The sequence below is a fragment of the Theropithecus gelada genome, chromosome X (assembly GCF_003255815.1).
Source record: "Theropithecus gelada isolate Dixy chromosome X, Tgel_1.0, whole genome shotgun sequence".
In the NCBI taxonomy this organism is placed as follows: domain Eukaryota; kingdom Metazoa; phylum Chordata; class Mammalia; order Primates; family Cercopithecidae; genus Theropithecus; species Theropithecus gelada.
This window is the reverse complement of record NC_037689.1, coordinates 39,435,553-39,566,717: the sequence shown is the minus strand read 5'-3', so window position 1 is coordinate 39,566,717 and position 131,165 is coordinate 39,435,553. Positions and strand designations below refer to the sequence as shown.

Genomic DNA, 131,165 nt, shown 5'->3' with positions numbered 1-131,165 from the left:
CTCTGTTCTGTTCCATTGGTCTATATCTCTGTTTTGGTACCAGTACCATGCTGTTTTGGTTACTGTAGCCTTGTAGTATAGTTTGAAGTCAGGTAGCGTGATGCCTCCAGCTTTGTTCTTCTGACTTAGGATTGTCTTGGAGATGCGGTTCCATATGAATTCAAAGAGGGAATCCTCCCTAACTCATTTTATGAGGCCAACATCATCCTGATACCAAAGCCTGGCAGAGACACAACAAAAAAAGAGAATTTTAGACCAATATCCCTGATGAACATCCATGCAAAAAATCCTCAATAAAATACTGGCAAACCGGATCCAGCAGCACATCAAAAAGCTTATCCACCATGATCAAGTGGGCTTCATCCCTGGGATGCAAGGCTGGTTCAACATACGCAAATCAATCAACGTAATCCAGCATATAAACAGAATCAAAGACAAAAACCACATGATTATCTCAATAGATGCAGAAAAGGCCTTTGACAAAATTCAACAGCCCTTCATGCTAAAATCTCTCAATAAATTCGGTATTGATGGAACGTGTCTCAAAATAATAAGAGCTATTTATGACAAACCTACAGCCAATATCATACTGAATGGGCAAAAACTGGAAAAATTCCCTTTGAAAACTGGCACAAGACAGGGATGCCCTCTCTTACCACTCCTATTCAACATAGTGTTGGAAGTTTTGGCTAGGGCAATCAGGCAAGAGAAAGAAATCAAGGGTATTCAGTTAGGAAAAGAAGAAGTCAAATTGTCCCTCTTTGCAGATGACATGATTGTATATTTAGAAAACCCCATTGTCTCAGCTCAAAATCTCCTTAAGCTGATAAGAAACTTCAGCGAAGTCTCAGGATACAAAATTAATGTGCAAAAATCACAAGCATTCGTATACACCAGTAACAGACAAACAGAGAGCCAAATCATGAATGAACTTCCATTCACAATTGCTTCAAAGAGAATAAAATACCTAGGAATCCAACTTACAGGGGATGTAAAGGACCTCTTCAAGGAGAACTACAAACCACTGCTCAGTGAAATAAAAGAGGACACAAACAAATGGAAGACAATGGGGTTTTCATATGAAACCGTGGAGGCCAGAACGAAGTGATACAATATTCTTAAAGTTCTGAAAGAAAAGAATTGCCGATTTAGAATATCCTTTGGGAATGAAAGGGAAATCAAAGTAGTTGCAGAAGAAGGAAAACCAAGAGAATTTGTCACTATCAGACTTACCCTTAAATATTGTCTAAAGGAAATTCTTCAAACAGAAAGGAAATTATAAAACAAAAAAATCTTGGAGCATCAAGGCGGGGGAAAGAACAACAGAAAGAGCAGAAATCTGGGTGAATAAAATAGACTATCTTTCCTACAAGCTTTATAAATTATATTTAATGATTAAAACAATAGTTATAATAACACTTGATACTCAACACATTTATATTTGAAAGCAATCAGATTAAAGGGATCTAAATGGAATCAAAGTTTCTACAGTTGACTTGAAGTAGCAAAATGCTGCTACCAGTAGAATGTGATACATCACATATCTATATTGTAATACCCAGAGCAACAATTAAGCAAGCTATAAAAAGAGATACACTCAGAAACACTATAAATAATTCAAGACAGATTTATTAAAATGTTCAAGTAACCCACAGGGAGGCAAGAAGACAGAAATAGAAGAATGATAAACAGAGGAAACAGTCATAAAACAAATAATAAAATGGTAGGCTAAGGTTCTAACATACCAATAATTATCTTAAATGTAAAAGGCCTGAATATACCAATGAAAAGACAGATATTGACAGAATGGATTTACAAAACAACTCAACTATATGTGGTTTACAAAAAACCCTCAAATTCAAGGGCATAGGTAGGTTAAAAGTAAGAGGATAGAGACAGATATACTTTGCAAACATTAATTAAAACAATTAGAGCCAGGCACAGTGGCTCACATCTGTAATCCCAGCACTTTGGGAGGCCGAGGCAGGTGGATCACCTGAGGTCAGGAGTTCAAGACTAACCTGGCCAACATGGTAAAACTTCGCCTGTACTAAAAAAAAAAAACAAAAAAAAAAAAAAAAAACAAAAAAAAAAAACATAGTGGCAGGCGCCTGTAATCCCAGCTACTTGGAAGGTTGAGGCAGGAGAATTGATTGAACCTGGGAAGTGGAGGTTGCAGTGAGCCAAGATCACACCACTGCACTCCAGCCTGCGTGACAAAGCGAGCCTCCTTCTCAAAAAACAAACAAACAAACAACAACAAAAACAAAAAACAATTAGGAGAACCTATATTAACGTAAGATAAAGTTTAGAGCAAAGAAAATTGCTACAGATAGAGACATTATGTAAATATACCAAGAAGCTATAGTAATTATAAATATACATGCATCTAAGAACAGAGCCTTAAAATGAGTGAAAGCTTAAGCTAATACAGCTGAAAGGAGAAATAGACAAATTCACAATTGTAGTTAGGGACTTCAATGCTTCTATCTCAGCAACTGATAAAATTACTAGAAAGAAAATAAGAGAGGATATAGGAGATCTGAACAACACAATCAACCATCAGGATCCTATTGACATATATAAAACATCCCACTCAGTAACAGAAGAATACACATCTTTTTCAATTATCCATATAATGGCCTCTGAAATAGACAATATCTTAAGCCATAAAACAAATCTCAATACATTTGAAAGAGTTGAAAGTATTTACAGCATGTTCTCTGAACTTAATGGGATCAAAGTAGAAATCAATAACAGAAAGAATGAACAAGAAAAATCTCTAAACACCTGGAAATTAAGCAACACACTTCTAAATAATCCATGTGTCAAAGAGGTTGTCTCCAAGAACATAAAAAAATATGGAAATTAATTAAAAGGAAAATACAACATAACTAAATATCTGGGATGCAGCACTGAGAGGGAAATTTATGGCATCAAAATCTTACATTAGAAAAGTTGCAAGGTCTTGAATCGGTAATCTAAGTTGCTACCTAAATAAACTAGGAAGAGTAAAATAAGCCCAAAGCAAGCAGAATGAAAGAAATCATAAAAAGCAGAAATCAATAAAATGAAAAACAGAAAAATGAGTGAAAATGAAATAAAATTACATGCTGGTTCATCAAAAAATGAAATGAAACTGATAACATTTTAGTACAGTAAATAAAAACAAAAATAAAGAAAAACAAGTCACCAATATTAGGAATGAAGCAGAGACTATCACTACAGATCTCATAGCCATTAGAAGAAAAATAAGGGGATATTACAAATAATTTATACTAATAAATTTAACAACTTAGAATAAATTGACCAATCCCTCCAAAACCACAAACTACCAAATATCAACCAAGATTAAATAAATAGTCCTATAACCATTAAAGAAATTGAATTTGTAATTTAAAAACTCCTTCAAAAAGAAACATCCAGACCCAGACAGTTTCATTGGAAATCTCTATCAAACGTTTAAAGAAGAATTAACACCAATTATACATAATCTTTTCCAGGAAATTGAATAAGAGAAAAAATTTCCAGCTTACATTGTGAGACAAATATCCTGATATCAAAACTAGACAAATAGTACAAAAAAAGTACAGATAGATATCAATGTTGTTTATAAACTTGGACACCAAAATCCTTAACAAAATAGTAAATCAAATCCAACAATGTATTAAAACAATACACATGGAGCAAGTGAAATTTATTCCAGATATAAAATAATGATACAACATTCAAAAATAAATCAATGTAACCTATCATATCATCAGGCTAAACAAAAAATCAGATAATCAATATTAAGTGATGCAAAAACTCATTTGGCAAAATTAACACTCATTCATCATAAAAGTTCTCAGCCAGTTAGGAAGAGAGAAGAATTATCTCCACTTGACAAAGAGTATGTACAGCAAACCTATAGAAAACATTATACTTAATGGTGAAAGACTCAATATTTTCTCCCTAAGATCAGAAACAAGGTAAAGATGTCTATTCCTGCCATTCATACTCGACATATTACTGGAAGTTCTGGCCACTGCAGTAAAGCAAGAAAAAGAAATAAAGGCATACAGATTGGAAAGAAAGAAACAAAACTGTTCTTATTCGCAGATGACATGATTGCTTATGTAGAAAATTCCAAGGAATTTCTAAAACATAAAAAGATATTCTAGAATTAATAATTGCAATAATTGAGTTTAGGAAGGTCACAGAACATAAGATGAGCACAAAAAATCCATCTTATTTCTATATACTAACAAAGAGCATATGGAAGCAGAAATTTAAAACACAATACCACTTACAATCACTGCAAAGAAAGTGAAACACTTAGGTCTAAATTTAACTGAAAAATGACAATGTGCTGATGACGTTAAAGAAGACCTTAATAAATGGTGATACATTCTCAGTTAATGAATTAGAAGACTCAACATACTAAAGTTGTCATTTCTTTTCAATTTGATCTGTAGATTGAAAGCTATTCCTATCAAAATCCCAGGAAATTTTGTATAGACATGGACAAGCTTATTCTAAAATTTATATTGAAACACCAAATAACTAGAATAGTTCAAATTAGCTTGAAAAAGAAGAATAAAGTAGAAGCAATCACTCTACCTGATATTAATGATTACTATATAGCAACAGTAATCAAGATAGTATGTGTGGGTGGAGGGGCAGACACATGGAAACATAGGTAAGTGGAATGGAATAAAGAATCCAGAAATACTCACACAAATATGGCCAACTGATTTTTGGCAAAGGTGCAAAAACAACTCAAAAGAGGAAAAATAGCCTTTTCAAAAAGTAGTGCTAGAGCAATTGGACATCCATAGGCAATAAATAAATAAATAGTAAAATCTTTTGCTCTGTAAAAGACCGTATTAAAAGGATAAAAAGACAAGATATAGACTGAGAGAAAATATGTGCACCTGACAAATAATAACTAGAATATATAAAGAACTCTCAAAATTCAACAGTATAAATACCCAAACAATTCAATCATAAAATGGGCAAAAAGTATGAACAGACATTTCACCAAATAGGACATACGGGTGGTAGACAAGCACAAGAAAAGATGTTCAACATCATTAGCTATTAGAGAAATACAAATTAAAACCACAATGAGCTATCACTACACACCTATTAGAATGGCTAAAATAAAAATGGTTCTAATGCCAAAAACTGGCAGGTATGTGGATAAACTGGTTCATTCATACATTTCTGGTGGGAATGTAAAATGTTACAACAACTGTATAAAGCAGTTTTGCAGTTTCTTAAAAAATCAAGCATTCAATTACCATACAACTCAGCAAGTGAACTTTTGGGCATTATCCTAGAGAAATGAAAACTTAGGTTCACATAAAAACCCATGCAGGAATGTTCATAGTAGCTTTATCCATAGTAGCCCAAAGCTGGCAGCAGACCAAAACTGAAAACAGCCCAGATATGCTCCAACAGGTTAATGGTTAAATAAACCATGGTATGTATGTCCCAATGGAATACTATTCTGCAATTACAAGCAATGAACTGTTGATACACACAGCAATGTGGATGAATTGCCAGTGAATTATTCTGAGTGAAAAAAACCAATCCTAAAAGGTTATGTACTGTATACTTTCATTTATGTGACATTTTTAAATGAAAAGAAAATTAGTAATGGAAAACAGAATGGTGGTTGCCATTGGTAGGGATGGGATGGAGGGGAGGAAGAGAGGTGGATGTGGCTATAAAAGGGCAATAAGAGAGATCCTTGTTGTGATGGAAATGTTCTATATATTAACTATAGTGTGGATACACAAACCTACTCATGTAATAAAATTGCATACAACCAAATACACACACACATACACACACACACCTGACTACAAATAAAACTGGAGAAATCTTAATAAGATTGTGAATTGTATCAGTGTCAATATTCTGGTTGTGACATAGCACTATAGTTTTGCAAGACATTACCAATCGGGAAAATTGGGTAAATGATACAGGGGATCTCTTTGTATTTTTTTTTTTACAGCTGCATGTGAATCTATAATTATCTCAGAATAAAAAGTTTTATCTTAAAAAAAGAGAGACAGAGCGACAAAACAGAACTGACAGCCCCGAATTAGAATCTTTTAAATATTAGCTTATTATTTGCTAAAATAGAAAGCACAAATTAATGAAGAAGATATTTCATATTAAATAGCGTTAAGACAATTGGCCAACTACTTGGGGAAAAAAATGATACAATTAGAATCTACCTTAGAATAAATACCAAACAAATTTAAATGAATAAATATTGAATTAGTTAGGATTTATTAGTTTTTACTCAAATAATAGAAGGCTTCACAACACAAAAGATGGATACATTTAACTTTACAAAAATAAAAATCTTATCTATATAAAATAGTAGCCACACTCATGGAATGAAAAGAAAATGGAGTATATATTTGTTGCAATTATGACAAACATCTATTCTGCATTAAGCAAATGACACATACACACCAATAAGACGCAAACACTGTGATTTAACGAAAAAGTGAATAAAGACTTGGATATCAAAGCAGCAAGCACACAAATAAAAATGGCTCACCTCTCTAGTAATCAGAGAAGTACATTTTAAAACAAAATGAGTCAAATTTTTTGGCTCAGACTGGTGAGTACTCACAAGGCAGGTGGTCTCAGACCTCATAAATCCTTTTCAAAATCAGTTTGGCAACATGTTCATGTCTCTGTGTCTGCCCCAGAAATATTACAGCTGTGTATTTATGCTGAGAAATAATTATTAATGGGGAACATTGATATACACAAAGATACTAATTGCAGTGTTCTTTTTAACAGCAGATTTTGGAAATGGCTTATACTTCTAATGGGGGAAAACTAAGTATATGGTAATAAATCCACCTAATAAAATTGTATACCACCATTAAAAATATTTATGGTGATTGTGTAGTGTGATTAGAATGCTATGATAAAATGCTTATTCTTTGAAGATGTTAAGGGATAAAAACAGGACTAAAACCACATGTAATATTATTTCAGTTGAGCAAATAGCATAGAGAAAAACTAGAAATATAAAGATCACTGAAAGTGGTTATAATTGAAGGTTTACGCTGAAGATACAATAAACTTTTACACTTATATTTAATCTTTAATGAATATTACAATGAACCATTCCTTTAAAAATAATTCTACAGTATTTCTACATTAATTGTGAATATTTTCTGAAGCAATAATGTGTAGCTTTCAAAATGTCACCTCTATTTCCTCTAAAATAATAATTCTTCAAAAAACAAGGACTCATCTAATAGATGGAGTGAAACAGAAATCCAAGATGGTAGTGGCCCACTATTTATGAAATGTGCCTGTTAAGTTTGAGGATTATTCCTTTAAGGCAGGATGTCAGTGAATGAGAAACCAACTCTCTCCCATGTGCACAGAAATGTGGACATCAGAGATTAATGGAGACACTTTAGTGAATTGGGCTGGGTGGTGGAGCCACATTTCTTTTTTCTTTTTTTTTTGGGACAATGCAGATTTATTTATTTTTATTTTTATTTTTTTATTACACTTTAAGTTCTAGGGTACATGTGCACAATGTGCAGGTTTGTTACATATGTATACTTGTGCCATGTTGGTGTGCTGCACCCATCAACTCGTCAGCACCCATCAACTCATCATTTATATCAGGTATAACTCCCATCACACACCGGGGCCTATTACGGGGAGGGGGGAGGGGGGAGGGATGGCATTGGAAGCCACATTTCTAATGGAAGCTTTGAGAGCTACGAAGAGAATCAGACCCAGAAGCCTAGTTCTATAAATGAGGCCAATGTGGGAAGGGGTCATGGATGATGACTGGTGAATGCTAAGGCTTCATGGCTGAGCGATGCCTAGTATACTCCCCTCAAGAACACGAGGAGCTTAGAAGAGAGAAGCAGGCCTCATCTGGGGCCCAACACACTGGTGGTCTGGCTCAGAAATTGGGCAAGGATAATCCTAGGGGTGAAGAGCATCAGGGAATTCTCTTGAAGGAGGCCAAGGTGAGCAGGGGCTGCTGGTAAGTGATCTTATGAGAGCATTAGGTGTTGACTTGGCACAAAGAGGCCACAAATGCAAAAATGGCAATTAAAAATGCTAACCAGCCTAGACATGAGAGATTTTACACTTGCTCTCTTTTCCTTCTTCTGTAACATTGTTCCATTCATAAAATTTTATAATTTGAGAAATTCTCCCAGGTGAAGAAAAATGAAACTATTAAAGTCTCTTTTGTGCTACACATTGATGTCCTGTTCAAAAATGAATGACCTGGCAACTCCTTTTATTCCTTGAGTTTATAGTAACAGAACCCTTACCAGTTACACTGGGGAGACTTGCAGCACATGAATTGGAGCAGACCTAACAGGCCATGGACACGCTGAGGGTAGCAGGAGCATGCGATGCAGGTTGTGGCACAGATCATTTGTGAAACTGACTGCCACACTCTTGTTTGTTCGTGAAATGCATGTGAGCCGGGTCAAACAGGTTGTGTCTCTGGGGGGAACTAATCCCTACCAAAAGCTGATGGGTTTGATGGCTGAGAAAGCCCTCACTAGCTCTTCTCCCAAGCAACCACTGCAGAGCTAGATCTCGGACTCACCACAGAGACGGGCACCAGGGGCCTGTGGATTTGGGCAATTGAGGATATTTATGGGCCACTCCATTGTCCTTTTTAACAATAACACTCCTGACTTGGAGTGTCTGCGCAGTTACTTTTTAGGATCTGTTTTGGACAATGTTCTGCTTGTTAATCCTCATTAGTCCAGGGCAATTTTGCCAATTTTTCCTTTCTCACTCAGATATGAATCGGGCTCATTTGTGAATGAACTTCTAAGAGGGGAAAAGGTGAGTCTCATACCTGGAAAGCGAACAGGACTTGGCACGTGCGAAGGGGTGTGGGTGTGTGTGCATGTGTGTGTTTACGTGTGTGTGCGGGTGTGTGTGGGTGCATGTGAGTGTGTGTACAGGTGCGTGTGTACAGGTGCATGTGTACATGCATGCATGTGCTTGTGTGCGTGTGTTTGTGTGTGTGTATCCAGTTCTTCCATGCAAACATCTCTGAGCCTCATGTTCTGCATGCGAAGGCTGGGTTGTGAGGGGTCATCTCTGAACTCTCCTACCCCTGGTCTGTGATGTGCCAGTATTTCTCCCACTCTCATGCCACAGTTGGCACAGGTGTCCCATCCAGCAAGAAAATTCACTGCCCCAAAACAAATCTGGGTGTAATTTTCACTTCACTGACATCCCCTGCCTTATAATTTCATGGCCCTGACTTCAACTCTCTGTTGGGGCTATAATTGTGTTCTGGTCCTTCCTTGGTGACCTTCATGGACCCTACTCTGTCTCGTGCAGCCTGGCTTCTCATGTGGCTTGTACAGGGCTCTCCATGGATTTGGGCAAACCCTGGTGGCCTCAAGTGACAGTCTCATGACTCCAATCCCAACCCCACTCTGCCCACATCCTCCCTCCACACCAAAAAGGAAGATGTGTTTGATGGTCATGATCCTTGTAGGAGATGTGGCTGTTCCAACTCCTTCGAAGTAAGAGAGCAAGCCCAAGTGGGAGGGGAGATAGCAGTGAGTTTACCAACTACTTACTGCAGGCTGCCCACACCGGGAGAACTAAAGTGGCATCTGCAGGAGGTGTAAGCCACGAGGCCTCCCTCAATGTGCACCATCAACTCAGAGAGATGAGACGCTAGGGGAAGGATGGCAACCACTGGTGTGAGGCATCTACGTCCCAGAGGAAGAGGACAGCTTACTCGAAGCCACTTAGAGCAGTGACAGAGCAGGGGATAGATGTTCCCCATCCTGACCCCTTGCACAGGAGTCTTGCCCTCCATCAGAGGCAGCAGTGTGCCTTGAAGGGGCGGCTAGAACAGAAACCGCCGCATGCACAGAAGGCCTTCACCCGCCTTCTAGTTTAGATTATCGCTTTCATTTGACTTTAAAGTCAGTTTACCATGACAATCCGTAACCTACTTCTTCCTTTCACTTGTTTTTGTCAGATTGCTTGACTCAAGAATGGTCTTTACCCCCAGAATTGGAGGTAAAACAAAACAAAGATAACCCAGTTACTGCATGTATGTCTTAGGATGCTTTCAATGAAATTACAAGTGATAGAGACCTGACTCAAAGAAGCTTAACCTATAAAGCAGTGTAATAATTTACATAACCAGAAGCGCATGGTTGGGTGGTTCTAGAACTGCTTATTCTAGTAGTTCCACAACCTAGCCACGGCCCTAAGTTCTTTCTCTACTTTTGCTGTGATGCCTTGAGCATCAGCTCCTTTCTAGGCCTGGTTCCTAGCATAACAGTGACCATCCATCCTGGTTTACTGGAAAGACCCAGTTTATGCCTCTTCCCCTGACATAGTTGTTAATAGCAACCCCTTTCACCCTCAGTAGCATCCTGGTTTAGGTGATCAACTATGTGGTCACCTGCATAATGTTTTTGCTGCCAGTTGCAAATGGAGTTACATTAGCCTCACATCCATCGGGAGAGGGAGGGATGCTCTCCTAGAGAGTCAGAACTTAGCTGGAAATCCTCAGCAAATCTCTCCTCTCATTTATTTGGTCCTAATTATAGCAGGAGGGATGCAAATTTTCTTAGCTCAAATAGACCCACCCTAAATATAGGATGAAATTCTAAGGTACATAGGTTTCACAGGATAGGGATGGATGTCTGAATATTAGTGTTCTGTTAGGAAAGAAAAATAGAGAATACAGAATACAGCAGCCACAAGCAAAGCCCTTTATAATGAGCCTGCTTCTTACTCGTGATAATTTCTCGAAAATCTCTATGAAATGCAATGCTTCACTGCTTGTGAGACTAGACAGAGCTACAACTGGACAATGAGGGGCTTCGATGCAGTGCGGGGATGGTACTTTATTATTCTTTACTTTCTAGCACGTGGCTTAGTACTTTAAAGTAATAGCTGTTCAGTATATACTTATTGATTGCCTAACTGAAGGACCAACTCACATATCCTTTGATCCAGTCTTTGCTAATTTTATCCAAAGTGCATAAAACAGTTCATAGGAAGTCCTCAAATGAAGAATACTGAAACTCCCCACCTCCATGCAGAGCGCACTAGATGTCTCTGTCCCATCCAAATAGTCAAAACCTTTCCCTCACCTCATGAGCTCTGAACATTCCTCAGGTAAAAATGTCATTCTCATCGGACTGTTTCTCTGAATGCTTTCCATCCTATTTCCCCAAACGTGGGTTTGATTTCAGTCCTCTGTGCTTCAGTTATCCCTTGCATTTTCTTCAGCATTTCTCCTCCTTCTGCCTTAATTATGTTTTCAAATGCCTGCCTCATTCAATCACTCAATCACCCAGTAAATATTATTAACCACAAAAACATTTGTAAAACAAAGTTTCCATTTTAAATACATTATTCCACTTCAGTAAAATATAGACCCGTTAAGAATCTCTTGAAAGCAATAGGCAATTTCCCCAGGTGCATTCACACCGGTGAGCATTAAACTGACATCTACAATTTTAGGGCTTTCAGGAATCCCTTGAGAAACCCACATGTTCATAAAGATGAGGTCAGATTGTGTTGGTGCACCCCAGGGTGAAGGGCTCAGCCACCAGCCCAATTCACATATGTCTTCTACAGAGTTCACTAAGTAATCCCAGTTCAACCAACACCCGGGGCCTAACAACTCCAAAATCTTGGTCTGCAACTTAAATTTTGAACTCCAGATCTGCTCTTTCAAATACCTACTGGATATCTCTACGTGGCTAATCAACAGGCACCTCCAATTCGAGATGTCCTAAACAGAACTCCCTGGAGCAGATACTGATGATGCACCACCCATATCCCTTGGGGCTACCACTTCAATGTGCTCCACAGACATCCAGCTGCCAGGATCTTCTCTCTGTGTTTGGGAAGGAACTTCTGCCTATGCTGGGTGGCAGGTTGGAATTGCCAGAAAATCGGCACCCCTTGGACCGCTCTTAACTAGCTTCTTCACCTCTGGAGTGGGTGCTTTGTATCCTGTCCAAGAGTTTGCCTGTGGGATTAAGCTCCTGTTGCTCACAGTGGTAACTGGCCTTGAGAACATGCCTCCCATTGACAGCCGTCCCTCTGGCTCCCTTCCCTCCTCCCCTACAGTGTTTCCTTCACTTCCCAAATCAACTTTCTGCACTGGAATCCTTGTCTCAGGATATGCTTCTGGGGGAACCTATGACACTCGTCAGTGCCAGCCCCAAATCTGCTTCTCTTCCTAGGGACCTCTATCTCAGTGACCACGCCCCCACCCACTCTGTCACACAAGTCAGAAAACCAGGTGTCAGTCACCCTTACTCCTGTTTCCTCCATCATCAAGCCTTGTCGATTCAGCATCCCAAGTACCACTTGATTCAAGTTCCTACTCTTCATCTCTGCTGGCACGACCAATCATTGCAACAGCCTCTCTTATCTGGTCTCCCTGCTGCCAATCTCACCTCCCTCTGATCAGCCCTCCACACCAACCAACAGAGTGATCACTCCTCAATCCAAATCTTTCCTTGTCACTCCCTTGCTTATTAAAGCCTTTCAATGGTTCTCACTGAATACAAGGAAAAGCTCCTTGACAGGACAGACCAGGGACCTCAAGTGACCTGTAGCTTCCTTTTCCCCCTCCTCTACTATTCCTCACAGCCTCTACTCTGGACTTACAAAATATCTGCAGCCTCTAAATAGTGTTCTGTGTCCCAGCTTCAGTTCCCTTCATTTATAATGCCTTTTGTTTACTTTGGAAACTTCTATTTATCTCTCAGTGCTCAGCAACTGTCAACATCTCTGGCAATCTTTTCTGACTTCCCTGCCCCATGCCATTCCCTATTCCTTCCCAATGCAGGAATAGGCCTACTCCTTGGGTGTTCACCCAGCCTATTTTATAACTCACCATGTACCACATAATGTCACATTGTATTATTAACAGTTCTTATTAATCTGTGAGCATACTGCGGTCAGAAACCACATATTCACCATATCTCTAACCCGCATCCTTAGCTCAGTGACTGGGCAGCTAGTAGGTGCTTAATAGATGTTTATTGGATAAACAAATGAATCGCCCATCTGGCAAGTATGTGAAAACTCGATTATAAGGAGATGCTGTATTAGAGAAGCAGGATATGGATAAAAAGAATAAGATCTGGGATAGGAAATTTATTGGGTACTTATTTAAAATCACCAAATATTACAATTACAGATCTCAAAAATCACCCTGACCCATCCTGGAAGATTTTGAGGTTGTTCTTTCCTGCTGTTTTGGCATGTTCCTTCTTCCCTCCATTTTCTTAGGCACCCTTTTAACTGTATGAACAAAATTATTCCACATTAATGTCCTATTTCTGTCCCAAAGCACCGCCCCACAAGCACACACAAATCCAGACCTACCCTTTATGAACCTTTTTTTCTTCTCTTTGCAAGGGCAGCCAGGATGAAAAGGCAGAAGGGTGCCACTGTACATTTCTTTGGGAATGGGGGCCATGATGCCTATTTCTTCTGCATTAATCTGAATCAATATAATCTTTCCTGAAAACACAAGCACCTCAAAGGGCAGCAAATATGAATCACAACTGCCAGTGAGGATCAAACATTAACCCAGGATTGCGATGAGGCCAACAAAAGAAATAGGCTAGTAATTGCCTTCCAGGATATCAGTCCCTACCTTCTACACACATACCCCCTCAACACACACAAAACCTTTATGGATCTTTCATCCATGAACTTGCCCAATTATAATTGCCCAGCTGTGTCTTTAGTTGTATTCAGACTAGGTCTTGGCAACCGAGACCTCACATACCTTATCCAAGAACTTAGGACAGTTATGAGATCTATAGAGGAAGTCTTTGGTTACTGAAATGATTGAAGACACATTCATAGACAAATATTTCCACAGGTATCATTAATTAGTTGGGGCTGATTTTAAACTCCCCAAAACCTGACTGAAACAAGTAGAAACTGACACTTTCTGTTGATATTCATTATTATCAATTCTTAAACTTGCACTGTGTGTCTTTCCACCCCTGTATGGTCTGGGTACTTCTTAATTTAACTCTTATTTTTCAAAAGAGGAAATTCAGTATCAAGGAATGGTACTACCAGGGCTGACTTCTCCCTTAAGCACAGTAGACACAGTGCCTGGGGCTCATGGTACTTTTAGGCACCCACATCAATCTTTTAATTTCTTTTAAAATCAGAAGAAAAAATGTTTTTTAGGTTGAAGAAACTGTTTTAATATATAATACTATTATATTCATCTTTACACCAATGCAATTGTAAAATGTAATTTGTAATATCTTTCTATGGAGGAAGGAGTCCACAAAGGCAAAAGTGCTCAACACAGTCATCATTCAGCCTCAGTTACTACCACCTTATGCTTGCAACACAACGTGGTTAGAATAGAGCCTTTCAAACACAAGTTCAGGCTCCCATACTAATTAAAAACTGTGTTATAAAACTCAGATTTGATAAGAGGAAAGTCATGGTTAATACACACAGTATTGGAACTTCAGGGGGCTCGAGACTGCCAAGAACAGCTAGATTCATTTTGTTCTGTGCTCCGGTTAAATAATTTCTGCTCTGCTATTCTCTCTCAAATATCTTCATCCTGTTTTGATTAATAGAAAAAATCTTTACATCTTTGGAGAATCATTAAACTAATTTGGTTGCTTCCTTGGCTGTCTCAAGAATTCTAAGGATTTATTGTTTTCAATTTTAAAATGATCAATAGTACAACTGACACCTACTACTTATTTACTGGTCAGCAATCATACAGTCACCGTCCCTGTAACTCCAGTTCTTAGCCCAGTATCTGGCAAACACTAGGCGCTTAATAAAGGTTAGATTTATACACGAATCACCTCTTGGATGGAAATTACATTATGTAGGTGGACTAATTTGATCTTTCCTAATCTCCCACCTTGTGAGAAGCATCTTTCACCGGTATCACAATTGGCATTTTCGGGTGATCGCTGGGCCCTTCCCACCTCCCCCGCTTCCATCAGCCAGCCACTTCCTCCCTCCTGGGCTCTGTTCTTCGCTCTTCTCCATCCTGGGGTCTGGAATGGTCCCCAGCCCCCCGGGAGGCAGTAGGGTCCCAGCTCCTCAGGCCCTCCCCCGGCGTTCCCCCCAAGGTCCCCCTCCCCGCCCCGGACACCCCTTCCTCCTGGCACCCCGCGCCGCCCACGGCCACGCCCTCCCCGTGGGCGAGATCACCTGTCCCTCCTCCGCCGCCGCCTCCTCGGGTACCCTTTAGCCCCCCTGCTGCTCCCCCTCCTCCGCCGCCTCCCCCAAGCCCTCCCCTTCCCCGCCTCCTCCCACCCCTTGGTGTATATAGTAAAGGCCGGGCGCCGCACGCAGACACACACTCGCCTGGACACAGGCGTACACACGCTCACGCACAACCAGCAGCGGCGGCGGCGACAGCGGCTCGGTGACAGCGGTGACGGCGGCTCCCACCGCGGCGCACCCCCTTCAGGCGGCCGGCGGCGAGGCCAGACCGGAGAGTTCCCGCACCCGCGACCACCCCGCGGCTTCCTGGAGGCGGCGGCCGCGTTTGCGAGGTAGCGGCCGCGGCGCCCCCGTGCGGGCCGGGGTCACCCCCGCCCTCCCCGCGGAGCTGCCACTGGGACGCAGGGGGCGCGCCGGGCTGGGCGCGCCTGGCGGGGCCCGGCGCCCGGGGAGGGGCCTGCTCCCGGGGGCAGGACGGCGCCCGGAGGCCGGGGCCGGCGGGGAGGGCCAGGCTGGGGCGGGGACGCGGGCCGAAGCCGCCGCCCGTGTGGCGCGCCGGGGCCCCGCTCCTGTCCCCGGCGCCGCGCACTGGCCGGAGGGGCCGGGGACTGCCGGGGAGGCGGCGCCGACCGGCGGGGCGGGGGCCCCGAAGTGGGTTTCGGGCAGCCGCCCGCGCTGGCACCGGGCGCAGAGGGTGGTGCACGGCGGACTCTGCGCCCGGGCACCGCACCGGGCAGTCTCCGGATCTGCCGTTCTGCCCCGGCCCAGAAAACCCGGCGCCTTCCAGGCCCTTCGAAAGATGGATTCTGTTGACGTATCTGGCGGCCCTGGCGAGCCTGGTGGAAAGTTGGGTTTTGCCAGATTGCGCCGGGCTCCTCTTTGTGACGCGCGGCCAGCCCCGCATCCCCCCGGAGCCGGGTGAGTGTGCGTCGGCGCCCCAGGAGCCCCGGTGCCCCCCAGTGCCCAGTCCCGGGGTGGCCGCACCAACTCGGGCTTTCTGCCATGTTAGGCACTGAGTAACGTTCTCGCTGCATTTTTGCGTGCGTTTCAGTGGCGCCTTTTGCTGCGGAGGGAGTTATTGCTTCTCTCCGCTGTGGCTTTTTCGAGGTTGGGGTTATGCTCTGTGTGTTTGCTTGTTTGCCATTTAAAGCCCAACTATTGTTCAGGATAAGCTCCGCCTGGGTGGGGAAATGGCATCCCACCACAGTTGCTGGCGAGGGGCAGAAATGTTGCCAAACAGCTGCTGCTTTGTGTTTCCCTATCAGAAGTCCCTGGAGTAGGTTTGGGGCACGACGGATGGATGGAGAGAGGGATGGGGCACGGAAGAAAAAGGTGGCTTTGGAGGAGCGGATTGTTACCCACACCATGGCACTCACTCAGTCTCCCTTTCTGCCTGCCAAACTTTTATGAATATTCCTTTTGTGGCAGAGGGAAGCTTAATGAATTTAGCCCAGTTTTCCAAGGAAAAAGCAACCCAGCTTTAACAATGGTTTGATAACTTAATCAATGAAAAAGGCAGGAGAGGAGGACAAGGAGGCGCCGACACCATATCGGGTATGTGGCTGCTGCTTGCAGAGTCAGGTAGAGGAAAGGTGGGCAGGGCACGGCGCAGCGTCTGGGTGACCGTGTTCCCGGAACTGTTGGTAGCTCTCACCTGTGCCCGCTGGTGCCACCCACCGTCGTGCCCTTACGTCCTGGGCTGTTCAGAACCCAGCGATGGGGTTTGAGGGGCGGCTTTCGGCAGTGCGTGGCCCGGCCCCCCTCATCTGGCGTTTTTAAGGATGTGTAAATATTTTGCTGAGGATAAGTGACATCAACAGAATGATATTCCGCAGAGCCCGGGTGTGCAGCGATGATAAATAGATATGGCCAAACAAAGTTTTGATAACCGCGTATTCTCATGGCTCTCTCTGTTTCATTTGGGTCTTTGTTTTTGTTGGTTTAGCATTATCTCGCATCCTCTGGTGTGATCCCTTTATTTAGCTGATTCTTGGAAGCTTCTCTTTAGAACAGAGAGAAAAGCAGCCAGTAGGGAGAAAACAATTCTTAGCCTCACATGCATCAGGCAAGCTTTTCTGTGCTTTTCCCAGGGAATCTTTCCCACCGTTTTCTAGATGTCTCCCTTATGTCTCTCTTGCTCCTTTGGAGTCATCAGAATTAGTTGTTGGTAGACCGAGAGACTTGTGATAACTTTGAAAATGTGGTGTGGACATGCCTTTGTTACAGTAGAGGGGTGGCAAGGTGGGAGGGGGACAATATGGAAAGGGACAGTATGGAGGCTAGTTTTCTTCTCAAATGGGAACATGAGAAGCCAGGGGTGGGCTGGAAGGCAGAGAATCGTAAGCTTGGTGGCATCCCAGTTTCTCTGCCTCTTACAAGCCCAGAGAAGCCACCTGCCCCCACACCCCCACATACACACAGTCTCCTTCAAAGGGACACTCGCTTCTCATCCTGACAGATGCCCACTAGAGGCATCCCCAGGGCAGCCCAGGCACTGTGAACCAAGTCAGACTAGAACTTGGGGATAGTGACTACTTTGGCACCAGCCCAGGGGACCATTCAACTACCCAAGGGGGTTCCTTTATGATGAAAAAATGGTAAGACCTCCATTGGTGATGTTTTGCCCAGGAAAACCTGTTCATCTGAGGAACAAATGAAAAGACAGTTTTCCAGGTGATGCCGGTCGCTGGGGTGAGAACTCGGTTTGGTGGGCAGTTGGGGAAGAACTGTAAGATACATTTCAGAATCTTGTATCCAGAATACAGAGTCCCTGAGACAGGACCATCTGAATTACAAGAAAGAAAAATCAAAGACTGGAAGGTGTGTGAGGAGCTGTTGCTGGGAGTGCTCTAGCTGTAATGACCCGGAAGCTGAGGATAGGACTGGCCTACCAAATCCATTGACCCAGAATGGAGATATTCTGGATGTGCAGAAAGCCCTGCACAGTGTGATCCAAAGTTATGATAAGAAAATAGGAAATGTCTGTTCTCTGGCTTCTCCCCTAAGCTTAGAATTTTGGAGAGAATGGTAGTGGAGGGAAATAAATTGGGAAGGGAACTAACATGTATTGTTGGCCTCTGTCTGCCAGGCACTTCACATGTGGTAAACCTTCTCAGCCACCCTGTGATGGAAAAATTATTTTACAGATAAGGAATCTGAGGCTCAGATGAATTTCCAGTTGTGTATCTGATTTCAGACTTTGGTGGTTATGATTTAAGAGGGCAACATGTCCCTCTTCCCCTGCTCCAGGTCTCTTATTTATTTCTCTTAACCTGTCTGAGCCTCAGTTTCCTTACCTACGAGATGGGAATAATCTTTCCCATCTCACATGGACGTTGTAAAGATTAAAGTGGGACTTGTCAACATGGGACCACGAAGGATTAAAACTGGAGTATGACACCAGGAACTTCAGGCCCGTAACCAAACATACAAATCTCTGGATCTCTTCCTACTGGATCTTTCGGCCCCTCCACCTTGGCAAAATCTGGTACCCAATTGGTGGGGGTTGGGGGGAAGGTGGAAGCCCACCAGTGGGCAGCCCAGTCACCCACAGTGCATACTTATGTGCCAAGTAGATAGATCTGAAATGTCAGATGGACATGTCAGATGGACAGACTGTGCCTTTTCATCTTGGAGTCCCTACCACCCAACTGTTGCTTAATAAATGAGAGTTGAGTGACTAAATGATGGCACTGATGGAGTGAACGACAGTGGGGAGGGGGCTGTAAATCATTGTTAAGGGAGACCCAGCAAGGAGAGATCCAGAGATTTGTATGTTTGGTTGGGAATCTGAAGTTCCTGGTGTATGAGGAACTTCAATTTTAGCCCTTGGTAGCTCCGTGCTGATAAGCCCCAGTTTAATCTTTACAAAATCCATGGGAGATCGGCAAGATTATTCCCATCTTGTAGGTGAGGAAACTGAGGCTCAGAAAGGTTAAGCAACTAATTCAAAGTCCATGATGGGACCAAAGGGTGGGTGAGGTATTTTTGACTACTAACTGTCTCAAATAAACAAACACTGTATAGGAAAATGAGGAGGGGACTTGCTATGCAAATGTATCATTAACAAGCCCCCATAGCCCCCTTCCAACCAGGTGGTAGTCTGTAACCTCCTAGAAATTCTGGTGCCACCCAGGGAACTGGGCTTTGAATCTATGTATGAGGTGCACATGAATGCTGCCTCCCTGATCAGAATATGAGGGAGACCTCAGAGAATGAGGGGGAAAGATGGCTAATTGCACTCTTCCCTCACACAAATGCCTGCGTAGGATTCTGAATTAAGCTTGATTTGGGGATCAGGGTGACATCCTTGCCGTAGAGTTGGCAGCTCTTGTCTTTGGAGAATGCCTCTGATTACCACTTCTCCCTCCCACCTGATCGTCTGCCTGGGTGCCCATCATCTCATTCTTTCCAGACTCAAGGCCTTTCCTCCTGGCTCACAATGTTTGATGAGCCTCTTGAGTCTGCCACTTCCCTGTCCTCTGATGGCAGCTGGTGAGAAGCTGATTTTGGTGGCCAGGTTAGTACTTCTGGAGTTCACACATGACCCTCCTCTCTCCTACCAAGAACACACACACGAACACACATGCACACACAGACACAGGCGCACATAATTTGATCACGTTTCTGTATCTGCTTCACCAAATTAGATTCAAACCCAGAATTGTTATTGGAAGAAGTACATGATTTTGGTGTTCTTCTCTCCCAGCGTCTGCCCTGAACAGACCAGAACAGCTAAGATGGAGGCGGCTTAGCCAGCAGATGTCTTGAGCCATGATCATACTTGCTGGCCTTCCCGCTGCTGTGGGGCAGCTCCCCAAAACATGAGCATGGTCTGCCTTCGTCCATCTGGGCTGCTATAACAAAATAGGCTGGGTGACTTATAAATGATAGAAACATATTTCTCACCGTTCTGGAGGATGGGAAGTCAAAGATCAAGATTTCGGCAGATTCAGTGTCTGATGAGGGCTTTTTTTCTCTGGTTCAGAGATGGTATCGGTATCTTCTTGCTGTGCCCTCACATGGTGGAAGGGGCAAGTGAGTTCTCTGGGGCTTCTTTTACAAGGGCACTCATCCCATTCATGAAGGCTCCACTTTCACGATCTAATCACCAAATAAATGCCTCACCTCTTAATACTATCACGTTGGGGATTAGGATTTCAACATAGGAATTTGGAGGGGACACACACATTCAGACTATGCATGGTCCCAGGGCCTTTCATAAAAAGCCCATTTTAATTTCTACTTAGACATAGGGCTGGGCTCCTTGAACATCCCAATCCTTGTAATTCCAATTTCTGCTGTAATTAGCTCCAACAACTCAGTAATTTTAGAGAACTTTGGGGCACACTCTGCTCACACCTGTCATTCCTCTTCCCACAACTTTTTTGTCTTTCGGCACAGCACTGTCTAATAAAACTTTCTATGATGATGGAAATGTTGCATGTCTGCACTGTCCCACACACTAGCCACTAGCCACATGCAGCCATGGAGTGCTTGAAAAGTGGTTGGTCCAAATTAGGATGTGCATTAAATATAACAGATGCATGGGATTTCTATGACTTAATAAAAAAATACAAAATAGCTCATTAATAATCTTTGCATTGATTACATGGTGAAATGATAATATTTTGAATATATTAGTTAAATATGATAGAGTATTAAAATTACTGGCTTTTTAAATTTTTTTAAATGTGCCTACAAAAAATTTTAAATTACGTAAACATTTCTATTAGACAGAGCTGCTCTGGAGCAAACTAACCTACCTCGTGACTTCAGCCTCCAGATGTTCTGGGGACACACACGCTCTCCATCTCGATGGCAGGTGGGAGGCAGGGGGCTGAGTCAGTAGCCACAGCAGTCTGGCATCAAGCGATTTTGATTTTCAGTAGCTCAGGTGCCATGATGGGGGTTCCCCATGGAACCTACCCATGAGCATGTTGGCTCAGTCTCATGCTCTATGAGGAATGTGGGACCCAGAAACCCAATAGAATGAGCAAGGCAGAAGGAGCACAGGCAGGACTGGCTTGAATGAAATGACTCCTTTCCTTTCCTCGACCCCACCCACTTCAGACCAGTGTCCTCGTCCATCAGAGAATTCCTTGACACCTGCTCTACTAGGAGCTTGAAGTACTATCTGTTGCAGGGATTTGTGCTTGGAGAGTAATGTCACCAGTAGACACCCTCATGCTGAGAGTGAGTTATTTGGGGCCGGGGCCAGCCTTAAAGGAGAGAAAATAAAAAAGAGGATGCACACTGTCACTTCCTGACAGCTTGATGAGAACAAGAGCAAGGACATAAATAAAATTTCTGCGAGGGAGACAGAATAAATGCAAGGAAGGTCAATTTCACACAACCATAGCACTGCAGATGAAGAAAACTGGCTAAAGGAGAGTTCAGGAAGGCAGAAGAAGGATTTTGGCTGGCACTGTGGTATCATCACATCACATCATTCCTGGGTCCTTCCCTGGGCACTGGGCATGGCATGAATAGATGGAAAAGGATGGGATAATGAACTGGGGACTGCAGTGATTTACAGGTCAGGCGCCTGTGGCTCTGGCTCCTGAGGGGGCTGCCCTCACAGGGGACCCTTGGCTGACCTCCTTGGGCTCCTCAGAAGGAGTTGGTTTTGTTTCACATGGCAGAAGCAGACTGTTTACTGGCGCACAGGAAGAATCCAACATTCTGGCGAAAAATAATTCATTAACAGCCAGGGTATTACCAGTTCCCTGGAAAAGCTCCTCCAGCTGCACTGTAGCAACTGTTCTTTTTCAGCAGCAGAATCGGGCCATGCTGGCAGCCAAGACTGGGTGTGTTTGGGCGTTTTTATTATTGTTGTTATTTTTGCCTTTGTGTATATGGCCACTTTTCCCTTGTAATTCAGAAAAAGAAACGGAGGCCTGGAAGGGTTGAAATGGTGTAGCTGTCAGCCATTCTTTCCTTCGTGCTTTAAGGCTGGAAGCTCCAGGCTGACTGTAGGAACATAGGTTTTTCCAGATCAAAGCCCATCCCCAACGTGGGGGCAATGCAGAACCACATAGAATGTTCTAGGATGAAAGGAATTTTAGGGAACTGAAACACCTGTTCTTAAGATTCTCTGAAAGCAATTGGCTGAGGAATCCCTCCCCACCCCCATACACACAACCAGGCAGAAAGTCCTATCTTGGCTGTGTGGAATTCTTTTGCTTACTATTAATTGGCACAATGGGGCCAAAGTATGTGATTCATCATCCTAGTTTTGAGGGCATTTGGAAAACCAGGCAAGCATAACCAAGAGAATGGGCTGCATGTTTTGCTCACTAAAGAATGATTGAATCTATAGTAAATACAAGGAAAGATTCAGGAAGCTTTTTGTGCTCTAGAAAAATATGTTTTTTTAAAAAAACGTTTTTGTCTGCCTATTTGTTTTTTAATGCCTCATGCTCAGAAATGTGTGCCCAGCTAGCAAAAAATGGGAAAGAATAGCATTTCCTTGTTTTAGTTTTTTAAAAACTCTAATTGCAGGTTAAGTAAGATACAGTGTATTGATTTTGATTTTGTATGGAACGTAACTAGATAATCATTTCATTTTATGAGATATTAATTTCCACCCATTTAGACTGATGAAATAGGCATTTAAAATATCCCATACCTACCCCCACCATCATCACAGTATTTCATTAATGTTCCTAGATTCAGATGGAGAACGTATTTCATTTATATGGAAAAGGAGTAAATATGTTAGTCAACATATATGTAAACCTTCCTTAGATTTCAAAAAAAATGGGATCCTTTCCCTTTTTTAAAAAAAATATGAATGTTAAAGGCCAAGCATATTTGGCTTTATCTGGAGCATGGTTTCCTCACCTTGGTCCTGTTGACATTTTAGACCAGAGAATTGCTTGTTGCAGGGGACTGTCCCATGCACCTTAAGATGTTTAGCAGCATCCCTGGCCTCCACCCACTAGACACCATTAGCACCACATCCCCCTACCCCAGACCTTGCCAAATGTCCCCTCTGGGACAAAATTAGCCCTGTTGAGGACCACTCGTCTAGACCAAAATTTAATAAGTACTTTGTGTTTTTCTGGAAAATTCCATTTGAAATAATAAAAGACACAATTTCCCCCCTCTGACTTTTATATATGCAATTCATGGGCATGATTAATTAACAGTTGGAAGTGGATCATGTGCGTGATTTAATTCTAAGGTTGGTGGAAGGGTCTATAAGACTGTATAAGCATGGAGACTTTTTCAAGGCAGGCAATTTTGTAAGTCATAGGTAATTGGGGGGCACGTTGTAAGAACTAGTGGCTTCTCTGGTTTTTCATAAAGAGAACAGGTTTATTCCTCCCTAATTTCTTTTTCATATGCACCTGATTCCAGGCATGACTTCAAAGCCAGCAGACATCTTCCCCCGCCCCCAGCCCCTCCCCACTGTCATTTCTCTGGTAGCATCTTAAGCCTGAGCCAATTAATTTAGCCCTTTAGTGTACTTGTGAGAGCTCTGCTGGTAATATTGTAATGGACTCATTTCAGATTGTAGCAGCCCTTTACCCACCACTAAATTCCATGTTTTCCAGTACTATTCAGAAAGAAAGTCAACAGTACTTTCTTGGTAGATGGATCATTTTTTGTAATGATTGGAAGTTGAAATTCAGGTGGCCCCCATCACCCCTGGCAATTTTGTTTCCTTTTACACACATTTGTTTCCTTGAAGCAACCCTCCTTCAGGCAGCTAGCACCTGGTAATGCCTACAGGCAGCAACAGCAGATGAAATGTTGCCACCAGGACAAGCCCTCAGCCAATAATATTCTTTCTGGTAGTCCCTTGAAAGGCTAGAAAGGAGGGTCATGCCTTACACAGGGAAGTTGTCATGGGGGCAAACCATGCCCTGCCCATACGTGGAAATGGAATGGGTGTTTGGGGGGGTGTAGGGAGAGGGCAGAGAAGTGAATCACTCATTATACAGGGAAAGTGTTCCCCAGTCAGCCCTCCCCTGCCAGCCTCTGGGAGTGATATGGCAGCAGGGGATGCTGGTGAAGGATACGGGCAGTTGCTCAGTGCAGAAGTCAACATAGGCCACTTCATTTTGCAGCCATCCAAGGTAGGCTGACCTTTTCCAAAGAATGTCATGCGTAGGATTCCCTTGTATGCTAGCCAGTGAGGAAAGATGGAAAGGTGAGCATTGAGGGATTTGGCAAGCCAGCACCATTTCTTCATTGGTGAGTTCCAGCATTTCTTGAAGAGTAGTTAAAGTCTTCCTTGTCACCATGAAGAGAAAGGCAGCGAGCTGGCAGGGATCCACAGTGTGCTGGGCTCAGGCGGATAAATAATTGATTTGCAGCACGTGACACTTGGTCATTCTAAGTTGCCAGTCCCTCACAGGCCAGGATTCGGGTGATGGTCGCAACACTGGGAGAGGAAACAGGATCATAAATCTGGGCGTTGGAGGCCAGTTTCGCGGTGCAGAGGCCACTGGGGCCACCACTGTGTGCTGCAGAAGCAAACAGACAGGTCCAAGTGTATGTTGTTCCTCAAAATAATGGCAATGGAAATGGCTGTGAAAAACATTTAGGACCTTGTCATAAAAATGCAAACAGTCTTCCTTCTATAGGGAAAAGCTAAATAAACCCTATTGCAGCTGTATTAAGTAGAAACAGATTTGAAAATCGGGTGTTTTTGTTTTGTTTTGTTTTGTTTTGTTTCTGAGACACTTATTTATAGCAGGTTGGGCAGAGGCTGCCACTATCTTTCGAGACTCCGGAAGAGTGTTTTCCAGATGGTCCTTGCTGTTTTTCTCTTTATTAAGCTTAGCTGAACACTGCTGCGCTTGGAAAGGGTCATAGAAACCAGTGTTACTTTTTTTCAGATTACAATGGCCATTGATTGGCTAGCAATCAATGGATGGGAATGGATTGAGCCTGTGCTGATGAATTTCCTTTTGCATTTTATAAACAAGAAAAATGTCAAGGAAAGCACAAAATAGGGATACTCTTTCGACTATACACATCAAAGCTTTGAAAACCATACAGAGTTACATTTCCTATTACTTTCCATTTAAATTTTGTTCTAAAATAATGCTCCCCTCTTTGCTAAAGCTCTACAGTGTTACCATTTCCTTTCCAACATCTAAACAATGTCCAGATCCATTTTAGATTGAGCAATTAGCTCTGGATGCAATTTTCTTTTATGAAAAAAAGAATCACTAACCCTCTAGACTAAATATGAAATTATTGAATGTGAAAATATCAATATGGGGCCATGTGTTCTAAGATCCTTTTTCACCTATCACTGGCATTTTAAGAAGGTTAGAAAAGGCCAATTCTGCCCTGGCCTTCCATGTTGGACACAGCCACACCAGAAACCCCAAACTTTGTTTGTGTTCATAGAGGCTGGGCAGCTGGATTTGAGGTCATCAGGGCTGAAGCTTACAGCCAAAACTGCAAGGGGAAACATCTTAGAATGTCACATAAGCCAGTGGTCCCCACAGACAAGGTTTGCAGACCACTGCCTGTATTAGACAGGATTTCTGCACCTACACAGTGAAGTGGAAGAAAAGTGAAAATGCCATGAATTTGTTTTGTTTAAAGCTAAACCTTTTCCACTTTACAAAACTGCCCTATATTCCCAAATGATCTTTCCTATTGTCCTTGATGTGAAACTTTCTTTTACGACTTATCAAGAGATAGTGGATGACATTTGTATTTTGACATCTTTATTTGACAAAGTCAGAAGTTGTCCAACTTATATTGGGTCCTTCATTTTAAAAATGTTACTCATCCATAACATTCAGAAGTCTGAGATTCACCCAGGAGGCCCAAGTAGACCTGGAAGGGGAGGCTTTGTTATGATTCCTAAGCCAGAAACAACAACCTGTGGAAGGATCCTGGGGCTGCTTCCCTGCGTCCCTTTACTCAGCTCTTGTGACTCCTCACTCATAGAGAGCTGGCTTTGTCCTAAGCCCACGTGAAGAATAGAATTGCTTCTTTGGAGGAGTTTGAGGGGGTAAAACTGGCCTCTTGAACATGAATACACAAGCGTGCAGCCTCAATGCTGAGACCCTGGGACCTTTATCCCTGACTCCCAATGTCAATGCCATTGCCGGTTCTCGTGGGCTTGACCCCCTTCACCCTCTCCTCAGCCATGCCCACTGCTGTCATGAGCACAGGCCTCAAAAGGCTCCCCGGTGTGGCCCTGTTCTCCTCACTGCTCTGCATGATTTGTTGCATTGCTCCCCCCAGCTGGTGTTCTACAGGCCTGCATCAGCTTCCTCCTGCTAAAGCACCTCTCTAGTCCTGTCACCCTAGCTCAAGAACATTCTGTGACCCCCTATTTCCTAATAAGGTTGAATAAAACTCCACATATGAAGCCTTCTCTACTTTCCCAGCCCATTTCTCCCCTCCTAGAGCTTAGACTGGTGTTCAGTAAGGCATCATGGGAGGGTGTCTGCAGGTTGTACAGCTTCTCTGTGCTGGGTTTTGTTTGTTTTCTTATATGGGGGGAGATTTCCAAAAAGGTTATCGGGTATCTTGAGCATCTTTCTAGATGAACAAAATGGAAGACTTGAGTTTAATGTGAGAGAGTAAAAGAGAGAAGAAAAGAAAAAAAGATAAGAAAAGAAAGCCTTTCACAAAATGAGGCTTTCTGGTTTCAAGAATTGCAGCCTTACTACAAGTCTCTTACCACTCTGGGTTAGGATACCACCTTTCTGGCCTGCCAGCAAGTGAGTATTGCTTCAGAATTACACTACTAGCTTATCCTGTTGAGAACTGAGCCACTTAACCGAGCTTTGAAATGTACAATTCAAACATAGTGGAACGGGTCCATCCTAGCCAATGCAGAATGTCCATTCTGTTAGGAAACATCCTTCAATGACTGCTCATGAAATCATGAAAGCAATGATATTACCTATCATTTATCAAGCTCCTGCTATAGGCTTGACAGTGGTACCAGGTGATTTACATATATTGTTTTATTTCCAGCTCCATAACAACCATATGAGGTAGGTATACATATTATGAACTCTATTTCACAGAGAAGGAATCAGAGGCTTGGATAAGTTTAGTAACTTACACAAGGTCACACCACTTACAGGAGGTGGAACTGGGATTCTTTACAGCCTGGTTCAGTAGAACTTTCTGCAGTGATGGAAATGTGCACAGTCCAATATGGTAGCCAATAGCTACAAGTAACTGTAGGAGAACTAGAAATGTGGCTGGTGTGGCCGAGGAAGTGGATTTTACTGAATGTACACTTTGGTAGCAGCTCTAGAATATGTATGTTTCCCCGCACCATTCCGTCTCTCTGCTCTCTGCAGACTTTATATCTCTCTTCCTCCCTCTAGACAAAACACAGCTCTGCTTTTTCTCAGAGGCCTGTAGCCAGTTCTCAAGGGCAAGTGTGCATTAGAATTGCCTCTGTACCTCAGGGAGCAGTGGTCGCTGGCTCAAGTCAGGAGGGAGAAGCTTCCTTCCCACTGCTGTCCTGAAGAGCTTACCCTCTCCTCGTCATCCAAACTTTATTTGGGCAACTGTTAGATTTGGTCACTTCCTTGGCAGTTGTTCTTGAATGCATTCATTTTAATTTGGGATCCTTCGGGAGGAAGAGGGTGGAGAGCCAGTTGCGGGTGAAGGAAGAAGCATGGGCTCTAGGAACTGCCTGACCACCCTAGCAATCTAGGGCAAGCCCAGACAGAGGGGCCCATTTGCTGTCCAATTTGCTGTTCTCTGTAATTAAATAGGGCAGAAAAGTTGACTAGGAAAGAGTGAGACAGACAGATAATGAAGCCAGGTTTTCTCCCACTCCTCTGTGTCCCCACACTTATTTCTTCACCCTAATTGAAGTCTTTGTCCATTTTGGAGGGCAAAAGCCAGCCTCCCTGGGGCAGGGGTGGAGGCAAGGAGGTGTGAGTGGCTAGGAGGCCAGGGAAGGTCTGCAAAGGTCCCTTGAAGGAGACTGATGTCAGCCACCTTAACACTTGATCTCCATTTCAGCAGTGCTGAGAATGTTTTTGTTTGTTTGGTTGGGTGGGTGGGTGGTTGGGTTTTTTTTTTTAATACAGGTAGAAAGAAGTAGTTGAGGTTACTCACCAAAGCAGCTGTTGAGCTATTTTTCTTATGAATATTTGTAAAATGAAAGAGTGATGTGGAATCTTTTTTTCTGAATGTGCACAAATCTTCTGTTTTCCCCCACAGAGACTAAGCTTTTTTCTTTTCTCTCTGTCTCTCCCCTCTCCTTCCCCTACCGTTTTTTGTTTGTTTGTTTTTTGGGGGTTTTTTTTTTTCATTTTTTGTTTTATTTGAGAGCAGAAATCATGTGTCTTTTTTGTGGCTTGGTCTCAAACCAACATTCATTCTCTTGAGCCAGGCAGCACTTCCTAAAGCTCATTTTAATCATAGTCTATGGCAGTCCAGCCCTCCTTGGCTCCTGGCAGCACTTAGATGCTGATAATAGATTGAACCAAAAAGTGCTAACACACAAGTTTCCCTCAGTTTGTCTGTTTCCAAAAGTAAGTCTCCAAAGGCATGAAGTCAGGTCCTCTTTTGCATTATTATAGAGGCTCTGTCCCCATTAATTGGTGGTGAAATGTAAATTTCTTGGGCTTTTAATACTTCAATTTTCCTACCACTTAGCTCTCTGCCATCTACCCATGAGCGGCTCAGTAAATACCAGCACATGGTGGGTCCCAGAGTTCTAGCCCTCTCTGGTCTTTGTCACCATCATCACCAGGGGTTGAGGCCTGCTTTCCTCTAGTCAGCCAAACCCACTGTTAACTCCATTGTGGATATTTGGACAGGAAGCTCTTCATCCCCTATCCATATGGATACTTATTTGCTGCCTTCAAATTCGTTGCTTTCTGCAGAGGGCTATGCCAAGTGCTCCACCCTTCCCCTTCGTTCCTTTTGACCACTTCTGTGGCTGGGGGCAAAGGACTCCCATGTTCTCCAAACCTAAGATGGAGTTGAAGCACTGGGCCAGGGCCTTAATATATGTGCTTTTACTTCGACCACAGAGTCACTTTCAGAAACAGTGATTTTCATTTGCAGGATGAATAAACTGAGGCAGCAAAAGGGCTAGTTCTGAGTGATGAGCAGAAAAGGTGAGCAGGGCCCACATAATAATGGGTCTTGTGTGCCTTGACAAAGACCTTGGACTTCATCCTGAGCAGTTTTCAGGAGGCTTGTAACATGACCTAATTTATGTGTTTGGTCTTTTTCCCAGTGGAGATGAACTGGAGGGTGGGGGATGGGGAAGGTGGGGGGAATGAAGACCATAAAGGCTCTGTTGCAGTAACCCAGAAAGAGGCGAGGAAGAACTAAAGTAGAGGAGTGCAGCGGATGGGGAGGCCAGTGGCTGGATTCAGAAAGAATCTAAGAGGCTGCCTATCTGAGGCTTGGTGATGGCTTTGCATTAGTCTGTTCTCATGCTGCTAATAAAGATATACTTGAGACTCAGTAATTTATAAAGGAAAGAGATTTAATGGACTCACAATTCCACATGGTTGGGGAGGCCTCACAATCATGGTGGAAGACTAAGGAAGGGCAAAGGGACATCTTACATGGTGGCAGGCAAGAGAGAGCTTGTGCAGGGGAATTCCCATCCATAAAACCATCAAATCTTGTGAGACTTATTCACTACCATGAGAACAGTACGGGGGGAACCACCCCCCATGATTCAATTATGTCCACCTGGCCCTGCCCTTACACATGCGGATTATTACAATTCAAGGTGAGATTTGGATAGGGACATAGCCAAATCGTATTAGGCTGATAGACAGACTAAATGATGACAGCACCCTGGTTTCTGTCTTTTGGGCCCCTTGGTGGATCAGGAAACTCAGAAGAAGGGAGAGAGTGGGTACCTGGGCCTACCCTCCCCCTGCAGCCAGGCCTAGGTGAGTAGTCAGAAAATCTCGGTGTGGCCTAGGCAATCCTATTCTGAGTCCTCAATTCTGAAGGAAATGCAATGAAAACAAATTAATGGGTCAGAAGAGCCTTTTGAAGCCATTCTGGGGACAAAAACAAAAGCTGACAGACATAGTCAACAGCCAGGAGCACCTTCAGTCCACAGCTTTAAATGCACTTCACAAATATATACACTTTAAATAGGTCAGACTCTGTAAGCAGGAGGGGACTTTGGGTGAGCCTGCTGGTTCAGGCTTTGACTGGGCCCAGCTAGGGGAGAGGGGTTTCGCTGGTGGCCTGCTGCTAGCATGACCAACCATCCTGTCCTCGTTTGCCTGGAATTGAGAGGGTGCTTAAGACACAGGACTTTCAGTTTTAAAACTCAGACAGTCCTGGGCAAACCAGGGTGAGTGAGTCACCCTACCTGCCAGGGGAAGTGTTGCAACATGGATGGTTGAGCTGATTGGAACCAAAGCAGTGGAGATTCACTTCCACCTGAACTGGCATCAGTATGGAGATGCTACCACAGAGAAGAAAAGGAGCCTGGGAATAGAAAAGGCAATAACATATCCCAAACCCTTTCCAATAGCTTCTCTGGTTCCAACTGAAGCACTTCTCTTAAAATAGGATCCTGAGATCCTTACCCTGCCTTCCTGGAAACTAGACCACCCTATGCCCTTCTTGTTATCCCACCCATCTGAAGCCTGTCTAGATATTTCAGTTGAATTTCAGATGAGTGAACAAATCCTTCAGTCCTGCTGGAATCTGGGACTTGAAAGTCCTTAACTGAACATGGAAATATGTTAAACTGCGTCTTGAGTGAGAAAAACAATTTCTTTACATAATGCATTCCTACATCCTTAAAATCATGATTAGAAAATACTTTTTATTTTTCTAGGAGCAGCAAGATGCAGGCTCTTGTGTAGCAGTAGACCATTCAAATTTTAATTTTGCAAAGCAACTGTAGTCCTCCATTATTCATCACTCTACTGAAACCAAATTTTAAAATTTTTAAGTTTTCAAAAGCTTCCTTTCTCCATCCCATCCCAAAGATTTCTCTTGCAAAGCAAACCTCAGTAAATAAACAGGCAACATGTTGTAAATGGTACAAAACACAGAGCTTGGAGTAGGAAGCTAATGAAAGGGATTTTTCCTGTTGGGTCCTGGTGCAAGCCTTCAGGTACATTCAGAAATACAAAGAGAAATGCAGAGTGAGGTGACACACTCATCTTAGGACACCAGTGACAGAGAAAAGCACTCAGAGTTTATTCTCGTGGTGGCACCTGAACCCTCAACAACTAGAATATGGGGGGTGGTCTAGGAGGAATTCAGTTCAGGGAAATAAAAGCGAAAGGGAAAACTAGAGGAAGATGTGAAAAAGGCAAGAATAAGATTCATAAGCCATGGCCATGTGGTTCAGATAGTGGAGAACCACCCCAAATGGGACTTGGGTCTTTGGAAAGTGCCCTCAATGATACCCTGTCCTCCTAAAATGAGTCTGAGAGAGAAAATGAGTCTTGTTGTTTATTTGTGGCACTCTGTACCACTGTATGAGGAGTAGATATTAGACCTTAAATAATAGTATCAGCATTTTTAAAAGGTTGTCTATTTCACACACACTTCAAATAGGCCAATTTTTAAGCAGTAGGGTGACATGGTTTATTCTTTCTGTGGTAATGTTTGGTTTTTAAAGCCAGCTATATGGATGGGAGAAGTGTTAAAAATTATCTAACACAAATTTTTATTTGTGGATTTTTGTCTAAAACATACATACACAAAATTGCATATATTATTAAGCGTACATCTTGAAGAATTTTCACAAACAGCACACCCATGTCACCAGTGCCCTGATGGAGACACAGACTGCACCAGCCCCTGGAAGCTTCTTCATGCCCTCTTCATTATTCTCACCAACAACAGCCACTATCTTTTAACAGCATAGATTTGTTGTATCGCGTACAGGGATTTTTAAATAATAGCTTTGTGTGTGAGTACCAAAAAATAAACCAGTCCTGCGATTTGTTTTGGTGGAGAGGGTGGGAGCAGAAGTTTTGTAATGGTTTTCTTTCTCTGGCTGTTCTGAGTTAGGCTTCTTAAACAGGAAGTTTCCAAGCTGAGTTCTTGCTGGTATAGGGTTTGGGCAGGCTGGTCTCTTCTGCCCAAGACAATGCCCAGGCTGCAAGCCAGTAACCTGTTCTTGGCACCATCTGGCCAAAGGCAGCCACCAAGCTTGCTTTATCTGCCTTATTAAAGCCTCTGTCAGAGCTTGCAAAGACACATGTCTGGGAGCACCGAGTATAGGACAATAAAATGGCTGGGAGTCCTCTGAATCAACTGGCCTTCTGGAAGGTAAAGCCAGGCACAGCGACTAAAACAGCATATCCAACGAGGACGTTTTTCTCCAGCTTCCAAATGAGAGTATGATTGATGAATTTCTCTTCTTCGTAGGTTTCATTGTATTTTTCTATGTGCATTCTGCCCCCTTTTCTTTTTGCTGCAGGAGGCAAAAAGTAGGAAGGTGGGAATCAAGCTGTGGAACATACATCGTAATGTGTCTGGAGCGGCATCAGCAAAGGACTTATTTGTTCTCCTGGGCTGTGGAGTGCCGAGTGATTGAATGCTCGCCAAGCTGTCAGTTTTATGAAACAAATTCCCTAACCCTCTTGGCCCAGAGCTTTGCTCCGCCTGAAATGGAAAAGAAATAACTTTTAATAGAAAACTCATTGCGAAAATCTAAGATAAGATTTCCGAGCAACTTCTCTCCTAAGAATAAAATGAAATATTGAAGAAAGCATTTGATGGGGTACTCTTAGGGAACCTTATTTCTCAGTTCTTAGTTAACAAACTATGTTAATAAAAATATTTAGACTTTCGTGATGCATAATGCATTTTTATTCCTAGTGAGCTGGCCTGTTTGTATACACAGATGTTTCCTGTGGCCCTTCTATCATTGCTTCTATTTTTTCTGAAACAATATTTCTAGCAGGAAATAGAATCTTATGTTAAGAACCTAAGTCCCTCACAGACCCTGTTAGTTTGAGTGAGGATATTTTCATTTCTAGATTTAATACTTGAGGGAGTAGGGTCATAATCTTTTTTTTAATTCAAGAACATGGAAAATACTTTTAATAAAAAGATAATGCAATGAATCCACTGTATCAAGACATTAGACAGTTCTTCCTGGGCTTCGAGATTAGACCTGACCAATTCATCCAGGCACATTCATTGCTGAAGGGCTGGATGGCTTTTCTGTCTCTGTTCTCACTGTCAAAGCTGCTGTGAGTAATGTCTGCCCTTTCATGAAAACCTTAGGTGTGTTCAACTGGGTTTCACAGATTTCCCAGAGCATTGTTCTCACAGAGCTGCAGTTTCCTTTCCAGCACCAGGAGCACTGTCGCAACATAGCTCACGAGCTCAGTTTCTCTGCCACTCGTCGGAATGCATGGAAATGCATTACAAATAAAACCCACAGGCAAGTGTGCTAAGGAAGGAAATGAGGTTTTACACATCAGCACTTTAAAAAAAAAAAAAAAAAAAAAAAAGATGAACCTGTCTTAACTGAAAAATGGCATAACACCCTAATGAAAAATCAAGTTTCAGGATTCAGTCCCTAATATCTGAGTGATGAGTGCATATTTCCTCCTGTGGCTACTCCTGTGAGTGACTTCTGAAATAATCAGGCAGTGTGTTGAAATAAGATATCATTGGGTGTTACTATAGGAGTGAGGCATAGCTGTCTGGCTGATATGCCGGTCACCGCCTATGTGCCAGGAGAGAAAGGAATGAAACATAGGAATCCTCCTCTTCTGTTTTTTTGCAGTTTTATTTTCTTCACCTTGGTAGTAAATCTTGTTTTTCTATGATCATAAAAGTAAACATACTTACTTTTAAAAATTTACAAGTATGAGAAGACAGCAAGAAGAGAATAAATATAATTTGCATTCTTACCACCCAGAGATTGCCACTATCATCGTTTTGGTTCATGTCCTCACAGTCTTTTTTATTTTTTCCCTATACATATATTCTTTATCTTCTCCAGGAGTTTGGAGCTTTACAGTTCAAAGTCTTCTTGTGCTTAAATTGATTTTCTCAAAACTTTGCCAATCATTTATGTTTCCCTAATCATTAACATCAAAAATGAAAATGTACCTATTTTATTACTTCTCATAGGTGACAAAATTTTTTTAGCATATTTATTTCTCCTTTTCTACTGACTGCCGTATCCCCCAAGCACGTGGAACCTAGCAGTTCCTTAATATAAATGTTGAATCAATGAATGAATGATGACAGTTCATCCTCATATTACTCCCAGGGGGTGAGCATCAGCTCCTGAGGCTAACGTCTTCCACCATCCTTTACTGCCTCTCCCTCGCAGTGAGATTAAGCCTCCCTCTGTCCACTGGGTCTGCTCTCCCTGGTTTTCCATGGAGTATGGGCAATAAGGGGATGCAATGGAAAGAGGTCGCTCTTTAGAGTCAAATGGGCCAAATTCTCAGGTCTACCAACTACTACATAATGGGATGAGTGTCTTCATCTCTCTGGCCTCAGAGATGCCAACTGTACAGTGGGTGGCAGTGATACCTGCCTGTCAGGATGAGTGACAAGTATGCAAGATGCCTGGTACACAAGAGAGATCCAATGTCTGCAGCTGCTTGTACTTTGCCCACTTTCTTTCTAATGACAGCATAAATAAAGAGCCCTTGGGGCCCTAGAGCACTTCCTTTCTCTTCACATTTCCAGTCGTTTCATCTAATGAGCCACAGGAAGATTTCTGATGAGTTACCTGATGCTTCTGTGCCAAGTAAATCAGGGAAATAACCAAGAATTGAGTGGCCTTTTTAATAATCTGCTTCTTGTGCTTCTTCCACTGCCATCGCACGTGCTTTCACTGCAGCAGGTGTCCTGCTGCATTGTAATTGTGTGTTCACACAGCTGACTCCCCCACGACACAGTGAATGTGCCTTCCATCTTGGTATCCTCAGCCCGGGATGCACAGTGCTTGTAATTGAGGAGTCACTCAATATATATTGATTGAATGGATGAATGAATAAATGAACAAATGAATAGTATCGTATTGTACACATCTTGTCCCTATCTCGACCACACACATGGACTTTCTGCAAACCATACTGTAGAATTAAATTGTAAGCCTTCTGAATCTGTAATGTAAGCCTCTGACAGACAGACATACAAGTACTGGTTCTGCAAAGTGCGAGCTTAAGGGAAAAAATGATATTTCCTTTTAGTTGCCATGATTAATCCATGGATTCACTGGTTCACATGTGAGGTTCTTTAGTGGAGTAGGAGTGACAATGTATTCATGGTACAGCTTCTTGTCTGCAGCTTTTAGTTTGAGTTAGATGTGTGTTGGCATCTCTTTCACACAGAATCTGAGGAGCTGGCATTTATTTTTGACAGCATCTCAAATCTTGTGAAAGTCAGAGCTTGGGGCTGGCATTGTTTTTAGTAGTATCTCAGACGGTGGCAGGACAACCTTGATGATAAAAAAGAGAGGCTTAAACAGATGTCTTCTTAGAGTTTTTCCAAAAAACTAGAAGTTCAGCAAAAAAAAAAAAAAAAAAGGGGGGGGGGGCTTCTGAACTTCCTAGAGCAAAGGCTTCTTTGAGCATCAACTATTTGCAGACTGGACACAAATAAACACTCACAAACAAAGTCATAGGAATTTGTTTCCCTCTCTAATTCACCATGGCAGTGATTGCTGGTTAGTCCCCAAAACCCGTTTTGTTTATCTTCCTAGGTACCCAGATAGACTACATTTCCCAGTCTCTCTTGCAGTTGTATGTGTGGCCATCTGCCTGAGTTCTGGCCAGTGGGATGTGAGGAGAAAGGACGAGTGCACCTGTGGTTCAACCATAAAAGCTTTCTAGGTTTTCCTCCAAGCTCTTCTCTTATCCACTGACTGTCTGGGATGGAGTGAAGTCCCAGAGTCACCTTGAAAGCCACAGTTAAAGATGGCAGAGCCTCTTCTGCCTAGCGAAGGCCATTTCATGGAACAGAACTGCCAGATCTGGAGCCCCTACCCTGGACAGTTACATAAACAAGACATAAGCTTTCATTATTGAACCATTACAAGTTAGGAGCAATTCACTAGGTAGCTTATCCTACCTTAACTAAGTCATACTCCTTGGATTTATTTTTAAGCAGCCGATAGTTTTCAAAGGCCTTTTATGTGCCTGAAATTGTTTATGTTACTAATCCTTTCAGTAGCCCTGCAAAGATTCCTTATTTTACAGCGATAGATGCAACTCCAAGTAGGAAGGGGATGAGCATTTTGTCCACCACAGTCACCCCAGGATTGGCACAGAGGGTGGCATTGAGTAGGCTCTCAATGAGGCTTGTTGATGATGGATGAAAGGAAAGTTCAACAAGGCAAAGTCACATGCCCAGACCCCATAGCTAGAAAATGCTGAACTCACTGGCCTCAAGGTCCAACTGCCTCTGAGTATTGGTAATCCAAGATTTTAAAAAGAGTGGGTGAGGGGCCAGTGATGGACACTTAGAAAAAAATGTTTTTGTCTCTTTCTGACTGAAAAAAGTCACACATATATAAAAATAAAAACATTATAGATATCTGAAAAAAGACAGGAACAGCGCTCTGTAATATTATCAGAGAAAACTGGTAGATGCTTGGTTTTATTCTTTAAGTTCTTAACACACACATGTGTACACACACGCTCACTCAACAAAAATTAGTTCATGTTACATGTAGAAAATATAGAAAACCTATATTCTCTCCTGCCAAATGACTTCTTCACCTATTTGTCCCTTAAATAATTTCCTTGGACTTTTTTTTCCATGTCAGAACATACCAACCTGTGTCCTCCTTTGCAAGGACTGGGTAATATTTGGTGTAATAATCTGGGATAATTAACTAAGCCAATTCCCTCTCAGTTGACATTTAGGTTGTTTCCAGCCTTTATAACACAAAAGAGCTGTGATAAACCTGCTTGTGCATTTATCTTTGGGAGAGATTCCTGAGAGTTAAATGGTGGGTACGCTGATGGGAATTTTTCACTGTCTTCCACACATGGAGACCTATTTTCTGCAGAAGGTCCAGATGGTCAACAGATATTGAAATGGACTCAGTGGAGTTAGTTCTTCAAGTTAAGGTAGCAACAGCAGAAAAAAAGGGTTTTCCAGGATCTCAGAAGGCTGCAGCTATGTTCCGAGTCCATGGCAAAGACTAACAGCAAGGAGGTGCCAGCATCCCAAATTGAGAGGATGACACCTTCTGGATATTAGCGGGTTTCTCTGCATTCCCGTGGCAACGAAGTCTGCATTGTCTGGAAGGTCAGGGCTGATCTGGGCCCAGGATGGACACTGTTCCACACTAAGAAGGGAAGCAAGACTCCTTACTGAGAGGGGGGCAGTGGCCAGTAGGGCAGGGAAAGAGAGAGGGAGGAGGATGGTGCATAGATGTCACCACAGAGTTCCTGTCAGGGCTGGAGCTGAAGGCTCCAGGACACTCACTCCACAGAACCAGGCGGAAACCTGATGTGCCCAGACAGCTTTTGGGGTGAGCAGGTGGCTCCAGGCAGACGTCTTTGTTTGCAGGCACAGCTGCGTGCACACTGAGATGTTCCTGTCCATGAGGGATGTTTCTGGAACGATGATGATGATGATGATGATGATGATGATGACAATGGCTGTGGTTGGCAGCGGGAAGAAGGAGGTGATTACCCAAACTGCACTGGCACTATAAGAGTTGACCCTGAGAGGGGAGGGGCTGCTTCCGCTGTGTGTGTGTGTGTGATCCCTTGTGGTATGAGCATGTGATGTGTGCTTTGTGTGTGTGCAGGTCTGTGCAGTGTGATGTGGTTGAGTATGTGAGTGTGCCGTGTATATGATGTGTGATGTGTGCAGTCCTATGTGTGTGACTGTGTTGGGTGTGTTGCAGCAGCAGTGTGGGATGTGATTGCATGTGGTGTTGCAGGGTGGCATGGGGCATGGAGTGTGTGTGGATGTGATTCAATGCATGAGGTGCTGTGTTTTGTATGTGTGTGTGCGTTTGAGGCGGTCCTGATTAAATTCCCCCAAGCTATTCATGTTGCGCACCAAAGACCTCTGGGTTCGTGTTGAGTTTTTTCTCCTGTCTTCTCTGTTTCCTGTGGCAAAAATGCCAACTTCACCAAGAGAACCCTCTCGAACATTTTCTCCCTAAGGAGACCAAGCTCTAGGGAAGGGCTTATGTTTCCACTGGTCATAGTAAGAGAGAGAGAGAGAGAGAGACAGTATTCTCTAGAGCTGTCTTATTTTATTTCACTGTTCTTTTAACTTATTGTTATATTAGTCTATCTTACCTTTTTATAGAGGTATATATGACACATACAGTAAAGTCACAGAGTACACAAATCTTACATGCTGATGGGTTTTAAGTGCATGTGTATTCACCCATATAATCATACCCTAGATCAAAATAGAATACAGTCCCAGCACCCAAAAGTGCTCCCTTGAGCCCCTTTCTAGTCAATATCTCCCACAGGCAAACACCATTCTTACTTTGGTATTGGTAGATCAGTTGTGTCTGCTCTAGAGTTTCATATGAACAGAATCATGCAGTATAGGTAGTCTTTTTGTCTGGCTGTTTTCACTTAGCATAATGCTTATGAGATTCATCCATGTTGTTGCTTGTATCAGTAGTTCCTTCCTTTTTATTGCTGTGTAGCATCTTATTGTATGGATGTATTACAGTTTGTTTATCCATTCTCCTGCTGACGGACATCTGGGTGGTTTCCAGTTCAGGGCTATTGCAAATAAAGCTGCTACAAATATTCTTGAACATGTCTTTTTGTGGCCATATGTAGAGCTGTCTTAATGTTGCCTGTGATAGCATTTGACAAAGATAGAGCTTGCAAAAAATAACCCCCTGCCAAAAATCAAACAACAACAATAACAAAACCCCCAACTTACCCCAGCAGGCTTCCCAGGAAGAATGAAGCAGTCAACTTGCATAAGACCTGTCTTGACTTCTCTCCTTTGGGGAAAGAGGGTCACATTAAGAAGGGTGGCAGGCTTGCCTGGACACAGAATTCCACTGCCAAATAGACATCATTTCTGAGAACTTCAGTGTTTATGATCCAGGTTTCCCAGTGATTAAATTACTCCTTGGGAGGTAAGTTGGGATTTTTGGTAGGGCCACTGGCTGCTTCAGGATCTGCGAGCTGTGGTTTGGGCTCCAATGCCAAGATTTCCCATTAGAAGCCCTGTAAAGCTGGGTGCAGACAACTTCTAAAGGTACCCAATTTACTTTTAGGGAGCTCAGACCTTGGTAAAATCCAGCCTGATGCCCATCCACAGGATATCAGGAAGGATTTCAGAGAGTGAAGAAAGAGAAACAAACAGGCCTGCACCTGCACACTGGTGGGCTTTGGTCTTTTGGGTGTCTGCAGCAGCTGGCTCTTTGATCCATTATCTCTATAGTGGAAGCTATCTTGGCTGACCCATCTCCACCCATCTGTGTGCTTACTTCAAACCCCTGCAGTTCTCTGCTCCAAGACTTCAGTACTGGCCCTGGAAGCATGCTTAGTCCAGGCACAGGGCAAGCAAGAGGCTCTGGAACATATGCCACCAGGAGGAGCCCTCAACCGATGATGCAATGGAACTGGAAGACAGATGCCCCTGCTTTCTCTCCCTCAGTCAGGAGAAACCTGAGGTTAACTCCCAGTGGGACTGAGCCCCAGTTGCTCATAGCAGTCAGCTGCTTATGAACGCATCCTGAATTGTTTGCCTTTCTTTCCTTTCTCACTTCTCTACTGCTCCATAGGTGCTGCCTGAGGTCCCCTTCTACATACACTATATGCACTCAGATCTTGGTCACAGGGTCTGCCTTTGGGAGAATCCAAATTTAACCATGCTCTTCCCCAAGGAAAAATGCTTTCTGGCACATATATTAATTTTGCCTGAGGATTTTGCAAATTCCATGACACCGTCTGCATCACCTGGTCTAGGGTTCAGCAAGGCCATCATCAGATATCTTTGCTGTGGAGAAGCTTGTGATTAGGGGCTGACTCAGGGGAGGACCATAATAAATACAGATGGCCCCCAACTTACGATAGTTCAACTTATAATTTTTTTCACCTTTACAATGGTGCAAAAGTCATACTCATTCAGTAGAAATTGTACTTTGAGGCTGGACACGGTGGCTCATGCCTGTAATCCCAGCACTCTGGGAGGCCGAGGCGGGCGGATCATGAGGTCAGGAAATTGAGACCATCCTGGCTAACATGGTGAAACCCTATCTCTACTAAAAAAACAAAAATAAATTAGCCTGGCATGGTGGGGGCGCCTGTAGTCCCAGCTACTCAGGAGGTTGAGGCAGGAGAACGGCGTGAACCCGGGAGGTAGAGCTTGCAGTGAGCTGAGACCACGCCACTGCACTCCAGCCTGGGCAACAGAGCGAGACTCCATCTCAAAAAAAAAAAAAAAAAAAGAAAAGAAGAAATTGTACTTCGAATACCTGTACAGCCATTCTGTTTTTCACTTTTAGTACAGTATTCAATAAATTACTGAGATAGACAACACTGTATTACAAAATATGCTTGCTGTTAGATTTTTTTACCCAACAATAGGATAATATAAGTGTTCTGAGCTTACATTAAAGTTGACTAGGCTAAGCTATGATTTTGGTAGGTTAGGTGTATGAAATGCATTTTTGACTACAGTATTTTCAACTTATGACAGGACATAACCCTATCGTAAGTCAAGGAGCATCTGTAGTACTTAATTTTCAAGCTACAATGAAGGCAGACAGCTTGGTCCCATTGCTCCCTGTCCTTGTCACTCCCGATGCTGTCTGTGCATGATAGACATGTAACTCCAAAAACATGTGAGGAAATAGAATCATTTAAGACATGGGGATTGCAGGGGTGGGAGTTGAGGGGTGGGCATTGTTACTTAAGGGAATTCTCAACTGCTCTGTATCTCTGAGGAAAATGGCTTATCATAAAATACAGTGTGAAAAGGAAAAGACAAAAATTGTATCTCTGCCATGATAGGTTGTTTCCTGTAACAAACAAAACAATAAAGTCAAATAGTTTTGATTTGTTGGTGGCATAAGACTCCTGAATGAATTTTTCCATTTTTTTTCTAAATTTTTCTAAATTTTTCTAAATTTTCCAAAATTCAGTTGTAATGTAAGCATGAATATTTTAAAAATAATTCCAAGATGAATCTTTTTAGGTAGAAAAATCATACTGCACAAAGCAGTTTGTCCAGTTTCTTTTTCATCTTTTCTTGGAGGGGTATTTTTCCACATAAGAAAGGGAACAGAGGAAGGAGATGAGACTTAGGGCAGTGGGATATAATTAGCTATAACATTTGATGATTTGAGTTTGAGTTTGTGGTTCTGGGAGGATAAACACATGGACCTATCTCAGTGGGGCTGGGGTGACCTGGAGGCCTACAGCATTTAAAGAGGGCAAGACATCAAATTGCAGATACAGATCTTGGTTCAGCTGTGTGTAGGGCACAGCTGGAAAAGGAAGGGCCGGGGAGTGGGGAATATGAAGGCACAGATAAACTTGGGCTATCCAAGAGTTGGGGATGGTAGAGGGAGGATTGTGGTTTTGGTTTTGAAGGACTCCCTTTGGCCTGATGCCCCTCATTGCCTGGGGAAAATTTAGAAGCACACAAGCTGCTTAAGTTACATTCTAGTAACCTTTCCCCAGTGGCTGTGTTTGCCTGATCTGATCCCACACCATGCTACACACATTTTCTAATCGTTTTACTGTTTCATTGATTGCAGAATTAGAAGCATCCACTGTCTGGTAAAAGTAGGTCAGAGAAGTTCCTGACTTCGCTATGTTACTAATAGATTTCTGAATGGTAGCGTATGGGCGCCTTAATGTGACATTTGAGCAGAAGAACAATGGTGATCACTCACTGATGATTTTGTGCCTGAATCATTCTTTTCTCCAACATGAACACGTGTTGGGGAGATCTCTGTGATTACGGGTGCTGGTGAAAAGTAAATGAGGCACTGATATGTTCATTTGAAAGCAAATCAGTGCTTTTATCTGGGCCTGATCTCTCCAGGCCTCCCTCTTCTTGTGGCTCTCTGCCATTTGCCTTTCTCATCACAACTCTCCTCCCTGAGCCACCACCATAAAAACCTTTTCTGTAACGCCTGCCATATGAAATAGTGTTACCTATGCAACCTCTTTCCATCAACCCACCACCTTCCCCTCCTGTAAGCTACCTTGGAATCCCATCTCTCTTACCTTATCCTGTCTTCTCCTCAACCTCCTTTTTTCTCCTTTTGGTGTTTTATTCTCTTCCCATATGAACCCAGCTTAAGGATATTGTGGTCCTCACAGAACACATAGAAAATGAAACTGCATTGCCTTATAATCAGCCAGGAAGCCCTTAGGTTGTCCCTAGGAAAAAATTAAAGCCAGTCAAATTATAAAGACCTAGACACTGTCAAATTCACCACATGGGCATTGCTATTGTCAAGTAATGATTTAGATAGGCACACTGTGGGTATCTCGCTTGCTCTCTTCTTTAAAAAAACATGCGAACCATTTTTGCTTAAAATACTTCTTCCTTCTAGCTCCAGACAATGGTGATCATAATTATGTCCAACCAAAACATATTGCTTGTGTGTGTTCATGTTTAATTTGAAAAATGACAACAGTGATTTCTTTGAAGTCTCATACTCACCCAGAGCTACCCTGCCAGTGGGTGTTCTAGTATCCAGAATTTCTTAGAGGAGGAGGAAGAATAAATCACCATAAAATGATGTAATAAAATCTTTTAAAATAACAGCCAGGTAGTAAATTAACATATACACGACCTTTGAAATTATTATGTACAGGGAAGTTGAATCCAGCAAACAGCTGGTTGGGTGCCTACCTTTGACTAATAGGTGGAGAGATACAGTTGCTAGAAAGATATTTGAGAGTAAGTCCTAAATGCAGAAATCTGTCTTTTATTTAAAAAAAAAAATCAGCTTCATCATTTGACAAATTCTAATTTCATTGGGATTGACAGCATTGCCTTTGTCGAGCATACATTTAACAAATGAGATTGAACAACCACCCCACTCAGTTTTATCTAATTTAATTTGACAGCCAAAGCAGGTAGGTAGAATAATGTACTTACAGAGGAGGTAAGAATGTTTTCCCCAGGGTTAAATGACATGCCTGACATGGCTTGCTGGATCAAGCTCAAAGCAAGTATCTCCTCCATTGCTTTTGTATTTTTGTTTTGCTTTTTAAATTGAGGTATAAAGTAAGTAAAGTGAGTTCATCTTAAGTATATAAGTTAATAAATTTTTGCCTATGTGTACGTTCATATAACCACCACCCAAATCAAGACATTTCTGTCCCTGCAAAACATTCACTTCCCAATCATTATTTTTCTCTTCCTCTGGCTCATGGTAACCACTACTCTGACTTCTAACGGCAAAGATCAGTTTTGTTTGCTTTTGAACTTCAGTTTTGTTTTGTTTCTGAGACAGAGTCTCACTCTGTCACCCAGGCTGGAGTGCGGTGGCACGATCTCAGCTCACTGCAACCTTCACCTCCCGGGTTCAAGTGATTCTCCTGCCTCAGCCTCCCGAGTAGCTGGGATTACAGGCGTGTACCACCATGGCTGGCTAATTTTTGTATTTTTAGTGAAGACAGGGTTTCACCACATTGGCCAGGCTGGTCTCGAACTCCTGGTCTCAAGTGATCTGTCCGCCTCAGCCTCCCATAGTGCTGAGATTACAGGCGTGAGCCACCGTGCCCAGCCCGAAATTCATAGGAAGTGTATCAGACAGTATGTACTTCTCTGTCTGGTTTCTTTTACGCAGTGTAAATATTCAAGATTCATCCATGTTGTTGCATTGTATCAGTAATTCATTCTGTTATTGCTCTGTAATATTCCATTATATGAATACAGGACTGTTTATATATTATTGATGGACATTTGGGTTGTTTTTGGCTTTTCCCTTGCCTTCAGTTTTAACTTATGTTTTCTGGATAGTCTATAGAAGGGCATCCTAGATGTAAGCAAGAATGATGTGCCCATGGGTGAACGTGTTTCAAACTGGTGGCAAAATCCACTCACCACTGCATAAACAAGCATTCTGAATCCTGAGTGGCAAGACTGTCTTGGGTTATCTTTCCCTTAAGATTCAAGTGAGCTTCATGTTCCCTTATCACATCCCCAGCATAATTGTGGGGCAAAGAGGGACCTCAGCACCTAGCCTCCATTAATCCTAATATGGGAGAAAAGAAGGTGAGCTTTAGAAATTGACAGGCAGGGGGACCTGGGATGGGTTTGCAGGTGGCCAGGAAAGGAGAGCAGCAGTTTTTCATCTGGAGTGCACAGGTATCTGGCATCATGCCCACCTTTGGGCAGACTCGGGGACACAGCTTAAATTTGGGCATCTCTCCTGATCATTCTGACACCTGCCCATTTTCTGAATCTGGGAAATAAAGAAACCATTATTGCCTCTCGTAAGGAAACTGACCAGGCAGTGTGTCTAAGGTAGTCATTTGTCATTGGGCAGAAACTGGGCACAAAGGGATGTCACCTTAGAAGGCTGCCCCCTCCCTCCAGCTGATGGGTGAGGCGAGCAGCTGTATGTACAGGTGCGACAGGGTTGGGAACTCCTGGGAGGCGAGGGCGGGTCTGCAACCTGGATCTGGTGGTGCGGAAAAGAGATCAGTTGTTTAAACCTTCCCGCTTTGCCTGGGACTGTCCTGGTTTAAGTGCTGAAAGTGCCAGGGCCTGGAAAGCCCCTCAGTCCTGGGCAAACCAGGACAATTGGTCACCCTACAAGAGGGAGCCCTTTTCACTCTGTTATCAGTGCATGTCAGTTAACAAATATTATTAGCCTTCTATTACAGAACCATGCACCTTGCAAGGTTTGGGGGATAGGTTGGTAACGACAAGGCAGTGGTGATCTCTGCCCCTCCTTCTGGAGTACTTCGTATAGCAAGAAAGGTAGGATTTAAACAAGTGATTACAACACAGTGCAATGCTTGCTTTGATTAGAGATAATAAGGCAATGAGTACTTTAATTGGGAAAATTCTGGAAGCTCTGGAAGCAGGTGGAAAAGACAATCCACTACCAGTTCATTATTTCCTTAGCATATCCACAAAGTTCTAGGGCGGCTCAGAAAAGCCATTTGCAGCAAACTCTGATGCACTCATAACAGCTATCAACAAAGAGGGTGGAGGATGATAAGGAAATAGACAGATTTAGGTCTATTGATGTAATCCCTTTTTGCTGCTTACATTCCCAACACGTAACCACATTTCTTCTCCCACTCCAAGAGTCCTTATTGGGTGGTGCAAAACATTCAGTGTGTAGTGAACGGGAGTCCTTGGCATTGTCTGTGCCCATAAATTCAGAGTGACAAGCATGCCTTGGAAAACCTTCTTCAAGTTTTCAGATCACATAGATAAAATGGGGAGAGGGGTGAAGATGATGTTCTGGAGTTTATAATTCAGTGTGTTTGTAAACAGGGCTCCAGGGTGGAAAACTTAGTGCCAGATTTTCTGTGTGTTGTTTTACAACAGAACAGCATGTACTTGTAAGTATCTAAAACTAATGGGCATGTACTCTTGCCTAAGAGGCCCAGTTTTTTTTTTTAAGCTTTTTAATGTACTAGAAATATATGGCAGTTGTTGTAAGAGCTGAAAGGCCAGTCCAATGCAGGTTGACAGATGTCCATATATCCTTAGTATATGTAAAAAATACCCCCTGAATATTTTACTTTCTACCAGCTATCACACAGATCCAATAAAACAAAACAAATCTCCCAAAACTGAAGCCCTTATCTCCATGGAAAAGTCCAAACATTTAATCCAGTATCAGAGACATGGCAAAACAAGATGGGTCTCGAATTTTAGAGTCCCCTTCTTGCCTTCCTCAGCCCAGAGGATGCCAGTGATGTTTGTGTAAGGTATGTCCTTTTATGGATGTTTGTAGAAAAGATGAGGATGGATGGCTTTTCTAGAGGGTAGTTCTCATTGTTTTCATCATGTGTTAGAAATAGCACAGATACATTGGTTCAATTTCTTTTTCTTCTTTCTCTACCTTTATCATCATTCAATTAAAACAAAGATCCTCACAAACTATTATTTTTCTATCATATAGGAAGCAATGCCCAACTTACCTGTTCTGAGTACTGACCCTTTGGAGGTTCCCAGCTATCATGCAGCTTTTTCTAGCCTTGCTTGTGACAAGTTGAGGAGGTATAACACCCCCTCCACACACACACCCCAGATGACCTCTGAGCTTTCCTTTGCAAGGAAGCAATAATGGAGACTTATCCATGAGGGATGAAGCGCCTCTTCCCTTCACAGTTTGACTATGCCTTCCTTTGTAGCTTGTTCAGCTCAGCTTGTCCTGATTTATGATTTTTTGCCATCTGGTTTATTTCTCTTGTTTTGTATTGTTTTAAATGTGCTCCAGGCCATCTTTAACTGAGTCTTTAAAAAAATTAAAAAATATATATAGGAGTGTCATTTGAAGGTTAGGGATGAAAGAGAAGTTTAAAATGGGACTCTGATCTTCCCTGCAAAGTCCAGTAGCTAAAAATAAAGTTCCTTTTACTTTGTTGATTATGTAATAGAACACGTTCTCAGATGTGAATGCTATGGAATGTCACAGTTGTTCAGAGAATACTTGTTTGGGTTTTCCTAAATGGAGGTGCAAGAGTTCTCTCAAATAATTGAATTCATTTAGTTAGCTATTGAGGACCTACTGTGTGCAAGCCACTTTGCTAGACACTATTGTGGACCACTTTGTGATGTTGATGAGCTATATATAACCAGAGGCAGTGGTTGCCTTTCCTTTGGTCTAACCTCAGTGTTCATTCTATTACACCATATAACTCTTTCTAAAGAGAAAATGGTGTGCGAGGAAAATGGAGAGGGAGTTCTTTTGTAAAAGGAAAGGATAGAATTGGGCAAGGGCAGTGTTTGTTTGAAAAGGGGAAGGTTCTGTCTGAGTACTGGGTGCTGTCTGTGTTCTGGGAAGCCATGAAATATCAGTGACCTGGATAACTATGTTTAAACCATATTCTTATTAAAACCAGCAGTCCTGGCTTACCCAGACAAAGAAATTCTGAAAGAATTTTGGAAATATATTCACAAGAGTGGAATTCATAAATGGAACTGTACAGCCATCAGCTGCACTGTTTAGACATAAAGTTGGATGAGCAAAGGGGGAATTTTACAAGTATGGATTCAAAGCTTTTAAATGAACTTGCCTAATTGGTAGTAGTGATGTAGAGCATCTTGCTGGAAGGAAAACAAATCTCATATCTAAAAATGTTCTCTTAGATGTGAAAGCAAATGCAGCCTCAAACAATGCTTGTGAAACATCTTGGTTAAGGATTTTGGAAGAGATTTAAGGATCATGGGTTGTTGCCTGGCACTTGGTGAACTGCTCCACATAATTTAGAAGCCCTGTCAAGAGGTTCCTAAATCCAACTGACCATAGAATCACCAGGGGAGGAACTTGTACATTTCTGGACCCCATTAGATGCATGAGGTTGGGCTCTTGGGAGTCAGATGGAGAATCTTTGAGCTCAGAGGGATCCCCAGGTGATTTTGATCATTAGCCCTGTTTTGAGAACTGCTAGCCTAATCAATTTCTCTGGACAGCATCCTATCCACACCATTACAGACCTTTTTTCCCATATAGATGGCCATGAAATCACATCTCAGCACATGCCTTTGACTCTGGATTGCACATGTGTTCATTAGCTGAAGCTCAATTTTAAAATCCAATCAACTCTATGATTCCTTGAAATGACTGCAAATCAAGTCACATCCAGTGCTCCTTAGGTTTATTTTTGTTCATTATTATTCTACTGAGTGCTCAGGACATCTGACTGCTCCTGAGTTGGTGAGCTAGAGGCATAAATAGCTTTTGGATCCCTCAGGTGTCGAGATGGTTAAAAGGATAAATGGTGATAAGTGAATAAAAGGATGAACATTGGCAAGTGAATGAACAAAAATTTGATAAGGCTCTACTCTAAGCCACATGCAGTGTGAGGCCCTTGATGGCCTCCTCCACCAACCCTCCCAGTATCTTTATGGGGGTGTCTCAAACCCCGTTTTACACATGGGAAAAGTGGAGTGATAATCCCAGGCCACAGAGCTCAGGGACAGAGCCAGCAATCAAACCTGGGCCTTCTGGGTTTACCATACCACGTAGTTCCCCCACTGTCTTCCATCCTAAATCTGATCCTGAGTTTTCTTCATTTTATCATCCATAAAGAGCACTCTAAATTCTCTTGTGCTCTGCCTTGGGGTCCAGCTCATCAAGGTCCATTTACTTCTCCAGAGATCCCCGTAATCTATTTGGAGGAGTAGCACAGTTCTACTCTGATTTGGCATGTTTGAGAGGAATCAAAGGTAGGGACATTCATTTTTGAATTATACCTAGGTTTCCCTTCATCTCTAGAATGTAATTAGGCAAAAGGGCTCGAGGAATACCAAATGCCAAGCCAAGAGCATTAAGAAGCTGCCAAAGGAAGCAGGTATTAGCAACCTCTGCTATGTGCCATGAGGGCCAGGGCTGTTCTTAGCTTCTCGGCAGGAGGCAGAGGCTGTGGTTCCAGGAATCAGGAGAGAGAGGGAGGCAAGCAGGAAGGTCTTGCCTCTTCCCCACAGATTTTGTAGTGGTGCAGCTGGCATTTCTTGGTGATTCACAGATGGACCTGCCTTTGATGACCTTACCACCTTTCTTACTGATTTTCTAAAAGGTAGTCTCTGGACCAAGACCAGGGCGACCCACCCATAGCACTACTACCATTTGGGACCAGATTATTTTGTGTTGTGGGGGGCTGTCCCATGACTTGTAGAATGTTTAGCAGTATCCATGACTTCTACCCACTCAGTACCAGTAGAACCTCCCCACTTCCCATAAGTTAGGGACAATCAAAAATGTCCCTGGACATTGCCAAATGTCCTCTTGGCAACAGGGACAGAATTGTACCAAGTTTAGAATTGCTGGCCTAGAACTACAGTAGAAACATGAAGGGAAAAAGAGATCTCCTGCAGAGGTAGGGATACTGGGTTGGAAATGGACTCCCAAGCTTCAGCCTCCCCACCTTCCCTCAGCCTGCAGAGGTGACACCAAAAAGTGGTATATGAAGTATGTGAGACTTAACCCAGCGATCCCTTAAAGGGTAAGTACCCACTTGCCCCATTCACCCTTTTCCCATGCTACCATCCCACCCACCTGTTCTTGATACATGGTGCTGGTGCTGTGGCAGTAGACACTCTTGATAGCACGGGCTGGTGGTTAAGAGCATAGATTCTGGAGCCAAGGCTACAGTAAGTTCACGTTCCAGCTCTCAACTGAGTAGCAAGTTCCCTATTCTTTTCATGCCTCAGTTTCTGCATCTTTAAAGTAGTAATAATAACAGCATCTCTTTTTTAGGGGTGTTTGTGAGGCTTGAATATTTGTAAACATTTAGAAGAGTACCTGGCATGTAGTAAGCACTGTGTATAAAAGTGTATTGTAAATAAAACATAATTAGTATGGATGAAGAAGTTCTGTTAAATACAGCCACTCAACAAATGTTTATTGGTTGTTGAACAAGGCCCCACCCCTACCTTCCTGGAACTCAGAGTTTGGTTATGGGCCAACAGTAATTTGGTCGGGGTTCTGAGCCATGATTCTGTGTGGCCTGCAAGGGGATCACAGAGTTCACTCCCTCCCTCTCTGTACTAAGGGCTGCTGTAGAAGCAGAGCCCACCGCCCTGGCCATGCTCTCCTATGTAGTCTCAAAATCAAGTTCTCCATATTCCAGTGGGCAGGCCATCTGGCTTTAGCTCCCCAATGCAGTGCCTCTTACTCATGATAAGTTGAATGCTGCTTTACCCTACATCAACTGAACATTCCATGTGACAATGACTCAACTCTCTATATCTTCAGCTGTAGCCAAAATAAATGGAATCTATGTATTAGTTTGTTTTCACATTGCTATAAAGAACTACTTGAGACTGGGTAATTTATAAAGGAAAGAGATTTAATTGACTCACAGTTCCACATGGCTGGGGAGGTCTCAGGAAACTTACAATCATGGTGGAAGGCAAGGGGGAAGCAAGGCGTATCTCACATGGTGGCAGGAGAGAGAGAGCACCAGGAGGGAAGTGTCACACTTTTAAACCATCAGATCTCGTGAGAACTCACTCACTATCACGGGGGAAACCAGCCCCATGATCCAAGCACTTCCCACCAAATCCCTCCCTTGACATGTGAGGATTACAATTCTAGATGAGATTTGGGTGGGGACACAGAGCCAAACCATATCAATTCACTATTCAATATTTAGTAGCACCTCTGTAACGAATTTGAGGTATATCAGTCTTTGGACACACTAGTTGGGAACATTGTCCTCCCTCCTTTGCTCTCAGTCCGTCCCTCCCTTCCTTCCTCCCTTCAAATAAATATTCATTGAACATTGTCTATGAAACAGGTATTATTCTGGGTGGTGGGTGAGGTCTCTGCTCCCAAAGAGTTAACATTCCAGGTGAAGTAGAAGAGACAGACTATAAACAGAAAACAGGAAAAAAAGATAGCTTGCAAATGTGATAGGTGCTGAAGGAAAGACACACAGAGACTGATATGAGAGAGGAAAACTGGGATGGAGGTGACTGTTCCAGATGGTCATAGAACCTTCTCTATCGAAGAAGACTGTTTTGATTTGAGACTTAGCTGAGAAGGAACCAGCTGTGAGAAGGGTATTCCAAGCTGAGGAAATGGCCAGTACAAAGGCCCTGAGACAGGAAAGAGTTTGGTACCTTCTTGGAATGGGTTAAAGTGGGACCAGATCAGATAGGGCTTTGTAGGGCTTGGCTTTTATTTTAAAGTACAATGAGATGCCTTGGAGAGTTTTATGCAGACAATTAAAACTATTTGATTTATGTTTTAAAAGAAGGAGGGAATAGTCAACTGTGTCAAACACTGCTGAGATGAGTAAGATGAGGGCGAAGAGAATCTCTCAGTGGATCTGGCCACATGGAGGTCAGTGTGACCTCTGTGGAGAAGTAGAGAGCAGCTGTTCTCTTTGCCTTTTGGTTTTAGAACATATGGTTTCACCAAGGAATAGGCACTTGCATTTGAAGGGATCAATAATTCAATAACATTTCTTAATACTGCTTTGGTCAGTTTTCAGGGAATTACTTGGTTTTATTCTTTTTTCAGTAAGACTTAGTGTAATGGTCACAGTGATGTTTGTAGTGGTGATGTCATTCTTGGTATCTAAGACATCACTACCTGCCCACCATCAACCCCCTTGATGATTTCCCAGTATGGGAAATACCAGCCAGTCACACATGTACAGCCCCTGGAACTCTGTGACATTGATGACCCATGTTCATTGCAGAATGGCTGGCTGAGGCCAGGGGCACCTGTGACTCAGGAGAACTACCTAGGCCCTTTATAAATGGGTGAAGCAGGGCACAGAGGGTTGACCTCGGCCTTCTCAGTGCCATGTTCTCATTTTTGTACCCCGTGTGGCCTTTCACTTCCAAAGTCCATCCAGCCCTTTAACCTTGCCTGAACTTTTAAGCCCAAGAATGGTAGAAAATCCCTCAGAATAAATCCTTAAAGAGGCATTTGACAGAGCATATAGAAACTTACACTTGGTAAAAGGTGACTGTAGAAAAAATCTGTTTAGCACAAGCTTAAATATTACTGTGCTTTTTATGCGGTCTCCCGCAGCATTTTGGAACCGGGACATTTTTCCTGAGTGATCCTTTCCTTTTATTTTTTCCCCCCACTGCTTTGATTTTGTAACACAAGAATAATATTTTTTCTGGACCAAATTTCTTATAAGTGGTCTTGCCCAGGGAATGATGATTCTATTTTCTCTTAAGTACCAAGAAGTACATATACATACAAGCACATTTAATAGCTTCAGATGGGATGGTTTGACTTTCAAAGGCATATTTGCAAAATTCTGTTCCTGTTGATTCCAGCCCCTGATTCAAAGCCCCACCATTATAATGCTGTTGCAGACACAGCGGAGAAAGCCCTTCATCACCTGCACCGTAGATGCAGACTGCTCCTCCTGTCTTGAGGAGCAAGCTCTGGGTCTTGATGAATGGATTCTCTCTGATGTGTAATGCCTTCAAGATGGACTCAAAGGTAAATCCATCCCATTTCCAGAAAGGGAAGGTTCCTAACTTCCCCAAGTTAATAACCATCTGCAGTGTTGCACAAGGCTTCAAATTGCTGACACCTTTGTTCATACCAGCTGGCAAGATTGGGTCACATCATTATCCACCCAGGGGCACGTTTTGCAGTTAACTCATCCTAGGAGGGCTACTCTGCTCAAAATCAGACATTGGACATTGTCTTACTGTGATTTTTTTTAAAGGTCTAACTGACTGGCTGGCAGGACTTTCCTATCAGCTTTCTCCTACCTAGAAGAGTCTCTTTCATGCTTAGGCCACTGAATTCTGGAGTCTGCACTGAGTTCTTAACTGAAAGTCTGTGCAAATCCCAAACACTAATGAAAGAAAAAAATATGGGCCTTGTCTGAGAGTGCCCCTCTCTCGCCTCCCCATGGAAATGGGATTGCAAGAGCACCATTGCCCTAGAGTGTCCACTCTTCACTTCTGTAGCCCTTGGATCTCCCTTTAATCAGCACTGCAGGCACTTGGGAGAAAATCCAGCCAGGGCCTGCATTTCCTTGAGGTGATTCCAAAAAGTAGATTTTCTAGGTCAGTGGATATGAACGATTTTAAATTGCCCTCCAGAAAGTTTTTAACCAATTTATTTCCTTATTTGTAGACATTTTCTATGGAGCTGTATTCGTTTGTTCGTTCGTCCATTCATTCATTCATTTATCTATTCATTCATCTATTCATTCACTTATTGATTCAGCACCAAGACTGTATACCAGGCACTGTGGACCTGTAAACAAATATTAATTGATTCCTGCCCTGGGTGGGGCTTGGTGGGTTTTCTCTTTGTCTCTTTGAAGAGAATTGAGATTGTGTCTGGGCCTCCTGAAGACTGGCCAGGATAAGCTATCCATTTACGTAATGTTGAAAGGGGATCCAGACTTGGGAGGAGGGTTCCTCACCCCTGGATGCACATCAGAACCACCTGGGGAGCTCTAAACAAATCCTGAGGCCCAGGCCTGACCATGGATGATTTTTATTTCATTGGCCTTGGGTGTGGTCTGGGAATCTGGGTTGTTTGAACGAGATTCGATGGGTTCAGGGTGGTATGGCTGTAGACTTATCTGGGTCTTTCAAAGCTCCCTGATCAAGTCTCTTGTGCAGCCAGAGTTGATTGTCCCTCCACACCCTTTATCCTAGAGAGTCTAGCCTGATGAAAATCCTGCATCAGGTCCCCACCACTTCTGCTCTTGACCTTACACTTGTCACTTTAGACTTGATGACAGTTACTGTTCCACCACACATCTTGCCTACTGTGGGCCATAAGAGGCCAGCACCATGCCAGGCTTATGTTTGAATAGACTGACCATTGCCGTGGAAAACCTGCTGAGAAGAAAAATCATCCCTCTTTTCATCTTATTTATTGTCTATTTATAGTTTCAAATATAATCCTTGCCTTATTTATTTAGGATTCCACAGTGAAGGTCATTTGGCTCCCTATCTTTTGTTACAATAACAATAGCTAACCACTACTGAGTATTTACCATGTGCCAGGAACTGTTTCAAGTGTCTTGCACATGTGAACTCACCTACCCTTCTTAACAACCCTGCAGCATATACACTGTCATCACTCCCATTTTACAGATGAGGAAACTGAGGCATAGAGAGGCTAAAGGAGTTGTCAGTGTTCGCACAGCCAGTCAGTGGCTGAGTTGGGCATCTACATCTTATTTCATTTAAGTGAAGCCTCTTCTCTACAAGTCAGAAGGACTTCTCTTGGATTTATTATGCCTTTGCGTTGTATTTTCTTTCTCAAAACAGAACTTCAGGGACGAGTGAGTGTACACCTATGAGATCTATCAGTATCCTTATGCTCTCACAGTGGCAGAGTGGCTTAGGACAGAGAGCTTAGGAAGAGAATCATTCAACAGCTTGAGCCTCTTTCATTGCATCCACTGGACCAAGTTGTCTTGATCTCATGGAGACATAAGTAACTAAAAGCAGGCAGTTCTTACCTGTGCCAAGGGCAGGCAGGACCCTCTACAGTTAGCACTCTCATATCTGCATAGTTTTAGAATTGTCCTCATAAGAAAAAGGAGAGACTGAGAAAAGCCTGGGCATGATTCAAAAACAGCCTGAATTCATCTGTCTTTGAAAATACCTAGAACTTCTCCTCTGCTCATTCTTCTGGGAGAAATCAGAGGCTCTCGGAAGTCAGTAATTGTGATCTCTTGAGTCACAATTTCTGCAGTTGTATCAAAGCCTAATGTGGGGATGCAAGATGGAAACAGCACATGGGGCTATTGCCATAGACGAGGCAGAGAGTGGAGGGGCTGAAATCTCCTCCTGGAAGGAAAGGATTAGCTGCCCAAAGAAGAAAACAGATTTGAGAAATCCATTTACCCTGAAGGTTTAATAGGGAATGCAGGTCAGACTTACTCAAATGTCTTTAGTCACGCGTCTCTCTCCTGTTTTTATCTTGTACCCAGCTCAGAGTTTCAAAAGAGAGCGGGTAGGTGAACCTTTAAACCTCTGACATTAATATTTACATCCACAATATTAGGAATAAGAATTCTTGTCATCTATTGAACTGAAGGGATGGTATTAAAATAAATGTAAAATTATTAATCATGTATTTTTCAGTTATTAAGACAAACTCTTGCTTGTGCTTATATGATCATAACACCCAACTCGGACTCTAAGAATGTCACTAACATGTGTTTGGTTTTTCTCTTAAGAATTAATATTGCCTATGATAAGAAAATAATTTGGAAATATTCACATGGATTTTGACATGGCCCTAAGGAATTAGCCATTAAAGAATTTCAGAATCCTAATTAGTCTCCAAATAATCTCTTGCATGGTAAAGAACTTCTGCTTGGAAGAACACTATTTCAATATACGGTTTGTCACTTCATTACCTGAAAGCTGCTTGGAGGCATTTTGTGGATTGAAAATCATTTGAGGGCCCAGAGGGTCAACACAAAGATGCACAGAGCCTTGAATTCTAACCATAACCCTGCCCCTACCTAGATGCGTGGCCTAGGCCAAGTCACCTTTCCTGAGCCTTTGTTTCCCCAGCTACAAAATGAGTTGTACTAAATAGTCTTTGTAAAATGGAAATTAGAAAGCCATATGTCATCTATCCCCTGCCTTTCTTTCCTGCCACACTGAAATTTGTTAGCTCCTCTCCTTCTTCTCCCCTTCTCCCACCTCTCTGTCTCTCTCGCTGTCTCTCTCTCTCTCTTACACACACACACACGCACGCACACACATGTCTCCTTAGAGTCCTGGAATGCCATTATGCCATGATGCCATGGTGTCTCCCTTTCCTTTTTCAGATCTTTGCTCAAAAAGAGGCCTTCCCTGATCACCCTCTCCAAAGCAGGCCTTTCCCCACACCCTGCTCCCTGTCACTCTCAATCCGCTTGCTGATTGACTGTCTTCTTAGTGCCTAGCACCATCAGAAAGTATAAGAAGACAACATGGTGCTGGCACAGGGGTGGACAAAGGGACTGATGAAATAGACTGGAAAGTGCAGCGACAGACCCACATGTTGTTGAGTCGGGGGGACAGTTCACACGTTTATTTTATTATTTTAAATTGGATAATACTAAAAAGAAACAATTTTTAGAATAAAACCAAAAAAGTGGACCATGCATGGAACATTGTCATGATCCAAGGATAATGATTATGCAAATTTTGTACACTTCAGATCCAAAAATTAAAAAGCTACTTGGGAGGCTAAGGTGGGAGGATTTCTTGAGCCTAGGAGTTGGAGGATACAGTGAGTTATGATTGCACCACTGCACTCCAGCCTGGGTGACAGAGTAAGACCCTGTCTCTAAATGTCTCTCTCTTTTTTTTTTTTTTTTTTTTTTACAAAAGAATGCTGATTTGGCTGGAGAGGATTCCTTCTCCAGCTGAGAGGTTGGCATTGACAATCCGGAAAGACCCTTGGAGCCCAAATACGATCCTGTGTTCAGCATTCACTAGGCTTCAGGCAGTTTCTACTTTGCCAGTAGTAGGTGTCATTTTCCCCATTTTGCAGGCAAGGAAACTGCAGCTCAGAGAGGCCGAGTCACTTTCCCAAGGCCACACAGTTCTTAAGAGGTCAGAACAGGGCCGGGCGCGCTGGCTCAAGCCTGTAATCCCAGCACTTTGGGAGGCCGAGGCGGGTGGATCACGAGGTCAGGAGATCGAGACCATCCTGGCTAACATGGTGAAACCCCGTCTCTACTAAAAATACAAAAAACTAGCCGGGCGTGGTGGCGGGCGCCTGTAGTCCCAGCTACTCGGAGGCTGAGGCGGGAGAATGGCGTGAACCCGGGAGGAGTGAGCCGAGATCGCGCCACTGCACTCCAGCCTGGGTGACACAGCCAGACTCCGTCTCAAAAAAAAAAAAAAAAAGAGGTCAGAACCAGGGTATGTGTGCAGGCTTGACTCACAAGCTCATTCCTGTGCCATAGAACACAAGCTTCCACTGGCTATTTGAAGGTATATGGGTGTGACTTTGGCCAGCCTCTTACTAGGGAAATAGAATATTCCTCTCCAGCATGCAAAATAGGAGGCCTTTGCCTTTAAGGAACTTCTGACTTTCCACTCCAGTCGGCGCTTTTATGGGTGCCGCATCCCAGAGACCCACAGAGGAGGTCTCAGTAGCAGCACTTTGAAGTCTCTCCCACAGGGCCCCCTCAGTTGAGCACAATTGTTGTCCAAAGACCAACACATTTTGGCTCTTGCTTGCCTTAATACTCCTTCTCCGTTCCCAAATACAAAAACATTGGCATTTCTTGGAAAGTGGTTTTGGCTCAAAGCCTGCTGTCTATCCCACACTCTCAAGCCAGCTTCCTCAGGGCCCCTGTTGCTTTATTTCATTGAGTGTTTGTGTTTGGGGGCTGACATTGCAGCCTCCTTTGTAAGGGGCCTCCTGGCAGGTGCCCAGGGAAGTGTCCTCGCCCATTGGCTAACCAACAGTCTTCACTCCAGTTCCCTTCTCCACACTGGGCTCAGGAGTGGTGAAAACCCACAATACACACATGCAGAACCACTGAGGGTTTTTCTCCTTTCTGTGGTTATTCAATAGTATTTTTAATGTCTCTTTTCTTGAATCAAGGGATAATTAACCTAAATTCATAAGTGGTCAGATGGATACATTTTGACAATTGTACGCACCTTTGTAACCACCTAAAAGAGGCTATAAAACAGTCCTGTCACCCCAGAAAGGCCCTTCAGGCTCCTTTCCAATTCATTCCCTCTCCTCCCTCCCTGGAGCAACCACTTTCTGATTTCTAGCATTGTAAGTATTTTTGCCTGTTTTTCGACTTCGTGTCAATGAAATCTTACAGCATGTTCCCTTTTGTATCTGGCTTCCTTCCCTCAGCATGGTGGTTTTGAGATGCAATTGTGCCATTACCTGTAGCAGCAGTGCATTGCTTTCTATCGCTGAGTAGTATTCCACGGTTTGGGTATGGCATTTACCTGTTGACCAACATTTAGGTTGCTTCCAGTTTGTGGTTCTCATGAATAGGACTGCAATGAACATCTGAGTACAAGTCTTTTATGAATATAGGTTTTCATTTCTTTTGGGAGAATACCCAGGAGTGGAATGGCTGACAACAGGGTGGGTGGTTACTGAACCTTTCTAGAAGGTGCAAGACAGTTCTCCAAAGTGGTGGTGCCATTGACCAGTGGTGGACAGTTGTTTCACTTGCACCATAGCCTCACCAACTTTTGGTGTTTCTAGTCTTTTAAAATTTTAGCTATTGTAATGGATGAGATATGGTTGCTTAGTTGTTTTTTTTAGGACATTTTAAAGAGTGTTCCAGCATGTCAGTCAATGCCAGCTCAGATACTGAAAAGGTCCCGTAGGAGGGAAACCAGGTGTTAAATTTTTACAGACAGGAGGTTTCTACTAATCATCCCTGTCCCTAAAGCAGAGTCTTTCCAGCCCTGAGGGCTGTCTGTGGGCTGCCTCAGGGCGAGCTCAAGGCCAAAGCCCTAGAGCGGGGAACTAGGGAAGGGGAAGGAGGCCAGCAAGAGAGTCAGAGTGGAGAAGAGGAGGGCCCCTGTGCAGGGAACACTGAATCACACTGTGACAGCCACAGGGCAAGTCTCAGGGCAAATGGTGTAGCATGCCACACAGATACTGATCATCTAACATGTTAGCAGCCGGCAGGCACAGAACAGCTCATGAGCCTGCTCAGGGAGTCCCAGCCGGCTTGTGCTCTCAGCTGCTCCGACCATTCAAGGCAGATATGACAACATTTCCAAGGCAGAATTTTGTTACCGTCTATTTGGCATAGGCAACTGGAAATCCTCCAAAATCCAATTGCCAGGCATGGAACCAGTTAGGTGGCAAGCATTGGAACCACTGGGAGCCATCCCTGGGACTGCCAGCTATGGGCTTTCCTGGATTCTCCAACCCTGTCCTCACAAGGGTGGAGCCTGCCTCTAAAATATTTCAGCTAATCCATATATCTTGAAATTATTATGAATTTTACCCTTTTTAAAAATATCCATCATGCTAAAGAGCAAGCCATCAATTTCACCACTTAAAAAACAACAACAACACACATTTCTAGCATTCCTGGTGCTCTTTAACCAAGCCTTGAGTATTGATGGAGATGAAGAGATAACGAACTCCAGTAGCAGCCTCAGGATGGGAGCTTCCAGATTAGAACTTGAGCTTCCCCTCCGTGGGGTGTGCACTTGTTAGCAGAATGGTGGCTAACTGGGTTAGGGCTTCACCTAAGTCAGACAGAAAATGTCCCACTATAGGTGCTGGTGTATTTTAAGTTACAGGCACCATAGCCCTGAGTCATGTATCTCTGGAGCCAGAGAGCTTAAGCCTAGGGAGAATTTTATCAACCTTGGTTTAGGGGGTGGGAGGCTGGGTTCAAGTCAGCTGTGACATTTATTGCAGGGCTTGAGGTGGGTCTGGGGTTCTAGATCTATAAAATAGGGGCAATCTCTGCTTACTTCCTCAGGTGGTTGTGAAGGTTACAGAAGATACTTGGATTGGCCCTTCGCACACAAGAGCCCCCATGGTGTCAGTTTGGTCACTCCAATATGGCAAGGACCCAGTGTCTTTAGAACCAGCATTTTGGGAGAAGAACCCAATAAGAGGGCAATAATGTTGGACACAGGCAAGGGCTTGCTAGGGGTGGAACATCAGCAGTCCGTGGAGGAGGAGGATGCTTTTGAATGGGCAGCCTTTGCCTAGAAAATAAATTATATAGGGCACCAAGGGAGAAAGCTGGCCCTAGATCCTTAAGCCATAGATGCTAACTCCCCTAAAGGACTATCTACAGGGACCTTTCCTATAGAGAAGCCAGTGTGGAGAGAGGGCAGAAATCCAGGCCTCCCTGCTCTGCAAACCAGCAAACCATCAAAGGGTACAAGGAGAGAAGGGGGTTGCAGTCCTAGCAGATTCCTCTGGCAAGAAGCCAGGTGTGCCAACTTCCCAGGTATGTTTGCCTGTGTTGTGCCAGGGACCTGCTGCTTCTCCCTCCCACAGCCCCCACCTTCTCACATGGGTGAGGGCCACCTGAGCAGCTGTGGGGCTCCAGGGAATGAAGCTGCTGAAAACTCTGCCTTTTCCTGCTCCCTGGAGGCAGCTCCCTTATCCCTGCCAGCTCTGTGAATGCCAATGAAACAGACTCTTTCAGTGGATATTTATGCAGTTACAGAGCACAGGATGGTCCTGACCCGATGTAAATACACTATTCAAGTCAGGAAGAGCAGCCAAGGGTGCTCGGTGAATTTACTGCAGAAAAGCTAGCACGTGGAAGCTTGGAATTGGGCTCTGAGTACTTGGGCTACTTCTAAGGTTCTGGTTTGAAAGTCACTGATATGAAAGCCAGTGGGTTATGGGGTGCTCTGAGCTTGGTGGAAGTAATAGAGTAGGAGCTCCCAACAGGCAGAGACAAGCCTGCCTGCCCCCAGCACTGTGCACAGGGTGGGTCCCAGGAAGCTCTGCGTTACTTAAGATAATGCTAGCTTTGCTTACCGACACATTGAAAGAGTACTATGGCTCAAACACAATAGAAGTCAATTTCTTACTCACTTAAAGCCCCAAATGGATTATCCTGATGGCAGGTAGCCCTTTCCCCTCCAAGCCATGATTCAGGCATGCAGGCCCTTCCATCTTGTGGCTCCACTATCTTCAACAGGGGGCTTCTAAAAGGTCCTTTTGCATCAAGCTGAGGGGAAGGGGAAAAGGGTTGGAGCATCACATATGGAAGGAAGCTTTGTAGGAGGCAGGCCTGGAAGTGGTGCCCCTCACTTTCAACTCATGTTCCCTTTGCTAGAACTCAGGTACATGGCCACATCCAACTGCAAGGGAGGCTGGGAAATGTAGTCCAGGAAGAAGAGGAGGTGGGTTTGGTGAACAGCCACAGATGAAATATTTCTGGGAAGCATGCGAATGAACCCCTACCTGGGATGCAAGCTGGACCAGAGGTATGGGAAGTGAGAATTGAGCTCCAAAAACAAAAGGGAGCACCTATTTCAAGCTGTGTCCTTCATGGGCCAATAGTCACTAGCTGCAGTGTTAGTGGTGGAGAGGGAAGTCCAAGCAGGGCTGGGCCAAGACAGCAAAGCTAGGCAGACCTGCCTGAGGTGCAGATGTAGGCTGAGAAATCCTAGGTTCTGGTCAGAGACCGAAGACATCTCCACTTCTTCCTTCCTGCCTTTCTCTACTCTCACCTGCTCTCTGCACACTACCAGGAATCTTTGCTCTCTCTCTCCCCCCCACCTCTCCCAGAAGTGCCTTCCCTGCAGTGAATGTTGTGCATGTTCTGGAAAGCTCTGACCCTCCCTCCCATCAAAACAACCATTCGCTGGGGATTCACAGCTCAGTTCCTGGGAGTGGGGAGTTGGCGGGGTGGAAAGCAACAATCCAACAAACCCAGTCACACCAAGGTGGTACCAGTCTGCTGGGAATGCTGAGAAACTGAGATGAGAAAATAAATGTGAAATACCTAGTGGGATGCATGGTAAATGCTTATTAAATGGTTTATTATTATCAACTTGTCACTGTGTGTGTGAGAGGGAGTAAGTAGGGGAGGGTGGGAAGAAAGAAAGAAAGAAAGAAAGAAAGAAAGAGAAAGAAAGAAAGAGAGAGAGAGAGAAAGAAAGAGAGAAAGGGAAAGAAAGGAGGGAAGGAAGGAAGGAAGGAAGGAAGGAAGGAAGGAAGGAAGGAAGGAAGGAAGGGAAAGAGAGAAAGAAAGAGAAAGAGAGAAAGAGAAAGAAAGAAAAGAGGAGGAGGAGCTAGCAAAGCCCTGCAAATTAAACCGTTTTATCTTTTCCTCCCAACCTAATGGTTTCACTAGTGAATTGATGGCTTCCTGCTCGTCAGAGCCTGAGAGAACATCAAGATTGTGTCGGTTGAGTTGTCAGTCCTTTGGGGCACAAGGTTAATTGATGGGTGATTCTGAACACTGTTTAAAAGAGCTACTAGGTTGGTGCAAAAGTAATTGCGGTTTTTACCATTGAAAGGCATGGCAAAAATCGCAATTACTTTTGCACCAACCTAATAGATAACCCCTAGAATGTTTGAAGCACTCTTGACTCTCCCCTAAGCCCTCACCAGCCCTGGACTTCAGGCACCTAACCTACCAGCCTGTCCCAGACATACCTGTCCTCTTCTGCCTTTCCTTCTGTCCTGCACTTTTGGAAAACCCTCCTACATTCCAGCATCTCCTGTGCCAAAATCCTACTCATGTGGCAAGGTCCAGTTCACAGGTCACCTGCAACAATAAAGATTTGATGACTGGAATTCAGATGGAAAATACCTGAGGTGGAACAGGTGAGGAGGGAGAATCCTGATTTGAGGATCCTCCTTGACTATTAGAGGGACAACAGGTGGCTTCACTCCTGCTTGGCCACTGTGTGTGTGTGTGTGTGTGTGTGTGTGCGCGCGCACGCGCGTGCACGTGCGCACATGCATGCATGCAAACGCATGCATTCTAGAACTCTTCCCCCAAATAAAATAGGAAATAATACCTATAATCGTTATTGCTAACTAGCCAGATGTTGTACAGCTGATCTTTTTCCTCCCCCCACCCCAACTTTGTGTTGTTTATACTATATTAGCTCCAACCATGATACTTGCTTTAGGATACATATAGTGAATTTTTAAGGACTTCAAAAGCCTCACCAACCCTAAGATTCTGCGGAGGATGTTGTTCTGCTCTTGCACCTCTAGGCAGAAGGGTGCTTTTGACAAAACAGAATTCCAGAAAGAAGCTTCCCTGTCTGAAAGATGAGTACTCTCCACCCTCTCCTTCCTGCATTGTCTCTACTTCTCGGGTCGAGGTTATTGTTATTATTATTAGGCAGCATGCAGCTGATGAAGTGAAGTAGTGTTTGTTTATTTATTGATTTTTGGTCCCCAAGTTGGAACACAAGATCACCAGAAAAAAAACTCCCTCTGTGACTCATCCCAGGAACATCTTGCTTTCCAGCCAGCACAAATATGATTCAAAGAACTTTCTGGAGGGCCCCAGTTATATTTTAGCAAAGGAACACATTAGCTATGCTGACCATCTCTTGAACATTTTGCTTTTGGAAAGATAGTCATCTCTGGCCCCCTTGTGTGTCTTGTTTTTTTATAAGATCTTGAGTCACACCCCTTTCCAGCTGATTCCCCTGTGGTGTGAACATTGTTATTATAAAGGAGTGTCTTCTTCACAGGGGTTACAGAAGGTGTCACCAACTGGGGAAACATTTGGTCATGGTGGCCTAAATTAATGACATTTAGATATTCACATAAGCATTGAGACTTTCCAGGCCATGGCTGGTGTAGCAGACATTTGTCGGTGTCCTGCCATTTCCCGCTCAGAATGGCCTCTTGTACACCAAATGCTACTTACTGCAAACATCCATGACGCTCCCTAAAGGTGTGAATTTTTGGTTTTTGGTTTTTGTCTCAGGAGCGCACTAGATCTGCATGCTGGGCTAGCTGGAAGTGCTAAGGAATGACTGTATCCTCCAGGAGCAGCCCTTGGCCAGTGATGGATGGGGGCGGGTGAATAAACACCCCAATTTCCTAGCCTCTCAGTTGGGGTGACTCTGAGGTCTCCCCAGTGGAATTGAGCTTCAGTTGCCCACAGTGGTAACTTGTTTGATAAATTGGCTTCCTTGCTTTCCTTGTCTCACCACTTCACTCCTCTACTGGTGTTGTCTGGGATCTTCTCCCAAATAAATTATTTTCAGTTAATCCTTGCCTTAGTGTCTGTTTGTGGGGAAACCCAAGCTAAGACAACTAGCTAGTTGGGTTCACCAAAACCCAACAGCCTCCTTTCTTCACTCCCCTCGCCCTGTTCATCGCCATCATTGGTAATGGTTCAAAGAACATGATTGATGATGATCATGAAGTTGCCATTGTGGCTGTAGCACTGCAATAGCGTGTTGTGTATGGGCGGAGAGCCCTAACTTCTGCCTGGAAACCTGGTAAGACAGAAACCAGCATTTAAGGAGGTAGCCAGTTCAGTAACAGGGCCCTGGAAAACTTTGGATGCTGCTAAAATCTCTGCACCAGGGAGGCACATATTCAGGAGGTTCATGTTGGGTGAGCAATAAGTGCTTGCTGATTGTGTCTATAAAGGGATGAATAATTGACTCACATTCATGTCGTTCCTTAGTTCTGAGTACTTAAGGGTCAAGGTCAAGCCCCTGTCCCCTTTATTTGATCTCAGGTGCCTCCCAATGGGCCCAGCAAACTTAATCATAGTTGTAGGCTCTTGTCTCTATGGAGAAATTTCAAGACTGCTAGGAAGGTTCCTCCCCATGACCAGTATCTGAAATGTCTCAATTATAGTTTCATTTCTTTGTCTATAGCTTTATTACTGGCTGGATTATCTTTATTATACCAATAAAGGAACATAATACTTCAGCCTTATCAGTCATGCACCTCAATGAAAATGAGTTTATCAGCTTCTTTCTGGAAAACCCAATTTTGATGGGAGAAACCTAATTCTGACTGTCCAAGGAGGGGTTGGGGAAGCTGGGGGGGGGGGTAGGAAAAAATAAATATTAGACACAGAAAGAAGGTACATTTAGATTTTTTTTTCTGAAACTGATAACTCAACCAAGTCACAAGGGAATGTGTTTGATGATTTTAGAGGCATAGGAGAAGTTCTGCCCAAATTTGGAGCACCTTCCCTAAGTACTTGCAGTACTCAAACTTGTGAACAATGCTATATTTTATTTTTTTACCATGTCCTCACTGTGCTAAGAAGTTCCAGTCCTGTCTCTCCCTTCACCCTGCTGTCCTGCAACCAAGCTATTGCAGATTACAGCATCCCCTTGTGGCCAGCTGAGTAACTCTCATTCAGTGTTTTCCTCATAGCTTTCCTCAGTTTCTCTGTGTTCTTTCACTCTTCTGTTATAGCTAACCAATCTTTCCTTTGGATCTACACGAACTTTTGAGTCTTCTCTACTTTGACTCTTGCCTAGTTACCTCAAAAAGGCTCTTTGCTTTCTCTCTCCTTCTTATCCTTACCCTCGTCCTCTCCGCTTCCACTTCTTCCATGTTTTTGCGAGTGAGAAAATGACCTTCATCACTACTGAAAAGTAGGAGAGGAGAGCTACTTAAGCTCTTGTGCAAAGGAGAAGGAAAACTGAAGGCTATGAAGTGAAATTATGTGCGGTCAATCAGCAGTAACTTCAGAACCCTTAAAAGTGCTCACGAGTTCATATTCAAGATACAAAAGGTTCTGGCCACCTTTTCTTTCTCCCCCAGCCTTTCAGTTTGAATAAAAAATAGATTTTTGTATTTATTTGTCTTCCCACCGTATTTAATGTCTAATATTGAGAGAGCATTGTTTTCTATTTTCACTTCAAATGCTCATTTTAGCTACGTTGGGTGTTAGGTGGGTTTTTGTGGGCTGACCTGGAAACCTTGCCATCAGGTGTAACACCAATCCTATGGTAAGTGCCTTCTTAGTTCCTAGTAGCTGATTTTTAAATGAATCTTTGAATAAACAGGGTTGCGAATGTATAAACCTATTCAGGTGCAAAGAGAGCATGGGTGATACTACTCAAGATGCTCACAAGAAATATGGCGGGTGGATCTGATGATGCCAATGATGCCAATGACACAATGATGATGATAGCACTGACAATGAGAATGATGGTGAAGATGAAGACTGCATCGACAGTGGTGACAACAATGATGCTAATGATGTTGATGATGGTACCAGTGATGATGACGACATTGATAATTGCCATGATTTACTGAACACTTTCTGTGTCAGGCACTGTGCCAAGTACTTTACTTAGCTTATCTCCTTTAATCATTACAACCACCCAATGTGACAGGTCTTTTTTTAATCCTCATTTTACACAGAGAGAAACTGAGGCTGAGAACTTACTTGCCCCAGGTCACACAGCTAGCAAAATTAGGCAGAGCTGAAGTTTGAACGTAGGCCTTTCTAAGTTCAAACCTTATACTCCTAACCACTCTCATAGGGGGCCCAGTGCCCAGGGTGAGGCTGGCACTGTCTCCATGGCAAAGGGTGGCAAGGGATTCACATGCATTAGAAAAAGGTGAAACTGAACTCCAGTTCTTTATACTTCAGAAATCTGCACCCCTTCCTTCCAGTGACCCCTCAGAGGGTCTATTTCTGGCACACTGGTCTCTGGAAAATGTCCTGCTAATGACACAGGATTATAAACAGTCTTTTTCCCAGAACAAAAATTTAACCTTTGTATCTCAATCTAATTAGAAGTATTTTCTCTTCCAGAGGCAGGTTTTTTCTTCCTCTTTGTTCCAAATTTAAGAGGTTTCTTTGTTGTCAGAAAAATGTCCAAAAATCATAGCTCTTTAAGATGATAGACCTTGGCCCAAGACCTTAAACGTGACCTGAGCTCCTGCATGAGATGGCTGCTCCAGCAGCAGCACCTGAGGGTGCTTGGGGTTCTGGGTGTCCAACTGAACTGTAGGGCATTGGCCCAATGCAGGGATGGACGCTTTCTGACTCTCACAGTCCCCTGTCCAGGTGAGTGTCCCCTACCACCACCAGCAGCTCTTTATGATTTTCTTCTGTGATGCTGAGGTTCGCCAAGACCTGAGGAAGGCAGTTCATTCCTGTTAGTATCAGGAGCAGCCATCTCTAGAAAATAGACATTTGTTGAGATCCTTGCACCAACATCACCCCTTCCAGCTGTCTAGGGACTGGCATTCTTCCCTTAGGGACTTACTCCTATACCTCTGCAGGAAATGTGAGCCTTGAAGGAGCCCTGTTAAAAGCAGATAATCCTGGGATAATATAGATTTGGTTAATATCTTGAGAATGGAGCCAAGAGAGATGGCAACCTGCCTACAAAGAAAGTTGTATCAGGTTGGAGGAATAGGAGATACATGCCTGGCACATAGTAGGTGCCCACATCATTTTTGAAAGAATGAATAAAAATTAATGGACACAAATCTAGTTCCATATTCCAGCCTTGCAATCAGGCCCGTGTGGGCCCCCAAACCCATCATAGATCCTTTGTGGGCAGGCTGAAGGTAGCAGAGGCTTGGAAAACCAGGCCTGGGAGCTGGTGGTGTCCTCCCTCCAATTCCTCCTTGGTCTTCCCACTTGCCCGTCCTTTGGGGCCCACAGCAATTCCTCCTCCAGCAGCTCCTGGGAGGCTAGGTTTGACTCCTCCCCAGCAGGCACCACTGGCTCCAAGGAGGCCTGAGTGAGAGTAGGGCAGTCCCCCATGTTACAAAAGAGGAAACTGAGTCCCAGATGTATAAAACAACATTCCAACAGTCATGAAAAGTTCATGTGTGTCCTGAATCTCTTCGTTTCAATGACTTATCTATTAGGTATCACTGAGTCAAGACATGGGGGGGGGGGGTTCTTTTTTTTAGCAAGCTCCTCACCTATCAAACTTTTTGACATTTTGTTGGTTGAATCAAACCATCCCACATACTTTGGCATTAGATGCTGGTTCCAATAAAGATGTTCTAATCCTGGGTGACTGACTGTGCTAACTCTATAGCTTGTGTGTTAGACTCAAGTGCTCCTCAACATCTTTTGAAATGTGAAACAGAGGCAACAGATGGGGTAATGTGCCTTTAAGGAAGGAGCATCGGTCTGGGAGTCAGTGTACTCTATGCTGTGTGAACTTGAGCAAGTCACTTCACCTCTGAGCCTCAGGTTCCTGCTCTTGAAAACAAGCGGGGTGGGGCCGGGCATGGTGGCTCATGCCTGTAATCCCAGCACTTTGGAAAGTCGAAGTGGGAGGATTACTTGAGGCCAGGAGTTCAAGACTAGCCTGAATACCATAGTGAGATTCCAGTCTCAACAAAAATAAAAGTAAAAATCAAGTGGGCATTGTGGCACACACCTGTAGTCCTAGCTACTCAGGAGGCTGAGGCAGGAGGGTTGCTTGAGCCTGGGAGGTTGAGGGTGCAGTAAGTAATGATTGGACCACTGTACTCCAGCCTGGGCAACAGAGTGAGACTCTCCCCCAAAAAACACAAAAAACCCAGAAGGGGTGGGCTGGGCCAGTGATACTGAGACTTGTTCAGGTAGGGGCACCCTGGAAGTCTCCCTGGGCCCTGAGAGCTTCATTTCTCCTGCTGAGTTGCAATGTTTTCATTCTCGCACTCCTATTAGAAAAAAAAAAAAAATGTGAACACTCCCCTTAACACACACACATGCACACACACATATAATTAGATTTATATGCCTTCCTATATTTATTACATACACTATAAAATAAAAAACAGGAATAAAAAAAGATGAGATGATAAAACAAACATAAATAAGTTTTATGATACCTCAGGGCATGACCTTACCTCCTCTCCCTGGGAAGACCTTGGGCTCTCCTGCTGTTTATGGCCAGTTTCTGATGCTTGGCTCCACTTCTCCTATTTTTCACAAATATCAGATCAGAGATAATATTTGTACTCTGTCCTCCCTAACAGATCTTCCCCATAGCCACTGTCCGTCCTGATGAAGTTTAGTCCCAGTTGCAATGTTTGTGGTCACTACTGTTTTCATAAATGAATTAGCGTTTCAGGGAACTCGTCTCTAAAGCTAATCTGGGCATTCATATTCCCTTCAGAGGGCTGTGTAGACCTCTGGATGTAAAAGGCAATCAACCATAAGGCAGGTGACTATTTTGTGTATTCTTCATATTTTAACCAATTTGAGACTACATTCATGTGGTAATTATGTTCACAGCTTTGGTAAAAAGGCCCTGTGCTGATGTTTAAAGCTTAGAAAATTTAATCACTGGGACAAGTAATTGACAATTATTATACCCTATTGGGAGAGAAAGACCAGTTGTTACCCAGTTGGAATTACTTCTTAGATATTTAGTGCATCTCAAGTCCCGAATGGTAAAACCATGTACGTATAGAATTAAATGATGAAAATTATGCTTTTCTTACTTGGCTCATAGAGAGTGGCTGGTGATTTTTATGTAGAATTAGGTTAGTCATTGAAGGTTTGATTTAAATACTGGATGGAAAGCACAAAATAGACTGAGAATAGGGCACGGATGGAAGGGGCAAGATTCTTAGCAGAGGTCTCTGGGAAGTCAGCCTTGCAAGAGGGAGAGCCATCTCACGTCTTCCTGGGGGTGGGGGCACATAGGGAGACACTGCAGGGGCCCCGGGGAAGAGGCGGGAGTTTGGTGTGTTGATAGCCTCAGTCTTTTCTGGGAAGTAAGAAGGAAGATGGGCCATTGAGAAGGTCAGCAGACCAGCAGTCGTGTGTTCTGGCCTTTAGATTAAGGGTCTACAGCCTCACCGTACATTAGAATCACCTGCTGCATCCTAGAATAATTAAATCTCAGTCTTAGGGGTAGGACCTAGGCATGGTTTTTGTTTTTTTGTTTTTTTGTTTTTTTAAGCTCCAGATTACTCCGATGAATAGCAAAATCTGAGAACCAGTGGTAGACCAGCACTTCTCAGACTTCAATGTGCATACACATCTCCTGGGGCTCTGTTTGGAAGGCAGATTCTGATTCAGTGGGTCTGGGCTGTGGCCTGAGATTTGTATTTCTTTTTTTTTTTTTTTTTTTTGAGACGGAGTCTCGCTGTGTCTCCCAGGCTGGAGTGCAGTGGCGTGATCTCGTCTCACTGCAAGCTCCGCCTCCCGGGTTCACGCCATTCTCCCTCCTCAGCCTCCCAAGTAGCTGAAACTACAGGCGCCCGCCACCACGCCCGGCTAGTTTTTTGTATTTTTAGTAGAGACGGGGTTTCACCATGTTAGCCAGGATAGTCTCGATCTCCTGACCTCGTGATCCACCCGCCTCGGCCTCCCAAAGTGCTGGGATTACAGGCTTGAGCCACCACGCCGGGCCTGAGATTTGTATTTCTAACAAGATCCTGGGTGCTGCTGCTGCTGCTGCTCCAAGGACCCCACTTGGAGCAACAAGGGCATCCAGGGGTATTCAATCTTTTGGCTTCCCTGGGCCACATTGGAAGAATTGTCTTAGACCACACCTAAAATACACTAATGATCGCTGATGAGTTAAAAAAAAGATTGCAAAAAAAAAATTTCGTAGTGCTTTAAGAAAGTTTACAAATGTGTGTTGGGCCGCATTCAAAGCTGTCTGGGCCATATGTGACCCTTGGGCCATGAGTTGGACAAGCTTGGGTAGACAGTCCTACTTTGACTAGAAATAATTGATAGCTGCCTCCACGCTCCATAGAAACCAAAGCTGTTGATATTTTACAGTTGGAAAACACATATCTTGAGAGGATTTTCAGCTATGTTTTAAGATGTGATTGTTGTAGGGGAAGAAACTTACCTTGATAGATGGCTTAATTTAAAAAGCAAAATACTTGACCTCTCAGATAATTTAGGCTATTCTCCAAGTCCTAAAATCCACCTATTTGTTGGTTGTGGACATTTAACACTGAACTATCGGAGTCTCCCATGGCTGGTGAAGGTGAGTGGCTGCCATGTTCTCCCACCATGTCACCTGCGGGTCTGACCCTCTGCTCTTCCCGAAACAAGAGCCTCGTGACCTCTGTAAGAAGTGGCCTTGTGTAAGTTTCAGTCAGCCTTTTTGAGTTGCAGCTTACTCATCAGTAAAAAGGGTCAGCAAGAGTCTTGAGGAGATGTCAGCTTTAATGTCCCTGCCCACCTTGACACACCATGAGTGTATAAATGGTGTGCCTGCGACAAGAGGATGAGGATGAGAACACCAGGCTCAGGAAGGCTTAGGTGTTCATTCGTGCACCAATTCATCCAGAATATATTTCCTAAGCACCTACTAGTGCCAGATATGAGGTGGGAGACTATCCCCTTCTCCTGGAGAAACAAGTAAATAAGAAATCCCAGTATGGGCTGGGCAGAGTCAGGACTAGATAAAGTCAAGTTGGGGTCCTTTGGGAGCCCAATGAGGGTGGGGGTTGATCTCAGAAGAAACAACTTTAGAGCTGAACCCCTTAAGTCAGACAGATGAGCAGGAGTTGGCTGGGTGAAGGCTGAGGTGGGAGAGAGCTCCAGGCTAATGGTCAGACCCTGGGGAGACCGGCCTCTGGTATAATTAGATCTTTGCAATAATTAGATGAAGGGTTCAGATAACAGTTCTGTGACCCCATGATATGGTTTGGCTCTGTATCCCCACCCAAATATCATGTCAAATTGTAATCTCCAGTGTTGGAGGTAGGGGCCTAGTGGGAGGTGATTGGACCATAGGACTTCCCTCTTGCTGTTCTTACAATAGAGTTCTCACGAAATCTGCTTGTTTAAAAGTGTATGGCACCTCCCCCCCCACCTCTTGCCAGACATGTGAAGATGTGCCTCCTTCCCCTTCACCTTCTGCCATGATCGTTAGTTTTCTGATCCCCAGAAGCAGAAGCCTGTATGGCCCACAGAACCATGAGCCCATTAAACCTCTTTTCTTAATATAATAAATTACCCAGTCTCAAGTATGTCTTCATAGGAGTGTGAGAACAGATTAATATACCCCAAAAGTCTGCAAGCAGAGCTACTCTCCCAGTCCCTCCCCACCTCTTCATCTGTCCTGGGCCCTGAGTCTTTTCCCCACTGTCTCCATACAGTGTGCACATGGGCTACACGGGGTTGAGGCCCTAGCAACTGGCTGCAGACCAAGACATCGAGGTCTCCAGGGTCTCCAGCAACTTGAAAATCCAGGTTGCCCACTTCCTACCCAGCCACACTGCCATGGTTTAGTGACCTCCACTCCCACACCCCCAGGGATAATAGGAGCAGGCAGAATGGATGGGTGCCCTCATTTAAACCCACGTGAAAATGTTTTGCAAAACCCAAACAAAATGTTCCCTGTCGCCTCTGAAGAAATTCATGCCTCCTGGGCTTGAGCATCAGCTGGCTCCTGTGATGTTCCTTGATTTGAAGCGGTCCCCCACCCACCTTAGGCCCAAGCTAATCAGCAGCTTGGCTGAGTGGGGAGATGGGCCTCTACCTTCTCTTCAGTCATTATCTGGCTACTTGGCTTGTCCTCAGGGACACAGACTCACCCTTTGAACCCTCAATTCATGAGCTGGTTTTGTATTCTTAGGGCATCGCTGAGGCTTCCAGTACTAGCCCCTGCAGCAGCAACACCCACTATGCTCCCACTAGATGCACCCAGACCACCTCAGCTGCTGACTCAGAGTCAGAGGAGGGTGCTTGCTGGCAGGTTGAACAGCAAGAGGAGGAGATGTAGAGAGAAAGATAGAACGAGACTTTCTGGGAGATGAGAGGGTGCATGATGAAGGCCAAGTTCATGTTCCTTTGCCTGGGTGTCCCAGGGCCAGCGCCATACTTGGCAGGGACTAGGCAGAGGCAGGGAAGTCTCTCAGGGCCAGCAGCTCTCTAGGGAAAAGCCCAGGGCTACTCTCAGGCCTGCTTTGGCTGAGTAGTCAGGCAGATCTGGAGCTATCCTGTTGAAGGAGGTGGAAGTGAGGTTTGGGCCAGGGGTTTTTCCTGCCCTGAGATCCTGCATACTGCTCCCCTCCACCCACACCTTGGCCTGTCCTCTGTCCTTCATCTCACTGGGCCTCAGCCTTGTTCCCAGAGACTTGAGTCACAGCAGGGGATGCAAGGGCCTGTCTATAGCTCGTTGGTGCTGAGATGCCCTCCAACCCATGTGACACCTGTCTCTGGAAGGCAGGCTGGGGATAGGTGGGTAACCAGAAGTAGGCTGAGAGGATGGAGGCCCCTCAAGTCTTCCAGTAACAGAACCATAGCCACTTCAGGCTGCAGTCCCCAAGGACAGGAGGAACTCCAGTGACCAGAGGGACAGATGAGGCCCCTTGTGGGATAAAAAAGAACAATAGTTCAATGACTTTACTAGGAAGGGCCTGGCCTCCACTTTGAAGAAATGTGATGTTCACGTACTGTTTTCTGCATGCGTCTGCAGGCACATGCACTCGGTGTTGAAGGAGAGGCTGTGGGGACTGCTTTTGCCAGGAAACAAAATGCATGGAGGGGCGTGGCCTTCACAGCTCTCACGGTTGAAGGGAAGCCTGGGAAGCCCAGCCTTTATGGACCTTTAGGCTAGTTATTTAATCTCCCTGCAGAATCAGTTTTTCCACCAACAAAATTGGCATAATTATAAGACCCCTCTGGCTGGGTTGTTCTCAACAGAGGGCCTGGCAAATAGCAGATGCTCAATGAGTTGTAGCTCTTGCTATCTGTGGGAGGAACAGGGGCCTGAGGGAGGTCACCTGCCCTGGAAAAACCCTCTTTTCACTTTTCTGAGAAGGACTGTTCTGGAATGTTAGCAGGCCTAGACCAAGGCCAGGCAGGGAAGGGATTGAGGTTTCACAGGAAATGATGAGAGCTGGTACCTAAGCTGAAGGTGTGTGCAAGGAGCAGGTGGAGGAGGCATCCAGAAGTTTGCCTTCTTTCCTTTGGGAGGGGATTGAAAGAAGCAGACAGGGAGGGAGAGAAGCTGCCATTTCTGCAAGGGTGGACAGATGCAGCTGTTATGAGAAAGATGTCTCACAGCTGGATAATCCTAACCCCATAGGAAGACCAAATGTGGCACAGAACATGTATTGACTTCTGTAGCTGCCGTTGTCCTCACCAGTCCTACTGCAGCTTCCCTTCAGCCTTTTCTTACCATTCCCCAAGGGTTCTGGCCACTGTGAGGGACAAGGATCTGGCCTTAGGTTCTCAGGGCCTTCTTGGGGCTGCATACAAGTGGCCAACAAATATTTGTCCTGCTGATTTGGATGCCTCTCCTGGTATAACGTTGATGCCTTTGCATGCTAGCAAATCTCTGATCAAATACATGTTGCCTCCACTAGACTATAATGTCCATGAAAGCAAGAACCTTGTCTGTTTCACTCAGGATGAGTGAATGAATGAATTCATACATGCATGTATGAATGAATGGTGTATTAGAGGCCAGGTGCAGTGGCTCACACCTGTAATCCCAGCACTTGGGAGGCTGAAGCAGGAGGATCACTTGAGGCCAGGAGTTCAAGATGACCCCAGACAACATGGTGAAACCCCATCTCTACTAAAAATGCAAAAATTAGCCGGGCATGGTGGTGTGCGCCTGTAGTCCCAGCTACTCGGGAGACTGAGGCAGAAAAACCACTTGAATCCAGGAGGCAGAGGTTGCAGTGAGCCAAGATTGCGCCACTGTGTTCCAGCCTGGGCTGCAGAGCAAGAGTCCTTCTCACATAAATAAATAAATAAATAAATAAATAAATAAATAAATAAATAAAATAATAATTTAAAAAAGCATCTTAGAGGCATGGCGTCTTCTGGGCTGAATCAGGCTTCACTCATAAAGAACCAGATCCTTCAGCTAGGGCAAGCCCCCTCAGCCTCCCTGGGGCCAGGCTGCCTCCCAACTCTGTCCCAAGGGGGTTACTGGCCAGCATGCTGGGTCACCTCATGGCTTCCAGAGGTAGACACGCTCTGGATCCTGCCAAAAGTGTGGCCCACCAGTCATTCTCCACAAAGCTGTTTACACAGCATCGTTTCCCTCCCCGCCTCTCCTCCTGCCTCAGAGAAACTCCTTGTTCTGTGCATTTAACACATTCTGATTGCCTGGAAATACCACAGAGTTGTTCATTTGTTAAAGCTGCCTTTCTGTAGTGAGACATCATTTGTTTCTTTCTTTCTTTTTTTTCTTTTTTTTTGAAATGGAGTCTCGCTCTGTCACCCAGGCTGGAGTGCAGTGACGTGATCTTGGTTCACTGCAACCTCCGCCTTCTGAGTTCAAGCCATTCTCCTGCCTCAGCCTCCTGAGTAGAGTAGCTGGGACTACGAGTGTGTGACATCACACCCGGCTAATTTTTGTGTTTTTAGTAGAGATAGGGTTTCATCACGTTGGCCAGGCTGGTCTCGAACTCCTGACCTCAAATGATCTGCCTACCTCAGCCTCCCAAAGTGTTGGGATTACAGGCATGAGCCACCACACCCGGCCTCGTTTGTTTATTTCTAACCCCACAGTGTGCCGGGCTGCCTCTCTTTCTTGTTTTGGAGGTTGTGTTGGTAATTTTGGGGTGGAGAGAGGACGACGAGCTGGCCACAGGACTAAAGTCTAGGCAGTTGGCATAGGTGAGGTCAAAAATCTCAGTTGCCCAAGGCCTGCCCAGTGAAACTGAGGATTATTGAATTATTATTGAGCCCAACCAGACTCCAAGGCTGCTCAGATCCCTGAGTTAGACATGGTGCCTGCCTTCTCCATGGTAACGAGGCAAAATATGGACAGGTTTCCATGGAGAGACCTATCACATCTGCAGCCCTGCCTCCTCCAGGAAGCACACGCGCTAGGTGCCTTTGGCCTCTCAAGAGGTGGCCAGAGGTCTGTGGGAGGTGCCAAGGACATTGAGAAAGTGTGCCTGACCTTTGAGGATTTTCGTTTCCAACAAGTGTTCCATCTCCCCAGCCCTAGGTTCATCAATGCCCTCTTCCTCTTGGCAGCTAGATATTAGGAGAGGCCACAGATCAGATAGATGAACTGATTGGGGAAATGACAGTGGACCCAATGACCATTTATGCGAGTCATCATCCCATCTTCACCTTGCCCTGGGGAATGGATTTTGCTGTTATTGGGAGAAATGGGAATGTCGTTGGTCAGAGGGAGACAGAGAGACAACTGTAATGACCCTTGTGTAAATGGACTGCTCTTCCTTATCAAACCTCTTTTGGAAGAATGATTGCTACAGAGTATTTAAAATGCCATTTTCCATAGTCATAGCATATTCAAATGTGACAAGGCGTTATTTTTTTCTGTAAAGGAAAGTAAGTCTTCACTGCTTATTTGAATTTGAACGAGTCAAATTTCTGCATATCTTAACTGTCTGACATAGCAATGTGGACTGAAAGTTTGTTTTTGTTGAAGGCTAAACATATAAGCTGAGAATTAGGCTTAAAAAATGCCCGGTTTAACCTCACTTGGCTATTTACTGATTACATCATCTGCATTTATAGCTTAATCAGCTGTTAAATTGGGGTTCTCCAAGCACAGATGATCATGTGGGTGTGTTTGCATATATTAGGAGATATCTATAACCTGAATATATACATAGAGAGATGGGTTATGCTCCCTGGTTAACTAAAATGTGAAAACTTTCTAAAGATGTGAGAGAGCTCTTAAGGCAATTATAAACAGTCTTTTCAGGAAGAGTCATATTGTATGTTCTGTGTTGCAGGCCAAGTGGCATCAGAGCTGAGTGATGGACAACCTGCAGTCCCAGAACCTCTCCATGGACATGACTGACTCCCCTCCTGCCTTGGCTAATAACAGACTGGAGAATGGCATGGCTCAACTGATCACCACTGAGGCCTGGAACATCAACTCCACTGACCTGGTAAAGAAGGCCCTGGTGACCGTGCCAGCCCCATCCATTCTGAACCCCCCTGCCGAGTCTCAGAGTGGTATGGCTCTGAAGGTGGCAGCCACTGTGTTGCAGCCCCTGTGCCTCGGGGAGAGCCCAGTGGTGATGCCCATTCACATGCAGGTGGAGGGAAGCTCCGCACCAGAGCTCAATCCCAATGGCAATGCCACCTACGTCATGACCACCCAGGGCCCCGTGCAACTGCCCGTGGTGCTGGAGCAGCACGTCTTTCAGCACCTCAACTCCCCTCTGGTCCTGCCACAGGAGGCCCCATGCTCCTCCAATACCATCCACAACAACCTCTTCCAGGGAGCGGAGGACTCGGAGGCCCAGCCCCAGCTCCTGGACCTGAGGATCCCCAGCCAACCGCAGGAGCCCACTTTGCCATTTGAAGCTGTGCTCCAGAATTTGTTTCCCTCTCAGGGCACTCTCGGGCCCCCACCTTGTCAGCCTCCTCCTGGCTATGCCCCTGTGCCCCCCCAGCCTTTTAGCTCCCCCTTGTCCCCCCTGGTCCCACCAGCCACCCTCTTGGTGCCGTATCCTGTGATCGTCCCCTTGCCTGTGCCAGTCCCTATTCCCATCCCCATCCCGGTGCCTCAGAGTTCTGAATCCAAGTTCAGCTCCAGTTTCCCCAAACCGCCATCTTCCTTTGGCCTGCACCCCTTTAAAGGCACCCAGACCCCTCTGGAAAAAGATGAACTGAAGCCCTTTGACATCCTCCAGCCTAAGGAGTACTTCCAGCTCAGCCGCCACACGGTCATTAAGATGGGAAGTGAGAATGAGGCCCTGGATCTCTCCATGAAGTCAGTGCCCTGGCTCAAGGCTGGCGAAGTCAGTCCCCCAATCTTCCAGGAAGATGCAGCCCTAGACCTGTCAGTGGCAGCCCACCGGAAATCCGAGCCTCCCCCTGAGACACTGTATGACAGTGGTGCATCAGTGGACAGCTCAGGTCACACAGTGATGGAGAAACTTCCCAGTGGCATGGAAATTTCTTTTGCCCCTACCACGTCCCATGAGGCCCCAGCCATGATAGATAGTCACATCAGCAGCAGTGATGCCGCCACCGAGATGCTCAGCCAGCCCAACCATGCCAGCAGCGAGGTCAAGACTGAAAATAACATTGAGATGGTGGGCGAGTCCCAGGCAGCCAAGGTCATTGTCTCAGTCGAAGATGCTGTGCCTACCATATTCTGTGGCAAGATCAAAGGCCTCTCAGGGGTGTCCACCAAAAACTTCTCCTTCAAAAGAGAAGACTCCGTGCTTCAGGGCTATGACATCAACAGCCAAGGGGAAGAGTCCATGGGAAATGCAGAGCCCCTTAGGAAACCCATCAAAAACCGGAGCATAAAGTTAAAGAAAGTGAACTCCCAGGAAATACACATGCTCCCAATCAAAAAACAACGGCTGGCCACCTTTTTTCCAAGAAAGTAAATAACGGCTTTTTAAAATTTGTATGATTATAATATGGGGAAAGGTGCATTGGTTTTATAAAAAGGCATTTAAAACAAATTATCTTTGTTAATTATTTTGGGGAGTAGTTGGGAAATGGAAAGGTGACTTGGCTCTAGAGGCCCTGTATGCTAGTATCATTTTCTTTTTTAATTTTTGACTTTTCACAAATGAGTAAATAAGAGCAACCTATTTTTCAAGCAGATTGCACATTTTTTGCAGCTTTAATGGAATATTGGGTGAATTAGAGGGGTAAAAAAAAGCTATTTTCATTGCCACAAAGTGCTTTGATGATGTAATACCTAATAAAGGGTAGGATGAATATTTCACAATAAATGTTTGTTTGCACTAATTGGTTGCAGTATTCCATCATTTATAAAATTTACATTCCTTAACTGGCATAATTTGGCCAAAACTCTTGCTTGTAAAAAGCTGTAAGTTATCTGTGTTTAGAGACTTAAGCCTTTCAGGCATATTGGAAAATATTTCCCCATGCCCCAGTAAAAGGAGGGTTAGGAATATGGATGACCTGGAGCAAGTCATTTCCCACTTTGGCCTTGAGTTTTTTTATTTCATTTCTTAAATAAATAAATAAATAAATAAATGGCAAAGAAAAGAGACAGGGAGGTGAGTTTCAAGTGCCTGAGACTCCTTTCAGTTCATATAGTTCTTGGGTGTATAGAATTCTGTGCCTGGACCTTCCACAGTCTAAGACAGACAAATGTTTCACAACAAAACAGTAACGTGCTTCCTTCCCACCGACCAAAAGTTTAGTTGGAAATGCCCTTCTTTTCAAGGGCAGTACGAGCATTGTTCTCAATGATGGAAAATCTTGCAAGTCAGAAGTAGTGGCGCAGGCCAGTGGATCAAGAGATGGCTCATACATTTTCCTAGCCTTGGATAGAGATCTTTGAGGGTGGAGCCAGGGAAAGAAGACAAAGTCATTCTTTTTTAGTTCAGCTCGGTGATTATCAAATGGGGTGATTTTAACCCCCGGGGTATATCTGGCAAAGCCGGGAGACACTTTTGGTTGTCGCAGCTGAGAGGAGAGATTACTACTGGCATCTAGTGGGTAGAGGTCAGGGATGTTGCTAGACATTCTATAACACACAGGACAGTCCCTAACCCCCAACAGAGAATGATCTGACCTGAGATGTCAGTTGTGCTGAGGCTGAGAAGCCTTGCTTAAGCCATTTCTTGATGGACAGAAACGATGCGTGTGGAAGGAGACTGCAGCTCTACCCTGACAGCAAAGGCCACCCACACAAATGAGGAACAGGAGGAACTGTGAATGTGCATTTAAAATAGACCTGCTAGGTGGCACAGCACACTTGTGTCTGAAACTATACTGGCGAGAGACTGAAGATTGCATGCCTGCTTTTAAACTTAAAGCTCTTTTTTTTTTTTTTTTTTTTTTTTTCACTTCTTGCAATTAGTATGTATCTAGCTGCTACAGGGAGCATGAACAAGAGGAAAAGCAGTTGTGAGACTGTTCTTTTATTACCAGGCCCTCTGTGTACAGGGTTACAGCTTTAGCTGGCCCTGTATCATACACCCAGAGTGTATTTTCTTTCTCCTGCTCTTTTCCTGTGTTATTAATTTTTTTTTTTTTTTCCCAAAATGTGACCAAGTAGCTGTTTCTCGTCAGGCTAACTAGTCCCAGTCTATAGCATCAGCCACACGCCATCCTTTCAGCATCTATGTGGCACAGTCTTTTTTTCCATTTTTATTCCTAGTGTGGGTTTCTGGCCATGTTTCCTGAGCATAGCACATGTCTTCTGGTTTCAAATGGAACACAAAGGTGCCTGGGAACCGGCGTTTCCCATTCGTCTGCTGTTGTTTTTCCCCATGCTTACGGTTATTTCCTCCTGCACTGCAGTGCTGGGTGGCCTTCCTGCACCAGCTGATGGGGCCCGTGTCTTTGCAATATGCTGGGAAGAACCGCTGAGTCTCTGGCTTTAAGGGGACAAAATTCGCCATTTGCCCTTTAGAAGCAAGTGCTTAAAGCCGAGTGACATACAAGAGAAAAGGAAGGCAATGGTAGCCTGTAATTACCTTATAAACCTCAAGCCGCATATTTCTCTTTGTTGTATCTGGGAAGCCCTTTTCCTGTTCTTTTCCTGTGTTGTTAAAATTTCTTTTTCAAAATGTGACCAGATAGCTTTTTCTTGTCAGGTTGACTAGTCCCAGTCTATAGCATCAACCAGACGCCATCCTTTCAGCTTCTACAAATAGCAAGGTTTGTCCCCTCAAAGTCAGAGACTCAGCAGGTCTTCCCAGTGTATTATAAAGACAGGGGCCCCATCAGCTGATGCAGGAAGGCTGCCCACCCAACTTGAGACGGCGGCACTGGCTGGGTGAGAAAGGCTGGCTACACAGCCGACCCTGGGTGTTGAGCCAGTGTGGGACAACTCCCATCCCTGGGATAAATTCCTGGAGCATGCCTCCCTACCCGCCCCAGCCAAATCCATTTATGATCCTTCCCATTCAACACTGGGAGGCTATTGTAATGGGGACTGGCTGTGGCATTGGGAGGCTTGCCCATTGAGCTTTGTGAAGGCTGCACACTGAGTGTTGTGTTGGGATCAGGGTTTTGCTACTGGGGCAGCAACACCCTCTGCCTGCCCCTCATCCAGGCGTTTGGTGGAAACTGGGATCCAGTCAGCTTGGCTATAAGCAGGCCAGGAATTAAGAGAAGGGAAAGCACCCATTGTTGTGGCCCCTGTGAGCCTAAGGTTCCCTGGTGGTTCAACTCCATGCCCCTTCCCCAGTCGGGAGTATGCAACCTTTCACACAAACCTTTGAATAAAAGCCATTAGCCCAGAACCATGGTTCCTGGACAGAGATGTGTGGTCCCCACAGGGCTCACAAAGAGGGCCACCAGCACACTCTCAGGCCCTGTGGTTTTTCTGCTTGATTCAGCCAGCTGTGATCACTCCTATCTCCCACCCCTCACAACTATGTCCAGTTCACCTACTCTCAGGTCTCGGCCATACAGGATTTCCAGCAGGCTTTTCCTCAAGACTTGATTTGTCATCTCTTTCAAAAATGCTTTGGGCCAACCAGAATAAAGATCAGCCTTTCAGGAAATAGGATTAGTCACCAGGAATGTTCAAATTTGCTCAGACTTGTCAAGATGGCTTCAGCTGGCTTCAGTTCAGAAATTGTAAGAAACTGGAGCAAGTTGTGAAGATCTGTGTTTGTGGGCAGTGATCATCCTGGCAGAGGAAAAACGAGTAGATCTAAAGAGGGAAAAAAGAGAAAGATTTAAAGAAGGAACAGGCACTGTCCTAACCACGGAAGTCCTTGACATTGAGTAGAATATTCTGAAATGAGGTCAAAGATTTGTTTAGATTGAAAGGCAAAAGTCTCACACTTTTAGCATGAAAAAATATGCTTACAACAGTAAAAACTCCAAACAAAAAGAGAGAAGGAAGGAAGGAGGGAGAGAAGGAAGGAAGGAGAGAGACAGGGAGAGAGGGAGAAGCCAATTACTGAGAGAATATGGCAATAGACTCGTTATCTTCATAAGGAGTATAATTAATACAACAGGACAGGAAAGGATTTAGATTCATTTTACAAGTGAGGAAATTGAGGCTCAGAAGAGCTTTCTGCTTTCAGATTTTAAGCGCCAACAACTCAAAACTATGTACTTGTCGTAGTCTTAAATGTTGGGTCTAAAGCCCAATGAACCCACAGGAATTTGGACTCTTTAGGGGCAAAAGCCAGGATGAATTAGCAGAGAGTCTGAATTACGGATTTTTCTTCAATTATTTTCAAGACCATTCCAGTTAGCTGGAATGCCCAGAGCACTTGGCACAATGGTGAGGGGGTGATTTCAAGCTGAAGAGTGGGGAAGCCAAGCCTCTAAAAGCCGCACTCAAAAGCTGCTAAGCTGAAAACTTTAACAGCAGGGAAAAAAGCATAAGAGGTCATTTGAGCAGACTTTACTCCTCATTAAATAAAAAAGGCAATTTTCCACGACTCACTACCACCAGGTCAAATAACTCACCTCCCACATCAGCAAGACAAAATAGGGTGTAGTTGAGGTCCTTAGGGTGCTATTTTAACAAATTGATCATTTAATTTAACCCATATTGGTTGACACTATCGTAAGTAGTATATATAAGTGCTTGAAAGAAGTAGTTCCAAAATATTGCAAATAATCCACCTGCAAGTGTTATTAGACCAGGGGATTTCTAAGTAAAGTGAGATTTTAGTTATGCTTTGCTGAGGTTTCAAACAAATTCAAGTTAAAGGCGAAAAACTGTTGAGGTTTACTATTATTAATTCCACTTGTAGATTATTTTCCATCCAAATGTATTCTTTGTATACACTCAGATCAAACTGTAGGCACCCACTGGGCACAGTGGCTCACACCTGTAATCCCAGCACTTTGGGAGACCAAGGTAAGAGGATAACTTGAGCCCAGGAGTTCCAGACCAGCCTGGGCAGCATTGCAAAACTTTGTCTCTACAAAGAAAAAAAAAAAAAAAATATATATATATATATATATGTGTGTGTGTGTGTGTGTGTGTATATATATGTGTGTGTACATATATGTGTGTGTGTGTGTGTATATATATACACACACACACACATACACACACATACACACACACACACGCAAAATTAGCCAGGTATGGTGACGCCTATAGTCCCAGCTTCTTGGGAGGCTGAGGTGGGAGGATCACTTGAGCTGGCAAGTCCAGGCTGTAGTGAGATGGCGCCACTGCACTCGAGCCTGGGCAACAGAGCAAGATGACCCTGCCAAAAAAAAACAAAAAACAAAACAAAAACAAAAACAAACAAACAAAAAAACACCTGTAGGCTCACTCTGCTAATAAAGATGATAAAGGCCACCAGGAAACAGTCCTCCCCCTGCTTAATAATGTTTTAAATCTAAAGTTTGGTAAGCCAGGCAATTAGTAAGAATGTAATAAACCCTTATTACATTATAGCTCCATGTGGTCAGTCCAGGACGGTATTGGGAAAGTGGATTTTCCCAATTTATGGTCTCTTCAAGTAAGGAACTTGAAGATTTTTTTAAATGCAAAAATTGTTATTAGGACTCCTTTCAAATCACATTTAGAAACATCACAATGAACAGGGGCTGAATTCTTTGACAGCAGGAACCGAATCTTATTTCTTTATCTCAAGGTTTCTCAATCTTGGCACTATTCACAGTTGAGGCTGGATGATTGATTCTCTTTGTGGGGGGCGAGGACTGTCCTATGCATTGTAGGATATTCAGCAACATCCTTGACCTCTTCCTGCAAGATAACAAAAATGTCTGCAGACATTGCCAAGTGTTCCCTGAGTGGCAGCATCATCTTTGATCCAGAACCACTGCTTTATCTCTAGGGCCTGACACCTGGCCCACAGCAGGGGCTCAAAAAGTCCTTGATGAATGAGTGCAATCAAGAAACAATCAGAAAGAGGAATCTGTAGCTGTAGCTGTGGTTTCTGATGCCTCACTCACATTTTCTTATTTACTACCATGAGGCGGATCTTATCAGGAAACTTACTTGGTACCATTGTTCACCCATCCGTAGGGCTGTCATTCATTCGACATGCTATGGGCCCTTTAGAAGCTTCTCTCTAGTAAACAGGGGTCAGCAAGACTACCCCCATCTCACAGAAAGGGCGGGCACTCTGCCAGTCCTGACAGGATCCTCATTATTTTACAAACACAAAACTGGAAGGACTTATTCATTATTCAAATCTCACTCCATAAATTGGTCTTATTTCCAAGGACAGCATAACCCAGGAATTTACAAACATTGCCAGGAAGTTTTCTTTTTTCTCTCATGTTTTACCTAAATCCTTTTTGCTGTAAGTGAGCCCAGTGTTTTGTTTGTCTTTAATGGAAACAAAAGTCACATCTCCTTCTTTTAGTAGTTCCCAATTTAAGCACCAGAGCTTTTTTGCAGCCTCCTATCCTCAAGACTCAAGGATCCTGTCTCTTCTCACTTTCTCCCAATTCCTATCTTATAATCTTTTGTCATCTTGGTTGCTCTTTCCCCAATTTCTTCATCTACTTTGTAGAATCAAGAACTCCAGGTAAGTGATGAAAAGGTTCTAAAATTGATTGTGGCAGTGGTTGTACAACTCTGTGAATATACTTTTAAAACTTTGAACTGTACACTTTAAAATGGGTGAATTGTTATGGTATGTGAATTATATCTTAACATAGTTACCTTTTAAGAAATAATAAAAGGACCCCAGATAGAAATTGGGAACTGACTATGGGTTCCAGCAAATCCTCCTGGAACTGAATAATTACTGCCCATCTTTGATAGTTATATCTCTGTTACTATGTCCCCATTTTCCATTGGGCCCCACCATCTTTGATTGATTATATGCCCATTAATACCTCCTCATTTCCCACATTTTCTTGGCTGTCACAACTTTGCTTGGAATGTCATCCTCCATGGCTCGTTTCCTGGAATCTGGAATCTCCTCCCCTAAGTGGTTTCCACTGAACAGACCTTCCCAGGCCCTCAGTTTGGTCCTCACTATTTCTCTGTCAGGGTTCAAACTCTGTTAGGCCATAGGCTTCTTAACTTAAACTCTCTTGAAGCAGACTAGGGTGTAAAAAGAAAAATCATAGCCACTCTGGCCTGGAGTCCCACCTGTCTGGTGCCTCACCCTGTAGGGCCTTCAAGCATTGCAACTTTATGCCATCTCCCCCTCCCTCCCCCAGCACCTCCCCATCAGGACTCTGGAGAGCAGGGCAATGTGACTCCCACTATATTGCTTTACATCTTATCCAGGAGCAGAAAGGACACTTAGGGCACATGTGATCTAATGACCTATAGGCTTAGAAGGAGGAGAACAGACTCCTGACCATACTTCCCTTCCACTGAAGGGAGATCTAGGCCCAGAGTAACAGTCAAGCATTCAAGCACTGTCCCCACAAAACAAAGACTTAGTCTCTGATTACAGGATGTCAGCAGTTGTCAGTCCCCAAGGTGGACACCATAGCAATGGAGAGATCATTGGAATGACAAATGTGCTCAGGAATTCAGTCTTCAGGGTGGCAGGGCCAGCATACAGAGTTAACCATTTTTTATTAACAACTGATGGTTTTTTAATGAGGCTTTGTGATTTCAGGCACAGATGGAAAGCAGCTAACAAGGTCTTGCCTGGTAGAAGTCCTTGGGGAAATCGTGTTAACACATGGATAACATTATTGGTAAAGAGGATCTCAACTATTGTGAGTGAATGGGTGCTCCTAAGATACTTGAGCGTGGAGGAGAATAGCCTGTTTTCTTTGTGTGGCTGGGGAATACCACTCAACAGGCAGTATGAGAGCCAGATAATGGAAGGCCACTTCTTCAAGATCTGAATCCTTTTATTGGAAGTGTTTTCAATGGGAAACTTTTCAAAATGCATTAAGCATCTTGGCAAAGGAAACCTTTCCTTGACTCAGTCATTGTTATGAGCAGGGGCGACTGGCCAGAGCTGGGATGACACGATGCCCTCCAGGCTGTCCAGGGAAGGGGCTGTTTGTCTCTAGCTGGTATTGCCTCTCCTGTCTCCAGTGCCAACTCCACATGAGTGCCTTCCTTCTTTGCCTTTTTATTGGTTTGTTTTAAAAATCTTTTCCAATCCTGTCCCTTCTCAGCTTCCACGACAACAAGGCATGATTTGATCACCATCACTGGCCAACTGGCTCTCATCCAGAAACTGACCCATAGCGTGAAATTGTCCCCTGTTCCCTTTCAAGTGCCTCTTCCTTCCCCATTCTGCAAGGCCCAACCCCAGTGTCACTGCTAGGGAGACCATCCCCAGCTCCTCTCCTCCCCATGCTTCCCTGAGACCCCCTGCACGGGAGGAACAGGCTAGAAAAGCCTCTCCCATTTTATTGAGCCAGTCTCTGTCCCTTGGGTGACAAGCTCCCTAAGAGCAGGCACAGCTTTTGGTCCATAGCGCGTAGTAGGAGTAGCTTATTGAATTGAAACCTGGAGCACCTTCTCTGCTTTCATACGTATCATTTTTTGGCCATATTGGCTCCATCCTAAGCTTGGCCACTGTCAGGCCTTTTTGGTTTGGCCCTATTTTGGATCCTAGTCAAAGATGACTTGTGCAAGCACCAGATGAATGGAACACCATGATTTAGACATGTGGGGTGTGATCCCCTGTCCTATGTATTTACTCTTTAGACCCTTCGTTTGTTGTGACCATCAGGGTTAAAATCCAGCAGAGCCCATTCGAGCAATCACAAATTTTCAAATAATTAAAATTGTAATTGTTTTACTGAAGTTTTCCTTCCTTCCTCCCTCCCTCTTACCCTCCCTTCTTCCCTCTTTCTTCTCTTTTTCTTTTTTTTCTTTTTTCTTTTAAACCACTCCCCAAAGTGCTGCTTCTGCTTAATTTTATAAACGGCAAGAACTCCCCAGGGAGCCCTGGTTGTTTCCCAGGCCTCATCTCCCTGACCTCTGGGAGGTACAGGTGTGAAGGCATGGAGGCACAAAGTACTTTCATCCCCCTCCTCCTCCTTATCTTTCATGGCACACCTCTCTCCCCATGCTCCGGTCTCTCTGCTTGTCTCTTCATTTTGACCTCTGCAGATAACGATGCTGATGCTCCACCTCTTCCCTCTCTTTCTCTCTCATAGACTCTGTTCCTGGCCCACAGTTCTCATTCCCTGTGCTTTCCTAGGATGACATTCTCATAGTTGTCTCCAACATTTTTTATTTTGTTTACTTATCTCTATCTTCAACCTTGACTTCTCTCTCCCCCTCTCTGTTTCTCTCTTTCTTTCCTTCTCTCCCTCCCTCCCTTCCTCTCTCTCTTTCTCTCTGCCTCTTTCTCTTTCTCTCCCTCTCACCAACCTGCCATATTCATAGGCTGGTGTCTCATTCTCATTATCCTAGAACTAGACTCAGCATTGCCCATCCTCACCCCCTCCTCAGATCCAATGAATACCCTCCGCCTCTGCTGCTGCCTGCTTCCTGGTTCTCCAAGCAAGAAATGTGGAGCTGTTCTTCATGACTTCTCCCTCACCTTCACCTCCCAGATACCTGTCTTCTTGACTTTGCCTCCCCAGTCTTCCTCAAATCCATCATTCCTTTCCGCCATACTACTGTTCTTGAGCCTGCCCACATCATCCTCTGTCTAGACTCTTACAATGGTGTCCAAATTGGATGGGCGCCATGCACCCATCTTTAGCTTGCCTGATTCTCTCCTCTATACTGCCACTGAGATCATTTTGGTAATAGGCAAGACTCACCATGTCGTTCTGCTGCATAAAAGCCTGTGGTGTTGGATACCTCCACGCACCCTGTGGCCTCACATGTCAGCAGGCCTCCTGAGGTCAGGGCCAGCCCAGCACTGTGGCTAGAATTCCCTGCTTCACCCTATGTGTAAGCTCCAGGGATACAGGAAGGCTAGCAGTTCCCAGCCCTGCCTGTGAGGTTCCACCCTTGAGTGCCCTCCTCTTGACACTCCCTCCCCACTTTCTTGGGTCTTTTTTTGTTTTTGTTTTTTTGTTTTTTGTTTGGAGATGGGGGTCTCTCTTTGTTGCCCAGACTGGTCTCAAACTTTTGGCCCCAAGCGATCCTCCCACCTCACCTTCCCAAATAGCTGGGATTATAGGCATCAACCACTGCACTTGGCCTTCGCCATCTTCTTACTCTGACTAATCCTTCAGGATTCATCTCAAAACAACACCTCCTCCAGAAAGCTTTCCACGACAGCTCTGGCATAGGCTAAGAGCCCCTCTTGTCCTCCCATAGCAACATGTGCACACATCTGTATATCATCTCATCCATCTCATTCAATTGAAAGTATGACTCTGTCTATCCCACTATGTCACATACTCCTCTAGGGCCAAGGTCATTGTCATTGTATCTCACACACCTAACACAGTGCTTGACATGTAGGGGACCCTCAATAAATGTGTGTGGACTGCACCGAACCTATGTGGAAAGTGCAAGTGTGCCCTTCTTAGCCAAACCAGTACAATATATGGAAACGCAAACATACGAAACAGAAATATCTGGAATCTATAATTGACTTTGCAAAAGAAGATGAGCTACTTGATTCCTTTAAACCGTATGACTTACTCTGTTTTCAAAACAAGATGGATTCTTCAAAAGTGGTTTCTACACTCTTATAAAAATATACGTAAAACATAAAGCAAGCAGTAGTCAACATCTCATCACTGGTATACAAAGAAAATGTTTGAGCATTCACCTCCCCAGAGTTTGTGGATTTCTTTATAAACGACATGCATGGACTACCAAACAAATGTGTACATTATAAAATAAGTGCAAAAATAGAAATGTTGGAAAAAATGAAACAAACATAAATAGGTCCAATATTTTCTTTCTACGCCCCAATTCATTATCTTATGTATCCCACCGAATCATAATGAAATGAGACTATTATAAATCTTTCAACTGGCTGAACACAACCTTTAAATTCTCTTAGAGAACCATGCATTTCTCTTTCTTGAAATATGGGAAATAAACAAGCACAAGAGGTTTCTGCATCAGAAGTAGAATGAGTGCCTGTCACTACACCTAAGCAGGGGGATGGATGGAGACCCTGAGTAAAAGTTAAGAGTGCCAGTGTTAAAGCCACAAAGTCTGGATATAATTGCCAGCTCTGCTCCTTTCTAGCTGTGTGGCTTTGGGCAGGTCACTTAACTTATCTGCTTCCATTTTCTCAACTGTGAAATGAAAATAATAAAATATCTTCAAGCATCTGAGTTTGTGCATTTGGGGTACCAAGGACAGGGTACTCAATAAATGAGCACACAGTAAGCATGAGCAAGGGATATAAATGATATAAATAATGATAAATAAATGTATTTGTATTATATCTTGTTTACGGATAATAATAGGGAGGAAGGTCACTACAATTCTAGATTTTAAAAAGCCTTTAATTCCAGTAAGCAGAGTTTTAGATTCCACTTTGTTCCATAAAAGTGGGTTTCCAGCCAGGCACTTTCATGCCTGCTTCCAGACTACTGACTAATATTTGAACTAATGTAAATGTCATTTTGATTTCCTTCCCATTGGCCTGAGGAAAGGGTTGATCGCTTGGCTATCAGCAAGAAAACGAACTCGTTAGAATAGGAGAAAAAGTGACACAGGCTGAAAGAAAGAAGCCTGAAGGCAAAATTGGCCTGGAATCAAAGTGGCATGTGTTCTTAGACCTCACCCTGCTTTGGATTCCTCGTCAGTAAAACCACAACTCAGCTGCCTTTCTCATGGGGATTGATGAGATAATGCAAACGCCCAGGGCCTGAGAGTAGAAGGTGTACACAGGCCAGGGTTCCCTTCCTTGCTTGCAGTGAAAAGACGCTAGGTGAGGATGGGACTTTCAGGTGCCCCCACCCAGGGACCCCTATCGAGAGGCCACGGTCCAATCACAGGGTCCATGGAAAGCCATGCCCTGGGGGCAGCTCTGTAGTGACACCAAGAGGCTATGCAGCCTTAGAAGTCTGCAACCTGGTGAGCAGAGGGGTTGAGGCTTCCACAGAAGTAAATTATACAGCTGACCCCCCTTATGAAACCCTTCTTACAAGAATCTGATGCCTTAGAGTGGATGAATTGTTATTTGAATTAGAAATCTGAAGTTTGCTTTACAAAAGATAACATCAGTTTCTTTTTTGAATGATGGAGGTTTCTTGAGTGCACTTGAGACACGATCTAGCACGTGGGCAACTTCTGAAGAACACATCTGCTATATAAATTGGGGGCAAGTGTATTTGAAATAACTACAGAAAAGGGTTTGTGAGGTGAGCATAGAAAAGGAATCTCTTGTTCATGCCATTTAAGAGCTGCTGACCTCTCCACCACGGGAAGAGGATTTTTTTTGCAGCAAAGGAATTCAAAAAGTCAGAACACCTCGGCTTCTCCACCCACCTGCTGGGAAGAAACCACCCTCTTACCCACTTCATCTGCGCTGGGATACAGCGCCCTCTGCTGGCAGACTACAGCAACAACCTCAGGGATCTTCCCTCCAGAGTGGTCCTGGCACTGGCACCGCCTAGCAGATCCGCCTCCTCCGTGAGCCTCTTGGGATATCCCTGGGGAGGGCCCAGACCGAAAATCCTGAAGGGTCCACATTTTCAGAAAAGAACCACCTCACCCTTCATTAATGGGAAACTGTGTCCCAGCAAAGCCAGGGAGAGAGAAGCTCACTGGCCTGGGACTTGGTAGCCTTGGTGACAGACTAAAATGAAAGCTGGGGACATAGCACACTGCAGGGTGTGGAGCTGAAGCAGTAACCTTGACATTTCTGTGGACGATAGGAACAGAGCAGGAGAATGTTGGGGATCTTGGAATGCAACTCAGGGGAGCTGAGGGACAGAAGGGGTGGTGGGAGCACAGGCCTAGCCTGGCAGCCACTGCCCTCAAGTGAGCAGGGAGGGCGGGCCAGGGGTGCTCCCACGACACAGCCGGTATTGGTCACTCTGCCAGACACTGGGTTTCCCACCCCGGCTGCATCCCAGGATCACCAGTGGAACTCTCAGGACGCCTGATGCCCAGCCTGAGCCCAGAGATGCCCATGTGCCTGGTGGTTACCTACAAAAGGGTGGCCTTGGTAGAGTAAAATTTGCCTGAGAATTTCAGCCTGTCTCCCAGGCTGAGTCTAGCACTGAGATCCCTGGGAAGAGGTCCGGGAAGTGGGGCCTCGGGTGTGCCCCAGGAGTGGTAAAAGGCAGCAGCGCCTCTAGCTGGAGGCAGCCTCCTAGTGAGGCACAACCTGGGCTGTCGCCTCCTCTGACACCGTCAGCCGACGCTGATCTCTGTGAGGTGCACGACTCCAGGCCCACCTCTCACTCACCTCCCTCCTGGTGGTGAAGCAAATCCCAGGTGGCATCCTGATGGATGTCCCCCTCCCACACCTGCATTTGGGTGAGGGGACCAGTACACACCATCCCACCCTTTCAGGGCCCCAGGAGGGTGGGCCCTGGTGCCCACTCTGCTCTCCTGCCCAGCCCAGTTCAACAGCAAGTCTGCAGCCTTGAGTCCAGATTGCAGAAGGCCAGGCTCTGGTGACCCTTCTGGATTCCATATCTTGATGTTTCAATGTCGAGAAAGCAAACAGGAAAGGCGCCCTTCAAATGCTCCAGTCAAAGGTTCCACTGAGACCACTGCAGAAAGCTCAGCTTCTCAGACCTCACCTCAGGCAAGCTTGAAAGTACTTTCCTCTACCATTTTAAAGAGAGAGAGTCGTGCTTTGCTTGAGGTCATTAACCCAACAGCTTGGGCTACTCTCAGAGGGACACTTGCTCTTCTGAGCATAGCCCAGGAAAAGGCAGAAGAAATCCCTCTAGTGGACCCCAAGGAACATATGTGGATGGGATGTGCATCTCAGGTAGGGCACAGAACAGACGGTCAGCTCCTGTTGGCTGAAAGCTCCTGTCTCCACCTCAAGAGCTCCCAGAATGACCTGTCTAGAATGCGGATCTGATCATGTGGCCTCCCCACGTTGATCACCACCTTCAATTTATCCTCATGGCTCTTGGGATCCCCTTCAAAACCTACCCAAGTTCCTTCCTGCTCCAGGCCCTGCTTAGCTCTCCAAGTTCATAACAGTTCCCCAATATCCACTCCGTGTTCCAATCATGTCCAATATCTGTGGTTTACCAAACGTTTCTAGATTGCACAGCCTGGCAATGACCTGGAATGCAGGGAAAATGTGTTGAACTTTAAGTATGGCCCCAAGTGCTCCAGCAGTCAGTTGAGTATGGAATAACGTGAGGATGAACAACTTGAACCTGAACTGAGAGAATGCTCACAGGCAGAGCCAAGATACTTCTGAGGAATTCAAGGTTTGCTCTACCCCACAGATAAATAGAGGGCCATTCAAGATCCCAAGTTCCTAGGACAAAGAGCTACAATCTTAAGTTGGCAGCACATAGGTCAAATTAGTCCTGCAAGCACATTTTGTTTGGCTTTTTTTTCCCCTATATTTAAGACTACATTTTAAAATTGGGGGATTTTACATGAAGATATACATTTCCATTTTCCTTTTAAACATTGGAAAATCTGTAACATAAGGCACAAAACCTTGCACGCAAGAACTGGAAGGATTACTACCATCCTTAGGAGCAACAGGTGGGCTCCAGCCAGACACCACTCCCTCCAGTCACCTTTGCACACCTATGCACTACACCCCACAAGTGTCACTCAAAACACCAAACTGGCCCATCTCAAAAGCATGTTTGCAATTACTTTAGTGTGAAAAACGTTTAAAGCTTTGTGGTAGAAAAAATGCGATTTGTATCACCAAATCATTCATTTTCCTCTTCCTCTTGTTGGGAAAACTACTCTTTCCAGCTCTCTTGTACTTAAGCAAGGTCATATGACTAGTTCTCCCAGTGGGGTCTGAGTAGCACTGCCACAACATGTCACCTCTGGACTGAAACAACAAAAAGACCCTGAACTACCTTCCAGCTTTTCTCTTCCCTTGATGTGATGGTCCTGGAGGCCATGTGTTAGAATAGCACAGCTTCCCCTCCCCCTGAAAAAAAAAATAGAATAACAGAGCCACACAAAGAAGCAGCACCTACAGAGAACTAGACTTTGCCTGAGAGAATAAGCAAAGCTACTGGGATTTCAGGCTTTGTTTGTTACTGCAGCATAGCATGACTTATCTTGACCAATATGAGCATATTGATTCAAACCACATCTGAATCAGGCAGTTCACTTATGATCACATAATAATAAGGCTTAAAATCCTTTGCACTATCGTCATAAGTATGTCCATTTAGCAGGTAATGCAAACATTTGACAATATCTGGAGTAGAACTCAATGCTGATGGCCACCATTCCTTACCCTGGCCAGGGCCTCTTGATAGTTTTCTGATAGAGGGATGCTCATGTGTCACTGACTGCCCTAGGTAGCTCAGGAAAGGGTGTAACAGGGCACTCCTTTCTAACCAGAGTCATTTCTTGTGTACCTGCACTGTTTCTATCAGAAGCATTGCTATTGATTAACAAGCAGCCATGCTGTCTTCCGAAATACATTGATACATAAATTAATAAAGTAAGATGCAACATTAGAAAACAGTAATCTTCACTCAATCAATAGTTCTCAATGGTGACACTAATGTTGATTATATATTATAGCTAAACTTCACATACATGAATAAGATGTGCACTCATGTATAGAAAAAGTAAACAGCAAAAACCAATATTTTAAGAACAAAAGGGGTAAAAAACAAATAAATCTACATACCCATAACTGCCTCCTAAAGCATATTCAAGAATTCCTTATTCTTCCTTGTAATTGACCTCATTCAGTCATACACAAACACCAAAAGACAAGTGAAAACAAGACCCAGGCACTCCACAACAGAGAAGATCTAAAAATAACTTCCAGAGCAGGTTGCACATATCAAACATTTCACACACCAAGAAGGAACTTTGCATATTTTCACTTTCAGGAAAGTGCATTCACTCCTTCAAAATCTTACTGGGACTTTCTGCAAAGATTTGCAGAGTTCAGATTTAACAGATTAGGACTTTAATCAAAAACCAGCCATCAAGAATTTCCTGTGCACTTATAAGCAACAGACAGCTTTCCATCAGATTCTGTGGTTATTACCAGCGGAAAGAGGAAATCAAGGGGAGGACAGCTTGGCAGTGAGATTTGGGGAAAATAGATTAGTAATCAAAGATGCTTTTTGTCTTTAGAAACAAGGCAGAAGGCCAGGTGTAGTGGCTTTTTCCTGTAATCCCAGCACTTTGGGAGGTCAAGGCAGGAGGATCACTTGAGACTAAGAGTTCAAGACCAGCCTGGGGAACCCAGGCTAGACCCCATCTCTACAAAAAATACAAAAATTAGCCAGGCATAGTGGCACAGGCTTGTAGTCTCAGCAACTTGGGAGGCTGAGGTGGGAGGATCACCTGAGCCCAGGAAGGAGAAGTCTGCAATGAGCTGTGATTGTGCCACTGCAGATCACATTTCTGACCAGACTCATTTCTTGTGTAGCTGCACTTTTTCTAACGGAAGCATTGCTATTGATTTCACAAGCAGCCAGGCTCACTCATGAAATATGTTGAGACATAAATTAATAAAAGAAGATGCAACATTAAAAAACAGTAATCATCACTCAATAAATACTTCTCAATGATGACACCCTTGTGGCACTACAGCCTGTGTAACAGAGCAAAACCCTGGAAAAAAAAAAGACAGAAAAAGCAGGAAGTCATTATTTTAGTTATGTATTGCTGCAGAACAATATTGATTATCTCCCAGTTTCTCTGGGTCAGGAGCCCAACCCCAACTTAGCCAGGTGGTTCTGGCTCAGGATCTCTCATGAGGTTTCAGTCAAGCTGGTTGAGATCTCATCTGAAAGTTCAGTGGGTGATGGGGTAGGAATCCACTTTCCAAGATCACCTGCAAAGTTGTAGGCCAACCTTGGATCCTGCATGTGCAACTCTTGGGCTGCCACATGACATGGCAGCTGACTTCCTCTAGAGCAAGCTATTTGCGAAAATGTCTAAGACAGAGCCCATAGCATTTAAAATCTAATTGCAGAATTGACATCTCATCACTTCTGTCCTTAAGGGAATTCAGTAAGTTCAAGTTACACTGAAAGGGAGAGGATTGCACAAGGGGTACAGATACCAGGGAGCAGGGATCATTGGAGGTATCTTTAATAGTCAAGAGAAAAGACCTGCTTTATCTATTTCAAATGGTTTTGAGGTGAGAGGAAGGTCTGTGTTCAGAAAATTGAAGCAGTTTAAAGATAAGTGGGCTGGCACAAAGTGTGTGGGTCAGAATATAGTAGGAAATGAGTTTAGCCAGGTAGGAAAGGCTCATATTAGAGATCTGAGGGCCACTATTATGATTATGTATTCAGGTTACATAAAAGTTATTTTAGATTCATGGCGCATAACAACCTGGAGAAGACAGCCATTATTGACTGTAAATGTGGGTAGCTAATGTCTGTAAAATGACGCAGCAAGAGATGAAGACAAAAGGGACGGACAGAATGAGCTGTGTTTTGGAGAAGGAGGCAACGGAATCTGATGACTGACTGCGTGTGTGTGTGTGTGTGTGTGTGTGTGTGTGTGTGTGTGTGTGAGAGAGAGAGAGAGAGAGAGAGAGGGAGAGAGATTAGACACCTACTTTCCAAGGGGGCTCCAATAAATATCATCCCTCTTTTCTTTGCCCACAGGTTCTGAAAAGTTGAGAAATAAAACAGCAAAGATGAGGCTAAAATATCATCTTTCTCTTACTAGAGGATGCAGTTGAACATGAGAGTGCAAGAGGTCTGCAAGAGGATTCCAGTATTAGCCAGGCTCACCCACCCAGAAATCCCAGAAGCAGAAGATGGACCTGGACAGATTAGTGCCTAATCTACTCTTCCCAAATTTACTGACCAGAAAAAATCCCATCCATTTCCCCAGGAATGGAGTGAGCAAAATGGAGAAAGCGTCCAATAATTCAGCTGCCTTTACAGTCAGTAATAAGTGATACTCTCAGCCAGGACACTATGTGAACACAGTCCATACCAATGTATGGGATCCTCCCAGCCTCACTTTATAGATAGAGAAACAGACACCCAGAACCCATAGCTAGTGACTCCAACACCCAAGCTCAAAATAATTTGAAGAAGGAATTTAAAGTCTTCCTCAATAGTAAGGCTTCCTGGGGCTGCAGTTCCACTGTGTGTGGTGGGGTGAGCTGTGGCCAGGCTGTAGAAAAGGAAGCAGCGGGGCCTGGGGATGGGAAAGGCAAGAAGGCAGGCGGGGACAGGGTGGGCACCTTTTGGGACAAGATGCTTTCCCTTCTTGATCTCTCTGAACTGTCACAACCCTTGGGGGAGGGGTGATCCTCATTGGACCAAGGAGAAAACAGACTCGGATTGCCTGAGCTCTGTGACAAAGCCACACAGGCAGAGGGCCCAGCCCTGAGCGCGCTGTGACAAAGCCACACAGGCAGAGGTGGCAGAGGAGGGGGGCCCAGCCCTGAGCGCCTTGGGCAGGTCTTTCCCTCTCCAATCCCTTTCTGAAAGGCTCTGAGGCTCTTGAACGGAGAAGGGGCCCCGAAGGAGAGGCAAGGAAAGCGCCATGGAGGGGCCTCCTTGGATAGGGCCAAGGCAGCAGGAGCCGGCCCTGAGAACAGGCGGCCCCCATAGGCCCTCCGCAGACCCTCAGCAGGAACTGGTAGACCGTCTGCGTGCACTGGAATTTCTGACTTGGTGTGGGTTTGGTGACCCGCGCATGTGTTGGTACAGGAGTCCTTGTGTTGCCTTCACCCAAGGGGCACCCTGTCCTGGACTCGCGCCTCCCTGGCTTCCAGTGCTGGACTCCTGCGCTCTGTGGGCCCGCGACCCTGGCACCCCCAGAGGATGGCTTGAGAAGCCTCCCTACCTCCCCTCCAGGATCCACGACTCCTCCCCCTGCGGAATGATGCCAACTGCGGTTGGACCCCGGCCCGCACCGTGGCCCAAGGGCTATCTCTGATGGTCTCCATTTTCACTGCTCTCTCCAGCCCCTCTGCTGCACCAGGAGATCAAGCTCCCCAGCCCTTTCCCTGAGCCCGTGGTCCTCACCTGCGAATCCCACCTGAGCAGTCCTCCTGCCTCTTAACCTGCCTCAGGGCACAGTGTCCTCTAAACACCCCCCTTCCAACCTGAGCTCTTCGCGCCTGTCTTACGTGTAGACAGCGGCTCCTGGTGACTGAAGTCAAGCCCTGTCTATAGGCCAGGAGCCCCAGCTCCCTTCCACGATGGCAACACGGCAGCACGACAGCAGGACCAGCCCTCCCCGAAGGAGGGCCAAGTCCCTGACCCAAGGCGTGCCTCACACGTTTGCTGCCGAGTGTTTTCTTCTCCGGCCACTGAAATTCTCACGTTTCTTTTCCTCCCTGAACCCACCCCCCAGCCCTCCCTCCTTCCACCACCTTCCGCCTCCTGGGTCCTGCAAGCGCAGTTAGCCATAGCTGACTGCCGGCTTTCTGCAGTCCAAATCCTCTGGCTCCTCCCAGCTTTCCTCTGCCTTGGGGTCCCGTGGATTTCAGCGTGCGTGGCCACTCCTGCTGAGCTGTGTCTTGACTCCTGGAATTCACTTCTTCATTGAACACATCCTCACTGAGCACCTCCAGGGTGCCAAGCACAATCGTGAGGCGGGGACAGAGCGGGCAGCCGCACACACCAGGCCTTGACCTTGACCTTCTGGTCAGCAAGGGGAGGGAAAACAGAAATGAACAAAATACTTTCCGGAGGCATGGAGCACTGTGAAGAAAGTAAAAGGAGATGACAAGGAAGGGAGGACGTGCCAAGAGGGACAGTCACAGAAGACTTCTCTGAGAGGCCACATTGGAACTGAGACGTGAATGGTCCAAACAGGAAGAAGCCCCAACACCTGGGGGCAGAGGAACCCAGGAAGAGCCACTGCAAGGGCGGGGCCTGAATTCAGGAGGAAGCTGGACATGCCCAAGCATCCAAGAAATGGCCAGGGCAGCTTCACAAGGGTGGCCGAGGGGAGAAGGATGGGTTTAATATTCAGTAAGGGTCAGAATCAAATAAGACAATGAGAGAAGGGAAGGAAACACAGCGCGGGTAGGTATGGACCCTACTAAAACAGAAAGACACGGACAGGAGCAGAAGAGGTGTGAGGATGGAGCACAGAAAGACAGAAGAGATGGGCGGGGGCAGATCCTGTGTGAGTATCAATGGCAGGAAGACAGGAAGAGATAGTCAGAGCCACATCATGTGTTGGTGTGAGTGTCAGAAAGACTGTAAGACATGGGCAGAGGCAGATCATGCGTGAGTATGAATGTCAGGAAGACAATAGGACGGGAAGAAGCAAATCATGTGTGGGCATAAATGTTAGGAACAGAGTAAGAGATGAGGACATGGAGATCATATGTGAATATGAATGTCAGGAAGACAGAAAGAGATGGGAAGAGGTAGATCAAGTGTGAGTATGAATGTCAGGTGGGCAGTAAGAGATGGGAGAAGGCAGCTCATGTGTGGGTATGAATGTCAAGAATGCAGTAAGAAATGGACAGAGTCAAAACATGTCTGGCTATGAATGTCAGGAAGTCAATAAGAGATGGACAGAGGCAGACCATGTGTGGGTATGAATGTCAGGCAGACAGCAAAGAATGAACAGAGGGATATCATGTATAAGGATGAATGTCAGGAAGACAGTAAAAGATGGGCAAAGGCAAATCATCTGCGGGGATATATGTCAAGAAGGCAGGAAGAGATGGGTAGAGGATGATCATGTGTAAGTATGAATGGCAGGAAGACAGCAAAAGATGAATAGAGGCCCACCATGTGTACGTATGAGTGTCAAGAAGACAGTATAAGATGGAGAGATGCAGATCATGTGTGAGCATGAATATCAGGAAGGCGGTAAGAGAAGAACAGCCTCAAAGCATGTGTTGCTATGAATGTCAGAAAGGCAGTAATAGATGTGTAGAGGAAAGCATGTGTGGGGATGAATGTAAGGAAGGCAGTAAGAGGTGAGCAGAGCAGATAATGTGCTGTTATGAGTATCAGGAAGAGAGTAAGATATGGAAAAATGCAGATTACGGGTGGGTATGAATGAAAATAAGAGAGTAAGTGAAGGGCAGAGGCAGATCATGTGTGTGTGTGAATGTCAGAAAGACAGTAAGTGATGGGAAGAGCAGATCATATGTGAGTATATATGTCAAGAAGACAGTAAGAGATGGGTGGAGGCAGATCATGTGTGGTATGCAAGTCAGGAAGCAGTAAGTGATGGGTAGAGGCAGATCATGTGTGGTATGCAAGTCAGGAAGCAGTAAGTGATGGGTAGAGGCAGATCATGTGTGGTATCAATGTGAGAGAGGAAGTGACGGGCAGAGCAGATCATATGTGAGTATATATGTCAGGAAGACAGTAAGTGATGGGTAGAGGCAGATCATGTGTGGTATCAATATCAGCAAGACAGGAAGAGATGGGTAGAGTAGATCATGTGTGGGTATGAATGTCAGGAAGACAGTAAGAGATGGGCAAATGCAGATCGTGTGTGGTGTCAATGTTAGGAAGGAAGGAAGTGGTGGGCAGAGAAGATCATATGTGAGTATATATGTCAGGAAGACAGATAAATGCAGATTATGTGTGGTCTGAATGTGGGGAAGACAGTAAGAGATGGGCAGTGGCATACCGTATGTGGTCTGAATGTCATGAAAATAGAGATGGGCAGAGACAGATCATGTGTGGGTATGAATGGCATAAAACAGTAAGAGATGGCCAGAGACAGATCATGTGTGGGTATGAATGTCAGGAAGAAAGTAAGAGATAGGTAGAGGCAGATAATGTGTGGTATCAATGACAGGAAGACAGGAAGAGATGAGCACAGCAGATCATGTGTGGGTATGAGTGTCAGAAAGACCATAAGAGCTAGGCAGAAGCAGATTATGTGTGTGTATGAGTGTCAGGAGGACAGCAAGGGATGGCAAGATACAGGTCATGTGTGGTATGAATGTCAGAAAGCCAGAGAGAGATGCACAGAGGCAGATCATGTGTGGTATGGATGTCAGGAAGAGATGGGCAAAACATCATGTGGGCATATGAATGTCAGGAAGAGAATAAGACATGGGCAGAGGCAGATCATGTGTGGTATGAAAGTCAGGAAGAGACTAAGAGATGGGCAGAGCAGCTCATGTGTGTATGAATGTAAAAAAAGACGGGAAGATATGGGCAGGGGCATGTAATATGTAGCATGAATGTCAGAAAGAAAGTAAGACACAGCCACAGGCAGACCATGTGTGATATGAATTTCAGGAAGATGGTAAGCGATGGGCCGGGGCAGATCTTGTGTGGTTATGAATGTCAGGAAGACAATAACACATGGGCAGAGGCAGATCATGTGTGAGTATTAGTGTCAAAAAGACAGTGGCAGATGAGTACAGGCAGATCATGTGTGGTTTGAGTGCCAGGAAGACAGTAAGAGATGGGCAGAGGCAGATCATGTGTGGGTATGAAAGTCAGGAAGACAGGAAGTGATAGGCAGAGCAGATCATGAGTGGGTATGAATCTCAGGAAAACAGTAAGACATGGAGTGTGGCAAATCATCTTTGGGTGTGAATGCCAGGAAGACAGTGAAGATGAGCAGGGGTAGATTATTTGTCATATCAATGTCAGGAAGTCAGTAAGAGAGGGTAGAGGCAGATTCTGTGTGGCATGAAGAGGACAGTAAAAGATGGGCTGAGGCAGATCATGTGTGGTATGAATGCCAGGGAGGAAGGAAGTGATGGGAAGAGCAGATCATGTGTGGGTCTATATGTTAGGAAGACAGCAACAGATGGGCAGTGGCAGATCATGTGTGGTATGAATGTCAAAAAAACAGTAAGAGACAGAGGCAGAACATGTGTGAGTATGAAAGTTGAGAAGACAGTAAGAGATGGGTAGAGGCAGATGATGTGTGGTTATGAATGCCAGGAAGACCATAAAGGGTTGGCAAAGGCAGATCATATGTGTGTATGAATGTCAAAAAGATGTAAGAGATGGGCAGAGACAGATTATGTGGGGGATGAATGTCAGGAAGGCAGTAAGAGATGGGCAGAGCAGATCGTTTGTGGGTATGAATGTCAGGAAGACAGGGAGAAATGGGCAGAAGCAGATCATGTGTGGTGTGAATGTCTGGAAGACAGTAAGATATGTGCAAAAAGGTCATATGTGGTACGAATGTCATGACAACAATAAAAGATGAGCAGAGGCAAATCATGCTTGCTTATGAATGTGAGGACAACAGTAAGAGATGGGAAGAGGCACGTCATGTGTGGGCATCAAAGTCAGGAAGCAAGTAAGTGATGGGCAGAGGAGATCATGTGTGGGTATTTATGTCAGGAAGACAATAAGATATGGGCAGAGGTAGATACTGTGTGGGTATGAATGTCAGGAAGACAGTAAGAGAGGGCAGAGGAAAATCATATGTGGATATGTCACAAAAACAGTAAGAGATGGACCAAGGCAGATTGTGTCTGCGAGTAAATGTCAGGAAGACAGTAAGGCATGGACAGAGACAGATCATGTGTGACTATGAATCTCACAAAACCGGTTAGAGGTGGGAGAGGCAGGTCATGTGTGGTATGAATGTCACAGTATGACATTCATGACAGTGTGGTGTGAATGACAGTAACAGATGGGCAGAGGCAGATCAATGTGGTATCAGTGTCAGGGAGCAAGTAAGTGATGGACAGAGCAGATCATGTGTGGTTATGAATGTCAATTATACAGTAAGGGATTGGCAGAGGTAGACCATGTGTGGGTGTGAATGTCAAGAAGACAGTAAGAGATGGGCAGAGGCAGATCAGGTGTGGTATGAATGTCAGGATGACAGTAAAAGATAAGCTTAGCACGTCACATGTGGCATGAATGTCAGGAAGATAGTAAGAAGTGGAGAGGCAGATCACATTTGGTATGAAAGTCAGGATGATGGTAAGAGTAGGACGAGACATATCATGTGTGACTGTGAATGTCAGGAAAATAGAGATGGGCAGAGGCAGGTCACGTGTAGGAATTAATGTCAGAAGGGCAGTAAGAGATGGGCAGAGGCAGATAATGTGTGGCTGTGAATGTCAGGACAGTAAGAGATAAGCAGAGGTAGATCAGGTGTAGATGGGCAGAGGCAGATAATGTGTGGCTATGAACATCAGGACAGTAAGAGATAAGAAGAGGTAGATCAGGTGTGGCATGAGTCTCAGGAAGACAGTAAAAGATATGCCTAGCACGTTATGTGTGATATGAATGTCAGGATAACAGTAAGAGGTGAACAGAGGCAGATAAAGTGTGAGTATGAATGTCAAGATGACAGAGATGGTCAGAGGCAGATAATGTGTGTTGTGAATGTCAGGAAGATATAAAAGATAGGCAAAGGCAGATCACGTGTGAGTATGAAAGAAACAAATGAGAATGGAATGGGCATAGCTCCTTCTTGTGTAGGTAGGAATCTTAGGAAGACAGTAGGAAATCAGCAGCGCCAGACAATAAGTGGGTGTGCATTTCAGGAAGACAGAATTTGTAGGGAAGAACCAGATCTTTTGTGGGAATGGGTCACAGGAAGACAGAAAGTGAAGACAAGTGAAAAATTGTATCGGAGAATGGAACAGAGAAAGTATGAAAAAGATGGAGATAGTGAAGTAATAGATGGGTATGGATGACAGAAAAACTGAAAAACATGGGTAGGGAGAGATTATGTGTGCATATGACACAGTATGACTGAAACTTATGAACATAGCCAGATCCTGTGTGGAAATGAGTCTCAGGAAGACAAAAAAATGTGCAGAGTCATATCATGTGTGTGTATAAATGTCAAAAAGACAACAAGAAATGGGCAGAGGAAGATCATGTATGGGTATGACTATCAAGAAGACAGTAAAACATGGGCAGGGGCAGATCGTGTGTGGGTATGAATGTTTAGGAATATAGTAAGAGCCTGGAAAATGCAGATTATTTGTAAATATGAATGTCAGAAAGACAGTCAGAAATAAACAGAGGCAGAGCATCTGTGGGTATGAATTTCAGGAAGACAGTAAGAGATGAGCAGAGTCAGATCATGTGTGAGTATGAATGTCAGAAAGACAGTAAAGATAGAGGCAAATCATGTGTGGGGAGGAATGTCAAGCAGACAGTAAAAGACGGGGAAAGGCAGATTATATGCGAGGATATATGTCAGGAAGACAAGAAGAGGTGGGCAGAAGTTGATCATGTGCAAGTATGAATGTCATGAACACAGTAAGAGATGGGCAGAGGCAGATCATGTGTGTGTATGAATGTCAGGAAGAAAGAGATGAGCAGAGACAGGTATGTTGAGTATCAATGTCAGGATGCCAGCAAGAGATGGGCAGAGGCAGATCATGTGTGGGTATGAGTGACATGAAGACAGTAAGAGATGGGCAGAGGCAGATCGTGTGTGGGTATGAGTGTCAGTTAGATAGGAAGAGATGGGCAAAACATCATGTGTGCATATGAATGTCAGAAAGAAGATAAGAGATGGGCAGAGGCAGATCATGTTTGGGTGTGAATTTCAGGGAGACAGTGGGAGATGGGCAGAATCATGTAATGTGTGGGTATGAATATGAGGAAGTCAGTAAGCAATGGAAAGAGGCAGGTCATGTCTGGGTCTGAATGTCAGGAAGACAGTAAAAGTGTCCCATCGTGTGTGAGTATGGACCTCAGGGAGAATGAATGTGATGTGCAGAGCCAGATCATGTGTGGGTAGGGATCTCATGAAGACAGGAAATCATGGGCAGAGCCAGAACATGTATGCTTATGGAACACAGGAAAGTATTAACTGATAGGAAATAACGGATCACGTGTGTGTGGGAGGCATAGAAAACAGACAGAGGTGATCAGAGGCAGATCATGTGTGTGTGTGATGCTCAGGAAGACAGGAAGAGGTGACAAGATACAGATCATGAGTGGGTTTGAGGCTCAGGAAGGCTCAGGTAAATGGGCAGAACCAGGTCATGTGTGGATGTGGGGCTCAGAAAGACAGAAGGAGACAGGCAGAGTCAGATCATGTGTGGATATGGAGCACAGGAATCAAGTAACTGATGATAGGAAATGGCAGAATATGTGTGGATATGGAACACAGACAGACAGAAAGAGATTAGCAGACCTAGATCATGTGTGATATGAATGTGAGGAAGGCAGTAAGAGATGGGTAGAGCAGATCATGTGTGGGTATGGATCACTGAAAGTGACTAACTGAAGGACAATTACAGAACATGTGGGATTTGGAACACAGAAATAAAGAAAGAGATGAGCATACCCGGGTCATGTGTCAGTAGAGATCTCAGGAAGATAGGAGATAGGCAGAGGCAGATCATGTGTGGGCATGGAACACAGGAAGATAGTAAGAAATAGGGGGGCAGTGCAGACTTGTGATAGTGGAGTTGTAGCAGCTGCAGGTGCAGGAGGTGGACTCCATGGTGAAGAGTCTGGAGAGAGAGACCATCCAGAAACTGCAGGGCTCATGTTCTGGTGTAGCACCAGTGGTTGTGCACATGTGGCAGGTACACCAGTGCATTGAGTGCTGCCATGTGCCTCTGGCTCAAGCCCAGGCCTTGGGGACCAGCTAGCTGGAGAAGTTCCAGGACTGCCTGACTGGGTGTACTGTGCATTGCAATGACAAAGCCAAAGATTCAACAGATGAAGGGAGGAAGGAACTGCAGGTGAAGCAGCCACTGGACGATTGTGTGCCCAAGGGTGTGGGTGGCCACACGCTCCTCATCCAGACCATGAGCAAGGCAAGGAAGGTGTCTCTCTTATCCACTGGGAAACCAAAGTCTTTGTCAGTGGCCATGGGGACTGAGGGCAAAAATATATTTTTAAAAGGAATGGGAAGTTTAATATTTTAAGCCAAGATCATGAATGAAGAAATTAAGGATGGCATCAAGTGTAAGCTTTATGCCACTTGCCTCTGGAAACTGGTTCAATCCTAAAAAGTGAAATGGAAAAAAACAGTGCTAAAATTTGGGTCAGAGATATTACAGGAGAATATTTTTAAGTCGATATGTTCTGTGTCCAGGGCTTGTCCTGGCAGCAGGGATCTCCCTTGTCAGAAGCCAGAGCCCTCTGCAGGACCAAATTCTTTCTCCACAGGACCCACCAGGCTGGTAGGGCAGATTCGGTGGAGCTTGAGAGCCGTTTCTGTTCGTTGCCAACCTCCTGTTTCCCAGAAGCATCACCACACCATTTTCTAGAAGCTGGGCAACAAAATCCATGAGGTCACTAACTTGGAAGAGGAAAAGAGTTTTCAGGGTCTTTGTTTCCTTAGTTTTTAAAATTATTTATTCAAGGGCATAAAGTTGATTTTAAGATGTGGAATTGGGAGGGATAGTAGTGTAGACAAGAAGTTTGAAAGTTTCCTTGCGGATACCCTCTTTTGACCATCAAGGTGTGGATGCGCACTTCTTAAAATTCTTGCACACTGCATCTTTCAGCCTGGGGACCACACAAAAACATAAGCAGTGACATCACACTAATTATGGGAAACAGAGCTTCCCTCTTATTGGCCGATGGGCCCTGAGACTGTCTGCTGAAGAATGACAGGACAATCTTCCCCTCACATTTTCCCCTGGAAGAAAAGGAGGTTTTGGTTGTGATCTATACCAGTATCCAGGAATGAGCAGGAAAGAAGGAGCTGTTGGCTGCTTGGTTGATTATAGAGAGTTGTGAAGTAGTAGATTTGGAAAAACCTGGTTTTCATAGAACAGAATGCAATGGAAGCCTAAATCCAGCATTGCTTACATAGCCCCTGAATGAACAGAGCCCAATTGAGACAAACCCCTGACCACAGGAAATTCAAGGAAGAGAAAGTAAGCAACTTGAGCTAAGATAATCTGTGGCAAAGGAGGGGCAGTCCCCCATTACGAAAGATCATTTTTGCCTGAGGCCTTTGCAACACACAGTGTTCATGCCCTAGCATGGCACCTGATTGTTTTGATAGCAACCTCATTGTAGTTTTACAAGGTTATTACTTGAAATGGTAATATGCCTGTCTGTTCACTGTTTCCAGGTAGTGATATATTTTCCTAGTGGTTTGGTTTTTAAAATAAATAAGATTTAATTTCTCCCCTCCCCCACAAAAAAGAAATAGGCAGATAAAACAATGTGTGGGTGTGGATCACAGGAAGACAAAAACTGATGAGCACAGGTAGATCATGTGTGGATATGAATATCAGGAAGACAAAGAGATAGGCAGAGATAGATTACATGTGAGTATAGAGGACAGGGAAACAGTAACTGATAGGAAATGACAGATCATGTGTGGGTACAGATCACAGGAAGACAAGAGATGAACAGAGCCAGATCATATGTAGCTACGAATCTCAGGAATACAGTAGGAGATGAGCAGAATGAGATCATGTGTGGCATGAATCACAGGAAAACAAAAACGGATGGACAGAGTCATATAATGTGCCAGTATGGATTTCAGGAAGACAACAATAGTTGGAATGGACAGAGCACATGTGGATATGGATCTCAGCAAAAAAAGAAAGAGATGAGCAGAGCCAGATCATGTTTTTGCATGAATATCACAAAGACAGAAAGAGATGGGCAGCACCAGATCATGTGTGTATGGATCAGGGAGACAGTGAGTGAAGGGCAATGACAACTGCCCTCATGTATCATGGGAAAACAGTACATGACAAACAATGACAGATTATGCATGTGTATAGAATACAGAAAGAAAGAGTTGGGAAGAACCAGATCATTTCTGGGTATGTATCCAGGAACACAGAAAACAATGGGCAGAGACACAGAGTGGGTTTTTCTGAATCACAGGAAGACAAAAAGGGATGGGCAGAGCCAGATCATGTGTGCATGTGGATCTCAGGGAGACAGCAAGAGATGGCCAGAGTCACATCATTTGTGGGTGTGAATCTCAGAAAGACAAAGAGGTGGCCAGAGCCAGATCCTATGTGGGTGTGATCCTTAGGAATACAGTAAGACATGGGCAGCACAAAACCATGTGTAGGTGTTGGTCTCAGGAAGACAGAAAGGAAAGATGGAGCCAGATTATATGTGGGTATAGTTCTCAGGAGCACAGAAAGAGATGGGCGCAGCGAGATCATGTGTGATTTTGGAGCACACGACGACAGTAACGGAGAGGAAATGACAGATAGTGTGTAGATATGGAATACAGAAAGAAAGAGATGGGCAGAGCCAGATCGTGTCTTGCTATGAATCTCAGGAAGACAGTAGAAGATGGACAGAGCCAGATCCTGTATAGGTACAGGGAACAGGAAGACAGAAAGATCTGCATGTCCAGATCACGTGCAGAACACAGGACACGTGGATCACAGGAAGTCAGAAACAGAGCCGAGCAAGGCTATGTGTTGATGTGGATCACATTTAGAAGGGGAACAGTAGGACCAGACCTTATGTGGGTACAGAAAACAAGAAGCGAGAGAGAAAGTAGCAAAGATCAGATAATGTGTGGGAAAGATGGAAATAGAAGAGCAGAGACACTGTAGTGCCTGAGTATGGATCATATTCAGAAAAAAAAGAGATGGGCAGGGGTTAGACCCTGTGTTGGTGTGGACCACAGGAAGACCAAAATGCATGTGTAAGCTGAGACCAAATCATATGCATGGATGGATCACATTTAGACCAAAAGAGATGGGTAGGGGTAAATTCATGATTGGGTGTGGATTGCACTAAGACAAAAATTGTGGTCACAGATAATATATAGATTTGTATCACAGGAAGACAGAAAAAGATGGGCAGAGCCAGATCATATGTGAGTAGGAATCATGGTTAGACAGAAACAGATGGGCAGGGCCAGATTATGTGTGGGTATAGTTCACTGGAAAAAGAAAGAAATGGGTAGGGATAGACCAGACTGTGTGTGTGGATGGATCACAGCAGGAAAGAAAGGTGTGGGGCAAGGCCCAGGTCATATGTGGGATGAAAGATAGAAAAACAGGAAATGCCAGGCAGGGTGGCATTGTACATGGGTGGGCATGTATTAGTGTAAGAGAGTGAGATGGGCTGGGATTATGCCATATGTAGGTGTGAATCACAGAAAGATGGAAAGAGATGAGCAGAGCCAGACCATGTGTGGATATGGAACACAGCAAGGCGGAAGGAGGAGTGTAGGCCAGATCAAGTGTGGGTGTGGACCACAGTAAGAAAGAAAGGAATAGGTAGGGATACACCAGATCTTGGGTGTATATGGATCACTCTTATACAGAAATAGATGGGAAAGTATGATATCGTGTGAGGCATGGGCACAGGAAGGCATAAGGACTGGGCTGGGCGTGTGGCCATGTTGGGACAAGACTTTCCAGAGGCCAGGAGTGGCCAAGTGGGGATGTAGATGTGACGGCAGGAGTTATGGCAACCACGTCAGCCCACGAGCTGGAAGCCACATGCTGAGGAAAAGAAAACAAGATGGGAGGGAAATGGATCCCTGATATGGGAACACTTTCAGACCACCAGTGTGAAGAGAAAAGATAAATCAGTTTCTACCATTGGGAAGCTCTGGGGACTCAGGCTGTCTCTGTTGAAGTACCCAAATGCCATCCTAACTACTGCAATAAGAACTAAAGGATGCAGGAGGCGGGCATTTCACCACTCCTTGCTTTCTATTCCTCCCCACCCCTGCTCCTCCAGGGAAGTTTTAGCGCCCAAGGACATTGAGGAAGTGGGAGTGCCAATACAGGAGCTGGGGCTCAGGCAGGTGTACCTAGGAGTGATTTGGGGCTGCACAGGCAGCAGCAGATGGCAAACCCACACTCATGACTCCTCCCTGAGGGCGCTATTGACACAGGCAGAACTGGAGAGGGATAAAGTGGTAAAAAGAGGAGGGGAAAAGACTCAAGGATGATGAACAGGAGATGGCTGTGGCTTGGAGGTGGAGACATTAGCTGAGTGTTGGATGCACGGGCCAGGAACACAAGGAGAAAGTTCAGGAAAGAAGTTTTGCCTAGAAAGGTGGTGGTGGTGATTGTTGGTTTTGTTGTTAGTGCCTCAGAGACTCTCATTAACTTCCAACCTTTTGCCCCAGGCCATAGCCTCTACTGTGCTTTCTGACATTCAGAGGGTTCTGGTAGCATAGTAGGTACTCAATTTTGTGAACATTCTATGGAGTCCTGAAAAGGCTGTGTTCCCTTTTTGAATTTGATGTCTATTAATAATGCTTTACAATATCAATATCTGCCATTTAATTTTGCATACATCTATCAAAAGCTGAGAACAAAGTCTTTCATCCCTGTTGCCTTTCTATTAAATTATCCATAAGGTCCATCTGGTTCTGCTTTCTACTGTTGATTACGTTTAATTGATCATACACACGTTCATGATCTGTACTTGAACCTCTTACCGGGTAGCCAGTCCTGATGCATTGACTGTTTTTGCCTCTAATTCTCCCTCACCTGGATCAGTATTATCACGGTGGCACTTTCTGTTTGCTTGCTGATCAGTTTCTGTCCAGTCCTTTATGTATAGGTCTGTCCAGTCTTTTATTTATAGGTCTCCCTATGTTGCCCAGGCTGGTCTTGAACTCTTGGGCTCAAGCAACCCTCCCGCCTCAGCCTGCCTAGGAACTGGGACAACAGCAGGCACCACCATGCCCAGCTCGACCCTTTATTCTAATGTTTAAGGTAAATGATAAGGTAGGCAAAAGAATATGATTGTTTCAATCCTGGAATCTTTTTAATGTGGACTTTTTTTTTTTAATGTGGACTTTTAATCTATTTCTATATGATGTCATTACATTAAATTAGTCTTCTGACACACATTATGTTTTTTCCTTATGTTTTTACTGTTTCTACTGCCTGCTAAATGGCAATGTTTTATTGCCTTTTGTCTTCCACAGTGATTTGGACATGATATAGCCTGTGTTCTTGAAATTGAACAATTATTATAACAGCAATGCGCTGCAAAGAAATCAGAGAGTGAAGATAAGCAAAACAAAGAAAACATGGCCAGAATCCCACCTGCCCCTCCACACCAACTATAGATGGGTTCATGTGTGTCTTCCAAACGTCTTCTAGACATGTAAAGATATGTGGGCATAAACACACAATGGGATCCCCTGGAGAAGGAATGCTACAAATCTGCTTGTGACCTGCTTTGATCAACATACCGTGTATCTTTCCATGTAAATAAATAACTTTCCCCTGTATAACTTTCATGACTGCAAATGTGTGCATTGAATGGGTGTAACATAATTTCAAGAGTTCCCCTATTGTGAACTCGTTTATGAGCTCTTTGTCATTTCTAACAATATTGTGATGAACAGGCTTGTTAATACCTTACTCTTTGAGCACATGGTTACTTCTGCAGGATACATTGGAAGCAGAGAAATTACTAATTACTAAATCAGTAGGTGTGTGCCTTTTACAGGCTTTTTCTGTGTGATGCCTAACTGCCTTCTGGACATGTTAAACCAAATTCACATACCATTAGCATGAGTATTTGACATTGCTTTGACCTTTGCTAAATTTTGTTTCAACTTTGATTTTAGATTCAGGGAGTGCACACACAGGTTTGTTACCTGGGTATATTGTGTGATGTTGAGGTTGGGGGTACGAATGATTCCCTCACCCAGGTAGTGAGCATAGCACCTAACAGTGAGTGTTTCAGCCTTTGCTCTCTTCCCTCCCGCACCCATCTAGTAGTCTCCACTTTTTTATTGCTGCCATCTTTATGTCCACCAGTACTGAATGTTTAGCTCCCACTTATAAGTGAGAACATGCAGTATTTGGTTTTCTGTTTCTACATTAATTCTCTTAAGATATGGCCTCCATGACTTTGTTAAATTTATAAAAGGTGAAGAATCACACATACCCTGTTTTACTTCGTGTTTCTTTAATCACTGGCGAAGCTCAACATTTTTCATGTGTGGTATCAGCCCACAAGTTGACCCATAGTGGTCCCCCCCGGCCCCTGGTAGTCCCGCTCCTGTGTAATCCACCCCACAGTGAATCAGGGATGGTCTGGGGACCAACAGAACACCGCAGAAGTCGTCACTTCTGACCCTAGGCTACAAAAGACAGTATTTGTTTCCTGTAATTCACATGTTCCTTGTTGCTGAACCTGTGCTCAATTTTGTGATAGGTCTTTGGGTGCCTCTGCCTCTCTTCTGAATCGCTTCTGCTTCCCATCTGCTGCAGCCTTGGGAGCCTTTTACTGGAGGGAATAGGTGGCTGAGGTGGCAGCCCCATGAGAATGGAGGCCTTCTGCCAAAAGCCACAGTGGAGTCGAGGGCTCCAGTCAACGTGTGTGGGTGATCAACCATCCCGGGACTACGGGGTGAGCCGGGGCACAAGTCTCTCAGTGCTAACTCCGGGGACATGGTGTAATCGTCCTACATGTGAGTGAGCCATCTGGGAAGTAGAGCCCCATCCTAGTCAAGCCTTGAGATGACTGCAGTTCCAGCCGACAGCATGTCTATGACCTGTAAGACCCTGGGGTAGAACCATGCGGCTGAGCAGCACCCAGATTTCTAATCATCAGTGTTTGGCTGGGCGCGGTGGCTCACACCTGTAATCCCAGCACTTTGGGAGGCCGAGTGGGAGCAGATGACTTGAGGTCAGGAGTTTGAAACCAGCCTGGCCAATGTGGTGAAACCTGTCTCTACTAAAAATGCAAAAATTAGCTGGGCATGGGTGTGGTGGCGGGCGTCTGTAGTCCCAGCTACTCCGGAGGCTGAGGTAGGAGAATTGCTTGAACCCAGGAGATGGAGGTTGCAGTGAGCCAAGATCACACCACTGCAATCCAGCCTGCGCGACAGAGCAAGACTCCATAGAGAGAGAGAGAGAGAGAGAGAGAGAGAGAGAGAGAGAGAGAGATCCTGAGTGCTTGTTGTTTTAAGTTGCTAAGTTTGGGGGTAATTTTGTTCCACACAAATAATACATTATGTTTTTAAAACATTTTATAAGGATTTAATATGTGATAAAGGTGATAAATTTACCCTTTGGGAAAAGTGTAGGAACAATTGGTTTATCCTGGGGAAAAGATAAAAGTTTTCAATCAAATGATCACCAGATGTACTGAGGATGTCTTGAAAAGAAAGCCACAGACCTACTGGAAGAGGGACAGGTGTGTCTTGACAGAAGCTCACTCCTGCTCAGGGTCTTTGGCCTTCGACACACACCTCCCTTGACCCCTGCCCATCATCCTTCAGGTCTTGGTGGAAACGACGCTTTCTCCAGAAGCCCCGCACAATCTTCTCAGCCAGGTAGAGGCTGCCTGGTGGAACTCTCATGGCTACGCCATCTGCCGTATTTTGCACACTCATGAGTTACATAGGCGTTTGTATGTTTCATGCTGTCTTCCCAGATAGACTGCGAGCATCCTGAGGCCGGGGATGGTGCCTGTGCTGTGCACTCTCTCATGCCCAGCTGCCTGTCAGTCTGCAGTGCCTTATATGGGGCGTTTTCCTCCCCCACTTCCTGGTTCTTTGACACGGGGTTTTGAAAACTCCACTTGGCAGTGTGTGCTCCCATCAGGGCTCTTCTGCTTCAGCTTCCACCTGCAGTGCTGTGCCTGTGGGGTCCACATGCACTACCCACGCCCCGGCTCCAGGAGTTGCAGCCGCCTCCTTGGCTAGGGTTTGCTGGGTGTTTTGGAATTGACATAACCTGAAGGAACAACGCAAGGGGTGCAGCATGGCCACGCCCCGAATGACCATACTACATGGCATCTGAAGACGCCATGGATTGTAAAACCCATCCAGATGTCAGACACGTTCATGCCTGGGAAAAAAAGACCATCTCAGAATTGATGATGTACGTATTTTCTCAATCCAGCTTCAAGGGCCTGAGAGTTGTAGAAATATTTCCCAGATGGGCAAAAGCTTGCCTGCCCTTCTAATTTTCAGGGGTACCCTGTGTTCTGGTCATTTTCATTTTCTGAAAGGTATTTAGTGAGAAGGCGAGAGTGAGTGACTCAATGGCTGCTAGCAAGCTGTCATGTTAAACCAGTTTTTAATTCTCTTCAGAGCCACACTGTCCTCCAATAACTCCCTCTTTCTTCTGATAGTTTTAGTGCTTGACTGGCTGTATATAAAACACAGAAGTGAAACCAACCAGAAAATAATCCAAAGGCCAAGAGGCACCTTATGCCAGTCATTCACTGATACTTGTGGAATGGCTCAGTATGTGTTTGCTACTTAAAAACTCAGCCTCAATCTCCTAACTCATCATGTGACTAAGAACGCCTGGCCTCCTGGGAATGCAGCCCAGTAGGCTTCAGCTTTATTTCACCATCTATTCTCTCTGAAGGCTGCTACCTATGAGGCTTCATCTATATAACAAGAATCTGGACCCCCACAATTCCCCTTATCTTAATGCAAGCATTTCTTTCTACTGACTTCAAGTCTTGGGACAAAGCTTAACTCTTTCAACAGGTTGCCAATCAGAAAATCTTTGAATCTACCTATGACCTGTAAGTCCCTGCTCCAAGTTGTCCTGCCTTTCCGGTCGAACCAATGTATACCTCCCATGTACGGGTTTTTGTCTTTGCCTGTAATACCTGTCTCCTTATAGTGTATATAAAACCAAACTGTAACCCAAAAAATAAAAAATAGAAACTCAGCCTCGATCTGATTCCCAGGATTACGATTCTATCAGCAAGTAATTGATCCCTGATGGCAAGAATCAAAGCTGGTGAAACTCAGTGCCCTCATGAAGAGTTCATTCTAGTGGGGAAAGACATCCAATATGCAAATAAATAAACAAGTGAATGAATGAATGAACCGTGGCAGGAAATGTATCAGTTGCATCTCACCATATTTTTAAGCTGTGGTAATGAATCCCTAAATCCCATAAGTTACAACTGTAGACACTACTTCTTCCTCACATAATATGAAGGAGGCCACAGGATGGCCTTGGCCCAGCCCCACAGGCCTTCTTGCTTGCTCCAGAACCCAGTCTGAAGGGGCAGCCCTGTCTGGCCAATGCTGGGCTCACAGCCAAGGGAGAAGCATGAGACAGATGATCTCTCCCATGGGAAGGCTTCTGCTTGATGTGGTGCTCTTTAGTCCACTTGTGTACCTCCCAAAGGCCAAAGCAGGGTTCAGGGCCAAGTGCAACAATGGGCTGGGCAACAGAGTTCACCTTCAGGGAGGAACTGCAAATCCCATTGCAATGAATGGGAAGAAATATTCTTTGCAGGGAAGAGTTGATTGCTGGGAACAATAATCTAAGCAGCCATAAGTTTAAGTGACGTAAAGATAATATATCAGGGAAGGAGGCTAAGGGGAGCCAGGTGTGTGAGTGTCATGGGGTTAGAGGGGTGCCACAGAGAAACTGACAAACTTACAGGAGGAATAAACAGGTGATGTTCTGACGTTAGGATCGTGATGTATAGTGGAGACTGCTGGCTAGTTACCAAAAACCCATTTCCTCATCTTCCTGGGTACACAGACTTTTCCTGGCCACTGTTAACAGTGAGGTGTGGCCATGTGACTGAGGTCCAGCCCATGGAGTGAGAACAGAAGTGATGTGTGCCCTGCCACCAGGAGTCCAAGGACCCCAAGGTCCTAGGGATGGTGGAGCCACAGACGGAAGGAGCCTGGGTCCCCAAATCACCATCCGGCAGAAGGACATCTACTTCGGATCGTGAGCAAGTAAGCTGGAGTGCAATGGCGCGATCTCAGCTCACTACAACCTCCGCCTCCCGGGTTCAAGTGATTCTCTTGCCTCAGCCTCCCAAGTAGCCGGGACTAGAGGTGTGCACCACCACGCCTCGTTAATTTTTGTATTTTAGTACAGACCAGGTTTCACCATGTTGGGCAGGCTGCTCTCGAACTCCTGATCTCAAGTGATCTGTCCATCTTGGCCTCCCAAAGTGCTGGGATTACAGGAATGAGCCACCGCGCCTGGCCAAAACCAGGGATTTTATGGTCTTTGGAAACCCACTGGTAGTGACTTCATAGTGACGTCGTTTACGGTGATGTTGACCTAGGTGGACTCTTCTGGGAGAGAGACTTCCCAACATGGAGAACGGTGTATATTGGCAAATATGAGTCATGAGGGGCTTCTTCAGGTGTATGGAAGAGAACTGTATATGGGGGAAAAAGAATGAAAAAGGAACTGAATCCCTTTGTCTGAAAAGCAAACACAATTAGAGAGGTAATAACTGGAATAATCAACTGAGAGAGTGCTAACAACTTTGAAACCACCAGCCCTTGTACTTGGAGGAATTCCCCAGAATACCCTAGAGGTAGAGGCCCCTTTGGAGAGGGCAGAGTGTGGAGAGCATGGGTGAAGGGATGAGGGTCTTCCCTTTCTGACCATCGCTTCCTCCAGGAAAGCAGATCAGATTCCACCATACACTGATGAGTTTCAGAAACACCTGTCATTTCATTCAACAGAATGGCAGACCTGCCACCCTGCCATTTATCTGGATTTGTGTCTTCAAGTCTTCCTGTTTTCTACATGCCTCCCAATTATTTACTGACAAAGGAATGAGTTGATCCTTTGCCCTGTTTTGTTTTTCATCTATTACTTCAACCTCGTTTCCTTTTCAACCACGACAGGAAGAACAGGTGCTTCTCAGTTGTAGGTGGCTTGGTTGTCTTTGGCTAATATTAAGAAACCTCAAGCAAGAAGTCTAAATATTGATCATTAATTTACTAAAATCCTCTGTATATTGAATGTTTCTTGACTTCAGACATCTCTGAAAAGTATAGAGAAATTTGTCTTCATATTCTGCATACTTAAACTTTTTATTATGGAAAATTTCAAACATGCATGACAGTAGAGAGATTTGTGTAATGGATTCCCATGTATGTATCACTGGCCACAACAAATACCAACATAAGGCCAACCCTGTTTCATCTGCATCTCCTTCCCCATTGAATTATGTCAAAGCAATCCCAGATATCGTCTCATTTAATATGTAAAGTTTTTATAAGATACTTATTTCCAAGAGATAGGGGCATCATCTTTTCAAAATATAATTATAATACCAATTAGCACCATTGTTAGAAATGAATAGCAACTCTTCAGTATCATCTAATATCCACTGGGTATTCACCTTTCCCTGGATTGTCTCATGTATGCATTTTTCCTGTTGTTTTCTTTTAATCAGCATCTAAACGAGGTCTGTGCATTTACATGCCTTGCTAAATATGATGACTTCATCCTAGTACTAGTTAATACCTAAAGACAAAATACACACTTGTGGTAAGGCTTTTTACTTACGACAATGGATATAATTTCACATTTCAAAGTCTCCTTGGTAATTGTGAATTTGGGGCAGCTCTGATTAGATTGCTTTTGTTTTAATTTGTATTAGTCTTCAATTCAATTAGTGCAGTTTCTTTGCATTAAGCTTTTAAAGACACCTGTTCAGCTTCTGAGAGCTAATATTTTATATGTCTTAAGCCACCCATCTTTTCACATGTTAACATCTATGAAATCAGTTTGCATTTTATAATCAATGGTGATAGTTTAATAGGTAGCATTTTCCTTTACTCTTTATTAAAGAGTGGTGCATCTTACAATCAAAGAGGTCTTAGATTTGATGAAATATACTAGTTTATTTAAACTAGGTAATATAAAGGGCCCTTTCTATGGAAGTTTTACTCTTCTTTCTGAACAGTGGGCCACCTTTACAAGACAGATATGCCGAAGAAGGTAGACAAGTCCAGGTCTGGTCAGAAACATATGAGCCATTCTGAATCTTCAGAATGGAAATGGTTTAATACAGAATCAGAAGCTTATATGGCTCGTGGAAGGCAGGGGCTAAGGTGAGGAAGTTTCTAGAATCCAGGAGTGCAAGAGTCACAGGGAAGCTCCCCGGCCCCCAGTGGTCTCACCTGCCTGCACGACTGAAGTGGGTGAGTCTCAAGGTGATATCCAGAGGCTGCTGGCAAACCCCACATCTGCCTCCTGTTGATGCTTGAAAGCCTGTCCTGTGCAGCCACCAGAAGGAAACGGCTTCTCCTCACCTCCCTCCTCCCCAAATCAGGGCACAGGGTCTCTTGGGGCAGAATCTTAAGAATCCACATCTACCGGCAAAGGAGTGTGGCAAGTGTCACATCCAGGCTTTATGCCTCTAAGGACAGGGAGGAACCAAGAAGGGCTGGGATGGTGGCAAGTACCAACAATGTTCAGCACTTTAGAACACATCAGTAAATCCGTACGTTAACTGCAGAAAAGCTTAATCTTTTTCCTCTTACGTGGATATAAAAGGAAGTTGTAAGATATGTGTCCTGCTCCCAACGGACTGATTTCTGCCCCTGTGGAATATGTGCACCCACCCCACCCCTGACGTCAGTGGACTTGAGCCTCTGAAGCCAGCCAAAGCCAGGTGGAGGAGTGAGGCTAAAGGAGGAGCAGGGCTTGGCAAGGCCAAAACCCTGCCCTGGCCGCCCCATTGTCCCTGAGGGATTATTTCCACAAATGCATATGCTTAAGTGCTTCAGTTCCATGGCAGGAGAACAGGACACAGAATTACTGATGCATGAGGACACGTCACTTATGGGCACTTGGCACTGACTCATATGCTCTGTCATAAGTGCCCTGACGTTCTCCTTTTCATGAACGTTGGTTTGTCCGTTATGTTCTAGGCAGCTCAAGGAGAGGAGCTAGGTCCCTTATTTCTTAAAGATCTCCCCTCAATGCTGATAGTATCCCTAAAGCCAGAAAGGTGATCCCATAACAAGAGAGTTGCCTCTATTAGAGCAGGGGGAGTGGCCAAGCTCAATTTGAGCATGTGCTAACTACAGAGCGTGGCTCTTAAGGTTTAGTGGCATCAACCTGCTGACAAAATAGGGCAAACAGCCAGAAGAGAGGAAGAACTGTCTGCCACACATTCCAATGGTGGGCTCTCGCTTGCACATCTTCTCAAACCTAAAGCTCTCCCACATTGCCTGGATCAGCCTCAGGGGACTTTGTGTGCAAGCCCCAGCATCAAGCTATAGCCCCAGAAATTTTAACCTACTTCATGTATTCAGCCAACTGCGAGGACAATCCCTTCTGCAGCTTGAAAAAGCAGTGCTTTTCCTCCCAATTACACTGTCACTACTCACAGTATTTACTTTTTACTTTTGAATGTTACAGAAGGGCATGGTGTTTCTATGCCTGCAGAGGGAGGCCTTGGTTTAAAAGTTTGGGAAATCCCACTCTAGAACATGTACTGTAAGACATTTCAACAATAAGAAATCACACAGACGAAAGACTAAAGCAAATGTTAGGTGTGCCCAGAAGGTCATAGAGCTCAAGATGCAGAATTCTGCAGGTTACAAAGCATCAAAGGATGGAATGAGAGGNGGGCTCTCGCTTGCACATCTTCTCAAACCTAAAGCTCTCCCACATTGCCTGGATCAGCCTCAGGGGACTTTGTGTGCAAGCCCCAGCATCAAGCTATAGCCCCAGAAATTTTAACCTACTTCATGTATTCAGCCAACTGCGAGGACAATCCCTTCTGCAGCTTGAAAAAGCAGTGCTTTTCCTCCCAATTACACTGTCACTACTCACAGTATTTACTTTTTACTTTTGAATGTTACAGAAGGGCATGGTGTTTCTATGCCTGCAGAGGGAGGCCTTGGTTTAAAAGTTTGGGAAATCCCACTCTAGAACATGTACTGTAAGACATTTCAACAATAAGAAATCACACAGACGAAAGACTAAAGCAAATGTTAGGTGTGCCCAGAAGGTCATAGAGCTCAAGATGCAGAATTCTGCAGGTTACAAAGCATCAAAGGATGGAATGAGAGGCAAAGCTAGAGGAAGATCATTTCAAGTCTGGAAAATTCACAGGAAGGGTAATATGGCATGATAGTCTATGGACTAAAAATTTATAAACCAGATAGGAGAAAAAAAGGAGCCATGAATTACTCAAGTCTCAGATCACTCAAATTGACACCCCCATTCCAGTCACTGAGCATCACCCCTGGAGCCTCAGTCAGGGCCCTTTTGTCTCCAGTGAATCACAGGACACGCTGCTGGGGAGCAAGAGGTTTCTGGGTTAATCAGCTGGAGCCGCAGCTCCTGGGGTCGGGGTAGGGGTTGGATAAATGAGGCTACGCAACTGTAACCTCAGTACTCCAAGGGCATCCCACCGGGGCAGCTGGACCATCTGAAGGCAGAGGGCCAAGAGCAGGTGCATGCAGGAGGCGGCCTCTGGCCCCCAGTGGTAAAAGAGCAGTCGGAGTTGCCAGCCAGGCGTACCGGCTCAGATGGGATGAGACATCTCGGGGCACGGGCATTTTCTAGCACTCTCGCATCACTGATGATATCATAAATAACAAAGCCTCTGAGTACAGATACAGCTCATCGACTGAACTTCTTACAGCCCCCCCGGGATCTCACTGAAGACACCTATAAGAAATCAGCCCTTGGCTCTTAGACATCTGTTTAGCATTAGAATCTGGGCAGGTTTTAAAACTCAAGTATTTGGACATGGAAAGCCACAAGCTTACTAGAGTGGCTCTGTTTCAGTTCACACATTACAACAAATACACACATTAATGTAATACGGTGATGATAAATGAAATCACAGCTGAGGCTTTCAATGAACTATTGTGATTTAATTTTATTAATATTTTAAAATATGAAAACTGTAAAACATAGTATTTATGTAAACACCTGAGGACTGTTCAAGTGGGTACAGCATCTTCATACAAACAATTTGAAAGAAGACCAAGTTTAAGTAAGAATCTTTTGACATATAAGGAATAACATAGATGAAGCTATTCTTTAAATAGTTGCATTCATGTCTAAAGTACATCTGGCTTTCTAAAAAGAAAAGGTACATTCTTGCACCTGGTGAACATTTTCTTGACATTTATAACGAATAGCTAATGGTGATAGCACCAATTCTCATAGCTTATAAACCTTGTATTTGTTATACAATGTAATAACAAAGTTAAAAATTTATAACAAAATAATAGTGTTGAACATGTTTCCCTTGAAAGTTCTAACTTACAAAATAAAGCCCCCAAAGATTAGTCTGAATTAATGTATCATTCAAAGTGTAGCAGGATTAATGGCTCAGAATTAAGCAAATTAATTAGAAACATTGCATAGGACAGAGAACTTCCCTGTATGGAAACCAATCTACAGATTGTTTCTTGTCCTCTAAAAAGTAAGTTGAGAGGTACTAGTGATGGCAAATAATCCATTTACATTTTACAAAATAAAACATCTCACTAATATATGGCTCATCCCACCTCTGTGGCAATACAAAACGCCATTTTAAATTTTTTTAAAAAAGATTACTTGTGTGTATACTTTAGGTGAGAATAAAATATAAAATACTATCTATATAAAGAATAAACACATAAAATAAAGTTATGTCTTTTAAAAGTTTGGACAGAGGTATCTTCATAGAGAGATGCAAACAATGTAGTGTAGTTATATGTCCAAACTTAGCCAAAATATGAAAGTTTTAATATAATAGTTTGTTTGAAAAAAAGTAGTCAGACTTCATCCAAACCACCCTTGCGGTACAATATTTCTTGCATAAAATAACTATTCTGTCTATCTTATAGTTTATCTTAAAACTGTTAGGAGCACTTAATAAAAGTTTATGAGCTTATTTTTTTCTCTAAATCTGAATAAATAAAACATATAGAGAAATAATAGCAGAAAGGAAAAGAATTTATATGGCTATTCTCTTTCTGGAAACTGGTAGAACACTGCAACATCAGACAGATAAAATACTCCAGAAGGAGATATCTATGGGTATACCTTTAAATTCTCTTCTGGGGAATAATTCCCATAGATTCAATCATAGAAGTTGTCAATCCCTGATAATACCTCTCTTAGCTGTTTTGGTTCTCTGTATCGAGATGAACCAGAATCAAAGGTTTTTTTTGCTTTTTGGTTTTGTTTTTCTGTTGCTTGCATGAAATATATTTGTAAACAATATAATAAAAGTAATGTTTAAAGACCTATGAAAAATGAATTTCCTATTGGACTATTCTAATACTATCTAGCAGTTAAATGGTTTTTAAAGAAGTGGACTGGACTATAACATAGTTCTACAATTCTAGCTATAATATATTTTGAGTGATACTTTCTACAAAACAAAAACGACTAAAGGGCAGAAAAATGATTCTACACTAAGAAGGCATTGGTCCCTCTAGAAGTTGGCCCAATCTAAATTTGCACAAAGATTTTTTCAATTTTCATAGCATTTTCCTTGTTTAAGTCGGTCAATGTAGTAGCATAGCTTCACAGCCGTTCCCAGCTTCACCCCCAAGTGCTTCAGCAACACGTCGCTCGTGAGTAGGAGCAGAGCCTTCCCATCAATTTCCTGTGGAGAGAAGAAACAATGCTAATTAATAATGATTCCATATTTTCATCAGAATGGTTAGTTCTTTATGAGAACATGTAAAGCAAACTAGAGAGCAGCTCATTGCAGATGTATATTCTTTGAATACGCATCTACTTTATGAAAACTATTAAAAATATAACTTGTACAGTGAAGCACCATTTGGTAATGTATAAACTCACTTCAAGTTCTAAGAAAAAGGAAAATTTAACATAATATCTTAAAAAATAAACTGTGTCAAACTTAATTTTAAATATATACTGTACGTTGAATAAAATACTACACATTCATGACAAAATAGTAAAGACTATGAATAGTAAAAATGAATTTCAGATGTTCATTAGCTTTCTGAGAAGGGCTGAGAAGATGAGTATGTCAACATCAGTGCAAACTGTAAATGTCTATACAATGTTGTCTTTATGACGGATGCCAATTAGTTGTCTGAAGCTAATTAGATGCTAAAATTAATCACCAATTTTCTTACTATATTAAAAATCAGATATGTGGCTACTAATTTTGTTAGGACACACTGTGAAAATATCTGAATAAATAAAACATAGTCACAAAGCATCCTCCTAAAATTCCTTATCTTAATTGATCAACTTATGCTGTTAAAGCATGTAATTTGGTTTTATATGTTCCAGTTTAAAAATAAAATTTTATTTACTCATTTAACACTATCTGAAAAGACCTGAAATCCCTTATAGTACGACCTTTGTTTGGCACCTTCTATACTTTTTCTACTAAGTAAAACTCAAAATTAAAGAAACTAGAACTTATAAAACTTCGGCCTAGGATATTACTTTGTGAATGGTCTGATAACAGCAAGAGGGTATTAGCATCACAAATCAATAATCGAGGCAAATGGAATCAGTTGTTGAATCACAGGTTATATAAAAAGAAGGCCACCCTGTTATAGCTTGTGGTTACCCCCTCCTCCTTGTGGTCCTGGTGCCCAGCTGGGAGCAGATAGGGGGAGGATCCTTATATCTGTCATTACAAAGGTGAGGTACATCTGAGTGGCCATGCTGAATCATAATGTTTTGAGAGGCTGAGGCAGTTTGTATTTTAGGCACTGAGATACCCATTTAAAGAACAGACCATTAGCCTACCATTTAAGGCTAACCTTGGGCAAAATAAGCTTTCTCATATATGGAAAAATCAGCTAATAGGGTTCTCCCACCATTCACACAGTATCCAACTGAAAGACCTGCACAGAGGTCATTCAAAGGCATTACAGCAGGAAAACAGGATCACAAGATACATTACATGGCTTCTGAAGAGGTCGACAAGAGGGCATAATGCAAGAGGATCTGTTTGTTTTAGAAATAGGACCACTGCTTCCACCGACCAGGTTGAAGGGTGCTTAGTGATGCTTCCTTCCTCTATATAACGGTCATTTTCAAATGGTGAGCTTGTAACTTCAATGGGGGGGAGGGGGGCGGGAGAAAAAAAAAGACAAATTACACTCGACCTGATCATTGTCCTGAAAGAAGAGATGTTAGGTAGGGAGGAATGGTCTCTTTGTTGGGATCTTCTGTGACGTTCCTAGCAAGGAGTCAAGACTCCAACTGTAAAATCTAGTGAAAGCCTATATAAAGATGATGTGGGGATGCCTACACAAGAGTGTCCCATCTGACCTCCCCCAATAGCAAAAGCATGTTCAGAAGTTACATTAAAGTTTCAAAGATCACAAAACAGACTAAGCAAACCAAGTCTTCTTTGGCCATAGGCAAATATGGCAAAAGATCTGTCACTTGGGTAAAATTAGGTTAATCTAACCTAACCTATGACCCTCTTCAAGTATTTCAAGGAATTTCTCTCTTAATCTCTCTATCTAGATTAGGTTGATTTTACTAGCAAAATATAATGGAAATTCTCCAAATTTACAGTTTTATAATTGCTTAAATTTGTTCCTTTTAATCAATGAATCTCAATAACAACCCCATTATCTTTAAGAGCCAAATTAGTACTTTTATCAAATCTTCCCCATGTATTCAATAAGGTTATTTTTAGTATCATTTTACTCTTTAGATTTCCTGTCTCTCATGGCTTAAGTGCTAATGTGCATTTTGAAGAAAACAAGATTATTTTCTGCTGAACTAGGTCAGAAGTAACTAACATTTTATTTAATTCCTCTTTCATGTTTAATTGCATAGTAATAGAGATTTTGGTCAAAAGTTTATATGTTAAAAAAATAACTGAGATAAACTAGTGCTCATACTTCAGGAAGTTTTAGCTATGCTCTACACTAAGTTGTGTTGAAATTTCTTTGTGTATTGACAAGTATCCTTTTACTCACCCAGAGTGTTAGACTCCCTAAAATTAGTGTGTGATGACTAAAGTGGGTTTTGTAATTAGTTAAGAAAATTTGTTTCTCCAACCAGGACTATCAACACAATTTGATCTTTTTGTGTGTGTGAATTAGCCAAAAACATACCCTTTCTTCACTACCATCTGGGCTCTTGCCATATCAGGAGTGTTTTTTATTTATCTAGGGAAAGCGTAAATAAAAATAGAAGATTTTAAAAAGCACAATGGGGCAGAGTTCTAGAAGTGCTACTCACCAGCTCTGTGACCTTGGGGATGGCGTAATAAATGTGCCAACACCATGGGGTCATTATAAGTGGAGAAGGGGCATGTCAGTTGACTGATGCAGTGCCTTGCACATAATATGCACTCAATAAATGTTAGTCGTCATTCTGATTATCACCTAAAACCAGCCCTCAAAATAGGAAACAAACAGCTTCCACTAGTTTGCATCAAGGATGTTGATAAATACAGGTCAAAGAGTGCTACTTGTAAATATGGCATTTCAAACTCACCAAAACCAGAAGGGAAGCAGAGAGATGATCCAGTGTACCTATTCTCCATCAAAGCTGAGTAACTCATCATCTCAGGGGCATGTACCAAACTGGGCTCTCCCTGGGCCAGCATACCTGAAGGTTGTGCTGCAGAAGCATGGTCAGTCGAGTAAGTGTTGTAGATGCTGTTAGCCCCAGGGTTGCCAAGGCAGGGCCCTGAAGAAGAACCATGCATTGCACCATCAGATGCATAATACGGCTGATAATTATGCTCGGAGAAATCTGAGGGATGCACTGGACTCGGAGTGCGGCTGAGGATCGGGTCCTCCTCCGGCTCAGCTCGCTGGTATTCTTCCATGCGAAAGGATGGCCTTGGAAAGTTGCTCGGGGAATTATTCTCACGCCTTGACACTGGTAAAGTGGGGCTATAACTTTCAGGGTAGGAGAATGACTCGTGAACCTCATTTTTCTTCATTTTCTGGCGTTTCAGCTTTTTAGCAAGCTGGTAAGAATAATTTTTGTATCCGTATCGCTTCTGAAATCACACAAATACAGCATAAACCAATAGAGAGTAAAAAAGTAAATGAGTAGTAAATACATTAATACTTATTTTCCATGAAACATTGCTTTACGTTATTAAAAATAAATGCTCCCTTTTGATTATATAATTCTTCAATCCTACATTTTAATTGTATTTTACACATTATAATTACAAACATAAAAACACGCAGTGTCATAAGTCATCAAACCTAAACTTCAGTGTTCTCCCAGCAGAGTTTAGTCTCCATCTACTGCTACAAGTATAGATATGCCTTGCTAATCTCACACAGATACTGGTACTCTCTCACTTCTAGCTTATTGGCATCTTTACAAACCAGAGGTTTATCACAGTTGTAAAAATGTTTTTTATAACACTTACACGGTTTGTCCACAGGGATCTCGCACGGAAACGTTGGATTTTTGAAACCTTTCTACGAATCACATCAATCTTCTTATCCAGGTTTTGCATAGCATCATATATAACCTATTATAATACAATGTAGTTATATAATTGGTATACAATATATAATATAATTTCTATTTCAAAGAAAAGTAACGCAAAAATACCATTAAGCCAAATGTTAACTGCTAGACACAACAAAAGTTCTCAAGCCATCAGAAATGTCTTGCTCCTATTCAAGGCCTGGCTGTAGGTGACACAGAGCCAACAGGCTGAGCTCAGGAGCCCCAGCGTCCCCTCCCCTGCTCTATTCCATGTAGGCACTGAGGAAGCTCTAATGCTGGTGAATGAATGTTACACAATGCCTCTACGCCAGCACATCGATGATAAAGACTGCACATCAAGGAAGGTGCTATTTTAGGAAAGAAATCTGCTAAAAGAACAAAGACTCACTTTATGATATATATATGTAACATATATGTTCATATAGGTACAAATATGAAGTCTATATTATATACAGACAGTGAGTGTTCCATTCCAGAAAGAACACCGAACCAAATATAACAGATGTGACTTTTGGCTTCAAAGTATTTTTAAATCATGCAGTCAGCAATTACCCTTATAAAACTGTTAAGTACACATCTCTTATGTGCCAATCGAGCACATAGGAGACTGATAAAAATCTGAGAATTCTTCTTGAAATACACAGAAACTTTCGGCAAAGAAAAATACACTTAACAAAGGGCCAGAAACATTTCCTCATTCATTCATTCATTCACTCATTCAACTAAACCTTTATTGATGGCCTACCACCTGGCAGAACTACTTTGCTAGGTATTGAGAACATGAACCGAAAAAAAAGCTCCTGGCCGGGTGCAGTGGCTTATGCCTGTAATCCCAGCACTTTGGGAGGCTAAGGCAGGCGAATTGCTTGAGCTCAGGAATTGGAGACAAGCCTAGGCAACATGGTGAAACCCCTGTCTCTACCAAAAATACAAAAAATTAGCCAAGCGTGGTGGTGCATGCCCGTAGTCCATGCTATTAGGAAGGCTGAGGTGGGAGAATCACCTGAACTTGGGAAGTTGCGGCTGCAGTGAGCCATGACTGCACCACTGTACTCCAGCCTGTCCTAGAGGAACTACCATCTCAGCTGGGAGAGAGACAAGTAAAAAGAGGATTCCAGTAGACAAAGTAATAAACAGCCTGGAACAGTGGTTTGCAAAGTGTGGTCCATGGACCAGTAGCATCAACATCACCTGTAAGCTCATTAGAAATGCCAAATGCCAGGTTGTACCCCAGACCTATGGAACCTGGAACTCTGAGAGTGGGGGCAGTGGTCTATGTTTTCACAAGCCCCCCATGTGATTCTGATGTCCCTAGTGAGAACCACTGGGCTGCAGCACTGAGGTAAACAGTACAGGCTCTCGGGGAACATGGTTGGGGTCAAATACTAGAGTCCAGCCACTTATTGGCTGTGTGACCCTGGGCAAGTTACTTAACCTCTCTGTGCTTCGATGTCCTCATGTAGGGAATCAGGATGAAAATCTCTCTCAGGGTTCTCTCAAGGATGAGAACCTTGCTATAGTATTAGGTTAATACTAACAGTAACAGCACTACAGTCCAACAGTGCTTAGTGGTCTCTTAATGTTACTATTGTGATTACCAGTGGTGTGACACAGGCTGGAACAGGAAGCTAAGTGTGCACAGAAAAGCAGTCCTAACCCACGCTGCAGTCATGGAGACCTTTTCAGAGGAGGTAAGATCTGAAGTGAGAATTAAAACATGAGAAGGCCCTCGCCAGGTGAGGATGCATGGAAGGGCTTACAGCATAGAAGGAACAGCAGCTTCATAAATACCCAGAGAGAAAAACAGGAAGCCAGGTGTGGAGACAGCGAGTATGAATGACATTCCAGGAGCGGGGCTGTCACGGGAAGGAGAGAGTGAGGATGACAGGAAAGGAGGGATGGGAAGCAAGAGAAGCGGCTTCTCCAAGATGTGGGAGAACTTGTAGAGGGGAAGGAGGGACAGGGACTGGAGCCAGAGGAGAGAGAGAGGGACGCCCGATGAGATGCGGGGCAGCTCTGAGTGTGGGGGAGGGGGCTAGATGCAGAAAGCAGCAAGGGCATCAGCCCTGGTCACTAGAATGGTCAAGAAGGGGTCAGAAGAAGGGCAGGGATGAGGGCAGTTGGTTGGCTGTGGGTACAGTTATGAGGACTTGGAGGAGAGGACTGCCCCAGGTGCTCCACTATCTCCAGGAGTGAAAGGCAGGACTAGGGAGCTGAGGTATGCAGGGGATGGCCAGGTCTTCCTCTGCTCTCAGCCTAAGCAGGATGGAGATGGACCCAAGAGGGAACTGGGATGGAAGAACAAGGCAGACTGGAGCACCACCTCTGTGATCTAGAATGGGTAGGGGAAGAAAGAGCCAGGCCCTTGGCAGCAATGGAGAGGGGCCCTTGGGGCCATTTCAGGCTGACCATGGCCCTGGGCACCTCCCCCTACAGATGCTACCTCCCACCTCAGCGTGCAGGCTTGCCAAGGGGGACCCTGACCTAGCAGTGCATGGGGAGGCAGGCTAGGGAGAACCTGCTCCCTCCCTTCCCAGCTCGCCTCTGCACCCACTTCCCCCCAAGACTGCATGTGTCCCTTGGAAGCACTCCACTTCTGTTCTCCCCCATGATCATGATAAACACCCAAACAATCTTACTTTCCAAAGTATGTTAGCTCATTCCATTCAAGAAACCTTATATATGGTAAGAAACATTATTTTTAAATATGTATAAACCTTCATTACCTCTGGGGTATGCAACTCACAAAATTCCCAGTAATCACATCTCTACCAACATGGTGTTTCTTACAACAACCCCTCAAAACTAACTTAGGTATGTTTCTTTACAAAACCTTGATGGGTTGCCATTTTGTTTCCATTGAGACATCTTGATGTGCAGTTAGGCACATACTAAATTTCACCCAAATCAGTCAATTTCCTTTAAGGATTTTGTAGGGGAAACTAATTCATTACTGAGCAATGTAGATGAAAGAGACATAACTACATTTGGTTGGTAATGGGATTTTTAAAAAGCTATAAAATCTACATGTTGCTATTCAGGAGATGCAGTTCTAACTAGAAATTGTTTTTAAAAAATCATCACAATGGGGTGATAATCATAAATAATTTGATAGGCAAAATTTCAATTAATTGTACACTTTCCCTTTATGTGAGATAAAGAGAATTTTTGCTTAACATTTTAGAAAGCTACATTGAAGAGACAGAACTTCCATACCTGGCAATGGATAAGGACATCATTAACTGTCTTCTGTTGCTCTTCAGTATTACAGGATGCATCAGATACAGTATTCGGTTCCTGCTAATATTTTAAAAGTAGTTAATGATTTATTTCTGTAACAGCCAAACTGAACACCAGGGGCAGGGGGGGAACTATATTTATTTATTTAAACTGTTTTTATTTATCACCAACTTTTCAAGGGGTTTCAGAAGTCTTAAAATAATCAGAGATTTTTAAAATTCACATTAATATGACAATGAAAATAACTGACAATTGAGGAAGGGGGCAAGAAAAGAATTTATTATATCAGAAGAACCCAGGTTTAGAGTTTTATACTGAAAGTAAGTACAAAACTGCTCTTAATTTTCTACTATATAAGAAAAAGGGGAAAGTAAATTGGTTAAGTGCTCATTCTCTGATGAAAGAAAGCATACAAATTCAGGGGAGAGAGATTTTCTTGAGTGTGAGTTTATGGGAACTCCATAGTATATGAGGAATTTACATCTTTTCCTTTAAAACAGCAAATGTTAATATATTTGGCAATTAGCAATTAATATACTTACTTTATTGACAAAATCAGGTTTTGTTTCATATGCATAAAGAATAGTGTCGTCATCTTCATCATAAGTAGGTATTCTTGTTTTTACCTGAGGAAGATTTATCAACAAATTAAAAGGAAAGATGAAAGACAGAACTAAAAGAAAAGTTGAGGGTTTAAATTTCACTTTCAAGAGGTTACAAAGGCTTATTTCTGATATCAAAGGACCTTTGCTCATTGTAAATACTATGACTACGTGAAAAGATGTATTTGCAGAACTGTGTTCTCATTAACCCAACTACACTTAAGACAACAGTTTTCACTGAGCTTAACCCTTTATATGCTTCATGGTAGAAAGACTAGTCCTTTAGCACCAGAACTACTTTAAAAGCAAGTATTTCTAACCATGAACAAAGAAATAAATGTTACATGGTTTTTGATTTCTAAATAACCCAACAGTGCCCCTCTGTGGACAAGATAGAAAATATTTGAGCACCTGCTTTTCTTGATAAATTAATCTCTAAAGTACCTTAAAACTTCAAAAAATAAGGCAGGGTACAAATAAGTAAGGAGTAAATAACCATTACATTTCAGTATAATAACTCTTCATTCTAAGAATGAATTATGAACGATGGGAATAATTTTATAACAAATATACTTGGTAGTTATGTATGTTTTTGTTTCAAAATACATGATAGAAATCACAAAAACATATGGAATTGGGTTACAGTTTAGTACTTTTAAAAATATACTATCTTACCCTTGTAGAGTGCCTTACGCTTTTCAAAGTGCTTTTACATAGTTATGTCAGAGAAAAATGACTCTTGGTAGGCAGTTAACATTATCTCCAAAGATTTTTGAAAAACATTAGGACTGATAGTAGTTAAGAGAATTGCCTAGACTACTTAGGTGGCATTAATATCTATGTGCTTATGTAACAAAAAAAAGATGTTTTCTGTTAAGCCATATTATTTATAGTTTAATAATCTACATACTGATTCAACTTGAAGGATTAAGAAAGACAGAAGAATATAACAGAAATGTAAAAACAGCACAACCACTTTGAAAAACTGTATGGCAGATTCTCACAGAGTTAAATTTACATGAACTCCATGACCTAGTAATTCAACTTCTGTCTGTTCACCCAAAAGGAACATAAGTGTGTGTTCACAAAGAAACTTGTACACAAATTGTCACAAGAACTTTATATATTACTGTTAAAATACATAACAAAAATTTACTTACGATCTATGCATTTCACTGTATAAAATTAAATTAAATTTAGAATAGAAGTATAGCACAATAAAAAGAACAAAGACAGATTTTCAATTTGAATACAAACCACATCGATTTCACTGGAGCTGCTAGACATCATTTTTGTGCAACAGGAGAAACTCCACTTCCTCTGAGTTGGACCTAATTATTTTTAAACTTGCTGGAGGGTTTATTTGTGATACTGCTTAGTCACCTAAGAGTGGTAAACCTCTACTCCTGAAAAGCAACGCATAAAAAAGTTACTTCATACACTTACTACCTTAATAATATGGATATACTCTCAGAATGCTAACTCAAATAGAATTGGACTTTGGGTTGAATTTTAGAGAGTGACAAAACCAGAATTCTTCCATGGCCAATTTAGAATAAATCTTTTAAAACTGAAGGGCTATATTGCCCATGACTAGAAATAAGAATCAAATCAAACACAATTACAAACTGTGAAGTAACTGCTTAGTAACTTAAAGCCTACAGAGTAAATGCTGGAAACAAATGAACAAGAGAAGGGCAAACAAATGAACAAGCAAGGGCTAACTGCTTTTGTAAAGGAGCTCCAAAAGGCTCTTGACTAAGGAGAAAGCATTGCCTCCAAAATGTAAGCCAGGAGTCTATTCTGGATTGGGTCCCCACCACTATGTAGGCTGGGCAGACCAGGAGAGACACCACCTCCTCATCCACCAGGTTTCGAACACCAGTTGAGATGATCTCTAAGGTCCATTTCAACTTTCAAGTTAGGATTGCCTTATTAAATTAAACCTAAATAAATGGATGTGAAAGGTAAGCCAAACAATCTAAAATTAGGAAGATTTGGTTATGGCTCTGAGCCACTTAACTATGGAACTAGAAAACATTGGCTGCAAAAGTATCAGATTATATCTTGTACTAGAGATTTGCTTTGAATGTCTGCATCACAGTTACTGGGAAGGGTACCTTAATGAAAGAGCTACCCCACTTTATTCTTCCTGAGCCAGAGCAGTAATGAGAGGCACAATTAAGGGATTCAGGTTTCATCTCTTTCCTGTTTCCCTTTCATTCTGTAGTGGAGATACTAATGACCATGAACCCAAAAGAGAGAAATAAAAAGGGGATAAAGAAGATGGGAGAGCTAACTCGAGTTAGATAAATGCAGACTAATGTTGCATAGAAGTATCAAGTTATAAAATACCTCTAATTGGAGCTGTAACTTCAATCAAATTTCACTTTTTAAACTATCTGAGTTTTCTGACCATAAAACTTATACAAGCTATCAGTAATTAAATTGTGGTATATTCATACAAAGGAACTTCACAACAATGAGAATAAACCAACTACTGCTGTACACGGCAAGGCCGAATCTCACAACCATAACCTTGAGTTTAAAAACAGCCAGACACAAAAGAGTACAGTATATGACTCAATTGATATTAAACTCAAAAACAGGCAAAACTAACCTGTGGTGGAAAGAGTCTTTCCAAACCAATACTTTTAGGTCTACTGTAGTTACTGTAATGACTTCTTGGTGTTCTATCTTGTAAATATGCCATGATTTATTAAACACAGCCCCCAATTCATAGATATTCAAGTTACTTTTAAAGTTTTGCTCTTATAAAGAACACTGCAGAACAGTCTTGCACCTGTGTAAGTAGTTCTATGGGATAAATTCCTAGAGGTAGAAACAATGAGTAGGTCTCCATGTTTGAAAATCCTCCTCTACTTCTTCCCACTAAGGAGGGCTGTTGGGGTCAACCAGATGTTCCAAAATAAACTAAGGTAGTATCCTGCTGGTCCTGCATGTAGTTTTAAAACCAGGACAGATAATAAATAGTACCAAATAGCTTCTTGGCATCAGATGACTAAGTGACTTTTCTCCTTAGATCTACTGATGCAACATATTAATACATTTCTTAATGTTCTTGGGGTGAGGGGTCCAGCTGACTATAAAGAACAACATTCAATTTGTTGGTGTTTTATTTAGAAATTGTTTGCATCTCTATTCCTAAACTCTTACATTAGTGAGATGGTATATTTCTCACAATTAATGAATCAGTATTATATTGATACATTATTAACACTTGGTATCAAAATTTCTCTGCAAAATTAGCTGGGAAGGCTTTCACCTCTTTCTATACTCTAAAAAAGTTTACATCACACCAGAATTTTTGTGCTCTA

The 131,165-nt window shown here is 43.8% G+C and overlaps 2 protein-coding genes across 15 annotated transcripts in view; one reads left to right on the top strand and one right to left on the bottom strand.

Moving 5' to 3' along the window:
• The first annotated feature begins 15,324 nt into the window (after window positions 1-15,324).
• On the top strand, window positions 15,325-77,825 carry RAI2 (retinoic acid induced 2). 10 transcript variants are annotated; one of them, XM_025372476.1, is made up of 4 exons: window positions 15,325-15,572; window positions 39,063-39,259; window positions 47,795-47,937; window positions 75,839-77,825. In XM_025372476.1, the coding sequence occupies exon 4, from the start codon at window positions 75,863-75,865 to the stop codon at window positions 77,453-77,455; it is 1,593 nt and encodes a 530-aa protein (XP_025228261.1). In that variant the 5' UTR covers window positions 15,325-15,572; window positions 39,063-39,259; window positions 47,795-47,937; window positions 75,839-75,862; the 3' UTR covers window positions 77,456-77,825. The 10 variants fall into 10 exon arrangements, with proteins under 10 accessions (XP_025228261.1, XP_025228264.1, XP_025228260.1 ...); XM_025372479.1 differs by lacking the exons at window positions 39,063-39,259; window positions 47,795-47,937 and having other exon boundaries at window positions 75,839-75,997; window positions 76,148-77,825; XM_025372475.1 differs by lacking the exon at window positions 39,063-39,259.
• A 40,588-nt stretch (window positions 77,826-118,413) lies between these two features.
• The window catches only part of SCML1 (Scm polycomb group protein like 1), a 17,443-nt gene continuing 4,691 nt past the window's right edge, over window positions 118,414-131,165 (bottom strand). For 2 of the 5 annotated variants that reach the window (XM_025373456.1, XM_025373457.1), the window contains exons 2-8: window positions 129,085-129,233; window positions 127,768-127,851; window positions 127,202-127,282; window positions 123,900-124,004; window positions 123,116-123,515; window positions 121,446-121,597; window positions 118,414-120,158 (exon numbers count right to left, since the gene is read on the bottom strand). In XM_025373456.1, the coding sequence (XP_025229241.1) occupies window positions 120,024-120,158; window positions 121,446-121,597; window positions 123,116-123,515; window positions 123,900-124,004; window positions 127,202-127,282; window positions 127,768-127,851; window positions 129,085-129,117 (990 nt within the window). In that variant the 5' untranslated portion in view covers window positions 129,118-129,233 and the 3' untranslated portion in view covers window positions 118,414-120,023. Of the gene's footprint in view, window positions 120,159-121,445; window positions 121,598-123,115; window positions 123,516-123,899; window positions 124,005-127,201; window positions 127,286-127,767; window positions 127,852-129,084; window positions 129,234-131,165 lie in introns of all 5 variants that reach the window. The other 3 variants (XM_025373458.1, XM_025373460.1, XM_025373459.1) reach the window with 3 other exon arrangements.

Coding starts and splice junctions, on each gene's coding strand:
- RAI2 (XM_025372470.1), top strand. CDS start 75,863: ATGGACAACCTGCAGTCCCAGAACCTCTCCATGGACATGACTGACTCC.